Source organism: Tenrec ecaudatus, chromosome 4, assembly GCF_050624435.1.
Source record: "Tenrec ecaudatus isolate mTenEca1 chromosome 4, mTenEca1.hap1, whole genome shotgun sequence".
Classification (NCBI taxonomy): Eukaryota; Metazoa; Chordata; class Mammalia; order Afrosoricida; family Tenrecidae; genus Tenrec; species Tenrec ecaudatus.
In genome coordinates this window covers 23,246,749-23,359,915 of record NC_134533.1, presented here as the reverse complement: position 1 = coordinate 23,359,915, position 113,167 = coordinate 23,246,749, and the positions used below count along the sequence as shown (strand labels likewise).

At 44.5% G+C, this 113,167-nt stretch overlaps 1 protein-coding gene and 1 non-coding gene across 5 annotated transcripts; both read right to left on the bottom strand.

The window, feature by feature from the left end:
• Positions 1-5,491: 5,491 nt before the first annotated feature.
• CELF1 (CUGBP Elav-like family member 1) lies at positions 5,492-97,609 on the bottom strand. 4 transcript variants are annotated; one of them, XM_075545727.1, is made up of 14 exons: positions 97,445-97,609; positions 24,207-24,394; positions 22,425-22,507; positions 22,087-22,135; positions 21,286-21,420; positions 19,524-19,603; positions 19,036-19,197; positions 16,533-16,596; positions 15,031-15,159; positions 14,149-14,262; positions 13,428-13,613; positions 12,048-12,191; positions 11,459-11,624; positions 5,492-8,399 (listed from the first exon to the last, which is right to left on the bottom strand). In XM_075545727.1, exons 2-13 carry the CDS (start codon positions 24,382-24,384, stop codon positions 11,497-11,499), a joined length of 1,452 nt encoding a protein of 483 aa, XP_075401842.1. In that variant the 5' UTR covers positions 24,385-24,394; positions 97,445-97,609; the 3' UTR covers positions 5,492-8,399; positions 11,459-11,496. The 4 variants fall into 4 exon arrangements, with proteins under 4 accessions (XP_075401842.1, XP_075401840.1, XP_075401843.1 ...); XM_075545725.1 differs by having other exon boundaries at positions 16,533-16,608; positions 97,445-97,608; XM_075545728.1 differs by having other exon boundaries at positions 14,149-14,259; positions 97,445-97,608.
• LOC142447493 (U1 spliceosomal RNA) lies at positions 39,228-39,391 on the bottom strand. The gene has a single exon (XR_012784191.1). It is a non-coding gene; the product is annotated as a U1 spliceosomal RNA (small nuclear RNA).
• Positions 97,610-113,167: the final 15,558 nt, after the last annotated feature.

Sequence of the window (113,167 nt, the reverse complement as noted above, 5' to 3'; positions counted from 1 at the left end):
CTGAACCTGGTTAGCACACGCGAGTGGGTGCTTGCTGGGGGGCAGCGCTACACGGAGCCTTGGAAGCATCTCCCAGTTCTGCTGGGTGGGCGGGTCCATGTCCTTGGACAGGAGTCTGAGGCAGACACAGGCACACGGTTGGCTCAAGGTCTCAGCGCACGCGAGGGTAGGGCAGGTCTCAGAACCTGGCAAACGTACCGCAGAGCACACCGCCCCCTTACAAGGGCCGGTCTAGCTTGACGTGACATGTTTGGAATTTAACTCACTGGAAAAGGATGTTCTGAAAAGGTTGCTACGTTGCATGTGACCGCCAGCCAGTGGCACCCACAGCTGAAGGGACCCAGGTAGCTTCCTCCCTGAGGGGCTCTTGGGCAGGGGTGGGGGCGCGCGCCACAGACCAGCAGCTGGGAACAACTTCCTGTGGGATAGGGCCCAGCTCTGGCACTGCTAGTGAGACCCCTCCCTGTAGACTGGCTCAGAGGGGCCTGGGGGTCCCTCATTTGTCTCCTGGGCACCCACTGAGGGGCTACAGAGTTCAGGTACTGATGAACCAAGTGCAAAACTTAAGGCCTTTTCCTTGCTTCGTGAGTCGCCGGAGATTTCTAAGTCCTGTGCAAAATGCTTAATGTAGCTGTAGGTGGGGACACTCCAGGGCGTTCTGGGGCAAAAGCAAGTGGTATCTCCTAAAGCTATTTATTTTGTTCACTCCTTCAGTTGCCAAATGTTGTTTTGCAAAACCAGTTGTGGCCCTAAGGTCATGCTGCGCCCCCACGTGGCAAGAGTAGAGCGATGTTCTCGTACTTATTTTAAAAGACGGTTCGGTTGACTGCGCGGCCCACCACTGAATGCACTTCGAGGAGCAGGGACTGTTTTCAAGTCCCAGAGACGCCCACCAGTTGTTTATACTGAATAAACCACCATCAAAATAAACAATAAATAACTGGTGAGCTGGCTTGGTGACACTCTTGGTAACCTTGGAGTTCTAATCACACGGTCGGTCGGCAGTTCAAACCCACTAGCAGCTCAAAGGAGAAAGATGATCGTCAAGGTTTAATTTGGGGAGGCTGGGAGGAAGGGGGAACTGATCCCAGTGACCAATGCATAACCCCCCACCCAGCCCACAGCCCGAGGGGGACAAACAACAGAAACGTGGGTGAAGGGAGACAATGGTCAGTGTAAGATATGAAAATAATAATGTATAATTCATCAAGGGGTCACAAGGATGGGGAAAACTGAGGGGGGAAAAAGAGGAGCTGATACCAAGGGCTCAAAGAGGTTTAGAAAATAATGATGGCAATATGTGTACACTTATGCTTGATAAATTGATACATGGGTTGTTCTAAGAACTGTAAGAGCTCCCAATAAAATGATCTTAAAAATTAATTTTGGGAATTCTATCAATGCTTGTTTTATGAGTTTATTTTACACCTGGCACTGAGGGGCCCCTCAAGGGTCTCAGCTCTACAGGAAGCTGGGGCCAGGCTGGCCTGGGTTGAAAGGAATTATCTACTCGGCTTTGTCTCTCTCCCGATCCCCCCAGGTGCTGGGTGACCTGCAGCAGCAGGACCATTATCAGGGTTTCTTAAAAGCAAAGCGCCCGGTCAGCATGTCCCTAATAATGAGAGGTGTGAGGTCTGTAAGCAGTAGGTCTAGAGTACCGGCAGCTTTGTACTTCAGAGGTGGCTGCTGAAAAAGTGCGTTGTTTCCCAAAGTGGGCAACACCGCCCCCTGGGGGCACAGGAACCAGCAAGGGGCTGCAAAAGCAGACACCCACCTTTTATCTTTGAAGCATTTAGCAAGATGTTCCTTGGAGACAGATGAGAGAGACCTCTCGGCTCATGTACTTTGGACATGTTATCAGGAGAGACCAGGCCCTGGAGAAGGGCCGCGTGCTTGGTAAAGCGGAGGAGCAGTGCAGAGGAAGACCCGTGATCAGGTGGCGTGACAACACGGCTGCAGCCCTGAGTTCGCACATGACAGCTGTGAGGACGATGCAGGCCCGGGCACACAGGGTCGCTCTGGGTCAGAATGGACCCAACTGTACTCCGCGGCCGCCCTGCACAGGGGTGTCACAGCATCCCCAGCTCACTCGGCTGGCACTCCTGGGTGGCCTGATGGCAGTTTGGAGGCAAGAAAGTCCCCACCTGGGGCTCCCCAGAACTGCCAGGCCCTGGTTTGTCTGTTTTTTGTCTCAAATAGGGGTGGTATGCCAAATGAGCTTTGGAACCGATGAACGCAACGTGTAATTCACTGAAGTAGCAACAGGGGCTCATGAAGGACAAAGTGGGTGGCGGTGGTCTAGAAGATGGGGATTCAGCTGAGGCGGACACTGGAGACAGCGGTGGGCAGGCCAGGGTGGAGAGGACATGTGCACAGAAGGGCCCCCGGAGGGAAACTCCGATTAGAAGTTCACCCACGAGTCCAGACTTCCTGGCCTGGTTGCGAGAGGGCAATATCACCACAGGAGACGCTTCAAACCCGAATGAAACCATCCTGATCCCTTCTAGCCAAGTAACAGCATGGCAGACCAAAAAAAAAAAAAAGAAGTTAATTACCCATGAGCACCCTGGCCTCCTGCCATCCCATCAAGAGGGTTTCTGAGGCTGTGCATATTCACAAGAGCAGACAGCCTCATCTTTTAGAGGAGGGGCCGGTGGGCTCAAACCACCAACCCTGTCATCAGGAGACATCGCCACTCGAGCCATGCCCCCAGGAGGCAGTGCTTCGTAAAAACCCAGTTTTGGGGTCTGGAAAGGACGAGGAAGCAAAGATGAGAAGACAAGGTGGTGAGGAAACAAGCACCCTGGGAACCGTGCAAATTAATGAAGTATGGACATATCTGTGTAAAAATCGTGAAGCCAACAATTTTCAGTAAATTGTTTACTGAAAGTCTTGGAGCGCAGGGTGGATGAGAGAAGACACAGGTCGCATCACATGACTTTGTCCGGAACAGGCAAACCTAGAGATGTAGGTTAGTGGCCCGGGAGGGGCTGAGGAGAATGCTCTAAAAATAGGTCCATGGGGCAGCGGCTCCGAAGCTTTGAAAGGATGGACTGTGAGGTGTCGGGCCTCGGGAGGGCTCTCCAGGGCTGCCATCTTTCCACAGCCCCTCGCCCGGCTTTTCTTACGCTTAATTAGTCATTGAGCACAAACTGCCACTCAAAGGGACCATCTCTCTCAGTGCATGTTTAAATAAAACCCACGGAGCTCCAGGAAGGGGGATGTGGGCAGGGTCGGTCGGACCTTTTGCCGGGTGTGGGGGCAGCATGGTCCCATCCTGAGACGGACTTCCCTAGGGCTGGCGCTCACCAGTAAAGGAAACGCCATGTAACAAAGAAATTAATTGGCAGATGGTAGGGGCTGGAGAGGAGCACCGAGAGGGAAGGAGATGCTAGAAAAAGGCAGAAGGTGCCAGAGAAAAGGTCATTTATGCTTCCCCCTGGAGGGCAAACCTTCTCCGGCATGAGCTTGACATTCCCGGAGGGGAAGAGACAAGCTGGTCTCTCATCACCTTCCTTCTCCGTGGTGTCTTCATCAGGGGCTGAGCTGATCAGGGGGCACACAGCAGGTGATCAGCGAGATGGGAACCCGGTGCGGCTGCAAACCCTGGAGCTGGCAGAGGTGGCTGCCAGAGGGGTTTTTCCAAGGACCCCAAGACCATTGAACGAGGCGCTGCCTCACGCCCACAGCTGCAAGTCTTCTTGAAGGATGCACTCTTGGCATCCTTTTTGCTTTAAAGTAAAAGCAGCAGCAGCCTTAACTGTGACGAGATGCGCTAGGTGTACTTAGTACTCTAAGACCACCTGCCACTTAGCTCGGAACAAAGGCAAACGCCTGTGATAGACAAGGGCCGCCACCTGGACCCACTGTAAGGAGACACTCGCTACAGCTTCAAGATTGGTGCCCTCTCATCTCATGATCCATTACACTGATCTCCCAGGGTCAAATACGGATCTTTGAGATGGGCGTTTTACACGTGAATGGGGAGGCCAGGGAAGCACGCATGTTTTTAACCATACTATTGGAACATCCCACTGACGCCACTCCTCTTACTGGTTAGAGTGAGGTAAAGCTCAAAATGATGCCGGCTTAGGTGGCCCCGGCAACCAGAAAGGGTCTCAGGTGAGGAAAGGTGAGTTTATTTAGAAGCTGAGTTCAAATCAACCTTGTGGGTCTGAGGGGAAAAGCTGCCAGGACTCAGCAGCCAGAGGAGGGAGGCAGTAAAATCTCCCAGGGTCCCCCTGGCTCTGTGCTGGTTAGAAGAGGTTTAGGGGTCATGCTGACCTGGCTGAATTCTCAGCACGCACCAATTTCTTTCTAGTTGTGACCTTACGTAGGCAACCTCATTCTCTCAGCCTCAGCTTGTCATAAAATTGGGGGGGGTGTCCCAGACTCTGCCCCCCACCCCCCCAGGGTGGCTAGGAAGCCTGGAATCCATGATGTGCAACCAGCCTTTCCCCGGCACCGAGATGGTTAATGCGCAGAGCTGGGATAAACCTGGTCTTGTTCATTCAAAGCTCCCATCTCCAAAATGTTGTTTTCGTGAGTAAAATAGCACTTGAATGTAGGCTTTGGTGGGCAGATTCTCTGATGTCCCACAGCTGTCACCACTTTCGGGGGAGCTGTTCAGTGGAGGATAGTCCACACGGCTCCACAGCCTGGGAGGATGCTTAGTTGAGTCGGTTCTAGAAGCTTCTTCAACTGTTGATGTCTCAGAGAAGATGGGGAGGTGGACAAGAGTGAGGAGCTGGAGAGGACATTCCCCAATACTCACCCCTCCAGGATCCTGGCTTTGTGGACCGCAGTGGGCATTCACTGGAAATGCTACCCTAGATATTAGAACCGAGGAGCTAAGGGGGATTTGAGGCCTGGTCCACCTCTGCCCACCAGGTTCCAGGGCAGTTGCCTACCTCTGTCGTGGAGGGGCTGGGGGAGTCGACGGGAGGAGGGGGATAGCAGGAAACATGTGTGTGCTTTTCGTTAGCCAGTGCCCGAGACTCCTGGCTAGCTGAACCTGAAGCTCTCAAGAGACCTGAGGCAGCCCTGGGTAAAGGCTTCTCTTGGAGAGTGATCCGGACAGAGACCCCGTCGTGAGGTCAGAGGGAAGGAAATGGGGGCTAGCCTGCCTCCAGCAGGAACTTTAGGATCAAAATGGCTGCTGTGGTCTCAGGATTTGCAGCACCAGGGAAGGTGCTGGCTGCCAGGTCTGAAGGTGCCTAGCCAGACATGGGAGGCGCAGGGAGAGAGGCTCCCGAGGAAGCCCAGGCGCTCACAGGCAGGGCCTCTCGGGGGAACAAGGGAGGTGGGGAGGTACGCAGCTGTCCAGGGGACACATCATCTTTCAAGAGCGTTCGGTGGATCGCGAGCACAGCACTGGGCACCTCACAGAGAAGCCTCACCCTGGGGTGGTCCACCCCCTCTCCCTGTCTGCAGCCCCACCCTCCCCAAGGACCCACCCACTCCCCCGCAAATGACAACTCCGCAGGCATCGTCAGTTCTTCTCAAACAGTTTAATAGCAAATAAACAAAGAAAGGTCCACACTTGGCAGATACAAAATGACTTTTTTGTCCGTGTGTCTGTGCAATTAAAACAGATTTAGGTTCCCCATTGGGACGGAAGGAAAACACACAGAAAGGAAGGCGATTCCTTGGAAACACATACTCCCTTGCTCCAAACTCGTAACATTTTAATCCACTACACAAACTCTGTGATCAAGTCGGAAGAGCAACAAGGGCTCTTCTTTTTTTTTAAACCATTAAAAGTAAAATCCATAATTTTCTACAGAGTACAACACAAGTTCACACAAAAAAGACATTTTCTTTTGCAAATCAAAACAGGGGCGGAAGGAAAAGCTCAAAGGAGGGGAAGCATCTGTACGGCTGCGTCACGACTCTGAGTGGATGGACTCCCGTTGCTGCTGCTGCAGAACAGACTGCGTTTGGTCATAGTGGCAATTTATTTTTCTCTTCACATTGTGAAATCACTTTACATTGTTTTCTAGTAGAAAAGGCAAAAAACTGTACAAAACCCCTAGTGTTAAATACAACGTTTGTACCAATAAAAAACTCACACAGGTTTGTCTTCAAAATGTAAAGTTTTTTTTTTCTTTTTAAATTATTCACAAAAAGCAGCTGGAAATCAGAAAGGCAGCTGCCGCTCCAGGGTCTCAAATCCATTAAAACCACCACAGAACAATTAAAACAATCAGAGAGAAAGGAAACGGAACAGTGTCCAACGTTTGGCATTTGGTTTTATCCACAGGTTTTCCCAGAGCTCCTCTTGGAATTGAAAGCAAAAGATATTGGCAAACACGAATTTTCGCAATACACACGCAGGGGCCTCGGGGCCTTCTGCCAACAGAGGCGGCTCTGTGCAGTCAGACTGTGGCTGCGCAGCAGTCTTGCTCGGGCTGGGCTGCTGGCCTCTCTCTCTCCATCCCACCCCCATCTCCAGACACTGAGCAGCCTACTATATCCAGGACCCCCACGGGGGCCCCTTGCCCCCCAAGTAAGAGGGGGCTCCGGCATCAGCCTAGCACCCTGCTGGGTCCCAGGGCAGAAGTTCTGCTGGGCTCTGCCCTCGCCAACCCTAGCACAGAGGATGCTCAACAGTGTTCTACCTTCTCCCCCCTCGGGCCCTGGCCCACCTCATGGCCCTCCCTGGACAATCAGGGCACCCGACTAACAACTCTCCCAGCCGCAGCCGCAGTCTGGGTGGGACCTACCATGAACCCTATCTTCCCTCTCAACCGCTCATCCCACAGGCCCGCCGGGGCCTCTCGCCTCGCCTCCTCTGGCCTCGCCTGCCTGCCCTTCACATTCTTACTCACATCCCCCAGCCCTTGAGGCCAGGTGGTGCCACTAGACAGGAGGGCAAGCTCCCCGCAGGGAACCAAGGGACTGGCTTGCCTGGCACCCATGGACAGCAGCTATTTGGCTCTTCACTCAATTTAGAGACCAAATCCCTGCCCTCCCCCACCCCACCAGCTAAGCCCAGCAGAGCTGTGGTGAAGAGCCAATGTGGGGCGGTTGGTGCCCAGGGCTGTAAACAGTGTGAAGACTGTAGTATTGTGCTTGTCACTGAGGAAACAGCGCCAGCAGGTATGTCGCCACTCAGTGCTCGGATGGCCTTGTATGAGTGGTTAGGAGCATCCTCCTTCCTCCGGCCGAGAGGCGCTCAGACCCCTAATGTGCTAATAAGCCTCTTGCCCACCCGTAGCCACCTTTGGGGCTCCTCTCTGTGCCCCTTGCAGCCCTCTCTCTCCTGGAGGCCCACTGAGGCCGCGCGGGGTGACAGTCTAAGTGCACAGGCAAACGCTCTATGGGCAACGGAGGAGAAAGTTGCCACTTCAAAATAAAACAATACACTCTTGGAAAGAAAAAAAAAATCAACCCTACAACAATTTAAAACAGCTTCTTTGAAACCCTTTTAGATGGGCCAGTTTTTGCACAAACTATAGAAAACAGAGAGGTGACGGTGATAGATACGAAGGTGTGAAGGGGCAGCAGGACACATGCAGAACTTGGGTTTTTCTGGGCTTAATCTTAGTAGGAAAGGAGGGGGAAACAAAAACTCAACACAAAAACAAAACAAAACGAACCAATAGTTAAAAAAAAAAAGGAAGCAGCATCACATTTTGCTGTGGAGACTGTGGGGACAAGCATGGAGGGGGCAGGCAGGGCCGGGGGGAGGGGCTGAGTGGGGCCGGGAGGCGCCGCCCACAGGGAAGAGCCACAAAATAAACGGGGTGGCCGGGCCCCAAACTGCAGCCTGCGGTCACAACGGGCCAGGAGCTCAGCTGTTTTCTGTAGCCCCAAAGTCGAAATGACAAAAATAAAATCAACACACGCGGTCTCCTCCAGCCCCACAAACTGGATCTCAGCGAAATGTGCTCGGAGCCTCAGGTTTCACTTCAGTGACATCTTTTATTTCATCGCTCGCTTCACAGTTGTCGTAGAACTACGCCCGCGGAGCAAGGACGCCTAGAAGCGACCGGCCTCGTGCTCACGGAGGAACGGGCACCACGCACTGCGTGCTAGCAGGGCCACTCTGAAGACAGTTACAAAGAATTGGAATCACAAAATCAAGTGGTTATCTTATGAAGTTCTAGAAAAATAGATTTTTTATATTCAAATGCAAGTTTAAATATCTCCCCTTCAGCAGTCGTTCTAGCAAAACCAATTTGGGAGCACAAAGGAACAACAACAACAAAAAACCAAGGAAAGAAAAAACAGAAAGAAACAAACATAATAAAAAATACACATCAGCATCAAAGGTCAACACAAGGTCAAAGGTGAGAGTTCAAGCATCAGAGAAGCTGAAGAGACAGGGATTTGGACGATGTACTTGACGCCACATCGACATGCTTTAGGCACAACGATGAACAAACGGCAGGAATCTAGAAAAAAAACAAACCAGAAAGAGGGAGACCCACTGAGTTACACAGAGCAATACATCCAAACAGAGAGAGAGAGCAGGACACTCACGGTGTACAGCCCTGAAATGAGGGGGGTGGGGTGGGGTGGGTGGTCGCGGCACTGGTGATGACAGGGGCTTTTGCACATGCTAACAATGGACACAGGGAAAGTCATAAAGGACATGGAGGAGGACACCAAGACACATCCAACTGCCAGAGACAGACCGGAACCTACGGCTTGGATTCCTACGCCCCGCCCCCCACGAAGCACCCAAACACAGGAGAGGAGGCAGTGGGAGCCCAGCCCCCCTCTCCCTGCCTCCTTGTCAGGACCCAGGCTGGCAGCAGAGACTAGCTTGCTGGCTGGGGTGGGAGAACCCGGGAGAGGGAAGAGGGCCAGAATCGCTCAACACCATGGGGATGGCTCTCTGATCTCAACTATCCAAGCTCCTGGCCTCCACGCAGACCCTGGCCCCTCGTGGGGGAACCCAGGAGGTGGTGGCCTGGCTGCATCCAGGACAAATGCTTTTCATGATACAACCCGAAGGAGGAAACAACTCCGGCAGCACACACACTACAGAAGAGGATGGCAGAGACTGGACTGTGGGTTTCCCCTCTGAGCTGAGCCTGGCTCTGGTCCGGGAAGAGAACTGTGCTCGTGGGCAGCGCTGCCGCTGTGGCCCTCAGCGGACAGGGGTGCCTGCTCACCCGCTGGCCACTCTAGCCGTCCAGGGCCCTGATGGGGCACAGGCTCCTTTTAGGAACGAGACCCTCCCGCCCCCCAGCAGGTATGAAACCTCAGGTCCGATATCAGAAGCAGGTTGATTGCACCTTTGCCTTTTTACCAGGGGGAGAGGGGTTCATGAGAGCTCAGGGGTGAGACAGGGAAGAGGAGAGAGTGGAGCTGGCATCCGGCTAGACCTTGGCTGAGGAGGGAGAACAGAAGGTTCGCAGTCGCAGCAGGGCAGCGCCCCCCAGAGCACAGCTCTCTCCACCCACCAGTTCACAGCATTTGTGCTCGCCCCTGGTGGAGGAAGCTGGGCTGCCATCGGGGCCACAGAAAGTCAGTAGTTTCAATCATACACAGCACCCTGTGTGTACAACAATCACATTCTGGATTCTATAAAATCCTGGCCTTTTCCAGAGATATAATTTAGGTAATAAATATTCTCCACCCCGGAGCTGTATAAAACTTCTATAAAAATAGAAACGACATTCTTGGTTCCAGCTGGTTGGGGTTCAGAACAGCGCCTCCCCAACCTAGCATTTTTTTTCTTTTTTTGTTTTGTTTTTTATTTTTTTGCATTTATTAAAAAAATCCCGTCATGCCCCTGGAAGCCTTTGGAACAGTTTTATCCTTGGAAACACAGGACATATTTCTCCCAGTGTGCAGAATTCAAGTTTACATGGTTCAGCTTCAAAAGTATATTATTTCATGTGTCTTCGAGGACAAGAGACCCACGTTATCACTGTAAGAAAGAAGGGAGCAGCGGTCCCAGCTCCAATGGGGGAAAACCCACCAGCAACAGCTCCCTGCACAGGGGCACGCTGGCTGGTCCCTGTCTGTTACCATAGAGAGCAGGACAAGGACGGGCCCCATCGGATGCAGCAGTGGACCAGCCCTTTAACTCGTCCCTCTGCTGCTAGAATTAGGACTGGTCTTGTGTAATACTCTGGGATCCAGTCCTGGGCTACCTCTGCCCAGGCAAATGCTCCCGGTGGGTCCTCCCTGGCTCTCCAGCCTCAGAGGCTGTGTGGGTCACATGCTAGAACGGGGGCGCCCATGGAAACAGCAAGGAGAGCCCACTGTAAGCACAAGGACAGAGCTGGACAAGGTAATACTGAGGTAAAAGAACACTAAATCCATACAAAGGCTGTAAACATCCTACTGCTTTCCTCTGTCCCCACGAACAGAAAGTCGGGCTCCCGCGGCTAAGAGAGGGGGCTTGCCAGGCCTCTCTGGGGACATGAAATCTGGGCCAGCTCTACCTGGGAGGCCAGTACCGGATTCCCAAGTCCTCTTTAATGCTAAGTGCTGGAAGGGGCTTTCTGATTCAGGTACACAACGAGCGGGCTTTCTCCTCCGGCCTTATCAGCTAGATCACGCAAGCCCTTCTGGGATCTGCCCTAATGAAAAATGTTGGGTGGAAGTGTCGCTCAGTATGTGGTGCACTGCACGGCAAGAAACCCAGCAGGGCCTTCCCTAAGGGCCTTCCCTACAGGGACCGCTTAGAAAGGGGCAGGCTCCACAGTTCGGCATTGAAACCGACAGACCCAGGGTCTCTTTGACAGGCTGCTTCTCTCAAGCAGCCACGGGCCAGGCAGCGACTCACCTTTCTCAATGGCTGACTGGGGAAGCAGGTAAGAGGTGAGGGCTGGCTGAATTTTGCATATGTCAGGAGAATTTACAGGGGCTTTATTCCCAGAGAATTGCTAGCCTCTTCGTGGGAGAGAGAGGCAGAGAGATCCAGGATACGAATCTGAATATTAGGCAGCAAAGACTCTCGATTTCCAAAGTAGGCAGCTGGCTGTGGAGAGGCTCTGCTCCAGCAAACTCTCCAGGTCCTCCCAGCCCCCGGTGTCAGCTCTCATTTCACCCACCTTCCCCCCTGGAAGGTTTGGAGAGGTGGGGGCCAGGAGTTTGCTCCACTTAGACCTTTCTTTTTCTTTTGGGGGTAGTTGTTTGGGGCAAGTTCTGATCTTCTTCCTTTTACAGGTCTCCCCATCCCCCCCCCCCCCCGGGTGGTTTGGTGTTGGTCCTTCTCAACACACACACTGGTTACAAACACAGCAAACTTTAAATCAAGGAGGAAAACAAAACAAAAAACAAAAACCTCAGGATATGGCACCTAAACTCCAAAGTGAAACACTGGAAATCAAAGCACACACTCGTCCTCTGTACGAAGCGAAACTCCCAAGAAGGCCGTAGCCGAGTCTTCGGGGCAAGCGGTGCCTGCGCGAGTGGCGGGGGTCAGGGTCCAGGCCTGTCAACACACAGCCTCGGGGCTTCCAATCATTAAGGGTGCTCCTTCCCCACTTACCAGAAGACCCTCTCACTGCAGTCTCAGGGGGGGCACGCTCAGTAGGGCTTGCTGTCATTCTTCGAACGTTTCAGCTGCACTTTCAGTCGCTTCATGCCAATCTGAAAGCCGTTCATGGACTGGATGGCAGCTTGAGCCGAAACAGGATTGTCGTAACTCACAAAACCTGCGTGTCCAAGAGGAGCTCGAGGTCAGAGCCCAATGACTCAGGTCCTCCAACACTAGACATGCTTCTGTGTGTCATCTTAAACCCCAACTAATGTTACTGCCGCAGACCCACATCGCGACCCCCCTGCCCCTCCCAACCATTTTGCAGGTTATTTCTCTAGTCCACCCACCGAGAAAGCATCGAGAGAGCTAGAAGAAGAAAAAGAAATGGGAGGGAGGAGAGGAGGAAAGAGTGGGAGAGGGGAGAAGGAGGGAGGGAGGGAAGAAGGGAGGGAGGGAGGGGGAGAGAGAGCGTGCACGCATGCAAGCGTGCACGCGCAGGATCTGCCCATGGTGGAGGCAAACAATGACCTGCAGCTAACCCCAGCTCTTCCTCATTGCCACACTCTCACACCCACCCCAACAGGAGAAGCCAGCATACCAAAACACTTGCTCAGGTTCGTCTGCTTGTCTATAAAAACCTTGGCCGAGACGACATTCCCAAAGGGCATAAACATCTGCAGCAGGTCCTGATCCCCAAACTCCTGGGGCAGGTGGTAGATGAACAGGTTGGCTCCCTCTGGACCTTCAAGACACCCATGGATTGGCAAGCTATCAGTATCGAGCAAGCTCCCCGTCCTGGGCACCATTCTCCCCATGTTTGCTGCCCACCAGGCTCATACAGGTAACTCATCAGATTCTCCATAGCAGGGGACTGGAGGGCAACCTTGAAAACTGACTCCCTCCCTACGCTGGGCCACCAGAGAATGTTCGACTTCGACTCACGCTGGGACAGGAAGGGAGGAGACTGGTGTGGGGAGCAATAAGATCAGGGACTAGGGACTCACAGAGGGGCACAGAAGTGCCCCTTTTAAAATCTAGCACAGAAACAGGGGCAGCAGAGAGGTCAGCAGTTACCAGAGGTGGGGAGCTGGGGCAGGAGAGGTGGTGCAGGCTCGTCAAGTTCACAGAGCTCTACAGACCATGGCCAGAAGAACCGCAGGGAAACAGCCACCCACCTTCCTCCAGCCTGGCACTGGCTGCCCTGCGGGGTCATCTTCATGCCTACGCCTCCCCTCCCTTCATCACACTGCTTCTCTAGAGGCTAATGGCTGTGCCCTCCCTCGGAACCCCCGCAGCAAAGGCAGTGTCCCTCGTGCTGTTGCGCACCGCTCAAACACCTACAGCCAGTTCACTTGCTGCCCGTCTGCTTCACGGTTTCTACGGAAAGGTCGACACCATGATGGCAGAGCCACCAGCACATCCCACAGGGCACAGGAATGTGCAATTCAAAGCCAGTCAGGAGGAACTAGACCACAATTCCTTACTGCTGTGGCAAGAGAAAAAATTTCTCTTTCCTACAAGAAGTGCTTAAACCTGACCAGCTCTGAGTCCCGAACCCCACTCAAAACTGAGCACAAAGGCCTCCTTCCACCTGCGGGGCTTTCTCTTCACCACACTCTGCCTGTAAAGCCTCTCCTGAGAATCACACCGTTATGTCCAAACACACTTTCCACGGGCCCGCCTCACCCCACCCCGCGTCAACGGGGCAAGGCACCCATCAGACTGTGAGGAGGAACCCACCACAGTGTACAGCTACAAGGGGCTGAAAGGGTGCTGTCTTTAAGAACCCAGCGTCTAAAGCTTGTCACAGGGAGCCATACATTTAAAACACAGCTGGCACCTGTTTGTCCATCTAGAAAGTGCTGCCCTCCTGGCAGACAGCCCGAGAACATCTGCCGTCCCAAATGCTCTGACAGCGTCCAGACCCCCGAGAGGGCCGTCCCTTCCCCCACAGGCTCCCGGCTCCTGGAGCCCTCACCTTCCTTCTGGCTGCCAGCAGCACCGATGCTCTGCTGTGTCAGCAGGTTCTGGTTGTACAGGGTGGGGAGTGCAGCGGCAGCGTACTGCTGGATGCCCGAGTAGGCCTGGGTCAGGGCCTCCATTGTGCTCCCAGTGCCGTTAGAGAGGCCACTGCTGCCCAGGCCGCCATTTAAAGCCGCCATTCCTGAGTCGGGAGAGATCAGGGTTACCACGGGGAAAGACTCAATGGGAGGCAACAACAGGCAGAGCCGACAGAGGGTAATCCCAGGGCTCTTCCTCCCGGTCAGCCGCGGTGCTCCCAAGAAGCTGGGGAAGGCAGCGGCCAGGTCTCCCTGTGCCTCCCCCGTTGCTGTGGCTTTCCACCACTCTCACATGGAGGTGAAACTGGGGCAGAAGGGACACGTGTGACCTCTAACAAGAGGTGGGCAAACCCTGCCATCACAACAGCAGCTGACATGTGCTGAGTGCGGGCGGGCTACATGCTCGCTCAGAGTCCCGATAACCCCTGGAAGCATTGTGAAAACTCCCACTTCACAGAGGAGAAAATAACCGTGAAATGATGTTGCCAGTTACAGTGAGTGAAAGGGTGGAGGTGGGATTTAACTCCGGTCTTTAGGAATCCAATGATTTTTTTCCCTGATTTCATTGGAACCCGCCCCCTCACCATGTGCTGCTTTGCATAAGGGATGGCCTGATGACACCCAGGGGCTGCCCCTTACCTGCCAGAGAGCTGACGTTGAGGCCGGCGGTTGCTCCAGCTAGCGTCTGCAGGGCCCCGAGGGAGGCTATGGGGTTGACAGAGTTGCTGCTACTGGAGCTTGGGGAGGACCCTGCTATGAGAAAGCCAGCAGTTACACTCAAGCCATCACTGGCCTCTTCTGTCCACAGCAAGCAGCCCAGCAGAGCGCTAATCTAGTGCCCCGTGCCCTGTGCAAGGAGCTTCCGGATTATTAATTCTGCTGCCATGGCTGGACATGAACAAATGTATCTATGACAGAACGAATCAAGCATTGTGAACTTTCTCTTAGGTCTAGAAGATGTTACTTGAGTGACTATAATATCAAGAAAATTACTGAGAAAAAAAGAAAAGAAACCAAACCTGACCTATGGTTCCCAGGGGTGGAGGAGGAGAGTGTCTGATCAGGGGGCACTGGGTTCATTGCAATGGTGGTGGAACAACTTGGAGAGGGACCACAATCAATAAAGGTTGCACAACACGAAGAGTATAATCAATGGGACTGAACGACACATGTAAAAGTTGAACTGCGCATGTTTTGTTGTGTGTACTTTCTCCCAAAATGGAGGGGAAAGACATGAATAAAAATATAACAGTGAGTGTATGGGGGGAAAGAAAATGTTCTAAAATTGATTGTGATAAAGTTGTGGTACAACGCTTCTTGATATGGTTGAACTATTGAATTATTGATATGTGGCTGAAATGCTAATAAAACAAAACAAAACGAAAAGAAAAGAAGTCATTTGAAAATCTGTGAAGTGGGCATACCAGCCTTGGAACAGGGTGTAAACTTGTGTAACACTGCCTTCAGACGGAGGATATGCCCAAGGCACACAGCCACATCCTGGCCCCGTGACAGGCTTACCTGAACTGGCGAGCACGCTGAGGGGACTGCTGGATGTAGTGAGAGCATTGGTACCACTCGGCGTGTTCTGAGCTGCACTGGCTGCAGCAGCTAGTGCTGCCAAATTCTGTAACTGCATTGCATTCAGCCCTGTAACATCCAAAGTAAGAGATCAGCCAGCAGGTAAGGTGCCTGACAGCCACTGCAGCACTGAGAGCACGCTTTGCAGAAGGCTGGTCCCAGACAAAGAGGGCTTCTTCTCCCCAACGGCTTTTCAAGAACCTCGACACATGCCTCCTCCAACGAGATTTCGATAGCATTCGATGCATGAAGACACAACAGTTTTCTTAGATGCCACCCCAAGCAAGCATTAAGAAAGGATGGGCATTCAGGAAACGGGGGGGGGGGGGGGGGGAGAGAAGGTGGTGGTGGTATGGGGTGTGTGTGTGTCTTATTCTGGACTCAAGAGCCGAGAGAATGATGTCATTAAAACCTGTAGTGCAGAAGGAGCTGTGTCTGAGACCCCACTTGCACTATGGGGGTGTGTGTGAGGTGCTCGTTGCTGGGGATGCATGAGGTACTCAGAGCTTTAGACAATGTGAAAACAGCCAGAAACAAAGAATGAAGAGAAGTGAAAATGTGACTAGCAGGCAAACAGAAGGAAAAGAGGCGGCCTTCCCTCAGAACACCTTGCAGACCCTCCACTGGGTGAGGGAAGACAGAAAGCGGTGGGAGTTTAAAAAACCCAAACACTACAATGCAGATTAGATCCAGCACCTGTCCAAAACCTTCACAATATATTACCGTTCCGGGGAGAGTGTCCGTTCAATCCCAGTGCTCAAACGCAGGCTGCAGTTGGGCTCAAAGGCCCCTTTCACATGGTGCGTGCACAGCCTTACTCTCTACGTCACTCTCGGAGCAGCTTTATTCCCCAACCCCCAACAATTTTCTGACGCCCTGGCTTGTTTGTGGTGTTTTGCTAGAAACTTGGGTGTTTTCCATGCGTATTCACCACCACCACCACCCACCACAAAAGAAACTCACCCAGGGCAGCCCACGTGAGAAATGGCAACCAACTACCTGGCTCTAGCAGCTGATTCAAGGTAAACCGTCTGCAAAGAAACTACCGCTGGCTGTTGCTAGAAAATCCATTTTGTACCAATGAAGAGTTCCTGAAATTTTCCCCATGCTAGTCTCTAGGTGGTAACCAGTCTTTCCCACCTTCTTCCCAATGAAGACTAAGGGTGAAGGGCAGGGGAACACCCTGGCAAGATCTAGCACTCAGCAACAACAGTGCCACCTTACAGAGACAAGGCACCCGAGTCCTGGGACGCTGATCTTATGCTCTATGCGATGAGAGCAAGATTTTCTTTTTTTTTTCCCCCTCTGCATGAAGGGTACAAAACTCTGGCCTGGCTCCTTTTAAGGCACAAAGTGGATGGGTGTTGCAAAACTCTCAGATGGCTGTGAGCTGGGTCGGTTGGCTGGCGGCTGCGGCTCCTCCACAGCAACAGAACACTTACCTCCCATTGGGTGGAGGCTGCTCAGGGTGTTGAGGTTCCCAGAGGAGGCAGTCTGCTGAAGGAGCTGCAAATAAAGCTAGACATTACACCAAAAAACAGAACAAGAGTGAGAGTGAGGGCTGGTTCTGCATCTGGGACGACTCTACAGTACAGCAAAGCGAGAGTGCAGAGGCCCCAGAGAGAAGAGTCGAAGCCAAGAACCCAAGCAAGCACAGCAGAAACTCGAGGCATCTGACAGCACAGGACAGGACAACACAGAAGCCCTGGCACAGAAGATACTATGTTACTGAGTACCGAGGCAAGCGCACGTCTTTTGGGCAGCAGAATGCAACACCGCAGAGGATGAAGTGGAGTGGGGAAAACAAGTCCCACTCAAGCAGTTGTGGGGCCAGCTGTGACGAGTATGTGCATGTGGAGGACTGCCACGTCCCAGGCTTGTTACAGCCACACAGCCTGCTCACTATGTAGGCGTTCCCACCACAACACTCATCATGCACACACAAAGCCACTGCATATCACACCTTCTAGGGCAATTTGTACAAGTTACCTCTGACTGGCCACTCGAACCCATGATTACAGCACTGTTTCCCAGATAGGAAGCCCTATCTTATGTCTGCCCTGAAAACTGGTGTGCCCTGCAGATGATCAACCACAATCATCACTATAAATTCTCATCAACGGTTGTGGTGGTGCGATAGCACACAACAAGAGGACCTGTCGATGACCTTACTTTGTAACCACTACCTCCACTGAACCAACTAACGAGCTAAGACTGTGTTCCATTCAAAACCAGCGATGGGAGTGGATACCCTGGGTCCTTTCTTCAACCTGTCGCTCAATCCTACAAAGGTCTCACAGGGTTCTGTGCCATCATGAGTACCTCAAGGCCAGAGCTGGTGGATGGGTTTCAAGATGAAGTTTGCTAACCTTCAGAAATGGAGTGAGAGGTGCATCTGCACATAATATTGACCAGCTTTTCAAAGGGATCTACAGTTCCACAAAAACCAGAAGTCCAGAGCAGAGATCCGAATCTGTGACCAGAGCTAAAAGTCCAGTGTCACTGTGGCTTGTGCTGGCCACTACGCCATAATCTTGTTGGAGATGACCCCTAGCGCCAAGAGCCATTCTTCCTTGTCAATCCTGACCCAAAGACATCACCATTCCTAGTTACCATCCCACATAATTGGTGCTGACTGGATTGGAAAGTTTTCCAGGAACTGCTTGGTTGTCTTTTTTACCCTTCGTTCATGTAACTTAAGCATAGTAATATAAATAAAGTGATAAAGATAGTTGGGAAAAACAAAAACCCCAGACGAGAGCAGAACCACAGCTCTAGTCAGTGGAGTGCAGGTTCTAGAAAATAATCTAATACCAACACACTATCCAAAGCACCTTTCCTTCCTTTTGGGCTTCTTGAATACCTTGGGCATACTGTACCAGACACTTTTTCATTCCTCCTAACTAGGAACAGTTCTCAGGGCATATCTAACTGAAACAAGAAACCAAGCTCTGAACATATCATTGTGCCCGTATGGAAAGTGGCAACAATGACAACAGGGAGAATTTGCTCTTCGGAGGCTCCATATTATCCAAGATGATTAACCCTCTTTTCAACTTCGAGCAATATTCCAGCAATCAGAAGCTATTTCACTGGTGAACTCTATCGACCACCAACACCTCCTGAGGAGAGAAGCTAAACAAGGGTGTCTTCTGACAATGTAAAACACAGGATCAAATGAGCCAAAGCAGACCATCTCTGCCATGTACAATCAACGTAAAAGGATGAGCACTGAGTGGTTTTACTAGTTACTCCACTGTGTGCTTTTTTTGAACTGCCCATGCAGTTTCCTTTACTGGGAGTTTCACAGGTGTCCAGATCTTTTCTTTCTGGCTCAGAAGACCCCACTGCAAAGATCAGTTCTTTGAGGGTAGAGCAGGAAAGGCATTGTGTTGCAGACCTAGGAAATCCAAGTAGCAAACAGGAGCCTGATGTTCTTTTCTGGATGATATGACTCACATTCACCCCAAGAAAGGCTACATGAAAGAAAATCTTTTTAGGAATAATGAAATCAGACATATACCTATAATTACCATTTAATAATGTCCATGTTAATCTCAATCTCTCAGTCGGCTGAAAGAACTATATTTCTCATTAGGGAAGAATTTTTATATGGCGCCCAACATCTAGCAGATATGAAGAGCTATCTAATAGAGAAGATTCCCTCAGGAATTTTTTCACTTGTGGGCAGAGACATGAAATGTTTCTAAGTCATTAAATTAGGAAATCAGAGTTTCACCTTAATTGTGGTTAAAATCTCTAGATACAATTAAGAGGTGTGTGATGAGACAGCGACTAAGCGAACTTACAGAAAGGTGTGTGAACTGAATTTTAAGTCAAATGCGAGAAGTTGCAAGTGCCCCTGTGCCTGTTAGCTTGGGACGGCAGAGGGAGAAACAGCTGGGAGCTTGCACAGACTGCAGGAAGCCAACCACAAAGACTCACTGCTAAATACTGCGGTCCAAGAGTATTGAGACCAGCCAGGTTTCCCCACACAGACGCTGCGCTGATTTGCTGCATCTGCTGCTGGAGCTGCTGCGCCATTCTCTTCTGTTCTTTGTCCTTCTGTGTGTCTGCAAATTTTACCACCATGGGCGATGAGCAGCCCTATGGAACACCAAAATCAAAAGTCAATTCCCTCCACCGGGCAAAGAAAAAACCCTGCCCTCCCTAGTGACATGTGGGCTATATCCTATTTCATTCAGGGTCCAATGATTCTCCTCCCAGCAAGACACAAATGGCAAAGGGGCACATAGTTCCAATACATTCATGTGCATGGATTTATCATCTATTTAAGCATCAGGTTTCAACTTTGGGACAGATGGGCCTGGGTAACTTTTAGGGTACTATGAGGAGGCACATGCTACTGAACTGGATAGCTAGCTGGCCTCACATTCAGGCCAAGGGCTTCCTCTTTCCCATCTGCTCCCTACCTCCATGGTCTGTGCTTGGTGCATTGCCTTGATAGCCGTCTGTGCCATGGCTCTTGTTGTAAAAGTCACAAATGCACAACCTGGTAAGAGAAGAATCAGTAACTCATCCTTTTGCTTATTTATCTGACAGATATGTACTGAGCACTTACTGGGTGCCAAAGATCAAGTTAGTGACATACACGTGGTCCCTGACTTCAGAGGTTGATGAGTTAGTAGATGAAGTAGTTACGTTATAGTAGCGTGACCAGCGTTACAATAAAAACCAAGTGTTCAAAGAAGAAACCATGTTCCTCAATTTCTCTTGAAAAATAAAATGGGAGAAGAAAGTGATTCCATTTTGCCATTACGAATCGCTCTAAACACAAAAAGAGAGCATTTTAATGTGACACTGAAGTGCAGGGTTCAGGTTCCTTAGTAGGGCTGGCGGCATACGGTTTACATGGTGAGCTGCTAAACCACAAGGTCAGTAGTTTGAACCTACCACTCCACAAGGAGGAAGATGAGGTTTCCTATTCCCATAATGAGCCAATCGTCTCAGAAACTCAGAGGCAGGTCTACTCCCTCCTATAGGATTGCTATGAATCGCATCAGCTTGATGGCAGTGCGTGAGTGAGCCAACCGTGCTAGGAGACCACTAAGAGTGATCAAGAGCCAAGAGGACTCATGGCAGGACCGTACCTGGGTAACCAAAACCAAGTGACAAGCCAACTCTCTCCTTATTCCTATTGGCCAGCGACCACTGGTTCCCAAGGACCCAAGTCAAAAGAAGCTCTTCATCAAAGTACGAAGAGTGGGAATCCCAGAAGATTTCGTTGTGCTCATGCTAAATGTGTGCACATGACCACGAAGCAGATGGAGCAAGGGTTTAAAATGATGACGAGTGTTTATCGGGGGTGTGAGTGCTTTCATTCCACTTGCGTAATAGGTAAGCGTGGAGGTGACCCGAGAAGCTCACCACATGAAGAATGCAGCACCAGGACTCATTAACTCCCTGCTGAAACTGAAGAAAACTCACAGCAATTCCTGCTGATCAAAACTACAATCTTCAGTATGGCATATGAAGAAAACAAAAATCCTCACAAGTGGACCAGTAAACAACATCATGATAGAGAAAACATTTCAGTTATCAGTACTTTACTTTCCGTGGATCAACAATCAACTGCCGTGGAAGCAGCATCAAGAAATTATTGGGCGATGCATTGCACTGGGCAAATCAGCTGCAAAAGACCCCGTAAAAAAGCATTAACAAAGCAAAGATGCCACCGTGAGGGCTAAGGTGTGCCTGTGCCTGACCTAAGCCACAGCATGTTATATGCACGCAAAAGCTGGATGGTAAATAAGGTAGACTAAAGAACTGAAACATTGGAATGCTGGTCCAGGCCACCCACACTGACAGTGCCAAGGACTGACAAAGCATCTGTCTTGGCGAAACAACAGCCAGATGCTCCTTTTATGCAAAGATGGGGAGACACGGACATGCGCGGTACACTCGAGGGTCAGCAAATAAGAGGATGGCCTCAAATGAGGGGGCCTGACAGAGTAGCTCCAACACTGGCCTCAAACGTAGCTCTTGTGAGGGTGACGCAGGGCTGGGCAGTGATCTGTTGTACATAGGAGGCTATGAGGAGACCTCAAAAAACTCATGGAAAAACGCATTGGTCTTTTCATTCCACTTTTTCACAAACTTTTTGACTCATATGAGTGGGAACCGCGACAGCACAACACAACATCATCATCTTTAAATGGCTAAAAATGTACCCACCTCGACTTAGGCCATCAGGTCCCCGCAATATCCGACACTCTTCAATCTGTCCAAATGAAGAGAACATGACTCGGATGTCATTTTCAGTGCATTTCTTGGAAATCATACCAATGAACAGCTTCCTGTCTTCCACTGCTGAGAGAGCAAACACAAAGGGTGACACATCACTACTGAAGAGGAACACAGAGGTGGCATCAGGCCATGGGTTGCCGTCCTGGCACTCTATCTTGATACTTCATTGGCTCTAAGACATACTTATTTTCTTATTAACACATATGAAATCATTCTTCTAGTCGTCAGTGTAACTGGGAATATTTAGGTGACTTAAGGTAGCTTTGTGACCTTATGCCAGTTACTTCATCTTTCTAGACTTATTTCTTCATCTGATCAATGGGTTAATCAATATGGCTAATGCCTACTTAGAACTTAGCAATGTTTGCTCTTGTTAGTAATGCCCTTCTACAGGAGGTTGTTAAGAGGAGCAGAACACAGCCCACCGTGAGTGCAACTGACTGTCTTCTTCTTCTTCTGACTATTCAAGCTCTCCTCCCTAACTTGCTCATCTTTCCTTCCCACCGTAGGAAATGGTATTTCTCAGGGGCATTCCCGTTCATTTGAAAATACCTATCATACTGTTTTCCCTATTAACTATTTTCATTTAGTTTCTATTCTTATTTGAGAAGAAAAAGACAAGACAATTGAGATGACAGACTACTTAAGAGCACAGTACAGAGCAGATGCCCTGACCACAGCCCAGTGAAGCAGTGCCTTGTAACGAGAGGGCTCAGTGGGCCTGCTTACCATTGTTCTTCTCACTGTCGGCAGGTTTCATCTGTATGGGGTGGTGCATCTAAGGAAAGAATATGAATAACTGTACATGTTGAAGACAGAAAAATTACTGAGGAATCATCAAAATAAGACAATCTTGTCTTCCTCCCCACCCCAAATATCAGACAAGACAGAAGGCCAGTCAAGAAGTCACAATGGCCAAGATTCAAACACTTCTTCTTTGAAATGCCTCCTACTCATCAACTCCTATGGCTGTGACCTCTTTTCCCCAGATGATTTTCAGTGCATGCCTGACAAGTATACCCCAGTGTCAAAACCATCATGGCCCAATTGGCCAGGAGTGTCCTTACCCCTGGGAGGACCTTCATGTTGTGAAGAGCATTCTGAGCTTCTAATGCAGCTTTACGGGTGTAAAATGTAACAAAACAGCACCCTGCAATAAATAACATTTCAAAAAATCAGAGCATTTCTTTGAAAGCACACTACCCCTCCTCCACTGACATTTGGAATTGAAAGAGATGGCTGGACATTAACATTAGCCCTCATCGAGCAAGGGAAAAAAGCTCTGGTTAGTCTTTACCTGTGTTTGCCGAGGATAGATGGCCAATTGATGACTTGCCTCAAACATAATGATTATTTATTACATTATACAATAGCTTAAGAGCAGGCAGTTCTTGGCATCTGTTTTGGATGCTTGGGTCTTAGATTTTTTTTAAAGCATTTTATTAGGGGCTCATACAACTCTTATCACAATCCATACATACATCAACTGTGTAAAGAACGTTTGTACAATCATTGCTCTCATCATTCTCAAAACATTTGTTCTCCACTTAAGCCCCTGGCATCAGCTCATATTTTCCCTTCCCTCCCCGCTCCCCGCCATGAACCCTTGATAATTTATAATTTTGTCATATGTTGCACTGTCTGATGTCTCCCTTCACCCACTTTTCTATTATCTGTCCCCCAGGGAGGAGGTTATCTGTAGATCCTTGTAATCTGTTCCCCCTTCCCACCCTACCCGCAGGGTCTTAGAATTCTTTTTTTTTGGGGGGGGGGGGTCTTAGAATTCTAATCAAGCTTCTAACACAGTGGTTCTCAACCTTCCTAATGCCGTGACCCTTTAATGCAGTTCCTCATGTTGTGGTGACCCCCAGCCGTAAGATTATTTTCGTTGCTACTTCTTAACTATCATTTTGCTACTGTTATGAATTGGGAGACCCCTGTGAAAGGGTGGTTCGACCCCCCAAAGGGGTCGTAATCCACAGGTTGAGAACCGCTGTACAGCACATGACACCGACTGAGGTCTATGATTTTGTGCTTTGTAGCTTAATTGAGAATTGAGCTTCAAGGTGGTGATGTTCCCCATATTCTCAGGAACGATCAACTGCATTTTTTAAAATTGCACTGCAGTTCAGATGTTAAATTGTGACATAATCACTTCAGAAGTAACAATAATTTGTCCTTTTGGCTAACAATGCTACAAAGTAAAAAACATTCTTCTAATGCTACTTTCCTATTAAGCTAGTTTCAGACATGATGACCACGTTTGCTCAGATTTGCACTGTAGAAGACCTTTCACATAAAATTACTCTGGAAATGGTCATCTGGAAAAGTAAGAATCGATCTCTGTGCATACAGGGGCAAAGTCAATGACTTATCCACCATCCAGCCTGTAAAACTACTCTCTTCTGTTAATTTTGTAACCTGCCAACACAGGATGCCCACCCAAACTCCATCTGGGTTCACCAGGAAATCCAGCAAGGACTCTAACTCCACTGAGAGAACCGCTGGGGTGTACAGACGAGCGTTTTTCTTTTCAGGGTAACCTAGCTGAAACACTAAGGACAGCTTACGTGGTTGGTTTTCTTCAATATTGTTGTCATTCCATTCCCAAGAGCAAATGAGACACACACATACGCTTGCTTGTCTCTTGAGTTTAGAGTTCCGAACAAAGGGTGGCCCTTGACTCAATTTATAAAGTATCCTCATGATGTCACCCTAACTTTGATCTTTAGGCAACTAAATGTACTTGGGCTACCCGATATAGCTGTGAGAAAGGGTCCTTTTCCTTGGGTGGCCGTCAGGAGGCAGCGCGCACGGGGCAGCTTCCTCGGCCTGCTCCTATCCCTCACCTTTGCTCTGCGGAGGGTTCTGGCTCCTATCCCGGAGGACGTTGATCTCATAGACAGCACCGTACTGCTCGAAGAGCTCCCGCAGGTCTTTCTCAGACCAGGTCCTTGGGACCTGGCCCACAAACATCTTGATAGCATCGAGATCTGGTTGATCTGGGTGGTCCAGGGTGCCGTTCATTTTCTTTGAGCTGCACAAGACAAAGCAAAGTTTCTATTATAGTCATGCTGCTCTCCAAAGGAATATTTCTTTTCTTTAAAGATCTCAACTACTTCCTGGGAAAAAAACAAAAAACCTTTTTAAGGTTAAAAAATTTATACTCAAAAATGGAAAGGAAAGCATGCAAGGAGGCAAGAACCTTTCTTTCTATACCTTCCCAAATTCTATCTATTCAAGGACAAACCAGGATTCCCGGCTACCCACCAGTTGTGTGCTTAGGGCAGAAAAAGGTAGACAATGGCCTAAGGCGTGCTATTGGCCTTCCTCTAGGAATACCTTTACCGAGAAAATCATTGTACTACACGGGCCTGTTACTAGTTCTTTCACTACTTCTCTCCAGGCTGCCAGAGTTCTCCGATGTCAAAAAGACACCATTTCCAGTAGAGCCTAAGCCACAGTGGAGTCATCATAGGACACTCATTTCTGTCTAGTATGAGAATTCTCCAAGAAATGTAAGAAGCAAAGCTCCTAAAGCAAGACTGAGTTATAATAATAATTTATATGCATAATTAGCAAAACAGAAGCACGCTTTTAATTACATTTTTAAAAATCTAGCAGATCACTGATTGGAGAAAAGACTCAAATCTCTTCCATGCACACAATGACAAATGTTAGATCAGAAACACCCGATTCAGAAGAAGTTCTAAGCTAATAATTTAGAAGGCCTGGTGGTGCTACGGGTTAGGTGTTGGGATGTTATTCACAAAGCCGGTAGTTCAAACCCATCATCCACTGCTCAAGTGAGAGACGAGTGTCTCCTTCTGAAAAGATTCACAGTCTCTAGAACCCTAAGTAGGGAGGCAATGAATTGGCATCACTAGGCTGACAGCGGGCTTAAGCTCAGGACGCTGGCCCGCGAACAAACATGCCATCTCCTGAGGAATCCTAATGCCCTAGAGTTGGGCTCCAAGACGAAGCTTTTCTTCTTAAACTGTCATGTGTGATTATGAGGAATATAGACAATGTTGCCATCACTCTAGCTTTTTTGTTTTTCAGTTAGCCAAAGTACAGATGACTCTAACAGGGAAGATTCTTTATTAAACGCAAATCCCATAATGTCCACATATGCCGCCAATCTTTATCACACCAAACTTTTAATATTCCCATTTTGATGCCTTCATGCTACTACTTAATAAGGGGGTTCAGACACTGTAAACGTTTCTATTCAGAATCGATTTCAAAGTCCTTCTGTCAAACTTAAGCTTGACAGTCATCTAAACCAATGCTTCCCCAAGTGGAATGATTGGGGTAGACGGGGGCCTGGAAAAGTAGACCCCTGTACTTTCCCCTGGATTGTGGGCCATAACACAAAGCCTTTTCATTGCCAGAGCCCCTGCGTGGAGTAACTTTTTTTCTAAAAGAGGGTAGGTGGGTGAAATAAGTTTGGGAGCCTGTGATTTAAACCATAAACTACCGAAGTTCAATAACCCTTACAGCTTAGCTTTCCATTTAGTGTTTGCTCCTTAATCCTGACCACAGCACCCTATGCTGATTTGTGCCATGCTCGGAAGTACTGTTGTCCGGTGTCACACAGGCCCTTTTACCCAGGGAATCTCATGGGAGGGAGCAGAGCAGTCCCATCAAGAAAGATCCTTAGCGGCGCCATGGTTCCGAGTTGGGCTGCAAACTGCAAGGTCAGCAGACTGCACGACCAGTCAAGCTGCCCCATGGGAGAAGGAACGGCTTTCTACTCCTGTGAAGGGTGAGTCTCAGAACGCAGGGCAGTTCTACCCTGTCCCACAGGGTCACCCAATCGACTCAATAGCAGTAAGAAGTTCTACAGGAACAAAAGCCGGTTAAGGTTTTGGTGGCTGGGTGGATCAGTCTTTTAGTTAAACAACAAGCATTTAACTAATCCTTGTGCCATTTCATATCTGTGCCTGGTGAAACTTCTGAAATAATTTTCAGTTCCATTATTAATATTTTGGAAAAAACGATTTAAAACATAAAATGGTTGCATATTATGCAGACAACAAGAACACAAATTTTGGAGGAAAAGCAAGAAGAGGTACAAATAATATTTTTTATAAAATAAACAAAAATCTTAATCAAAATATTATTGGTCTTGATTGTGCAGCGAACATAATACATAACACCATTCAAACAGCTGCTTATTTGTTGCCCGTAGATGTGGCAAATATTGTCATTAAAATATATTCTTATTTCTATATATACACTGTGAGAGCTGAAATGCTTAAAAGAATTTTGTGAAACTGCGGAAGTCGAATATCAGAAAATACTTGGATACAGTAAAATGCGCTGGTTAGCTCTTTTGCCAGCTGTCGAAAGAATTTTGAAAATATACGATCCTTTGAAAACCTACTTTCTATCACAGGATAAATGTCCTAGAATTTTAGAAGAGTTTTTTGAAAAAGAATCTTAAAAAATTTGGCTAGAGTTTGTACACAATCAAGCAGCTCTCTTTCAAAATGCTATGAAACTTATTGAAGGTGACAAAATTTTGGTCATCGAAGTAGCAAAGGAAGTTAATAATTTAAAAGTTCAGTGTCAAGATCGGTTAGAAAATAATTTTCTTCCACTAAAAATCCGTAATAGTATAGGCCAGCTAGAAGAACAAGGTGCAATAAATTGTGCAGATATCATGAATCACGTTAAAAAGATCTATAGTAACTGCGTAGATTATTTAGAAGAGTGGACGGTACATTACAATGATATTGAACATTTTCATTGGGTTACATTAAAATAAGAACTTAATTGGAATGAGGTGCAAAAAATCATTCAATCATATTACTCAAAATTTCCCAAATAGTAATATTTCCGAAAATGTTTCAGAAAATGATCTTTTTAATGAGGTGTCATTATTAAAAAATATATTGATGAGGAAAAGGTTAAATCTTAGACATCAGCAAAAATCACAATGGAGAACAAATGGTTAGAAATATTTCATCATTTTGAAACAAACCATGCTCCATACAATAATGCACTAAAAATTGTGGGATACGCCCTGCCCTTACCAGGAACTAATGCTGCAACTGAACGCGTTTTTCCTACGGTAAATGAAGTGTGGGCATCAGAAAAATCACAATTAAGTGTTGAGACTTTGAAAGCCATTTTATGTGTGAAACAAATTCTTGTGAAAATTTTCATGACCTTTTAAACGACAGCAATCTACTAAAAAAAATTTCACTCCAATGAGAAATATGCCAAAGAATAAATACTATACATCGTTTTAATGTATTATATTTATAAATTACACTTATGTTGAAATTTTAAAAAAATATATTACAATATTATTTTTGTGTTCTATGAAAATTTTTGTTGCTCCATATAGACCAAAATTTTCATCAAGAACTACCCCCACCCTCACCCCCCGTCAATGGTGTCGCGCTTTACCAATGTTGAAATCTGGTCACCTTAGCCATACCTGCTATAGTGACTGGGTCAAAGTAAGCACTGAAAGGCAGCGGGGAGGATGTCTTGTTCACATGCTTAAACCCACTCTCCTTCAAGCAACATTCCAACTGAAGTTCCTGTACCACCCCTCCTATGTATCTGATTTACCCTCTAGTTTTTAAGTGTTTGGGGAATGCATTGTTTCATTAAATCTACTAATTTAAAACTATCTGTGGCAGGTCGTTGCAAAGTCTGTTAGAGCTTCTTTTGGAAGACTAATTCTAATGTGCCAACAGAAACCACAATTCCAGTACAGAAAAGCCCCAAGACTAGTGAGACAATGAGTGTGACTCCCTAGAACCTGCCCCCGGCAACGTTAATTACCAGTTTTAATAAAATATTGCTAATCTTTAGTCCTATTTCTATTCTTGGAAGGGTTAACATATGGTGCTCAAAATATGTTCTGATACTATGGAAGCTGACAGCTACTTCATAAAGGAGGCAAGGGTTCATTAACTTGTCCGACAGTGGAGCTAACCAACTGTCCCTAAACTGTGCCTTCCATCTATGTTTGTGGGCCATTTCTCAACTTTCGACATCATTCTCCAGTGCAAAGGCATAATACAGTCAATATCTGTGTATTATCCAGAAAGTCAGTACAAACTCCAGATTCTAAACAGAATATTCTCTTTCCCTCTTCTGAGGGAGCTTCAGAAAGATCATGGGTTTTTTATATCCCCCAAACATACTCCCCATACCCACCCACCCCCCCAAAAAAATCCTACTCTATGTACACTTACTCCATTAACGCCCCTCCCCTCTGGTCACCAATTTACAGCCAGAAGACTCCTTTTGTCCTTGCTAAGTGTCATTGGTTCAGCTCTGACTCACAGTGACCCCACGCACAACAGAAGGGAGCCAAGCCTGGCCACCACCAGCCTCACACTTGCTACGTTTGAGCCCCCTGTAGCAGCTACTCCATCAAGCCATCTCTTTTAAGGGCCTGCCTCTTGTTTGCTGCCTCTCTGCTTCACCACGCGTACCGTCTGTTCTCCAGGGATTGGTCGTTCCTGACAATATGTCCAAAGTATGTGCAATGGAGTCTCGTCATTTTCACTTCTAAGGAACATTCCAATGTACTTCTTTCATGACAGATTTGTTATTCTGGTGGCCTATGTTATTTTCAGCATTCTGTGTGAATGCCATGATTCAAATGTATCAATTATTGGTATCTTCCTTATTCAATGCCCACCTTTCAAATGCACATGACTAAAAACATCATGGCTTGGGTCAGGTGCACCTTAACCCTCAGAGTGACATCCTTGCTTGCTCTTCCATATTTTAAAAAGGTCTTTCTTTATACGAGAGGGCAAAAAGTTGCCCTTTCAAACCAAACTCAGTGTCATCGAGTTGGTTCCAAAGCAGGGACTCTATAGGACAAAGTAGAACTGTCCCTGTGGGTTTCTGAGGCTATGCATCTTTTTTTTTAGGGGGGGGGGCGTTTTATTGACATCTAATCTGTATATCATAAAGTTCAATCAATGGTTTTAATACTTTTTCTTATTTAATACATTTTTTTTTGTTTAATACATTTTTAACCTCCCTGGCAGTAATCCTGAGTGTGGCTCAGGGTAAATGTTAACTGTATATTAAAGTTTAACATACCTGAAATGTCTACTAGAGAGAATAAAATGAGTAATTTCTTAAGAATTACAGGCCTACAATATAAAACAACTAATTTTATGCAAAATAATGTACCACTTTGGGTACAAACTTTGATGGCCAGGGAGGTTAAGAGGAGCTGTTTGCAATCATCACCACAATCAATTTCTGAACATTTTTTTCATCCCTGTATCATTAAGCCCCATTTCTTCCGAATCTCTCCTGCCGTAACCCTAAGGAGCTATTAGTCTGGTTCTTGTCTCTATAGATTTACTATCCTGGATTTCATGTAAAGAAAACCATACCCCAGCCCCCAAAAACACTCACCACCAACAATAAAGTCTCAATCCAAAAGAAAGTAGAAAATAATAAACACCAGAAGTTAAAAATGAGTCCAATAGGAAAACAAATTATAAGACGTTAAATTTTAAGCTAGCCATCTCTGCAGTTTAAAAAATATAAAAGCAGTGAAAGAGGAAGACTGGGGCAAGATGGACCCACCCAAACATGAAAACAAACATGAAGATGGTGGTGGGCTGGGTGGTCTTTTATTCTATTGTACGCAGGGTCGCTATGAGTCAGAACCAACTCAGCCCCCGACAACCCCTATCTGCAGTAATGTACTCCCCAGTGCACGGAGAACACGGCTATTCACATCCCTGGTCTGAGAGACTCCAACGAGGGTTTAGTTTAATCCGTGTGGGGATGAGGCTACACATCTTCATGGGAGAAGTCCTCATCTATCTCTAGAGCAGTGCTTCTCAACCTGTGCGTCGTGACCTCTTTGGGGGGTAGAATGACCGTTTCACATAACAGTAGCAAAATGACAGTGATGAAGTAGCAACGAAAGTAATTTGACGGTTGGGGGTCACCACAACATGAGTAACTGTATTAAAGGGCCATGGCATTCAAACTGCTGCCCTACAACAGTGCTAAATCGTGTGGTCCGAAGGTCAGGGTATATCTTTAAACATAGACTTTATAAGCTTTAACACAGCAAGCGGACCATGTGATTTTATCTTTTTAACCTGCAATCAAAAGGATATACGAAACACTAGTGTGTGCGTTTTAATTTTATTTTTCCAATAGTTATTATATTTTATAAGAGAATCAGCGAGTACAGGGGAGAAAGAAGGCTTTCGGGCAGGTTCCAGGTGGGGTGGACATCACACAATAAGTCACACCCATACAGGTTCCGCCCACGCTTTAGGGGACACCTGCTTACTAGAAGCTAGACACTGTGTGAGCTGAGGCATAAGCAAACATGGGGCCTTTCCTTGAAGATACAGTTTGAAAGTGAGGAGGCCCTATCAGAGATAGATAGACAGAGAGAGAGAGAGAGAAGGAACCCTGTGTTCACCTAGATACACATAGAAAAAGTCGAAACCTTTCTCATCAATTGTTCCTGTGGCTGAAGAGCAATATCCCCCACTCCTGTGCATATGGTCTGAGAGGTTAAACGTAGGCACAGCATTTAAACAGCACAGGAGAAAGAAGAGGCTTGCTGCTCTCATAAAGATGGAAACTCTCGGAAACCCAAAGGAACAATTCTTCCCGTTTATGAGTCACAGTAGGATCCACTCGATGGCAGCGGTAAAAACTTCCAAACCTGTGAAGAAGATTCTCAATGTGATGTGTCAAGGATTCCAGGTCATAGCACTCATTTGATACATCCCTAAATAAGAGCACACGCTCCAATGCGTGCCTTACCACCCGACTAGCTGGGAGCTCTTCACTGTCAGTGACTGCAAATTAAATTTATTTATTAAGCCCACTTGGAAACCAGTGAACTTAGCCACCTCTCTGAGAAGTGCTACCTAGTGGGTCCTTGTCATTCCTTTGAGATATAGTGGAAATTTGTGGAAGTGCTGTTGTCCCTGGCTTGGGAGTATTGTGGATAAGGACAACTGGGGCCTGCAGCATAGAAGGAAAGGAAGGAGGATGTGAGAAGGTAGGGAGAATTTCAGGGGAAAGGCACTGCAAAGAGCAAATCCCTACAAAGTATGAGACGGGGCTTGGACACAGTTGATTCTGAACTGCAGGTTTGGATGGTAGTGTTCTCTTAGTTCTTGACCCCAGAATAGTGCCCCCACCCCAAACACCCGTCCTGTGCACTGCCATGCAAGCAAGAGAAGTGGATGTTCCTTTACAGCTGCACTGAGCAATATAGGAGCCACAAGGCACATTACAGCTATTTAATTTTTAAACTTCAAATCCTTGATCATACACCATGACTCATGTGATGGTCTTGACTGAATTATACACGTGGAAAACACTGAACTGACAAATGAGGTGTTCTCTACAAAGAGACCTGGGTGCAGCTGTGAGTTAGGTTAGCAGTTCAACCCCATCAACAGCCCCTTACAGCTAGCTAGAGATGAGGCTATCTGTCCCCGTAATTTAGTGCCTAAGAAACCCTACATAGAGTGAAGTAAAAATCGACTCAATAGCATCAGTTTGTGCACGCACGTGTTGAGTGTGTGCAGTTCTCTAAAAACAAAAAAAATGTCACATGCCAAAAAAAAAAAAACCTAGTTCTTTACTCAATGTGGCTAGTGGCAACTACACCCACACTGAACAGCAGAAACAGAGATTTTTCTCATCACAAAAAGTTGCATTAAATGGCAATGCTCTGCAGAAAACAGCTCCTAGAGGCAGTTGAAGTCAGAAATAGGAAAGTTGTAACTACAGATAAGTGAGTGAAGACAAGCTGAAAAGGGCTGAGGGAGAAGATAGCAGGGGCCTTGAAAGAATTCCATCAAGAGAAGGAAGCTAGTCATAGCAGACCATACTGACTGCATTTAGATGAAACGTTCAAGAATGCACATGCAAGGCAGAAAGTAGAGTGGTGGTCACCTAGGGCTAGGGATAAGAAGCCTGGTGGCACAATGGTTAAGCATCTGGGTGTTAACAAAAAAGTCAGCAGTTTGAACACACCCAGTGGCTCCCTGGAGAAAAGACCCAGCAATCAGCTCTCATAAAGATCATTGCTGCTAGGTTCCATCGAGTTGGTGCCAACTCTATGTACAACGGAATAAAGCACCGTGGCCTAGACGTGTGCCGTCTTTACAATTCCTGTTATGTCTGAACTGACTGTTGTAGTCACTATGTCAAGCCATCTTCTTGCAGGTCTTCCTCTATTGCCCTCTACTTTAATAAGCACAATGTCCTTTTCCAGGTACTGGTCCCTCTTGTTAACATGCCCAACGTATGGAATCTCATCAATCTCCCTACTAAGGAGAATTCTTCCAACACAGGACTGCTTCTTCTTGTGGTAGCTCCTAATCTTGTACAGTCTTCCCGATTCATTGTTCAACTTCCACATGCAAATGAGACCATTGAAAGTACCATGGCTTGGGGTCTGGTGCACTTTAGTCCTCAGGGTGACAACTGTAGTAAAGCTTCAGAGATCTTGTGCGGCAGATTTGCTCAGTAAAATAAGTCTTTTGATTTCTTGACTCCTGCTTCTAGGAGTGGCAGAAAGATGAGGCTGTTTGCTCCCAAAGATGCATAGCCTCAGAAACCCAAAGGGTCAGTTTTACTCTCCTACAGGGTCATTACGAGTCAGAACCGACTCGACGGCAATGAGATAAGATGCTTCCATGCGCCCTGATAGAACCAAGGTAAAATGAAATCCTTAACCAATTGAATATGTTCTGTTTAATATAATGCGGCTACTGAGGTGTAATCCACGCTGAAGGCAGTATTTTTGATCTTCAGGATGCACACCTGAAAGGGACATCTTCTTCACTTTTATCAAGTAAGGTCGTGTCCCTTGCACATCACAGGTTGTCGTCCTCCAATCCCAATGCCACGGTTCTTCATATAGTCTAGTTTCTCAGATTATTTGCTCAGCACACAGACTGAGTAAATAAATATGCTTAAAGAATATAACCTGGACACTTATCTTTCATGACTAAACCACAAAAACCCACACAGGTTCTGTACAGCACAGTTAAGTGCTCTGAAAAGCCTGTTCTTAACAATGTCACCTGTGATTTGTTATGATCTTCACAGTCAAGTGTTCGATGTCATGTTCTACATCTCCTGTGCCCAGTTTGAATTCCTGTTGCTGTACGGCTGCAACTGTGTGTGAACTGCACTTGCCTGGGTGTCACCGTGTCCCTAACTTCTACATGCTGCTAGACTGCCTGTCTTTGGAATGGGCAAAGTACAGTGCTCTTTCAGTCAGTTGGCCAAATTTCTCAACACAGATAAGTGAGTACTTCCAGTCTTAGAGCCTATGTTTCACCTTCAAGTGTACTTAGAACATCCTCCTTCAAAATCACCAATTCTTGGTCATATATGCTACCTCCCGAAATGGCTGAACAAAGACCAATTCTCTTTGGTACAGTGACTTTATATTCCATCTTCTTTCGAAGGTACTTGTATCATGCAGTATTTTGCGCATAGACTTCTCCAATATATTACAACTTGAGGCTTGAACTTGCTCTTAATGTAGAGCAGCTTTTTTGAAAAATGAAAGAAATGATGAAGTAAAAGAGGAGTAAAGATTTCAAAGGGTAGTTTGAGAACACCTGGAGTTAGAAAACCAAAAGAAAACACACTCGACATTTCTCAAGCTGAAAGAACCAAAGGAAAAAGCATTCTAGTCTTGAGTTGCCATATTGAAGGCTTTTGAATGGACTGACCAAGTGGAAAGAGGGCTAAAGCTTGGCGGCATGAAAGCCAACAGAAAGGGAAATAAAACAATATTTAAAAACAAAAATACTCACTGCCATTAAGTTGATTCAGACTTAGAGTAGAACTGCCCATATGGGTTTCCAAGTCTCTAACTTGTTTTGGGTGTTAAAAGCCTCATATTTATCCTGCGGGGTGCCTGGCAGTTTTGAACTGTTGATGTTGCAGTTAGCAGCTCAAAGCATAACCCACTATGCCACCAAGCCTCCTAATGAAACAATTGTACGAACTTAAAAAGGAGGTGAAAGAAGAGTGAGATAACACTTGAAAGTAGAAAGGGGCTCCCTTTAATTTAAATTAAAAATCATTTTTAAAGAAAAAACAAAAAAATTTAAAAAAGAAGAAAAAACAGAGGGAAGCGTTAGAAAAAAGATGAGGAAAAGGAAAAATATTCGCAAATAAAAAGGTGGGTTGGAAAGGTCCTGTGAAGGGCTTTCCCTGTTATAATGATGGACTTGATTCTAATATTTCAAAACCAGAGAACAAGCAGATTTATCTTTTAAAAGGCAACTGGCAGTAATCTGAAATCGAGTGGAGAAATATGGTGACTAAGAGGCTATAACAAGCCAGCTTCTAAGCATTCAGAGAAGCAGTTCTCAATCTGTGGGTTCCAACCCCTTGGGGGTTAGGGGGTGTCGAATGATCCTTTCACAGTGGTCACCTGATTTGTAACAGTAGCAAAATTAGTTATGAAGTAGTAATGTAAACAATTTTATAGGGAAAAAAAGAAAATAATTTTATGGTTGGGGGGTCACAACATGAGGAACTATGTTAAAGGGTCATGGCATTAAGAAGGCTGAGAACCACTGATTTAGAGACTAATCTCAGGCAATACTAAGGAATTTTTAAAAATGGATTCACTGGATAAGGAGAGGCAGGAAGAAGAAGTTACTGATACATCCGGGTTCTAGTGAGGTCAATCTGAGGGATCAGTGGACCAAAGGCTCAGGAGACAAATGGGGGATAATCACAAAGATTTGATCATTTGAGAAGCACATCTGAGCCCTCCATCCTTAAGTAGAGCTTTTTTTTTTTTTAAAAGAGGCTTGAAACACAAACCCTGGAGAACCACCAATATCCTAAGATGTAAGCAAAGCAAGAGCATCCAGTGGAAGCTAAAAACTCATCAGAGTGGAATCAAGAACACTGTTTATAAACACAGATTAAGACTTAAACCCGTGTTAACAAACCCAGGGACAAGGGAACAACAAGAGATCCAAATTGGTGGTGAGGTGGGAGTGGCAGGCCTGGTAGGCAATGATCAAGGGTAAGGTAACGAAGAGGTATAGCTGTAACCCAGGTGGGGACGGAGCATGATAGTGGGGCAGGAGGAAAGTCAGGAGAAATAGAGGAAAGAGCTAGGAGGCAAAGGGCATTTATAGAGGTCTAGACAAAGACATGTACATGCAAATATATATATGAGGATGGGAAAACAGATCTATGTGCTTATATTTATAGGTTTAGTATTAAGGTGGCGGAAGGAACTTGGGCCTCTACTCAAGCATTCCCTCAATGCATGACTACTTTCTTCTATTAAATTGGCATTCTGTGATGCCCACCCCCCTGCCCCCGACACAATTGCTGAAGCCAAAGCGGGTGAACAAGCAAATGTGGTGAAGAAAGCTGATGGTGCCCAGCTATCAAAAGAGATAGTGTCTGGGGTCTTAAAGGCTTGAAGATAAACAAGCGGCCATCTAGCACAGAAGCAACAAAGCCCACAAGGAAGAAGCACACCAGCCTGTGCGATCACGAGGTGTCGAAGGGATCAGGTATAAGGCATCATCAGAAAAAAAAATCTTACCATAGTGAATGAAGGGGGAAGTGCAGAGTGGAGACCCAAAGCCCATTTGTCGGCCACTGGAGATCCCCTTGCAGAGGGGTCTAGGGGAGGAGATGAGTCAGTCAGGGTACGATGTAGCACCGATGAATACAGCTTTCCTCCAGCAGTTCCTAAATGCTTCCTCCCCTCTAACTACCATGATCTGAATTCTACCTTGCAAGTCTGGATAGAGCAGATGATGTACACTGGTGCAGATAGGAGCTGGAGGCACAGGGAATCCAGGGCGATGATACCTTCAGGACCAGGGGTGTGAGGGGCAATAATGGGAGGGTAGAGGGTGAGTGGGTTGGAAAGAGGGAACCAATTACAAAGATCTACATGTGACCTCCTCCCTGGGGGACGGACAACAGAAAGGGGGGTGAAGGGAGACCCCGGACAGGGCAAGATATGACAAAATAATAATTTATAAATTATCAAGGGTTCATGAGGGAGGGGGGAGCTGGGAGGGAGGGGAAAAAAGAGGACCTGATGCAAAGGGCTTAAGTGGAGAGCAAATGCTTTGAAAATGATGAGGGCAAAGCATGTACAGATGTGCATTACACAACTGATCTATGTATGGACTGTGATGCGTTGTATAAAAAAAAAAAGACCTGGAACCCAAGTCTCTTTCCAGAACTTTCCAGAGCTCTTCTGCCACCTCTTCACTGTTGTAGAGAGCATGTGAAATAAGACATTGCTAGATCACATTTACAGGCAAGTGATTTACGTCAGAGAGAAAACTGATGTCAAACCTCTTGCTAAAGTAGTCTAAGTCAGGAAGAGCTGAGAATCCTAGAAAAAAGGTGGCAAAACACATCAGTCACAAGAACTTTCTTCTGCCCAGCTCCTTACTATGGTGTTTCACCATAAAGTGCCCATAGGAAGAACACCAAACACTTGCAATGTGGGAAAAAATAAACAGGATATCAATAAACTTGCTAAGACTGGGGTTGATAGCAACTGTCTTTGCCCATGGTCACAAAGTTGTAAAAGAAGCCGAGCCATCCCCATCGGGGTTCCCAGGCTGTGAATCTTTATGGAAGAAGACTGCTGCATTTTCTCCTTTAAGCATAGGCTTAGACACTGTACCATGAGAGCTCTTCCAACTGTCTTTAGGCAAGTCAACTGTAGTCTCTCTCAAGTTGTAACTTGTAACTCGGTAAAACAGGAGCAATAGCCCATGCCTAGTTAGCTTCATAAAACTTGTATGAAGATGGGTAACTAACATAGATGCAAATGCACTCAGAAAAGTTAAATAACAGGGTACTAGTCCATATTCGCTCTACTCAGAATGACTTGATGGATACAAGCAATGGAAAATCTAAAAAGAAAACAGAAAACAACTCCATTTCTAATAGTATTCAAATAATAAACTTCTTGGGAATAAATTTAACTATAGAGATGAATGATTTGTATATTGAAAATGATAAAATGCTGTTGCTAAACAAAACCCATTATCATTTGAGTTGATTTTGATTCCCAGCAAATCTTTGTCAGAGCAGAATGCCTCATCTTTCTCCCAAGGAGCAGGCTGGTGGGCTTAAACAGCTGACCATGACTCCTTGAAAAAATTAAAGAAGACCAAACTGAATGACATTCCATGTTCGTGAGTTGGAACATTAATTCTGTTAAAATGCCAATACTATCCAAAAGGATCTACAGATTCAATACTACGTTTTTACAGAAATAGGAAAGTTGGTCTTCAGATTCACATGGAATTGCAAGGGGCTATAAAGAGCCAAAACAATCTTGAAAAGGAAACAAAAGCAGTACTTAAAACAGTATGTTGCTGGTATAAAGATAGATAGATCAGTGAATGAAAGCCGAAGAAAACAGATAAATGTTACTAAGAAACTAACTCTACATACAAAAGAATGAGCCTGGACCAAAACTTCCTATCATTCATGAAAACTAACAAAATGGGTCAATGATTGAAATATATGAGATAAAGGCATAAAATTTTTAGAAGAAAATATGAGTAAAATTTCAGGACCCAGTTTTTGACAATAGGTTCTTATATGTGACACCAAAAGCATAAACCAGAAAGAAAAAGAGCTAAATGGATTTCATCATAATCTAAAACTTCTGTGCATCAAAGGACATTATCAAGAAAGAAAAGGTAACCTACAGAATGAGATATATATATATATACGTATCATTTTAGATAGATAGTCATTTTATTGGGAGCTCCTACAACTCTTATCACAATCCATACATACATCAAGAAATTTGTATATTTGTTGCCATCATTCTCAAAACATTTTCTTTCTACTTGAGCCCTTGGTATCAGCTACTCATTTATCCCCTCCCTCCATCACCCTTGATAATTTATTATTTTTTCATGTCTTACACTGACCCAGGTCTCCCTTCACCCACTTGGGAGAAAATATTTTTAAAGGGTCTATTTAGTATCCATTTTATATATACATATGAGATACAACTCAATAACAAAAAGACAAACTCAACCAAAAAATGGACAAAGGATTTAAACAGATATTTCTCCCAAGAAGATAAAAAAAGGCCAATAAAGCACATAAAAAGATGTTATCCGTGATCATACAGAAAAACCATTGTAAGATACCACTTCAGACTCTTTGGACTGGTTACCATCAGAAAATAACAAGCATTGGCAAGGATGTAATAACATTGGAGCCTTAATTCATTGCTGGCAGGAATGTAAAATGGCATGGTCACTGTGAAAAACATTTGGCAGTTTTGCAGTATGTTATCAATAGAATCACAAGACCTAACCATTCCAGCTTCAGGTAGAGATCCAAAAGAACTGAAACCAGGGAAACATGCACAGTATTTGTACATGAACGTTCTCATTTGCATTCTTCCCAAGATCCAAAAAGCAGAAACTACATGTGTCCAACAATAATAGATGAATGAACAAAATGTAGCATACACATACAATGGGATATGTCAGTCATAAAAAAAGAGAAAATTCTGACACTTGCTAACATACAGATAAAACCACTATGCCAAGTGAAGTCAGCCCATCAAAAAGGTGTCTTCACCCACCGTATCTCTATCGATGCCCAAGAAATTCAGCACATTTTGCAAGTACTCAACACTAACATAGAAGGGTGGAGGAAAACAGCCTTTTTCATCACACCATTAAGGGTGTGAGGCAAAGACATGTGCCTCTGGTGCTGAGGAAAGCATACATGGAGCTCACCAAAAGAGCTCCCAGAAGATGCATGATCAACATCACCAGAATCCACAGCAGCACAAGATTCTAAGTGGTTCTTTTTTTTTTTTTTTCCGGGGGAGAGCGCGAACGCAGTCCCCCAATATCACCAATTATGCAGTCGAGTTTCCCGCATTTGGGGAAATCGCAGGGGTCAGCACACCCCAAGTGCAATGGGTGAGCCTCGCCCTGGGAAAACCACCTTCATGATCATGGTGTCTCCCCTGCCAGGTAAGTATCTCTAAATGGCTCTTAAGCAGTGAGAAAGATGTGAAGGAGGACAACAAGCTCCATGAAGATTTGGAGTGCCTCAAGAAGGTTCGGGTCCACACCCACTGAGGGCAGTGACACTTCTAGGGCCTTAATGTTCGAGACCAGCACACCAAGACCATGACTGAACGGCAGGTGTCTGACATGCAATTATAACCATCAACCTTGACTATTAATCAAGTTCACACCACTCTAAGTATATAGATACGCTTCCATCAACTACGTAGAGTAGGGAAATGCACTGAGACAAAACTAAGTGGTGGTTACAGAGGCTGTTAAGAGGGAATGGAATTATTGCTTATTCAAAAAAGGAAAGGGGTCAGATGCCACAAGGGACACTTGTTACACTACAAATTCTTGTAGTAAAAGAGTTTCTGGATGTGAATCTGAATTTTTCATATGTTAAGTGCCTTTCATGAAGTGGCCCATGGGCCACATGGAACCCTGAATTAATGCACCCTCTAAAAGATGAGGAAACAGGATGAGGACAAGTTGTGTCTGAGTAGGGCTTTGGGGTGCAGTATAGAACCGATGAAACATACAACTTTCCTCTAGTTCTTTAATGCTTCCTCTCGCCATCCCCCCGCCCCCCTGCTCTATCATGATCCCAATTCTACCTTACAAATCTGGCTACATGAGGATGTACACTGGTACAGATAAGAACTGGAAACACAGGGAATCCAGGACAGATAAACTCCTCAGCTCCAATAATGAGAATAGAGATACCAGGAGGGGAAGGGGAAGGTGGGAGAGAACGGGGAACTGATCACAATGATCTACCTATAACCCCTCCCTGAGGGACGGACAACAGAAAAGTGGGTGAAGGGAGACATCTGACTCAAGTAGAAAGAAAATGTTTGATGGCAACACATGTACAATGTACAACTCTTCTCACAATCCATACACATGGGTGTGAGAAGAGTTGTATGAGCCCCAATAAAATGATTTTAAAAAGAGAGAGACAGGGTAGGACTTCGGGCAATAGCAAAGCAGAGTAAGATTGAGCCACAAAATGCTCTATCTAGGTAGGAATCATGTACCTGACATCCTTCAGGATGCCTTTATTATGTATTAAGTCTTTACGGTGATATTAAAATGTAATTTTACATTGTCTACTATTAAAATAAAAATTCAGAGGTAAAGGCCCGTCACACAAAGGCTCATTTGAATTACTTTTCATTCCAGAGACTATAGAGAAGGCATGGGATCCATTTCAAAAGAACAGGCCAGCTAACTTTGAGTGCAGCAGTGACCCCCCCACCCCCCGCCCCAAAAAAACACTATCCCACAAAGAGCTGCTCAGTATCTGCTGTTATCAACACCTGTCTCCCTTAATCCCAAAGCAGGCTGATTTGCACATGGAGGCCTGAGCTCAAAGGCTTGTACTAACACCTGTTATTGAGGGGTTTGTCTACCGTTTCATATTCTTGGCTTTGAATAACACTAGACTTGTTTGTTTGAGGTGCCAAGATACTTGGAAGCATGGTCAAAGCAAGTGAGACTGGAAGCACAGATGTGTCCTTCCAAAATTTATTTGGGCGAGCTGCCCACCAAGATTGATCCTGTTTCATTTGGGGGTGGGGGTGTCTGATGTTCCTGAATCATGTGCTGAGTTGCATTTTCAATTAGATTGGGAAAAACATCAAGGGCCAGCGTCAGTCTTTGCATGTCTTTATAGAATGCTGTTCACAATGCTAAATACATACTGGCTACCAGTCCCCTCTGTGGGGTGAGATCTTGTCAGCTAACTTAGAAAACAAACCCCATCTTCCTTGAACATTCAACCCAAAGCACAAAAGCGTATGTTGGGAATCTATTAGACGGAAAGGCACTACAGCTTGAAGAGACTGGAACCAGTACTCTTGGGCTAATGTGGTCGCTGCTTACACACCAAGTGCACTCTGTTGTATAAAGAATTTAGCTACAGCCTTGAGGAAACCAGCAGAAATGTGGCAGGACCAGGCTACAATAGAAAACAACAATGGCTTAGAATCCAGGATTTCACTTCCTTACCAAATTTTTTCTTCCCTTTTTTAAGGAAAGAAACCAGTTCATCATATAATGAAGAAAACAGGCCAATCAGACAACAGAAATACTTACATGGGACTGGCATTCAAAGAGCAATGATCCACCATCATTTCTGGAAGGAAATCCAACTTAAACGAAGCCATCACAGCACCCTCGCCTGCCAAAGCCAAAGATAGTCACTTGGTGCACTTGTCTGATCCACAAATACACACAGTTTTAATGTCCAGGGCCCCACAAAACACGAAGTGCAGAAACAGGAGCTCAGGGACACACTCGGGAAGTGCCCCCGAAAACAAGCAGGCCTGAGGAAGGAGAGGGAATACTGGATTCAAAAGGGATGTGACCATGTGAAGCAGGCACAGCCCAGCACACAATGAAAGTGCTGATGCACCAGGCTTGTTTTGTGTGATTTTCCCTGGCGAAGCAGTACTAAGTGCACTGTCAGATAAATAGTGTCAGATCCATGAAGATAGCAGTGGCTAACGGAGCAGAAGAAACACAAACTTATTTCACATCCTCCAAACTCCTCCCTGCCATCAGTGTTTGAAGTCCCCCACAGCCTGAAATGACCTGAAGCAAAAAAAAAAAATGTAAAGACCTGTTCCCTCCTGTGGTCTGACAACTTGGGTTGTCAGCCTCGGTTTCCAGCGTAGCTTTCATCTGCCAAAGGCAGCCATGGTCCAAACTAATTTCACAAGTAGTGAGTGTTTCCACCTTCAGAAGGCCAGAGGCAAACTGGCTGAGGAAGTGGTCTTTGGGAGCACTGGTGCCTGCTAGCTAATGGCTCCCCACTGGGGTGAAGGGCTTTAAAATGTTTGGAGCAGGGACATTATAAGGTGACCTAGACAAACTTGTTTATCAACTCTGAATCTTCTTCAGCATAAAACACAGAATGATAGAGTGGTAGGAAATCTCTTTCCAAATCCTCCGACCTCTGGCTTCTTTTTAAAAAGCAAAAACACACTAGAAAAAAACCAAAAGCCTATTACCAAGTAAAGTCCAACTCATAGCAGCCCAGCAGGGGAGAGTGCAGCTTGCCTCTTAGACTTCCTAGAGGGCATCTTTGAGCGCAAATGGCTTCCTCTTTCTCCCAGGGAGCAACTGGTAGATTGGAACCAGTGGATCATGTGGTTGGCGGAACAACCCCTACCAATGCCAATGATGAAGACTGGGGCCTACCAGGGACAGACTCTCAAATACCTCAGAGAAGGACAGAGGATGTATGTAGGTTGAGCCTCACCCTTTCTCTCCCTCTTTAAACTGGCGGAAAGACCAAGAAGGACTGCACATGAGCAATGCTATTGCGGGTGAGCCGTGGAGATCGATATACTTAGCAGGTGAGGCAGATAAGTGGTGCTCCCATTCTCGATTTAGCTCCGAATCCCTCCAAACAACAAATGGTGGCATTTCAATATTTAGACAGGGACTCTAAAATTGTATCCCTGAAGACTCCCAAATGCCACAGGCTCGCTTTCCATTTTTATCATGAGGATTGCCATACGTCAAAGATTTCACCCAAGCTTGATTCATACACAGCACAGCGACCTTGAAAGAGAAGTTCTATTCAGTTAAATGCACTATTTCCCAAACACATGGTTTACTTTTATTTACTTAAATCAAAGGTAGAGGAGCACCACTATGTGTGCTTTAATCTGTAACAACAGCGACCACCTGTCTGCATTTGACCCCTTCAGGGAGAAACCAAGTCCACGGCCTGCTACTCAGACTCAACCTTACAGACAACAGACAATGGCAGATGTGCTCCACAGCATGCAAGGGAGAAGTGGCCCTTGCACTGTATGACACAGAGAGCAAAACCAGGTTGCATGCAGGTGAAGGAGCCCCTGTAACCGACTGTCAGCAGACAGAAAATGTAACCTTAGCTAGGACTGGTTGGGTTACTGGTTCCGTTTGTCCTAGTTTCACCTCAGTATACTGGAACTGGTCACATGACTTTCCCTATAGAAAGACAGTGTACAAAGTTCAAGGATTTCTTTTATTTTTTATTTTTGTTATTTCAAGGGGTTCTTTTCAATGGCAACAAATCTCAAGGAATTTCACTGCTTATGGTCGTGCTTTTATTATTTACTAATTAAGAAAATACAGGACAGACATCTAGATAACTCTTCTATTTTCACCAGAATCACATGGCTGTGAAAGATGCCCTAACATGTGAAGATGTTACTGGGCTGCTAGGACTTGCCCTCCTTACAGTAAATTTTCACGAAGACCAACTTGGAAAACATGGATTTGGACAAATATTTCAACCGCTCTGCATGTAGGATGAGAGGAGCCACTGAAAGCAGGAGCCTGGTGGATGCAAACAGGGAGTTCAATGACAAGTGAACTAAACTACTTCTGCCTCAGGAGTCTGAATGTGGTTTAAATATGGAAATAAAATGGTAGGAGAGATTAAGCCTCCTGAATTATTATTTTTTAAGTGTCATTAAAAAGGTCATCGGAAAAAAAGTCATCGGTTTAATACTAAAAGTGCAAAAATTGAGGGAAAACTAGACAGTTCAGTGAACTGGGTTATCCACCCCCACCTTCCTTCCCACCCTGGCCTCAGCTGTTGACAAATTAATATAAGGAATGCAGAAAAAATGTACACAGTACCACTGAAAAATCACCAACTAGAGCAACTTAAAATCATTAGAGACATGAGTGTCCCTAATAACACCCAGCACCTTGAAAAACTATGCCAACCCTAATTAAGAAGTATTTGTGGCTTCTAACTCTGTGAGGGCTTTTGTTCTTTTGCACAAATATGACAATTAAGTGCAATTAAACAACTACTTTGTGGGTTTCCCAGTAAGAATCTGGACAAAATTTCTTAACTTGAAGATGACTAAAACATTGTATAAAAAAATAAAATTGGGGTCTAAAAATTTTTTTAAAATAAATAAAATTGTATTTCAAATCTAAAAATAGTGTAAGGAAATTTTAAAAATTACTTTAATAATTGTGTCAAGTTGCTCTGTTCATAAAATAACCATGTATGGTCTGCTCAAAGGCTATGACAAAGCCTAAGAAAAGAAACTCGCCACGCTTTCTGAAAGGTAAGAGTCTTCTTTCTGGCCTCTACCACTGATCGCAGGAGCACTGGAGGAGAGTGGGCTACCTTAAGGCAGGTGGTTCAAACTCACTAGCCACTCCGCAGGAGAAACATGGGGTTTTCTGTTTCTGTTAAGATTTACACCCTTGGAAACCTAAGGGGGGTCAGGTCTACTCTATTTTTGGCAAGATCCAATACTCTGTAAAGGGCGGCTCTGAGGCGGAACTGCAGTCTTGCTGTTGTTACCACTGATCACTGAGACTTCCTCCCCTAATCAGTGCCAAAGATAAAAGAACCAGTTGAAGAATGCCCGGATGTGATTAGTGCTCTCAGCAAGAGTAAAGGCTCAGAGTTAGAGCTCTCTGGGACAGCTGTTAGAAATCAGCAGCAGCCAGTTCCAGTGGGAGACATTAGACTGCCTTGGGAACCAGCTAACAAGAAAGGGAGGAAAGCAAGCAAGAACATATTTTCTGTTTCCCAGGAATGTATACTTTGCAAATGAAATTCCAGAATATAGCGAAGAAGCCACCACCTTTCTGAAGAAAATGGTTTCCAATGGTTCACAACAAAATTCCCCAGGGAGGTTAAAAAGAAACGGAAGAAACACACCCAGCCAATATTTAGCCTCTCCATACCTGGAGCTCCCTCTCTCTGGGTTATGAGGGAGTAAATAAAAAAAAAACAAAACACCAAAAAAAACCCAGACACACCCCAAGTTACGTATTTAAATTTTAACAAAACAACCTTGTTACCTTCAAAGTACTCTCCATTACACTTAATACAATTATCAAATCTGTTTGGATGGCTAACAGCAACTCCCTCACTTTTTATTCACCTCTTCTACATCATCAAATTGCTGTCCTTTCATGTCCCTCTTCACTCACAGAAACAAAATGTTAGTTTCACAGAGCAAGGTCAGGTGAGTCAGGTAAATGGGGCATGCTGTTTTTCCTTTGTTTGTTTTTGCCAAAAACTAGCGCACTGAGATGGCTGCGTGATCAGGTGCGTTGTCATGTCGTGGTGGCAAAACTAGTCCTGTCTGCCACAAATCAGACCTTTTTTAATCACATGCTGTTATGCAATCTTTTTAGAAGCTCTAAATAGAAACCTTGATTAACAGTCTGGAGTGGTGGAACGAAGTCCAAATGCACTACCAGCAGACATTTTCTTCCGTTCGGGAAGTTGACAGACATCTAGAATGACGTTTGTCATCAATCCACATTTCACCTTCTTTGAAATGAGGAAACTACTAGTACACTTGAGTTTTCCCATAGTGCTGCTGTCTTTGTAAGCTGTATTCAAAATCATAAGTTTGTGAGCCACACACCCCCAAGCAGGAATCACAGCCACAAAAAAACGAGGTTCGAGCAAAGGTGCGTTTATAAAAAATTCACTGTGAACAAAGGTGAACCTTCCCAGATGACGCCACTAGGTGCACGAAGGCAGAGCAGTTGTTCTGATGCTCACCACGCAGGGAAAACGTCTACTGTGAAAGCTCCGCCCAGTGGGGCTTGCTTCCACTTTGAGGGGTATCCCTTCATGTGTCTTCACTCTAAAAAACCAGGGAAGACGCCTCAATGGCCCACTTTTCACAGTTCCACATAGGAAATTTGTTCCCAAGAAAAACACAAGAACTCTTCCTTCTCCCATTTCAAAGTACACTGTGTCTTAAAAAGATACATTGCTTTACGATCTCAATGCTAATTTTGTAGTAGTAGCAACTTGTAAGTGCTTTCAGACAGAACTAAAAGCCTCTAGAAGAGACTTGCCCCATATATCACAACAGACAGCAAAATAATGGCTAAATCTCAAAAGGTTGAATCTTTTCAGTAGTCAGGCCACCAAAACAATGATTTTTAGAATATATTTTTTGATAAGGGAGATTACGAAAAAAGCTAATGCTAAAGGCGGGCACTTCCCTTAGCAGTTAAGGATCATGCTATTCAATGATATGAATGTGAAACAGTCATGCTACTCCCCCAGCAACCTTTCTGAGTAGGTGAGGTGATGGAACATGAACCTCTTCAAAGGCCACGAAGTTCCTGCCTCGGTAAATGCATCTCCGTGGCCACAGGGTGGTGGTGAACCACAGAAACCAGAAAAAAAATCAGAAGATGGGGAAGTTAATTGAAGGTAAAAGCAAATAGAGGAACCACAAAACCAATTTGCTTTATTTTTAACATTATCGAACCAACTTGCAAGTGAAGATTGATTCTCTAAAGCTGCCTAGATTCCTTCAAACTTCCACTTACAACTTCTGCCGGCTATACTCAGTCTGACCCTGGCCACAGACAGAGAACAGCTGAACGTCACTAAGGACAATGTCTACAATGGAAAGTGTGAGAATTCTGAAAGACAGCCAGAACTGGGATTAATTTAAAGATATTACGCTCTGTCTTCTTCCTTAAAGCTGAGAAGTTTCTTGGTTGGCATAAAATGAGTGGTCATACATGCAATTTGATTTTCACTCAATTCTATATACACATGTTCTTCACGTTTAACATTCATCTTCACCCAACATTTTGCATTTATGACAATAGTAAACAAACAAATTACTATACCACTTTGTGTGTCGTTAATATACATCTGGCACTAATGTCCACCAAGGTGTGAGTTGAGAGTGATTCTGGCAGTAGTGATTATGTTTTTGAGTTTACTACACTAAGCCACGCTTCTCAGTTATGTAATGTTGTAATCTTAAAGTTAGGAACTAATACAGCCATCCTCCCATTCTGTGGCCTGATGTGCATTTTCCTATAAGTCATTTTCCCACAACAAACTAGTTTTTGGAAACTGAACATATCAAGTGAGGAGTGGGTTGTTTTCAGTTCTGCTAATGAAGAGTTAAGTCTAAAATAGGCAATTAAGGCAAAGCATATGCTAAACACAGTAACTTTTTTTAAAATCACCTAACTCACAGCTATTAAGTCATCAAGTGAATTCTGACTCATCGTGACCCTATAGGACAGAGCAGAACTATCCCTATGGGTTTCTAAAGCTATAAATCTTTATGGTAATAGAAAGTCCTTTCTCCCAATGAGCCGAGCAGCTGGTGGTTCTGAACTTCAGGTCTTATGGTTAAGCAAACCAATACATAACTCATTCCTCTACCAGGGAGTCTATCAAAATAATTTACGCCTGCCTGTATCTTCCAAGAGGAGTTGGAATGCTAACTGCACGGTCAGCAGTGTGAAACCACCAGCCACTCTGAAGGATAAAGATGGGGCTTTCTACTCCTTAAGAGTTGTAGTATTAGAAATTCATAGGGATAATTCTACTCTGTCCAAGAGGGTCACCCTGAATCAGCTACAACTGGATGGTCATGAGAGTCGAGACATCATCCAAACAAAGCAGGTTTAAACACGTCTCTGCAATCAGTAAAGGGCTGCAGACAAGTTCTCTTACTAATACTCATCTTAGCTTGGTTACAGTCTGTGTGAGTCTTGGTTGACTAGAGAAACAAATCCACAGACACTCATATGTGTATAAGTTTTATATCACAGGCCAGTGGGTGAAAAGTCTTGTGGAAGCATCTCAGTGCTGGCATGGGTTTCCATATAGCTGCTTCAGATCCAGGGCCATGGTTGCCATCAGTGTGACTCCATGTGGCTTAAACAGGAACGTGAAGCAGGCAGTGTGTGTGTCCCACCTCCAGGGAGGAAGAGATGAGTTCCCAAAATTCTCAGAAGGCCATGTCCACACAGAGGCCTCATTAGCTATGACCTGATTGACAAACTAGACTCCACCCCTTCATTCAAGTTGACAGATTATGTAGCTGCCACAGACCACCCCTTCAGTTGACAGTATTGATACCCCCTGACAGTTTTAAACAACTCTTTAGCCATATATAATTTTTAAACAATAACAAAATCATATTTGTGCCTAACAGGATAAAAATAAAAAGCATAGAATATGTGCCAAAGCCTCATTTAAACATATTACTCTACAAGTGAACAACACAACAATATTCTATGCCTAACCACTGTAGTTACCGTATATACTCAAGTATAAGCTGACCCAAATAACAGCCGAGGCACCTGTTACCACAAAGACTGCATTAAAAATGTGTTGAAAACTGCTTATACACACCCTACTCCTATGAATATATTCCCCCACCTATTAAAGTTTTTAAGCCTACAATTTCATACCTCTATTCTCCCCATTTTGGGTATCCAATTTCTACACTGCCCACTTACATCAATCAATTCAATGCCCCACGGAGACTAATCATGTTCTTTATATGAGAAGAATCTTCATTCCAGTTGGAACCTGGTGAGTCTGTATCCATACGTAAAGTCAAACAGGCCATCAGGACAGGCCATCCATAAAGTCAGCAGCATATATGTACCAGTTCACAGGCTCAAAAACCGTTTCTTCTTCATCTGGTCAGGTTCTAGTCAACTCAAATGTGGGCCACCTCACTTAGTCTCACCACGATGCCCATTGGTCATATTGCCTTTAGACCATGGACAACATCACAAATTCTCATGAACTTAAGACCAGTCAACCCACTCTTGTCTTCTCTAGTCCCTGTGAACCAAGTCCACGGGTGTCAGTGGCCAGACTCAACCTGTGTCTTTATTGCTGCATTTTTCTCACTTCCACTCAACAAGTGCATCCAGGTGGTCACTTAGCAAGCATTTCAGCCTGCCCACAGTGTCTTTTTAACAGTTCTGTCCAAGAACAGAGTTCCTTCCATGGCTCCAAATTTGTTCCAGCTTTTGGCACAAAGCACTAGTTCAAAACTGAAGAAAGAAAAACAAAGGATCCCTCTTTTTTTTTTCTTCAATCTGTCAATGGCCCCCTAGGCAAGTCTCTTCACCTTCCAATGTCCTGAGCACTCAAGACACTGAGTGGGGCTTATCTTTTCAGAGCCTTCTTTGGAGACGTAACCTAACCCATTTAAGGATTCAAAGTAATGGCTGAAAGCAAGTGGGCTTATTACAAGCTCTCTATTTTCATACCCCCCCAAAAATCATTTCTATCATAACTATAAGCAGAAGAAATTTACTCAATAACAGTAAGCAGAAGAAATCAGTATAAACATAGATTTACTCAATAACAAGAAGCAGAAGAAATCAGTATAAACATAGTAGAATCAGAAACTCAACTCTTTTTTTGTGAGAGAGTGAGAGAGTGAGTGAATATGAGAGAGAATGAGTGAGTGAGTGAGTCTCAACTCAATTCTTAAAACAGTCAAATTCAATCCTCATCTATTTTCTCTTAATCCTTATCTAAACTATTCCACTGATACAAAATATGGCCTTAGGCATCAAGCCAGGGGCTTCTGTCAGCCATTTTTACTAAGGAGCACGGTCTCTGAGAAATTAGCTCAAAATATCATTAACAACATCCATTTTCATCATTTAAACAGGAATAACCAAAGACAAGAACCAAGGAAAAGAATCAAAACTAACTTCCCTTGTTGTTTCCAGAAAACAACCCAGTAAACTGCATGGCCATATCTGACCTCTGGCAAACTAAAGAAGAAAAGCTACCATAAGACAGAGGTCACACAGCATCCACTCTCCATCTAATGATTTCTCTAGTACCTCACTCTCGGTACCATAATGTGTCAGTCAACCCAGATTAATAATCCGTCCAAAAAAGAAGGTTTAATCAAAAACAGTGGCTTCCAAGGTGGGTCACAAAAACTCAAGGAAGAGAGGTCAGCTCAGAAGGTTATTGTGTCTGTTGTTTGGGATTCCAAAGGGATAATCTTGAGAGATTTTTTCCAACGGGCATAGGATGGTCATGGGGTTTTCTCACATACACTGAGACCAGAAGAACTGGCTGGAGTCCTGATACCATAACTGAACAAAGATTCTATAAAGGAATTCTGATCAAAAGGGGGGAAATAGCTAATAATGTTTTAAATATTCATAGAATCCAGACTTCTTGGTGCCGTGATGATTAAACTCGTAAAACTATTGCCGTGGGATAATCTTGAAACCATAAACTAAAGAGATCCCCTGAAGTCTTCAAACCAAACATTCATTCAGTCCAACTATCAACTAATAAAACGTTTGCTTGAGCATTCCTCTGGGAATTGTATGGTATTCAATTGACAACAGCAACTTGAAAGATTTGATAGAAATCTTACAGGGCAAGAACACAGAAAAAGTGGGTGAAAATGATTGCACAACTCAATGACATCACATCAATTCTAATCAGTGACCCTATGGAGCAGGGTAGAACTGTTCCTTTGAGATGCTCAGACTTTACGTAAGTGGATAGCTTCTCTTTCTCCCGGATTGTGCAACTAAAAAGAATGTAATTACTGTCACTAATGGGTGTAAGTCAAAGTTGCTGGGCTGGTATATGCTTTGCTGTGTATGTTCTCAGAAAAAACAAATAAATTCCTTTTTTAAAGCTTGAAGAAAAGAATCCATGTAAATGGGAAACTAGTCAGCCTGCCATTAAATTACCCGGGTTTTTCAAAGGAAAATTAAAATGGATTAAAAAAAACACGACTGTATTCCCTCAGACAGGCCAATATAAGGAGAGTAAATACACAGAGTATTTTCTCAAGGGTTTGTCTTTCCTTAAGCTAGAATTAGAAAGCCAAAATGAATATGCAATACTAAAGGATTCTACGGGCAAAGTTTTGAATGATGTGGGACGCATCCAAAGATGGGAGAAATAGAGTTACTGGTCAACCATTTCAAGAGGTAGGACATGATCAAGAACTAATGATAGTGAAGAAAGCTCAAGCTGCACTGACAGTATTAGCAAAAAGCAAGACTTGACGGAATATCAATTGAAATGCTCCAACAAGATGAAGCACTGGAAGTACTCAGATCAGGTCAATGCCAAGACATTTGGAGGACAACTATCTGGCTGGAAGAGAACCATCTGTGCTCATTTCAAAGATGCCAACAGAATGCAGAAATTACTGAACAATATAATTAACATCACCGCAAGTAAAAAGTAGCAAAAGAAGACATTTCAAAATGGTTGCAGAAAAGCACATCAACAGCGAGCTCCAGAAACAGACTGGACTCAGAAAATGATGCAAAATGGAAGACAGAATGGTGTCGCTGCCAATGTCAGCTAGATCTTGAAAGTTGTTGATTTGCACTTTATTGACTGTGCGAACGTATTCAACTGTATGGATCATAAAAACCATGGGCAACATTGCAAATAACAGGAATTCCAGAACAATTCACTGCAATCATGAGTGTAGGTACATGGACCAAGAGACATCCATCTGAACGGAACAATGGAATACTGTATGGTTTAAAGACGTAGTCAAGGTGCTATCTTTTCACCAATTTAAGTCAATCTTTATGCTGAGCAACTAATTCCAAAAGATAAACTAAATCCTGCATCAGGAAGGAGAGGAAGGCTCATTAACAACTTGCAATATAGAGAAGACACAACTTTGCTTGATGAAAGCAAGACTTAAAGTGGTTGCTGATGAAAATAAAAGACTGCAACTTTACAGAAAACAAAAATCTTCACAACTGGACCAACAGAAACAATGGAGAAAAGGTTATCAAATATTCCATTTTACTTGGATCCACAATCAAGGATCATGGAAACAGCATTCAAGACATCAAAGGACATGTGGTATTGTGCAGACCTCTGGGAAGTATGAAAGAGCAAGGACATCACTTTTAAGGCTGAGGTCCACTTCCGCCAAGTCATGATATTTTCGATCATCTCATAGGCATATGGAAATTGGACAATGAATAAAGACAACTACATGAAAAGTGATGCGTTTGAATAACGATGTTGGTGATGAATACTGCAAGTACCATGGATTGCCAGGCAAAAAACATATATCGTGAAGGAAGTACAACCAGAATGCTCCTTGGAAGGATAAGATTTCATCTCCTGTATTGTACACACGTTATTAGGAGACCAGGCCCTGGAAAAAGACATCCTATTTGGTCAAATAAAGGGGCAACAAAAAGGAGGCAGACTCTTATGGAGATGGACTGACACAGTGAGCTCATGATAACAACTGTGAGGGTAACACAGCGCTGGGAAGTGGTTTATTCTGTGGTACACAGGGGCGCTATGACTTAGAGTGGACTTGAAAGCACCTAACAGCTTGTGATAAGCGTTGTATGTGCCCTAATAAAATGATTTTTTTTTTAAGTAAAAAGAAAGCCCCTAACAGCAACAATAATCTGTTGCCTAGTCTGGGTGAAAAAAATAAATGCTTTGGGGAGAGGAAAACAGAATGAAAAATAGAAACAAAAATATATATATGGGCTTGGGTTTCCTATATCTTCCATTTCTGTAGAAAAACAAAAATATAGACACTCTTGTGCCTTTCTCTATCATCAAACAAGGAATGGAAGGTATAAAGCCTATTCCAGATCTCTTGGAAATAGATTAAAAACAATTTTTTTTTACTGTTAAATCTTAAGTGCCAAGACACTATGAGGGGGATGAAGAGTGACAAAGTGATAGAGGAGAAAGGATGAGCTTTAGTTAGCTCCGAGGAAAATAAACAGTATTATCTCTTGTGATAGATCAAAATGTTCCAAATGTGCACTCATACGGCTTTTTAAATGGTACAGGGACTCTCAAAAGCATGCTACCTATTCCCACAATCTCCCTGAGGGATGACATATCTGGAGAGAATTACATTTGGGGCATGCTTCCAGACCCAGCATCCCCTCTTGGGGCTGATTCCCAACTCCAAATATCCTACAAGCCTTCCTTACTTACAGTAAAGCAAGCAATGAGCCATTTTCCCTCTGAGTTTTCTGATGGCCTATACAGAATTTTTAGTTGAGTAAATGACACAGCACTGTTTTTTCCAGGAAGATGGTCTTTGACTCACTTGCCACCAGTAGCTCTTTACAGGGCACAACTGAATCACCAACTCTGGAGACAATGGAGTAGCAGTGACGTCCAATAACCTACATAAGTCCTGAACACATGACCTTGGCCTCATTAACAGGACTCTGAGTGCTTAAAACTAGTGTTAGTAATGCCCTTATTAATATCTGAAAAAATTTTGATTCAAGGCAGGGAGCGGATAAAGAATTTAACTACAATTCAGATTAGAGGTTTCCAAAGAGGTTTTAAAGCAGTGATATGGTCCCCTCACACATAACCGTGAGGCTATTCAGGTTGGAGAGTGAGAGAAAGCAAGACAGGGTCCTTAGGTTTGTCCTTTCCAGCCCTCGAGTCTCCTAGAAAATAGGGAAGCTGGCCTAAATAAATTTTTTTAAATTGCTAACTCACCAAATCTTTATTTGAAGCTATTTTTTAAACAACTGCTTTTTCTGCCAGGCTCTGTTAGCTGCCATCAAGACGATCCTAACTGGTGGCAACCCTGCAGTTCATACAGTTTTCACTGGATGATTTCATTGACGCAAATTGCCAGGCTTTCTTCCTAGACTTAAAGGCTCCTTTGAAACCTGTTCCACATCATAGCAACACACAAGCCTTCATAAACAGATGGCTGGCTGAATCACATGCTAAATAGGTAAGGGAGGTTGTAAGGCATGCACTTGTGCACATGCATATGTATGGTAAAGGATCTTTCTACATAAATACGAGGGAACTTCAAAAAGAACAAATGCAATTAAAAGATAATAGAATTTTTCTATGAACTTTTTAAGTTCCCTTGTTTTTGTAAGTGGGGTGTGTGTGTAGAGAGAGAGAGAGAGAGAGAGAGAGAGAGAGAGAGCGAGAGAGAGAGAGAGAGACTTCCGAACAGTTTTTAAAGCAGCAATATGCTCCCCCCAAACATACACGTGAGGTTATTCAGGCTGAAGAGTACGAGAAAGAAAGACAGGGTCTTGCTTTATATATTTGAGCATCAAAATATTTGTGGAAAAATATAATTAAAAGATAATGGAAAAAAATAAATGCAAAAAAAAAAGATAATGGAATCTTTCCATTAACTTTTTGAAACCCCTCATAAAAGACAGCACGAAAATGGGTACAATTATAGACACTACTTATGCACCAGGACTAAAGTATTGCAATTGTAGACTATGGTCCAAAATCTTGGGGGTCAGTTCATAAAGATAACGACAACTAGTCCAATGAGTAGCGCTCTGGTCTTAATAACTTGTGAGAGGCCAGCTAAGAAGCAATTACTGGTCATTTCTGACCTGGAGCAAAAGAGAACAAAGAAAACCAGAGACTCCAAGAAGCAACTGGTCAAGAAGGCAAACAGCCCTTCAAACCACAACCTCCTCTAACCTGAGATCAGAAGAACTAGATGGTGTCGGTTATCACCACTGTCCGTGTTGGCCAGGATAAAAAACCATAGTTAGAATGCGTGCACATGTAGAACGGGGGGGAGGGGGGGGGTCAGACTTACAATCTGAGAGAGACTAGAGGAAACCCTAAGACTACTGTCCCGAGACAACCTTCTCACTTGGAACGCCTTCTATCCAAAGAATACATGGCTATAGGGGCCTGCAAATGAAACCAAAACACCCATGAAGAATGCGCTGTAAAAGACCCAAAGGGAAACATTTGCCGAGCACAAAGATCAGGAGGCCTGGGAAACTGCATGACGAGAATGGGGAACCAGGGAGTAAATAAAGGGGGACATGCTATCACATTACACATTGCAGAGCTGCAACTCATGCCCTGCAAACAATCTGTGCATGAATTATTGATTGGAAAATTAATTCACTGGGTAAATTTTCAACTAAAGCATAATAAAACATTTAAAAGGTTTATAAATCTATGTCTTCTTGAAATTGGGGCAACTGGTTAGACATTTGCAAAATGGCAATAATTCTAATACTGATCAATTACTGTTATGTCATGTGCTTTACTTAAATCTTCAGGCCTAACCTACGTCCATTTTACAGGTGAAGAATAGTGCACAGAAATGAAGACACTACCTCAGTCCCATGGAACCAGGAAATGAAGGAGCTGGGAAATATATAAAGCAAAGCTGTCTTGTTCTGGGCTAACAGCTTGCCTGAGGGCAAATGTACAGGAACCCCAGAAATAGCTGTCTAAATGCTGAGGGCCATAAGGTTGAATCCAGCCATTTTCCTGAAAGTAGACCTGATAAGGAGGTAAACAAACACCCAAAGTCTCTAACACAGTGGTTAATGCTTTGACCCTTTAATACAGTTCATGTGGTGGTGACCCCCAACCATAAAATTATTTTCGTTGCTACTTCATAACTGTCTTTTAGCTACTGTTATGAATCATCATGTAAATATCTGATATGCAGGATGTATTTTCACTGTTACAAATTGAACATAATTAAAGCATTGTGATCAGTCACAAAAACAATATAAAATTCTATGTTGTCAAATATTTCTAATGACAAATAAGTGAAATTTTGTCTAGAAGCATGGTGTACCATGTGTAACAGTCTTCGCACCGGATACTCGTATGTGGGCATATCTGCATGTGGGCGGAGCAGTGTCTTGATTCCTAAGACCATGGGAAATATGTGTTTTCTGATGGTCTTAGGTGACCACTGTGAAAGGGTCATTCAACCCCCAAAGGAGTTGCGACCACAGGTTTGAGAACTGCTGCTCTAACAAGATATCATGAAGGTTGGTGCCACTACTTGGTAAGTGTGTGACTTAACATCTTTTTGAAAAATTTATTTAATCATTTTATTAGGGGTTCGTACAACTCTTATCACAATCCATACATACATCCATTGTGTCAAGCACCTGTTTCTTCCTCTGTAGAAGTGGGCAGCTCAAATCCCTCCCCCCCCCCAACTCCATCCTGGTCTGTAAGTCTAAGTTCACCAAAAAATGCCATGGACGGAGGGATGACTGAGATACAATCGAGCCATGACACAAACGTCTAACTAGAAGTAGATGGAAACGAAGTGCAGAAACTGTACTTTCACTAATGCTTGCTGCCTTCTGGACAGCTTGCAATGTTCTTTGATTCTTTCTCTTTCTGTCTATGAATATGGCTGGTTCAGTAAGATGGGGCTTTCTGCTTTGGAAAACTCAAGCTTTCCCAGCACCATCCCTAGAACACCACGTAACCAAAAAGGAGGTCCAACTGCAAAGCTTCTCTGGCTAACCCACTTCATTGTGATGTGAGTTTGCCTGAAACAGCCAGCCCACCTTCCTTGGGAACCCGTAGCAGGTGAAGAGCAGCTACCACAAGATCGAATCCAGGATCCTGGGCACACACACACCATACTAAAAGAAGCTACGGCAACTACTGAACGCTATTTTGCTCATCTGTACAATGAGGGTGAAATCTACTAAGTGGATTGAACAGGAATGCACAGGGTATCCTCATCTTCCTAGTTCCACCATCTCCTGAGCCTCTCCTTACAATGCGTTACAGGCTCTATATGCTGAACGGTCCAGTTCCTACACATCAGGTCTGTTATAACTTGTCATCAGTCTTATTCAGCAGGGTTGAAAAATTCTCTGAGTTGAGGGGAAACCATTTCATTTTTCCTTGTGATACTTGCTGTATGATACAGCTAGTCTATTTTCATGATTTAGATTGAAGCTTAGGGTTTCAGCCTCTTTACTGCCTAATGAGTCATCATGCATGCCCCTAACAGACACTTATAAACAGAGCTCAATCTCCTCTCCTCTGTCCACCCTGGCCAGTATGCACCTCCCTTCTATAATGACAAATTTTAAAACCTCGTCTGTCAGGATTCTTAACCTTGAGCTCTCAGCTCCCTTGTGAAGTCCTTGAGTGGGCTTTGGGTAGCAAAGGGTGAGTATAAATCCTTGGATAGTTAATGCTAATAAGGATTGTGAAGATGCTATGTGTGACCTTCTGAGGACAAAACACTTTCATCCAGTTTACATTACAACGATTTCCCCCCTCTTTTATTTATTATCGTTTTATTGGTGGTTCATACAACTCTTATCACAATCCATACATACATCAATTGTGCAAAGACATTTGTACATTCATTGCCCTCATAATTCTCAAAACATTTGCTCTCCTTGGCAGAAGAGCTCATTTCCCCCTTCCCTCCCTACTCCCCCCTCCCTCATGAATCCTTGATAATTTATAAATTATTTTGTCATATCTTATACTGTCTGACATCTCCCTTCACCCACTTTTCTATTGTCCATCCCCAGGGAGGAGGTTATATGTAGATCCTTGTAATTGGTTCCCCCTTTCCACCCCACCTTCTCTTCACCCTCCCGTTATCACCACTCTCACCACTGGTCCTGAAGGGATCATCTGTCCTGGATTCCCCGTGTTTCAAGCTCCTATCTGTATCAGTGTACATGCTCTGGTCTAGCCGAATTTGTAAGGTAGAATTGGGATCATGATTTGCAGAGGGGGAGGGAGGGCATTTAGGAACTAGAGGAAAATTGTCTGTTTCGTCGTTGCTATACTGCAGCCTGACTGGCTCATCTCCTCTCCATGACCATAAGGGGATGTCCAGTTGCCTACAGATGGGCTTTGGGTCCCCACTCTGCACTTCCCCCCTCATTCAATATGGTAAGATTTTTTGTTCTGATGATACCTGATACCTGATCCCTTCAACATCTCCTGATCACACAGGCTGGTGTGCTTCTTCCATGTGGGCTTTGTTGCTTCTGAGCTAGATGGATGCTATTTACCTTTAAGACCCCAGACGCTATCTTTTGATAGCCAGGCAACATCAGCTTTCTTCACTACATTTGTTTATGTACCTGTTTGTCTTCTACGATTGATCGTATGGGGAGGAAGGCACACAATGGAGTGCTATTTTTTCTTTAATGTCTGATACCTGATCCCTTAGACACCTCATGATCACACAGGCCCAAGACAGATGCTTTGTCAGTCCTTGGCACTTTCAATGTTGGTGGCCAGGACCAGCATTCCAATGTATCAGTTCTTTAGTCTACCTTATCTACCATCCAGCTTTTGCGTGCATATAACATGCTGTGGCTTAGGTCAGGCACAGGCACACCTTAGCCCTCACGGTGGCATCTTTGCTTTGTTAATGCTTTTTTATTTTTACTTTTTATTTTAAATTTTTAGTGAAGGTTTACAGCACAGGTCATCTGTTTCACATTCAACAATTTCTACAGGTTTTTTTTTGTCTCATTCATCACAATCCCCTCAATGTAGCATCACGTATCCCACTTTCTCCCTGTTTGCCTGTTCCCCTTTCTCCTCTTTTCTAAAGAAGAACTCAGCCATTCTGAACTCTGTCCTCGGGTAAAATGCTGCTCTCCCCATCTGAAACCTTGAGTAGTCTAAGGCACTTGTGTACTTGCCTCTCTGCAGTTCCTTTTTAAGACCTGGCTTTGGTCTGGCTGAGCACTGAGCAATGGGAGTGAGTTCAGTTGCAGACCTGAAGAGCAACTAAGAGCTATATAGTCTAGTTCCACCATTCTGTCTGACTAATATGCCTGGTATTTTTCATGATTAATTTCTGTTTACAATTCTCTGCCATCTATCCAGGGCCTTCTATTCCTTTCAGAACAGTTGGGGGGTGGCACCCAAGTACCATTTAGTTCTTTTGGTCATGGAGACTGATGTCATGTAACCCACCTGTCCTCCAAACGAATGGATTCCATGTGTCTTTGCTTTTCATCATTCTGCTTTCCTCTGGACAGGGAGAGACCAAGAGCTGCAACTTATCCTGTGCATGATCTCTTTTAAGACCCCCATTGCTACTCACTAAACAAAGTAAATGTACAATCCTGTCTCGGTGGATTGTGCTCTACCAATTTTCTTTGGCGTCCCCCAAAACTATGGTTCTTGGCCCTGGACCCTGTAAAAATGGTCCCCTCTAGAGTTCCTCTGCTGCACTCTAACGAGTCAATGCCGACTCACAGTGACCCTTGTAGGGGACAGGGTGGAGCTGCCTCTGTGAATTTCCGAGACTGTAACTTCTTATGGGAGTAGAAAGCCCCATCTTTCTCCTAAGGAGCGGCTGGTGGTTTTGAATTGACAACCTTGTGGATCAAATCCCAGTGGGTAACCATATGCCACCTGGGCTCCAAGTGTGAGGCAGGCAAGGAATGCAAAATATCATGGTAGCTTTTCCTACTTCCTACCAAAGTACCTACTCTCTCTCGAAGTAATCACCCACTCCCCATTAGGCTCCCCCTCCCTCTCTTGACCACCCCTCATCCCCACAGTTCCCTACTGGGGGAGAGGGAGGGAGAATGTTAGCCTCATTCTTTAATTCCTACCTGCTGCACTGCCAGCATTGAACAACAAACTGGTGTTGTCGCAGGAGCCACTTACACGGGGTAGCTAAGCTGCTGTGTCGTTTTCTCTGAGCAGTCGCAATCTCTATGTTCTCTCTTTAGTATGAACCCAATAGTCACGCCACTTCAATGTTAACTATTTGCCTGGTGGCTTCTACTTTCCAAGATCCGTAAAACAATGCATTGAAAGACAAAGGTAGCAGTCTCCCCACTGTGGAAGAACTGGGAGCTCTGAAGCCATAGAGGGGAGACAGCTACAGAGAACATGACACTAGGCAGCGCACCAATCCCAACACCAGGGGCTCAGCCACTGGACTGTCTGCTAATGCTCAAAGCTCAAATTTGCCACATTCCAAGACCACCAGTTTCTCCTTGATTTCACTGCTCTGCCATAAGGCCAGATCTCTCTCATCTAATGAATCATCATGCTCCTCTCTCAAACTGCAGTTTGATTTCAGCCCACTTGTGCAGCTCATCAAGGCTGCACCATATGCTAGTTCCATGTAGGCAGAATGTGACTCATTTTTTCCCCCTAAAACAGAGTTACTTTTTAAATTCCCTTATAATCTTGATGTCTCTGAAGAGTCATTTTTGTAATACATAACCTTCTGGAAATGACTGTATAATTATTTTTCTGAGTTCTCAGAGGAGATTCTTCAGCATTTTCACTCTTACTTTTCAGAGGATGAAGCTAAAAGTGAAGGAAACTGATTATGGGACCTGCGATTCACAGCAGCAACTGAGGCTTGGATTCAGGATTTGTGTCACAGGGCTCTATTTGGTAAAGTACATCACAATTTGTATAAAAAATATTTTTTTCCTGGAACACTTAAAATAGTATTTTGCTCTAATGGTCTTAGATGATGACTTCTGCTGACTGGAGAGTCTCATATCGTTTATCAGAGAAAAGGACTGAATGTAGTTTCCAGTTTATACCTATTATAAATGGGTGACACAAATATTTGGGTAAAATAGAAATTTGACTATCAGCACCAAACCCACTGTCCTGTTGGCAACCTGCCTCTTCTGCAACAACAATGGCGCCTAGATTTGCTGTGAGAGCAGCAAAGAGCTGGGCAGTCTGTTTGTCAAACAGACGGCTGCTTTGCATCAAAAGTCCTTAAAAGACACAGGCTTGATCACTGGGCTTATCACAGGACGTTTCGTAAATCTTTCCGGTGTTTCAAGTCATCTTTCATTCTGGTTGCTGTGTAGAGTAGTAGTACGACCACCACTGCTCTATTAGAGCTCTCTCCACTAACAAGATTCTTAAGGAATTAACAGCAAAGTATTAAAAAGGTTCTTTAGAATCTTACCAATAGTGAAAATGGCACATGCCATTTGAATCCAGCATTTTCCGCTCTAGAAATAAATATATCCTACAAGAATATCTGTGTCCCACCAACTATGTGGTGGGGCTTTCACAAAACCAGCTTACAAGAGCAAATGCTGAAAATCTATATGCTCCTTCCACAGTGTACCACCGTCCTACAATAGTGTTCGACTAAGGACTGCTCAGCAGGAAATACGTCAGTAAAAGGCCTATGCATGCTTACATGAGAGGGTTTCAAAAATATCATGGAAAAGTGGAATTTAAGGGTAATGGAATTTCCCCACAAACTTTTTGAATCCTCTTAGTAGGGGAGCAGAACTCTGGAAGGATAAAGGGAAGGTGCTCATGATGGCTGCAGAAGGAGGACCCTGGGGGATCCAGAGGTAGGAGAGGAAACTGCTTTTTACTTACAGTCTTTGGTACTGGGTGGAGTTGTTTCCACATGGATTTCCTTGATAAAAGATGCCATCAGCACAAAACCAGAAAATCTCTAACTCATGCTCTCTTTCAAAACATTGCCAAGGTGAACTAGCAAAGCACACCACGTGAGTTGGGTAATTAAAACCTTCCGAATTCTCCCAGCAACTCAACTGATGTTCCCACAACTCGAAGTGAAACTATGGCTGACCTGTTTGCAAAGTTTAGAGCTATTTTCAATCACTCAGCTGTATGTCTATGTGTACATTCTCTACAATCAACCTTTCCTGCCAGGCAGAGTACAACAATCGCTAGATACCAGTAAGGAAAGCAAAAGTAATGGAGATAATACATCAAAATAAGTTCTATAAATAAAGCTTTTGGCCTAGTATCTCAAAATGGTAGCAAAAGCGTCCAGCTTAAATAGAATAATCCTATAGTCTTGTAATGTCTTACTCGAAGGCCCTAGAGAACAGAAGAGGCCAGAGATCTGGAATCTTGTTTCTTACACAGTATCTTGTCACCTTCTCCCTAATCTCAAAGAGAGGGTTAGATCAAATTGCAGACTGTATCACTGGGGATCAGCATCTCCCCCACTCCCTCTTCCCTTATCTTAACCCCACACACCTTCCAATGCATCCATATCCTTTCACTGAGATCACTACCCCTCTTAGGCAGACGTGCTCAATGCACTCAACACATAACCCTTCCACGGCACCTCTCTCCTTAACCGCTCTCATCTCCAAAACCCTTGGATCAAGCAGCCAAGGGCCCTGACTGCACCATCTGCCTCAGCCTAACCCCACACACATGGGCACTCAAGCAGGATGCTTCCATATGGTCTTAGCTCAGGAGGTTTGTCCTATTCGGTTGAAAAACAGGTAACTTTATTCCATCTCTTCCACTTGCAATTTCCTAATCCCACAAAATGAGTAATGACTAATGTTCTTCCTTCTGTGATGATTCTTCATATGCCACAAAGTACAAAAATTAAACTTTTGTTTTAGCCAATCGGAGTGTGTGTTCAACATAACTTGATTCACTCACCAAAATTCACACTTCTAGGACAAGTTCTACATTTTGTTTAAAGTGGCATCAATAAAAAACAAATAAAGTGGCTTCAATCATATTTCCATCACTCTGAAATTGTGTTCCTAAAAATTGCTTCACATTTAAATACCCGTATATATGATCTCTGTCACCTCCCTCAAATCACTCCTAAAAAAAATCCCAGTTTCACAAAATTAAACTTTTCAGTGCTTTGATTTCATTTTTACAAAAACAAGCTCTTTATAAAATAAGAGCTCTCTCAATCAAAAAGCACATGGAGAACATCCACTCTCCACATGGGGAGAAGAAGAGGAGCTCTCTTGTCAGAGCTTCTCTGTACAGGGTTTCCAAGAATGGAAATCTTTATGGGAGCAAAGAATCTCATCTTTTTCCTGCAGAGTGACAGGTGGGTTTGAAACACCAACTTCGCAGGTAAGAGTTCAATACTTACTACACAACAACTCCACGAGGGCTCCTTAGCCAGCAATAGTTTTGTCTATTTATTTAATTATTTATTTTTAAGGAGGGAAGGTAAACTACTGGCTAGAGTAGACTTATTGACTCAGGAGAAGGCAATATGCAGTAAGAGGGAGGCCAGCAGACAAAACAGTGGAGGAAAGGGAAGACCCTGATGGGGTGGGAGAGTTAAGGACAACAGAGGCAAACACAGTCATATACATAAACCTGCAACAATGGTGGTCTACAAGCAGCTGCATGGATAAGCATGCAGGCTAAACAGATGTAAGGGAGAAAGTGGGCGTATACCCACAAATGTGTGTGTGTGTGTGTGTCTGACAGAGATCTTATACATTGTTATTTACCTTTGCTGTAACTATATCCATGAAGATAATAGTGCATATATGGAGACAGTTCTGAAAACTTCTTAGACACAGCCAATACCTTGAGGGACTCAGACCAGAACCATAGTCGCAGGGGACACTAAGGCCAATTGACACATCATACAGTCCACAATGGCAATGTTGTCCATCCTACTTTGGTGAGGAGTAATAGGTGTCTTAAAAGCTTTTGATCAGCCAAAGGTGTAACTAGTGGTCTCTTCCTATTCAGAAGAAAGAATAAAGAAAACTAGACATGGGAACAGTTTAATGAACTAGTGTACCACACAGACGTTGGTCTCATTCTATAACCTTGAGATCAGAAGCAGCAGACACGAGGTGCCCAGCTAGCACTATCAGCCACTCTGAAAAAGATCCAGTAGGGGGTCCTGGGTAGATTGAAGAAAAATGTGTAACAAAACTCAACAGCCTTTAAAAAGAGAAAAAACACAGCGTTCTCTCATTAGAGAACAGTGGAACCCCGAGACTATGGCCCTTCGCCACCCTTCACATCTAGAAAAGAACTCGCCCCCATCCTTCAATTTTCAGCCAAACAATAGATAGATATACAAGGAGAACAATGAGTACAGTAGGGCGCCCCTTAGAATAACCAACCATTGCAGATTAAAAGGGCAGCATTTACCCAAGGAAAAAGCTCAGAAGGCTTAGGAAAGGAGGATAGCTGGAAATAGGAAACACAAGGAGGAAGTGAGTTAATGATGTTACAATGTAGGAAGTGCCATCAATGGCATGGAAAAATGTGTATAAACAGTTGGATGGAAAATTGATCTGTTCTGTAAACTGTCATCGAATTCACAATAAACCGTTTTGTTTGCATTTTTTTAAGGTCTAGAAATGAAGAACCTAGGATAGATCATATTCAAGGGAATATGATACCATAAATTTGGAGACTAAAAACAACTCCGGAGTTGAAGCTTTCTTTCCTAGTCTAAATCAATTTTTTGTGCTATTTGATCACACTGTCCAAAATAAAATAGTATTTTTGTCATTTTTCCATTGAAATTACTCAATCTACCATATATTACTATTTATACGTATACAGATTACAGAGTTTATGGATTAGGCAAAGTTTGTCTTGTGTGTCAATTCCAAAAGATGAGTGGAACAGAGAACAAGAAATTAAAAAGCAAAAATTAATTCTGCCTTCAACATCGGCTGGTTAAAAACCAAACCAAACCCATTCATTACCACTGATTGGATTCTGACTCATGTGCATGGAGCTGCTCCATAGGGTTTCCAAGACGGTGGCCTTTGGAAGTCAATCTCCAGGCCTTTCCTCTGAGGTGCCTCTGAGAAGGTTTGAACTGCCAACCTTTGGGTGGTCATCAAATGGTTCCCTGTGCCATCCCAGGTCTCCTACTAGCCAAGTTAAACCAGTTATGTTGAGGATCCTCCCCAGACTTGATTGGCTTGCTGTCTTTAATTTATTAATCAATTCATAAATTGGTACAGCTAGTAACCTGCAAAATTAATGTCAGGGTATTTTAATAAGGAAATTCTAAATGGATTGGATAGATTCATACTTCAAGATTCCAAGTAATAATCTAAGCTTGCTAATAAATTTAATAAACAAATATTTAATGCAAGTCTAGCGCTATACATCTGGAGTCACGCCACTGTTTTCTAATTCCAGCTTTATCAAGCGGCTATCCAATTAGTATATTGTTTTAACATCCTTATATCCTGATTTCCCCATCAGGAAAATGACTGGAATAATAGTACACTGCATGCAGTGTGTTAGGATTAGGGCTTCATAGATGTAAGGAATTAAGAGTCACGCCTGGCTCACAGAAAGTGCTCATTCAATGTCTGCTTGGATTTCCATTATCCCAGGCATTGATCTTGGTGCCTGTGGTGAGAGGATGACTCTCAAAATGTTACTTCCTCTGATAAAATGATTATAATATCTCTTCAAAACAGGGTGCCTGAGGAACTGGAAGTGGCAAGGGGAGGCAACAGGTCTGAAGGCAGTGATTGCTGCAACTGGGTCTGTTAGTGGTCAGTATAATTGTAATCTTCTTTATTGAATAATAAACTGTTTGGCTTTAAGAACATTTATTTATTTATAAACATTTGTTTATTTCTGTCAGAAAGGATTTGTGCAGGTTTCAAAATGCTTATGGCAGAAAAAATTTATTTATAAACGAGGGGGAGAATTAACAATGGGAAAGCTGTGAGATCAGAGCGCCACCACTCATTTTCATTTCCAGTGACAGTCCCTGAAGAGGCCACACAGTGGCTCGCAGTGAAAATGGAAAAGGCAAAGTGAGGTGGATACAAAGAGTTGCCAAGAAAGGAAAAGGCAAACTGGACTTAATGCGATGCTCAACAGACTTTTAAAAAGCCATCATGAATGCAGGACCCAGGACCGGGAGCAAAGCCTTAACGACACACTCCATCCAAAGTCCACCATGGCCAGACAAGCCACAGAGCAGATTCCCTAGCAGAGAGCCAGAGCCTATCTGACACTGGCCCCTGGGAACTCCATCCAAACCAGTCTCCGGGCTGAAGAAACTGCCTCTGGGAAAGTGCTTCACCAGAGAAGTCCCCATGAGCCACTGTCACAGACGTGTGTGCTGTCTCATCCCCACTCAGCTGGTAAGTCTATTCCCAACTCTGCAGGCTTATGACTCATGGGAGAATGGGGGAGAAGCGAAAGGAAACCAGAACCAAGAAACGAACTTCAAATATGACTTCAGTTGATGAGTGATGAATCCATTTCTTTAACCAATGTATGCAAAGCTTTTTTTGGTAATGCTTTTAAAATACTTTAATAAGTCCAATACCCTTTGGAAATAGCCTGTCATGCTCCTATTCTTCCTGAAATAGGCAGGATACCATGACAGTAAAGGCTTCTGGAGGGCGGCCCTTCACCAAGCACTCTGAAGCCAAGCCAGGAGCAGCAGGGTACCTCCAGTTCCACTGCCAGCATTCAGCTAAGTCCACAGGTTTAACCCCTACAGCACCCTAGTCTCAAAAGACTGATACCTCCCCCCCACCACCACCTATGCTAACTTTTGTCAGGCAGGAAGCTGCCTTCCATTTCTAAAAGCTGCCTGTTGTCATCTATTGAAAGTGAAGAAAAACTCCCAGGACCACTTCAGTGAGAGATTTCTAAGCAAACTCATAGTCACTTCTGAAAATACATTCACCAGTTTGGCATCCTTTCCCTAGAACAGATTTTGTTACATAATATGCATCTTGCCTCCTCTCCCCACCACCCTAACAGCCGAGTTTCTGAAACATCTCCTACCACGTATAGGTGATCAAACCCTTTGATCTGAGAGTCCCAGTTCTTCACAGAAATGTACACAGAGGAAAACATGGCAGAACAGCGCTGGCACCCTGGCTGAGTCCCACGCAGGCCTAAGCCAGGCTGGGGGCACGGGGCAGCCACCCCGCCTAGCTAGTGGGCTGCTCCTGCTGCTGCTGCTGTACAAATATAGAACACTGAAAAGTGGAACAGCAGCTTCGGCAGAACAGATTCTGCTCAGTGCTCTAAGAAGGAGGGGCCCGGTGCTGAACAGCTTTACCCATACATGGCTGCTGAAAGGGGGCCATTAGCGAGGGCCCAATTCTCTCACACACATGCATGCTGTTCACAGGCTCCAACCACAAACAGAAACAGACAGGCTGGGACTTGAAGTAAGGCTTGAGGGATTCTGTTTCAGTCAAGGAACTTCCCAATGATTTCAGTCATTTATACCCAAGATGCCCTTGACCCTGGAAAATGGAGTCAACACGAAACACAGCTAAGATCAACAGGAACTAAGGCACTTAATTTGTCATTGAAATCCTGGGATTTAATGGACAGAAAAGGTTATCTCTGTGGGAATAAACTCAACCTTCATGGAAGGTCTCTTTCTAACTCCCTGGGTGTTCTGAGGTCTTCTTCCCCCACCCCTGGTTGGTGCAAACGAAAATAAATTCTGATGCAATTAAAAAATACATTTTTGGAAGGGTTGGGGTAATGAGGAGCTAATAATAATGGGTACAAAACTGAACAAAATGTTCTAAAATTGATTGTGCTGATGACTGCACATTTCTTTTTAATACACTTTAGCTTTTTTTAAAATACATTTGAGCTGCACAGTATGTGAATTATATGCTGATGAAGTAAGATAAATGGCTGGGGGTGAATGAGGATGAAATTTCCCAAGATGCCGGTACATGTCATCAGAAGCCAAATATTTATGTTCCAAAATGATTTTGCTTAAAATAATTCATTCAGCTGTAAAGTACATGAAAAACTTGTTTTCTGACCAAATGAGTCCTCTCCAAATGTTAAGAACTCTCTCCAAAGACCAGAAGGTTGCAATGGACTAGTTCACATAATTCTGTTGTTCAGCTGTTATACGACATCCATATTTCCTTAGAATCATAGGGATTGTAGGACAGATATAGACAATACTGTCACTGACATCCAATGTTTATCATCTAGATCAGGGGTCCTCCAACTTTTTTAACAGGGGGCCAGTTCACTGTCCCTCAGACCCGGGCCGGACTATAGTTTAAAAGAAACAAAACTATGAACAAATTCCTATGCACACTGCACATATCTTATTTTGAAGTAAAAAAACAAACGGGACAAAAACACCAGGCGGGCCGGATAAATGTCCTTGGCGGGCCGCAGTTTGAGGACACCTGATCTAGACCTTGACATGATTAACACATGAAGTAAGTAAAAGCTGACAGTCTATGACCAGTGCTAAAGTACAGGGCTGTCAGTGTTTTTGTTAGATGTCATCAGTCACTTCCAGTTCAGAGAGTTCATTCCACTCAGTAGCAGTCCTCACACAACAGATAGACACACTGTCCGGGCCTGTACTGCACTCATGAACTTTTTAATTTATAAATGTCTTTAACTTTTATTCCTCTTTCCACCCTCACATTTGCTGCTGTTTCAGCCCACTGTGTCAATCTATTTCAAGAGTCTTCTTTTTTCTTTGTCCCTTTACCTTACCAGAATCAAGTTCTCTAGGGATTAGTCCTTCTTGATAACAAGCTCAAAATATGTGAGACAAAATCTCCCTATCCTCTTTTCTAAGGAGCCTTCTGGCTGTACTTCTTCCAAAACAGACTTGTTTGTTCTTCTGGCAGTCTGTTGTATATTCAAATATTCTTCGCCAACACTATAATTTAAATGCATCAATTCTTCAGTCTTCCTTATTCTTTCTACAGGTACAAACTATAAACACTATGCACAGAGAGAAAGAGGTCAAACAGATTGAGATCTTCTTCCCTGGGTACAAGCAATGGTCATGCTTACTTAAAACACACACACACACACACACACACACACACACACACACACACACACACACACACACACACTGCCAGAGTTGATGCCAACCTGCTAGGGCAGGGCAGAACTGCCCCTGTGCGTCTCCAAAACTATTAACTCTTTACTAAAGCAGAAAGCCTCGTCTTTCTCTCACTCTAAGGGTACTGGCAATATCTTAGATGAGAGACCATCAAAATAGATTTGACCTACGTGATTTCTAAGGCTCTTCCCCTTCTGAAACTTTTTGGGCCTGTAATTTACAGTTAACATGATTGAGAGTACTGTAAGATTGATATGACACTGCTTGTGGAAGCAAAAATATTCAGATCATAACTCACCATTTTAACATCTCTCAAATTTTCAGAAAACTTCTTCCACCTCAGACATCTTTGCTTAACCTTGAGAAAAATTTAAATTACCATAAAAAATAAATATTATTGAGAAATAAAATTGTGAAACTAGAAATATTCATGCTGTTGATTAACTATGGGGGGGGGAGATAACCTTCTTGGGGAGGGGGATATTTTAGATAGATATATCTTATTGAAAACATCAATAACTTAACAAAAAGACAATCCCATTAAAAAATGGGCAAGGGACATGAACAGATAACCAAACTGCCAACAAATACATGGGAAGATGCTTGAGCTCAATAGCTACTAGAGATGCAAACCAAAACCTAAAATGAGATGCATTTCACCCCTACTAAACTGGCACTGCACCGATCAAAATCAAGACATGGCCAAGGACAAATGCTGTTAAGAGATGTAAATAATTAGAACCCTTATCCAATGCTAGTTTAAACAGTAAAATTGTAAAAACCGTTTACTTTCAAAAAAAAATTTTTTTTTAGTTCAAGGATCGTTTGTTGGCCCTTAGGAGCGTTTTCCAGTCCAGTCTGTTGGGGCACCACACCCTGGCCCCAAAGTCCACTTTCCGCATTCCCTGGGGACCTTGCCACTCCATTCCTTTGCTGTTCCGCTGCACTCCCCCAGTGCTTTGCCTCGGTGTGGTGGGATCAGGTCAGGTGCAATTCCCACACTGTGTCTCCGGTGCTGTCCCCTGTATTGCCCTTAGTCACTGAGGGGCATCATGTCTCATAGTGTTGTTCTCTCTGTGGACTGGCTGCTCTACTCAGGAACATCATCCTCACGGCCTGGTGGGCCAGGATGTGTTCCACTCTCTCCTCCTGCCCCTTCATCTGCTCCCGTGTGCTCTGATCAGATATGTCCATCTCCCGGAGCTGCAGAGTCAATGTCGTCCTTTGAAACAAATTCTTCTCGGGGGAGGGGACTTTCAAAAAATGTTCATAGAAATAGAACTGCCTTATGATCCAGCAATTCCCTCTTCTAGGAATAAATCTTAAAGATCACATACTAAAGACATAATCAGGCATAAGCACACCTGGTGTTCAGTGAAGCACTTCTCACCACAGCCAGAAGAGGATACACTGCAAGACCCTGATCACAGCAGATGGCTAAGGCATCAGTCATGCAGGGAGCTAAGGAGAAGAGCACAGTACCTGCGGAAGCATCTGGTGGGGGGTGTACAGTCCCACTGACAGGGCAGAGATGTTGGACTGCTGGGTAACTGCCCAGTGACATTAAAAACCAAAACACCTTTTAAATTCCACACTAACTGCTTACTTTAGTACATCTTATCAGTAGACTGACCACTTGAAACTTAAGAGATTTTTCTCTCTGCCTACTGCAGAGGTAAGTTGTAAAAGGAAAAGGATGGGAACGGAAGACAGATGTGATCTCTACTCGAGATCCCACCACTCGGATGGCATACTGGGTGCCAGGCAGTGTTGTCTGTGCCCAGGGACGGAGGCCTGAAAAAGGAGCACAGCAGGAGTCTAGCAGCACGAGCACAGGCATGCAAGTTTGGTTCAACTTGTTATTAAAAACCTCTTCCGGCTATAGGGACTTTTTTTTTTTTTAAGAATCTTAATAGCTCTATTGTAACTTTTCATACCTTTGACTTTCCAAAACTAACCAGTATGTTCCTTCATGGTTAAGACCAGTTTCAATAACCTGTTAGATACTTTGCTAAAATTACTTACATGGAAGCAACTAAAAAAAAAATAAGCACAGAAGATAGCCCCTCTCTTTCCCTCTCTGCCTGTGCTGTGCGCAGACCTGGCTGTTGAGATCATGGGCGTCCAGGAGGATGGCCCACCTCTTCTGATGGCCGAATCAAGAGAAAGAGTTCTCAGAATCCTCATGAGAAGGTCACGCCCACAAGGAGGAATCACTAGGCTGCGACCTGATTGACAGGGATTTTGGAGAGGTCTTGATGCCTAGAACTGCCAAGCCATTTGGTAACCAGGAAGAAACATGTAAGGATAAAAACCACACACACTAAGAATGGGCATAACACAAGATAGCAATGCTGAGCTGCTGCCCCAAACCTGGACCAACATTCCCCTAATCTTTCTATTCAATTTGATTTCTAAGGATTATGTCCTTTCATCACACGTATGCACTCTGTATGCTGAGCAAATACTCTGAGAAACTGGACTTTGAAATAAAGTGAAGTTTCAGGATTGGAGGAAAATTCATTAACAACCTTCAATATGCACAAAAGTGAAGACGACTTGATGTGCGGACTGATAAGGATCAAAGAGCTTCTCACGGTACCGTCCACCCTGGATTCCCTGTGCCTCCAGCTCCTATCTGCATCAGTGTACAACCTCTGCTCTACCCAGGCTTGCAAGACTCATCTGTGAGGGGATCTCCAGTGGCCAACAAATGGGCTTTGGGTCTCCACTCTGCACTTCCCCCTTCATTCACTGTGGTAAGATTTTTTTGTTTTATGATGATGCCTTATACCTGATCCCTTTGGCCCGAGTGTTTTAAAATCCCTCACATGCAAACAAAAGCTGGCCAAGGAGTCAGGAAGATCTGAGGAGGTCGACTGATGTGTTTGAATTACGGTGGTAGTGGCAGTATTGAATGTATTGTGGACGACCGGAAGAACAAACAACTGTTTTAGAAGAAGTCTGGCGGCAATGCTTCTTAGAAGAGAGCGCAGTGAAGCTTTGTCTTCTGCACCTTGGACATAGTATCACGATGGACATCATGCTTGGTAAAGTCAAGGGTGAGTGAAAAAGAGGAAACTCTATCAAGGGCTCAATAGAAAGTAAATGTCTAGAAAAGAATGATGGCAACATATGTACACATATGCTTGATTCAATTGAGGTATGCATTGTTACATGAGTTGTAAGAGCCCCCAATAAAATGATCTTTTAATAATAATCAAAAATAATAAGCACGACCCTACCCCACCTAATCCATAAAATAATTCACTTAAAAAGATTTGTAGTTAAGCACAATGCAAATAACCTTAGTTCCATATACCCAGAATGTATAAATCAAGGGTGAATATCAGGAGTCCTAATGGCATATTGGTTATGTGTTGGTCGGCTAACCACAAGGTCAGCAGGTCAAGACTTTCTACTTCCATAATAGTGTTAGTCTCAGAAACCCCAGGGACAGTTGTACCCTGTCCTCCGGGGTCACTGTAAGTAAAAATGAACTTGATGACAGTTTTTAAAATTGTTTTTATTTAGTGTATTTAAGATATAACCTCAAAATCAAAATGTTTATAAATACACATACATGGCCTTTGGCAAGTCATGTCTTCTTGGGGTTTGTGTCTTCTGGGATGAAAAGCAGGGTTGGACCAGATCACGAGTCCATGAACCAGAATCCAAAAACCTACCCAATCCATGGATAGTATATAAACTCCATAAATGTCTTTCTGAATGGGGTCTGTGGTTCAAAACAGGTGTAAGAAGCCAAGACTATACACAAGATATAGTTACTTCCATCTCTAACTTACTACCATCTTTTTATACTTCCTGGTCCAAAAAGGAAAATCTTCATAACTAACTCCAGTCAATGCCAAGTAATTACTCAAAGTAATCTGAACCTGAATTATTATTACATGACAGATTAACTTCACAATGATTTAAAAAAACAACAGAAACATTTTGGGGGCAAATTCTAGCCACTGGATTGTCATCTAAGCTCACATCAGGGGACTTCATATGCAAGTAGAATCCCTTTGGTGTGCAGAGGGATATTCCACCAGGAATTTCCCCTCTCACCAGCTGTATGTTGTTAAAAAAAAGGAACTCTCCCAGTTTCATACTCCAAATCCTACCCCCGCAGCCAAAGAAAGTAACAAGAGATGGGGGTGGGGGTGGAATGAAGGCTGGAATGAAGGAGGATACTGTCAATAGGCAAGCAAACAGAGCAACATCCGCTCCAGCTGATGCCTCCGTTTGTAAAGGCATTTTAGAGCAAAGGAAAAAAATGGCCTCATCTAAATCATAATAAAAGGGAGAAAAATGCTTCTGTTACTAAAACAGTTAAACCTACAATTTTTTTAGGTTCTCATGGCAACCTGCACATACCATATAGAAAAGCACATACTTGGAGGCTTAACTAGTAAACTCAAATCTGACATATGTGCTATGTGGGCGACAATATTATTCTGGGAACCTTAACTTTAAAATCCTCCAACTTTTATTTCGCAGCCCCAAAGATGTTTTGAGAGTCATCTCTGCAGAGGGTGCAGCTCAAAGAAGAAGCACAAAGAACAGAAAAAGAAGTAAAAAAATGAAGATAAGAAAATTCAGGCTATGAGGGTGCTTCTGAACATGGCTCCCTGCTGTGAATTAACCTGCAGGGGCTTAAAAGCCAAGCCAAGACTGCTTGCAAAGAGATGAGAGAGGGCTCAAGAGAACATGGGGAAACCCCGTGATCTTTCATGCTGGTTTCCCACAAACTTTCTGAAGCCTCTCCTATACCCAGGGAACATTTTAGAGGATCCTGAAATGCAGTTCCAGTCAAAAAAGGACATGGTCATAGACCTGACCGTTTGGTAAATGTGGCACTAGACTGACTCTAAGACGGTAAAAACATTGAAAATCTTTACTTTCTCTTTCTGGAGCTCAGGGAATATGGATATTTGGCATTAATATACAACAGCAGAACCGGAAAATGCTTATGAGATTGGGAGGATATGGCACTTCAAAGAGAGAAAAAGAAAGACTATACCAAGAAGTCAGATGGTGGCAGTTTTTTGGGCACCAAATTAAGATGAAGCATCCAGTTACCGATTAAATGGCCCATATGAAAGATAACTCTATCTAGCTACCCACAAAAACTCCATTATGATTCGTGGATTCCTTTTTGCAATATTGGAAGTTGCTATGAATGCTACCTGAGGAGCCCTGGTGAGATTGTCAGGGAAGCATTAGACTATTACCTACAAGATCAACAGTTCAAACCCACCAGCCAACCCCAAGGACAAAAAATGAGAGTATCTGCTTCCATAAAGATTTACAGCTTTGAAACCCCCATTTAAGGGTGGGGGTGGGGGGGAAATGAGCTGATACCAAGGGTTCAAGTAGAAAATGTTTTGAAAATGATGACAAACACATGTACAAAATGTGCGTCACACAATAGATGGGTGTATGGATTATCAGAGCTCTGGATGTATGGATTATTATAAGAGCTCTAAGAGTCCCCAATAAAATGATTGAAAAAAGAAAACACATAAAAGAAAGAAAATCTTGCTTGATCACTCTGAGTCAGAATCAGCTCGATAGGAGTGGGTTTTGAGTTTCTGATAGCTACATATCTTAAAACCATGCTTCAATGTCCTTCCCATTAGGATTAAATTACTCCCACTTTTCAATTTACCAGTGAAACAAATAAAAAGCACACAAACAGGTACACTGTTTAGGGAAAGTACACCTTATCAGGGCAGTTAAACAAATGTGTCTATTTTCTACTTTCTCAAAGATAAAAAACTTCTAGAATAAGCTATAACTTTTAACATTATTGATTAATAGCGAAAAGTCATAGTATCATATGAAAATAGTTACAAAAGCAAAACTACTTCCCATACTGGTCAGCTAAAGATCAGGGTGCCCCCAAGACCTCAGCTGCTCTCAGGTCTGGAATTGAACTCACTTATGTTAGAATAATCAATCACTATTTTATGTATCCAATGACAAAATTCAGAGAGCTAGGAAAGGAGAAATGGAAACTAGAAACACACAAAGGAAATAGGAGAAGTGACGGTGCAGCTTTGAGGGAATTGCAATGAAGAATTGCCGAGTCTGAAAGTGATCAAATCTGTAAGCCATCATCCAATTCACAAACCAAAGTTTAAATAAATAAATATATGGGTGAGTGAATAAATAAATAAATAAATTTAGGTAGGCAGGGATTCCTGCCATGAGGCTGGACCTCACCAAGCAAGACAGGTACAGGAAGAGAGCACAGTCTGTGGACGGGCAGGTGTCCTACCACTTACATGCTGAAGGCCCCGAGTAAATTACTGAATTCACTGATGTTCCTAAAAACTTTTTGGTCCATAACATGGTGGCAATGCAGCCAATTTCACTTTCCTCTGTGGGTCAATGTGAAATCCACAGCTAGCTCCTTGAGTTAACAACACAAAGTGGCCCTCTGTTATCAAGGACAACTTTGAACTGCCATGTGAAAATTCACTGGTCAAATGAAGAATCAGAACAAGCAAATTCTCTCTGGGTAAATGAGGGAAATGGCACTTGAGGATAGAACTAGGATTAGAGACTTTTCAGAACCATGTGGCAGCCTGCTAACAACTCAAATAATTTTTTGATAACTTGAATTATGTTGGTTGTCCACTAAGAAATGCTGGTGGTCATGAAGTCCCAGAACATTATAAACTCAGTCAGGTTTTTACTATACCACTTTGCTATAATGATGTCAAGACAGCAAAATCTGCCAACAGCCTCACCGCCACTTAAATTTTTTGGAAAAACAAAGGAAACAAACACTGGAACCAAATCTCCAATTTTAGGTATGGCAAATTATCTGAGGAGAAAAAAAGCTGCAGTTAAGCAGCTGAAAATACTCCTGTGCATCTTGTTAAAATATCTGAAGTTGTGATAGGCTAAGCTTAAGAAGGTATTTTTAAAACCTTCACATTTAGAATATTAAATGATTCAAGTAGCTCTAAAAGAGGAGCATGAACAAAAAGCCAGGTCCAGGAGGGGCATTGAATGACTAGGTCATTTTTAAAAATGGACCTAAAAAACCTTTTTCTCACAATTAATAATTAAAAGAATGCTGGTTTTGAACCAAAAACTCATTGGGGCGGGGAAGGGGGGGGGAGGACATATATCTACTTTAAAACAATGACAAAAGCACTCAAATATTTCTGGGTTTTTAAAATCATTTTATTGGGGGTTCATAACACCTATCACAATCCATATATACATTGTGTCAAGCACATTTGTACAATGGTTGCCATCACCATTTTCAAAACACTTTCTTCCTACTTGAGCCCTTGGTATCAGCTCATTTTTTCCTTCCCTCCCCCACCTTCTCTCCCTTGTGAACCCTTGATAATTTATAATGATTATTTTTTCATGTCTTACACTGACCGATGGATGTCTCCCTTCACCCACTTTTCTATTGTCTGTCCCCTGGAAGGGGGTTACTTATATGTGGATCATTGTGATCAGTTCCCCCCTTTCTCCTCCCATCTTCCGCTTACCCTCCTAGTATCCGCTACTCTTATTATTGTTCCTGAGGGGTTTATCTCTCCTGGATTCCCTATGAAAAACTTCACAACTTTGACTTTTTATTGCTTGTTTATTTAAATCATTTTCTTGGAGCTCGTACAACGCTTACCACAATCCATGCATACATCTATTGCGTCAAGCACATTCGTACATTTGTTGCCATCATCATTCTCAAAATATGTGCTTTCTACTTGAGCCCTTGGTATCAGCTCCTCATTTTCCCCTCCCTCCCCCACCTTCTCTCACTCATGAACCCTGGATATTTTATAAATTATTATTTTGTCATCTTACACTGTCCGACATCTCCCTTCACCCACTTTTCTGTTGTCCGTCACCCAGAAAGGAGGTTATATGTAGATCCTTGTAATCGATTCCGAGGCCTCTCTTTTGATGTTTTTTAGTGAAACTTGGTGGTATGTAGTTAAAGCCCTTGGCTGCTAACCCAAAAGTCAATGGTTCAAACCCACCCAGCCACTCCACAAGCTAAAGATGTAAGTCTACTTCTCTGAGGAGTGTGGCCTTGGAAACCCTCTGGGGAAATTAGTTCTACTCTGCCCGAGAGGGTCACTATGTGCTGAAATCCACTCCCTGATGGCAGTAGAGTGGGTTTGATTTGATATTCTTGCACTAAGAACCATTTCATCTTTAATAAGCACATTATAAAGTACCTACTTATATTATAAAGGTCAACTTACTAGTTATCATCTCTTGCCTCCTCCTGTTAAAAGACTATCATTGTTAAGAGGCCATCAAGTCAGTTTCAACTAATGGTGATCCTCTCTGTATAACGGAACAAAACACTATCAGGTTGTAACCATCTTGTCGATCCATCTCATCAAGGATCTTCCTCTTTTTCACAGACCCTCTAATTTACTTAACATGGTTAGCTAGCCTTCTCCCAGAACTGGTGACTTCTGATAACATGTCCAAAGTACTGCTTTAAGGCCAGGTCTCACCATCTTAGCTTCTAAGAAACATCCTAGCCATACGTCTTCCAAGGTAAATCTGTTGGACAATACACAGCATCATCAATATTCTTCGCCAACACCATTATTCAAATAAATCAATTCTTCTGTGGTCTTGGTTATTATAGTCCAGCTTTTTCATGGATGTGAGGGTCAAAATATCGTGGCTTGGGTCAGATGAATCTTAAGTCCTGAAAGTGACATCGTTACTATTCCCTTCGAGGGGGTCTTCTGCAGCTAATCTGCCTGTATCATTTGATATCCTGGCTGCTGTTTTCAAGGGGACTGATTGTGGACCCAAGCAAATTTCCAACCTCAACAACTTCATTATTCTGTTGCTTATTTACTAGTCTGATTAGGAGGATTTTTGTATTCTTTACGTGAAGGTGTAATCCATGCTGAAGGCTGTTACGTAGTATCTCTTACCTTCATCAGTAAGTGCTTCAAGTCTTCTTCACTTATAAAAGACTCGCTTGATCCAATTACGGCATTTTCTTTTCAAAGTTTTAAGGCTCCAGCATTAATTATTTGCTTTACGATTGACAAACATGACTTCGTACCAACAGACAGGTTAATGAAAACCATTAAGGAATTATTCTGACGTATAGCTGCTATCTTATAAGAGGAGAACAAAAGGTGCAGTTTTAAAAGCAGTAAGTCATGTAACACTATCTTCTCTTTGAACTCGACGGGCAACCTTCACCTTCTAGGAGGGGGCAGCAGAGGCCACCTACCCAGGATGCTGTGGAAGAGACTGGCACAAGATAGTTTCCCTGTGCCACTTCCAAGGCCTTTGTTTAACCTCAAATGATCACTTTGTTATGAAAAAAGAACTATTGCAAAGAACAAAAAATCATGTCATTGTGTGCTCACCTCCCTGATAGGATCACTGAAGACAAATGGGTGCATAAGCAAATGTGGCGAAGAAAGCCGATGGTGCCCAGCTATCAAAAGACATAGCATCTGGGGTCTTAAAGGCTTGAAGGTAAACAAGCAGCCATAGAGTTCAGGAGCAACAAAGCCCGCATGGAAGAAGCACACCAGCCTGTGCGATCATGAGGTGTTGAAGGGATCAGGTATCAGGCATCATCAGAACAAAAAAATCAAATCATATTGAAAGAGGGTGGGAGTGCGGAGTGGAGACCCAAAGCCCATTTTCAGGCCACACTGGACATCCCCTTACAGAAGGGTCTCGGGGAGGAGACAAGCCAGTAATGCCCCCCCGCCACGCCCCTCTATCAAATATGGCTAGAACAGAGGATGTACACTGACTGGTACAAATAGGAACTGGAAACAGGGAATCCAGGACGGATGATCCCTTCAGGACCAGTGGTGTGAGTTGTGATACTGGGAGGGTGGAGGGAGGGTGGGTTGGAAAGGAGAAACAGATTACAAGGATCTGCATGTGACCTCCTCCCTGGGGGACAGACAACAGAAGAGTGGGTGAGGGGATACGTCGGACAGGGCAAGATATGACAAAATAATAATTTAAAAATTATCAAGGGTTCATGAGGGAGGTGGGAGGGAGGGAAAAAAATGAGGAGTCAGGGGCTTCAGTGGAGAGCAGATGTTTTGAGAATGATGAGGGCAATGAATGTACAAATGTGCTTTACACAATTGATGTATGTATGGATTGTGATGAGTTGTATGAGGCCCTAATAAAATGATTTAAAAAAAATAGAAATATTGCAAGCCCAACATGTGGGCAGAGACAGCAAGTGTGCTGAAAAAATCAGGAGGCCTGGGCTAGAATCTTACTTCTGCCTCTAAGTGACCGCCAGGATAAGCAGGGCGTTTCACCTCCTGTATTTCTAAATGAAAGGATCAGACAAGAAAAATTTCCAAAGATTCTAACCTTCTGAACTTACTTCCTCTTCTGCCTGCTCCAACCTCAGCCACCCACCCACCACCTTCCCACTGGTGCACCTTACCAGAACTGGGTAGCTTTTTAAAGTATCTAATTAACGAAACACAGGAATTAAAGCCTTTAAGTTTCTTTTCTATTCCTGACTTGTTACAAATGTGCAACGGTCTTTGATCAAGGAATAGTTAATGCCACACAATTCTTGATCCTGGCTTTTCTTTGACCCCTACTGACAATTACAGAACACCAAGTTGTAAGTGGACATTGTTACCATGGGGACCCACTAGGATTCCTGGGGGTGGATCCAGCAGGATAATTTATTGCGGGGGGGGGGGGGGCTACCTTTTTTAATGCTTAGATCTGTCAATCCAGAGAGCTTGATTTTATTTTGCTTCAGCAAACTAACTTTCAGAAATAGTATGTACCACGTAGCACACAATGCTGGATAAATACTAAAAATAGCTTTGGTGACTCCCTCAAAAAAGGGCTAACTATCTGCAAGTCTTAACCTCACTCCTCCTTCCTAAAAACAATTAAATATATACACACTCAATGAAGTGGCAGTGATCTGGGCATGTGCTTATAGTTCTCCAGTCAACCATATTGTATAAACTTTATATCTTTCCTATCAAGAGCTCCAAGTTCTTCAAAGCAAGTTTCTACTCAAGAAAGTTCTGCTTCCCTACATGATTATGGGAGAAATTTATCAGACACATCCAATTTTAATTAAAAAAATTGAGTTATGTGTTAAATCTCAAGTTTACCCCCAAAAGTCCTGTGTGGGGGCAAAGATAGTGTACTTTGGGGAGATGAGCTGCCATCCCAAGCTAAATGTGTGCTGTCCCTTCATTCCCTAGAGGCCTGGTCTGTTAGACAATACCTTATATCACTTACAAGTCTGATCTCAGGGTCTGATTTGTTCAGAAGAGAAATGGAACAGTGTGAATTCAAAAGGAAATGTGTTTTCTAAGCTCTGCACTTCCTGGGACAGAGTGGAGTGTTTCTTAGGCCATAGCAAAGCTAGACCAGATAAATGAACATTAATGCCTAAAAATAGCACTTGATTTCGTATGAATCATCTAGAGCTTCAGCTATTCTAGGTTGGATTCACAATGACTTGAAGGCTAGAAAATATCTGAGCAAAGCTCAAGTAGTGTCTCTGAGGAGAATAGACAAAATGTATAGAGACCAAAGTTTATAGTGCTTGGGAGAGGGGTATGTGTCTGTATTGAGTTTTCATTTACGAAAATGGAAAAATCACATTATGGTTGCAGTTGATTCATTTATCTACTGTTAGTTATACACCTGCAACAATTAAGTGGTAGACACACACACACACACAACCACACAGTGAGATGCTGCAGTGGCTGTTTATGCACAAACACCTCAGGGGATTGAATTCCTTGGTTTGAAGGGTTAGGGCCCTCGTTTCATGGGACACTGAAGTGAATTAGCCCATACCATGTCTAGTGGTTCAGATCTACCTCATAGTTCCCTGAGCAGTGCCTGGGGGTCTTAAAAGCTTGTTTGGAGCCATCCAAATGGTCTCCATTTACCTGGAGCAACAGAGGAAGGAGGGGAAGTAACTGAGAGAGGAAACAAAATGCTAGGCTAATTGCCTCTAACAACAACCGTCCCCTGTGCTAGTGGTGATCAAGCCATCATTACGGAACATTTGCTCAGAGAGTATACCAAAGAATCCTAATCAAGAGGGGATAAATGCAGAATTGATTTTTACATTCTCATGGACTCCAGGACTTTTTGGAGCCATAGGACTACAAAAAACCCCTAAAACTATTGACCAAAGATAATTTTTAAACCTTAAACCAAAATTAACTCCTGCAGTCTTCTCAAAACCACAGTACTTCTGCTGAACTAGGAAAGAAGGTTGCCTTGAGCACTGCACTCTTTTAAGATCTATCTATATGGGATCTAACTGACTAGGTAAACTCAAAAGTTATGAGAGAGGAAACTTTGGGGCAGTGAGTTTGTTAATGGGGGAGGAATAACTGGGAAAGGGAGCTAAGAGTGGCTTCACAGCTCCACGAATGGAACCAATACAATGGAATTGGTGTGTATATTCTCAACAACAGAAATAAATTATTACACGAATGACATACCTGGAAGACCTCATGTAGGGGTAGAGGTTATATAACTAGCAACATATTTTTAAGTGTCCCTGAGCTTACAATAACCTCAAACTATTAATTACTGAGATACTAAATATGAATGTCTCTAAGATAAAATGTGTTGAAAATCAAGCTCATACCCATTTTGGAAAAGTAAAACAAATCTCAAGTCCTTACACCAAAAAGAGGGGCAGTGGGGATGTCTCAAAGGGTGCAGAATATGCCTTTAGATAAAGAAAGCAACAACCATCAAGACGTCCTATAAAATACTGTCTGGTTTTGATACATTTACTCACCTAAGTTTTGCCCTAACAGGTCCATCAAGGGTCGTATTTAAATGGTTTCCCAGTTCCGAATCTACAACCCAAATTGGCTCAGTAAAGAGGTTTGCAAGGTTGTTGTTTTGGTTTTTTTTTTGCAAGGTTTTTTTTAATTACACTTGTAAATGTATCCAGAGGCTATTAAACAGAAATAGCATACAGTAAATATGTAATAAACACCTGGTCTTCCCATAATTAGTTCCCATAAACCTGCAAGGGGTGGTGCAAAAGACAGGCCCTGAGGACAGCGTAGTCTGGGGGAGGCTGGGGAAAACGGGGTACTAATAATCATGAGCACAGGAATGAAGAAAATGTTCTACAACTGACTGTGGGGTTTACTGCACAACCCTTCTTGCTGTGACTGAAGAACTGAATGGTAAGCTATGTGAATTTCATGCCAATAGAACTGTTGGTGGAAAAACACACAACCGTCGGGAGACAAAAGAGAAAGTGAGGCATGTCACAGGCCTGGAGAGGCGAGGTGGCAGACGCCTGGGTGCTCAGTTCATCTTTGCTACTAGTTTACCATTTCCTAGATTTTATTTTTTTGAGTGCATGCCTTGGCTCAGAAAAACAAGTACAAAATGCCAGGATATTGGATTTTCCTTTTCTTCTTCTCTGTAGCCGTTGAAAACAGAGCCAGAATTAAGGTTGTCTAGGAATCTTCCAACTTTGCCTGGCAACACACAAAATGAAATTTAAAGATCACAGGGACTTTTACACAGAAAATTCCTGGAAACTTTAACATAATCAGATAATTTTCCAATCAAATTATCTGAACAAACATTCCAGGCTTTAAATTTATAAAGTCCAAGTTCTTAGTCCTGAATTGTCTCAAAACACTGACTTATGGTGCCGTCTGACCTAGTAAGGAGTATTCAATAAATATTTTCACACAAGTAGCCACTTCCTGCAAGGCCCCTATACACAGCCTCCCCCTAATCACTGCACACCACAGAACACGGTTTTGCAATATAGTTGCAGTTTGGCCTCCAAATGTCAAATAGCACCTTCTTGCTTTTTCTACCCCAGAAATCTATTCATTCCCAATTGTGTAAACAAATCCACATTTCGAAGCTTGTATTTGTCTCTTTTTAATTCCTGTGTTCATGAATATTGCAGAGAAATTTTACATTTCCCTAGAAAAATCTTTCAACTTAACAAAATCCAAATGATCACGGGAAGGAAAAAAATTAAATTAGCAGCACTAAACTCTCTTTCTCAGCACTCCACTCTCTCCCTCATTAACATTTTTCAAAGAGAAACCACCACTGGGGTGCTCCTCTTACAGACCATTCATGAGGTTACTCACTGAGAGGGACCAGACAGACTCCAGCAACTGGGCGCACAGCCACTAACCAGCCCCTTTGCTTAAAGGCTCAACTCCCTATCAACCCATTCAAGACCATCTTCTTGTTTTTGTTTTAAGGGGAGGGAAACTGTTTCTTAAACAAAAATGAAAGTCTGAATCCTTATAAACTACTCATTACAATCCTAAGAAATTCTTTAAAAATAATGGCTGTTTATACTTCTTGTCTGAAATGGCAGTCTTATTTTGGTTATCAGCAGGGGTATATGCATAGAAAAATTAATAATAAACACATTGCCATTTAAAACTTGTAAGAAACTTTCTCATCCTGACCTCGCAAAACACCAGCGAGAAGCACTCTACACTCCCAAAGCGAGCACCCTGGAAACTGTCGGACCCTACAGCCAGCCAAGATCCCAAGCAGTCTCCGCGCCCTGGGTTAAGGGGACTAAAGGGTTCCAGAGGCAATCTCCCAATGAGCCAGGATCCTCAGCATGACTAGTCTAACAATCAAGCTAAATTAAGAAGTGTTTCAAACTCGCTTCAGCAAAAAGAAATAGAATGATATCATGAGTTGCTTAATGTCCATGGTACAGATCATAAAATAGGATGTTACATGATTTAGGTGTTTTGTCAACACTATTATCTACAGGCAGCCCCTGGGTTGCCCAAGAGTTCTATTCCTCAATCAGTCTTTAAGTGAAGCTTATATATGAGCTGGAACAATTAAGGGTAGTTCATATTTGATTTCCATCAGTCACGTATTTATCTTAGTATGAGGAGGCATGAAAAACTGTAGGAAAATGAAGTTAAAGGATAATGCAATTTTTCCACAAACTTTTTGATGCCCATATAGCTTAGTACTTTTCTATATTTATTAAAACATTAAAAAACTCTTTTGGTCTCCCGTTTTCAGTTTCTCCGCCATCCTGAATGTGGTGTTGCTTCATGTCGCCTCATAAGACTTTCAGGATCAAGAGATTCCTAGCCAAGAAACAGAAGCAGAATCGGCCCAGTCCCCAATGGATTCGAATGAAACCCAGCAGGTAAGATCAGGTACAACTCCAAAGGAAGCCATCCAGGCTGGGTCTGTGATGAGCCCAAGGGAGGGCACGCACGGCCGCATTGCCAGGCCCACATCATGTTGAGTTGCATCAAGACTTTTGCCCCATCTGATCAACTGAACTTGTTTTGGGAAATAATTTGGTTTCTTCCTTGGATTTTAAGCTTCTGCATCAACTTTAACAATAAGTAATGTAAGGCTATTGGTTTGAAAGAAAAAAAAACCTTCTAGAAACACTTAAAACCTCCTGAATGCTATTAACTACAAAATAATATTGTTTAGGACCTGTGGTGACATAGTAACACACTGGGCTGCTGACCACATGGCCAGCAGTTTGAAACCACCAGCTACTCTGCAGAACAAAGCTGAGGCTTTTACTCCTGTCAAGAGTTAAGGCCCCTTCCTGTACCTGTGAAGACTTGCAGCTTTGGAGACTGAGAGACAGTTCTACCCTGTCTTGTAAGGTCGCGATGGGTCAGCACTGACTCGATGAAAGTGGAAGTGATGCCCCAGGGGAGTGATTGATAATGTTCACCAACATAAAATGACAATGATGCTTCTAAGGTGAACCAGAGACATATAACCCATAGATGCATGAATGGATTTGAGCCTTGCACCAATGTATATGCATAGAAGAATTAGTCATAAACAAATCACCATTTAAAACTTGTGAGATACTTTATAATCAAAGAATGATTAGTTCTGATGGCATGGCCCTGCTTGGTGCTTGACCTAATGAAGAGATCACTGAAGATATGGGTGCTATAGGAAAGTAGAGTTAAGAAACCAGATGGTGCCTGGCTATCAGAAAGAATAGTGTCTGGAGTCTTAAAGGCTAGTCTTCAAAACAAGCAGCCTTATCTCGAAGTATGACATCAATGTAAGCCCACACAGAAGAAGTACATCAGTCTGTGTGGTCCAGGGACTGAAAATAATAGAATCCAAATCTACAGGATGGAATGGTATCAGAGCTCACAGTTGTGAACGCCTGGTTCACAGAAGGCCATGGATGGCAATGGAAGCCTAAAATCGGTTTGCTGGGTCCACACATGGATTAAGTCTCCATTGTATCTCCTCAATCACAGCTGATGAATGAGACCAGCCCTGCTATGGGACAGAAAGCATTGGAAAGTAATTTATGGCAGACGTAGGTAGGTCAAAATGTAATTTGATCTCCCTTTTGATCCATTTTAAAGCTTTTCAGTTTTGTTTTTTTTAATAGTGAAGGAAAAATACACACAGATTAAGCCCCTGGTGAAGGCCCTCTGACCAAAGACCAGGGAAGGGAATAGCTTTGCTATCATGCAGAGCGCACTGGGAAGCGGATGGTTGCAGAAGCAGTTAGGTTAAAATTTAGCACCCTATTATTTGATCTCCCTTATGATCCAGTTAAACTTGTTCTAGTTTTTAATATTTTCTGCTTTATTTCCAATTGAGGTTTTCATCTGTTTTACTTTGTTACTGCTGTTAGTTTTTGTTTTGTTTTAATGTATATGAAATCCTGTGTATGAAATCCAGGATAGGTAAATCTATAGCGACAGTAACTGGATTAATGGTTCCTTGGATATTAACAGGGGAGGCTGGAGAGCTAATAATGATGAGCAAAAGAATGAAGAAAATGTTCGACTGGTTGTCCTGTTGATTATACAACTCTTCTTGATATAACTGAACTATTCAATCAATATGATATGCTAATTATATACCAATAAAACTCTTGGGGCCCCAGGGGAGCCTTGGAAACCCTTAGGAGCAGTTCTACCCTGTCCTACAGGGTTATGAGTCAGAATCAATTCAATGGCAGTGAGTTTTTGAGTTATAGTTCAGGTGAGTGTTGCAAAATTGGCCTATTATTATAAACGTCAGGTTTTTAATATAACAGGTTTTTGGGGTTTTTTTGTTTTTAAATATAACAGGTTTTATGGGGCTTGGGATTACATTTCAAATGTCACCCAAACAGGCTTTATGTACCCCAGTACTGTTACTGACAGGACACTGAGGCATCTTAAGAAACCCTAAAGTAAGAATTAGTTGAGCCGCACCCAGAGAGCCTTTGGGCACAGGCTCCTGGTCTGCCACGTGGATGCTGTTCCTCCCCAGGGCTGCCTCTGCACACTGCCAAAATTCCATCCACATCTGAGCTCAAGATCAGCATCTCAGCTCATGTGTCTTGAGTTCTCTACACTGAGGTGGCCTGTTTGCTCCCTAAAAATTAAATCTTAGTTCCTTCCTATTGCCAATTCCTACAAAAAAATGATTTGCTCAGCTTGGGTCAGAAGTCCACCATCTAGATCAAAGAGAGGAGGAAGGGTAGGGGGAGGGTTGAGAGGTACTTTTACGTTGTTGAAGATCTGAACCTTTGTATTAGTCCAGGTTGACTAGATAAACAAATCCAGGGAGATACTCATATGTGTGTGAGAGCTTTATATCCAAGAGTAATGGTACAGAGAAAACAGCCTAGCCCAGATCAAGTTCTTAAGTCTAATATCAAACCATATGTCCAATATCAGTCTATAAATTCTTCAGAATCACACAGCCATACAATGCTGCTGAATGCAGAAGATCACGAGCCAGTAGGTGGAAAGTTTTGTGGAACCAGTGGCAGTATCTCAGCACTGGTGTGGGTCTCCACATATTTCCTCCAGCTCCAGGAGTCTGGCTCCATGTGTCTTTTCAGAAGAAAGACGTAGCAGTGTGTGTATCTGGCCTCCAGTGAGTTATTTATCTCTACAGTGCCTCCAAATGAGATCATCAAGTTATGACCTGATTGATAGGCTAGACTCTACTTCCCAAGTTGACAGGGGATTATGTAACTACCACAGACCACCCCTTGCCAACTTAACACTTTTACACAACTCTTTAGTCACACATGATTTTCAACTAAACAATAAAATCCTATCTGTACCTAATAGGATAAATTTAAAAAGCATACAACTCAATATGTCATCCTCATTTAAACATAATATTCTAAAAATGAGGAGCTAATGCCAGGGGCTTAGGTGGAGAGCAAATGTTTTGAGAATAAGGGCAATGAATGTACAAATGTGCTTTATACAATTGATGTATGTATGGATTGTGATAAGAGTTGTATGAGCCCCTAATAAAATGATTTTTTTTAAAGAAAGAAAAAGAACATAAATCAGAATTAAATTCAAATTTTGTACACTGAAAAAAATATGTCTTATTTTATACATGAATAAATAAGTTTTATTTTTAAAAACATAATATTCTGTAAGTGAACAAAACAATATTCTATGCTTAACAATCGCAGTTAAGTGAACACCTACATCATGAGCCTCTGAACATATTCCCCCAGCTATGAAAGTTTATAAGCCTTCCACTTCATGCCTTTATCCTCCCCATTTTGGGTATCCAATTTCTATATTGCCCACTTATATCAACCTAGTGTCCTGAGGAAACAACCCTAATCTTTGATGTGAAAAATCTTCATTCCAGTTGAAACCTTGTGAGTCTGCATCCATAGCAAAGTTAAATCAAGACAGGCCATCCATAAAGTCAGCAACAATATGCGCCAGTTCACAGGCTCAGAAATCTCTTCATCTGGTCAGGTCTGGTCAACTCAATGTGAGCAGCCTCACTTAGCCTCACCAGGGTGCCCACTAGCTGCTTTGCCTTTAGACCATGGCCCATCACAAATTCTCAACAACCCTAGCCCCCTTGTGTTAGGTTAAGAACTTCAGACAGTCAATCGCTCTCATGTGGATCCAGGTGGTCACTGAGCAAGCATTCAGGCTGCCCACAGGCTCTCTTTAACAACCGTAAACCCCACCCTAATTCACAAAAAAATTATTCAAAAAACAAAGTGACTAGGTCACTGTGTACGTACTTTGAATAACGGCTGTGTGCCCAGCCCCCCCCCCATCAGCCACTCATCAATAAGGCAGCCTCGGTTCTCAAGAAGCTTCAAGACCTCCTTTGAAAAGGATGTTTTAAAATAGAACATTGTCACATCCTACAAACCAGCACCAAAATAGGGATTGCTTCATGAAAAAGCCTCCGCCAGACAAAAAGTCGGAACTGAACCCTGAGCAGGGAGAAGTTGAAGAACATCAAAACCCCAAATGTGACACCTGCTCGCTCCTCTTGCTCCAGCCAGGTGAGAAATAGGGACCTAAGGAATTGCCTTATATCACACACACAGCTCCCATAAAATACCCTCCTTGAAAACATGTCATAAGAAAGAAAAGCTGTCTAAGGCTAACCACAAAGCAGCTCCACTTCAGCCAGCTGATAAATGTCAAACAGCTCCACATTTTCAAGTCCTTCCATCCCCCTTGCCCTCCTCTCGCCCCACCTCCTCAGACTCTGGCTAGGCCTGCTTTCTGAAGCAAGCAGGCAAGCAGCCAGCCAGCCAATAGGGCCGGCACAGGTGGTCCTCTCTGGTAATATCCCACCAGACCCAGCATGGTCACTTAGCAGCAGCACGGGGTGGGGGTGGGGGGGGTGTACAAACAGAACCATCCAGGAGAGAAAGAAATCTCGCTAAACTAGGAGCTGTGCCCTGGGGGGAGGGGATCCAGGGAGTGAGAAGGAGAATGTTTCCCACACAAAAGCTACCCGCACAAAGAGCCTGGGCCAAGCATATACAGTAAATTATGTGTATAAAACAGAAAGGAAAAAAAAACCCAGAAAGGAGCGAAAACTTAACAGATGTCCACATCATCTTGGGTTAAGAAAGGCAGTCTACTCACAGTTACCCACGTTATCACCAAATATCACACATTCCCAAAGTCTCTGTAAATGCTGGCTGGCCAACCTCACAGGAAACAAAAAGGTAGAACAATGAGCGAGTGGTGACAGTTTCTAATTTAGCCATTCTCCGTGGTTGAAGAGCAGCAATGTTATGTAAATGGAACTACTGACCTTTCAAAAGTAAAAGAATAACACTAGAAAATTAAACAGCAGTGGAACCAAAAACCTTCATTTTTATAGTTGCTGACTTGAAAAGCATTTCCCAACACAAAAGCACATGGTCAGTGGAGCCCACTGAGGGAAACATGGAAGCACTCGACTCCGTTTTGTCAAAGGTAAGCATGGGGTGGAAGAAGGCCAAAAAGAGACCGTGATTTTTCCTAGAGTCCAAAGAAGCAAGCAAAACCAACCAAGTGAGGTGACCGCAGGCAGGGGGGTCTCCCAAAAGTTCATGAGGGAAAAAAATAGGGATTTGAAAAATACTGGAATTTTCCCATAGACTTTTTTAAAGATCTCCTCGCTTTTGCGGTCAATTTTTCAAAAGGGAGAGGGAGAAAAGACAAAAAATCTGTATTACCACCCAAAACTGTTGAGAAAATGTCCTAGGAATGGAGGACAAGGTTTAGCTGACTAGGTATCCTACGGAAACTTCACAGCACCCTCAGGGCTGGGTCTGTTAAGAACTGAGGGCTGCCCTAACTGGGCTTCCTCATTCCCTGAAAGGGGGTGAATTTTACGCTTACTGTAGATTGAAGAATTAGAAAAATAACCATAAAAAAGGTATCACCCATCATCCCACTGCCCAGAAATCTAGCTTAGTTATGTTACCTTTTGAATCTATAAGGTTCCGTGTTTGAGAAAATTCTGAGATTCCGTGTTTGAGAAAATTTTTAAGTTCCTTAGCAGAAAGATTATGGGAACCCATTATGAAGTTTCTGATGGATGTAAAACATTTCTGGTTTGGAAATGAAGGAATTTTAAAAAACAAGTGTTTCTGACTTCCAATGGGGATAACTCACCAAACTCACTGCCGTGGGACTGACTCTGACTCACAGCCTGCCCCTGTGGGTTTCTGAGACGCTCACTTTTTTAAAAACGTTTTATTAGGGGCTCACACAACTCTTATCACAGTCCATACATATACATACATCAATTGTATAAAGCACATCTGTATATTTTTTGCCCTAATCATTTCTTTTTTTCCCCTCTTTTCTTTTTTTTACATTTTATTAGGGACTCATACAACTCTTATCACAATCCATACATATACATACATCAATTGTATAAAGCACATCCATACATTCCCTGCCCCAATAATTCTCAAAGCATTTGCTCTCCACTTAAGCCCTTTGCATCAGGTCCTCTTTCCCTCCCCCCGCCTCGCTGCTCCCCCCTCCCTCATGTGGGGCTCACACAACTCTTATCACAATCCATACATACATCAATTGTGTAAAGCACATTTGTACATTCACTGCCCTCATCATTTTCAAAGCATTTGCTCTCCACTTAAGCCCTTTGCATCAGGTCCTCTTTTTTCCCCTCCCTCCCCGCTCTTCCCTCCCTCATGAGCCCTTGATAATTTATAAATTATTATTTTGTTATATCTTGCCCTGTCTGACGTCTCTCTTCATCCCCTTTTCTGTTGTCCGTCCCCCAGAGAGGAGGTCACATGTAGATCCTTGTAATTGGCAAAGCTTCATGATACAATATAGTTTACAAAACAAATAGCGAAAACTGATTAAATCTTCCATCTAAGGTACAACTCTAAATATTAGAACCCTGTTGTTACCTGCCATTGAGTCAATTCCCACACTTAGAGACCCATGTACAACACATTGCCCAGACCTGGCTAAAACTAGTAACCTAATTAAATTACGATGAAGCTTAGGTGTCCCTACTATAAATCCAATATTTCAATTATCTAAGAACATAAAAGACTCCTATTAAAAAAAAAAAAGACTCCTATCAACAGACTTCATCTTCAAGTATGAAACGAAGGGAGTGAATTCAGTGGAAATGAACTTGAATGACCACAGAAAACAAGGAGCTAGAAGGTTCTACGTAGGAAGGATGCCATTAATCACAAGACATTTCAGAGGCATGAACTGGATTTTAATCCTATCCCTTAAGCCACAAAAGCCATAGGAAAATGGGGGGGACGGACAAAAACACCCAAAAAGGAAACTGAAAAGAGCACAGTAGTTATTATGTACACATGGCTCGACCATGTGTTTCAATTCGTTAGGCTGCATCCCTACCCCAGGGAAGGAGGCTTGATGGCACCATGGTTAAGCATTCAGCTGTGAATGGAAATGCTAGCCATTCAAACCCACCGGGCACTTCCAAGGGAGAACTGCTTACAGTCTTGGAAATCCTATGGGGCAGTTCTACTCAGAATCCCTGTGAGTCTCACCAGCAATAAGCTTACTACCCTATGAAATAAGTTATTTGTTGTTAGCGACCACTGAGTTGGCCCACCTCATGGCAACCCCCCCAAACACTGTGCCTGCACCATAGCCATGCTGGCTTCCATCTGGCAGTGAGAGCCACAGGTTGTCACTGCCTGATTTTCAGCAAGAGCCTGCCCATCCTCTCTTCCTAGCCCATCTTAGTCTGGATGCTCTGCTGAAACCTGTGCAGCATCCTGGCTAACATACAAACCTCCATGACGAAACAGGTGATGTTTGCACATGAGGAGTATTGGCAAGAGATGGTTTCTGTGTCTCATGCCTGAAAGGGGGGAATTCTACCACTGAACCCCAAGACAAGGGGTAACCCTGTTATTACAGAGAAAATACATGTCATCACCTACACCATGTGGGGCACTGGTGGCTGTCTGCTTTAGTTTCTTCCATCCGCCTCACCTCACATTACCTGCCAGGGTTGGGATCTCCATTTTAAAGATAAGCAAACAGGCTCAGAAATGTTAAGGTCACATAAATCCCTCCCAGACTCCAATTATAAATCCCATTTATCATTTATAAACTCCATCGTTCTCATATACGTACATTCTCATATGCATGTGAAAGCTAGATACTAAATAGCGAACACCCATGCATCTGAATTATGGGGTGGGCAAAGAATAGTGAAAGCACCATGGTCTGCCAAAATAATAAAAAAGCCTGTCTCAGAAGTAGTACAGCCAAAATGCTCCTAAGAAGCAAGGAGGGTGAGACTGTTATCAGGAGAGATCAGTCCTGGAAGATGACATCAGGCTCAATAAAGTAGAGGGGCAGCGAAAGAGACAACTGTGGACAAGATGGATTCACACAGTGGCTGCAACAATGGGAACAAACATCACCATTGTGAGGGTGGCCCGGGACTAGGCAGTGATTTGTTCTATTGGACACAGGATTGAGCCAGAACCTACTCAACAGCACCAAACAACAAACATCATTCTTTGAAAGCACAAGTTCCCACTGTAACAGGCCTCTTAAGATCAAAGAGTTGACTCTTAAATCAACTCAACTCTCAATTCTAATTAATTCTCCAAGATTTTATCCAAATTTTCACGCTTCTCTTTTGCTTTGGGGCATTTCGGTATGCCATCAGACCTCCAACAATCAACTTTGAGGTTTGTTAAAGGTTCTACTCAGAAAGGCACAGGCAATTCTGGTTCAAACTATATTTTTGAAACACTTGAACTTCAATGTTCAATAACAGTTCTAATTCAAATTATTATTAAAAACAATGAAGAATCAAAGAAAAGAGTTTTGAAGAGAAGGATGGTGTATGTTGTTTGGACATGGTGTATAGGTCCACCAAGGCACTAAACTACACCCCAAGTGTCATTCAGTGCTCTGTCCAACTCCTAGTTCGCGAGACAGTGCCTAGAGCAGGGGTCCTCAAACTTTTTCAACAGGGGGTCAGAGTTCACTGTCCCTCAGACCTGTTGGAGGGCCAGACTATAGTTAAAAAACAAACTATGAACAAATTCCTATGCAAACTGCTCATGTCTTATTTTGAAGTAAAAAAACAAACGGGGTAAAAGCACCCGGAAGGCCGGATAAATGTCCTTGGTGGACAGCATGTGGCCCACGGGCCGTAGTTTGAGGACACCTGGCCTACAGCCTTAAAAAACCCAAGCACCCACCCAATGCACAACACCTGCTCTCTATTCACCTGCAGTAATAGAGGAGGCAGAGTCAGAAAGAAGAGGATAGGGAGAGCAACTGCTCCCTTTGTCAAGAAGCCAGAACTGGATGGTATCCAGCTACCATTACTGAACATGTTAGCGCTGATCAGAGATTCCATAGAAGAATCCGGATTTAAAAGGGGGGAAATGTAGAACAGAATTGTAAATCCCCAACAAACGATCCTTGAACTAACTACAAGCTTTTCTTTCTTGCTGTGTTATGTTTTGTTGCCATTAGTTTGTTGTTGTTGTTTTGTTGTATATTTATTGTTGCTTGGTTTTGCTCTGTCTTGTTTTTGTGCATGTTATTATCTCCACAGGTCTGTCTAAGTAAGACAGACTGGATGAACAATCTGGAGGAGAAAACAATGGGACCGACAGTTCCGGAGGGACAGGGGAAAGGGGGAGGTGGGGGGAAAGGAAGTGGTGTTAACAAACCCAGGGACAAAGGAACAACAAGTGATCCAAATTGGTGGTGAGGAGGGTTTGGGAGACCTGGTAGGTCATGATCAAGGGTAATGTAATCAAGAGGAATTTCTGAAACCCTGGTGGGGACGGAGCATGATAGTGGGACAGGAGGAAAGTCAAGGGAAATAAAGGAAAGAGCTGGGAGGCAAAGGGCATTTACAGAGGTCTAGATAAAGACATGTATATATGCAAATATATCTATATATGACGATGGGGAAATAGATCTATGTGCATATATTTAGAGGTTTAGTATTTAGGTAGCAGAAGGACATTGGGCCTCCACTCAAGTACTCCCTCAATGCAAGAATACTTTGTTCTACTAAACTGGTATTCTATGATGCTCACCTTCCCGACACAACCGCTGAAGACAAAGCGGGTGCATAAGCAAATGTGGTGAAGAAAGCTGATGGTGGCCGCCTATCAAAAGATATAGCGTCTGGGGTCTTAAAGGCTTGAAGGTAAACAAGCGGTCAACTAGCTCAGAAGCAACAAAGTCCACATGGAAGAAGCGCACCAGCCTGTGTGATCATGTGATTCCGAAGGGATCAGCTATCAGGTATCATCAGAACAAAAAATCTTACCATAGTGAATGAGGGGGGAAGTGCAGAGTGGAGACCCAAAGCCCATCTGTAGGCAATTGGACATCCCCTTGCAGATGGGTCTCAGGGAGGAGACGAGCCAGACAGGGTACAGCCAGAAAGGGTACGATATAGCAATGATGAAAAATCCAACTTTCCTCTAGTTCCTGAATGCTTCCTCCCCCTCCCACTATCATGATCCCAATTCTACCTTGCAAGTCTGGCTAGACCAGAGGATGGACACTGGTACAGATAAGAACCAGAAACAAAGGGAATCCAGGGCGGATGATACATTCAGGACCAGTGGTGTAAGTGGTCATACTGGGAATGTAGAGGGAGGGGGTGTTGGAAACGGGGACCCAATAACAAGGATCTACATGTGACCTCCTCCCTGGGGGACGGACAACAGAGAAGTGGATCAAGCGAGACGTCGGACAGGGCAAGATATGACAAAATAATAATTTATAAATTATCAAGGGTTCATGAGGGAGGGGGCGCCCGGAGGGAGGGGGAAAAATGAGGAGCTGATGCCAGGGGCTTAAGTGGAGAGCAAATGTTTTGAGAATGATGAGGACAAGGAATGTACACATGTGCTTTACACAACTGATGTATGTATGGATAGTGATAAGAGTTGTATGAGCCCCAATACAATGATTTTTTAAAATAAAAATAAACTAAAATCAATTACTCATAAAATTTTTTTAAAAGAATTGCAAATCCTCATGGACTTTCTGGAGTCATGAAGGATAGAAAAACCCGAAAGCTATAGTCCTGAGATCATCTTTAAACCAAAAATATCCCAGAAGCCATCTTAAAACCTAGGAGTTTCATTTACTAGCGTTTAAAAAAAAAGAAAGAAAGAAAAGGGTGCCTTAAGCAGAATGTTGAAGAATTAACTATACAGAATGAAAATAGTTGCACAACTTGGTCAATACAATCCACGTCATTAAATTGTACATGTAGACTGTTACATTTCTACATGTACAATTACAGTTTGGGTGTTGGCTTTGATATGTATACTCCCAACAAAAACATTGCTAATTATTCTTTTTTCAAAATCTATGTACTGTAAATTTTTATAGCACTTTTTGAAGCTTTCCGCTTTCTTTGGGGCAATAGGACTGACTGAACTAAACTCTGCTCATGTCTGTGTCCCAAGGATTATAATAACCTCCCTCTATTGCTAGAAAGGAAGAAGAAAGTTCAGGCCAGGCTTAGGAGCCAAGGAAAGAAAAGCAGTCAATTCAGACCAAAATCAATTGTGAATCTCCCCAAAGACATGCAAAAGCTTATCTTAAAAAGAAAGCCTTTCAAACAAGAGACTACCCAGTGAAAAGCTTCTGTTCAGACTACCACTGACGGAGGGGCCTACCAGACAACTGAAACAAAACCTCACTGCCATGTAGTGGGTTCGGACTCACTGAGACCTTGCCTGAGGTTTCCAGACTGAATCTTCACTGCAGCAGACCCACCGAGCCTGCAACTGGTGGAATGGACCCACAGACACGCGGGTGCCATCCAATGCAGGGTTGGTGGGTCTCTACCCTTTGGCTTCCCTGCCCCCACTCCCGCTTTCCACCCCAGCCTGCGTTTAAGAGGGGCCTCTGCTGGAATAAGCACTATCTGCCTCACATGTGCCGCCAAGGCAGTTAACACCACGCACCACTGAAAAGGTGACTGCGACAAACTGTGCACACCGCGTATTATTAAACCTTAAAATAAGCCACAAAACGTAAGACAAGCATTTGGGTAAAATAAGAAGCATTTCTATCACCTATAAAAAAGGATAGGCAAGAGTAACTTTTCAGAGCAGTGGGACTCTGGGTAAATCTGTTCCTTCTTGACGTAGCTGTCTTTTCTTATAAACAATCTGTAGCGTCTGTAAAAGCAAATCAAGAGGAACTCTTTAGAAAAATAAGCCCATCTTTCTGGCTCACAATTTCGCTGTCTGCCTATTATACACCAGGCACTTTAACATCTCACTGCACTGAAGGTGTGGTGTGAAGTCGGCGTGCAGGTAAGAGTAAACGGAAGTTCAGAAGCCTTGGGAGGCTTGCCCAACAATGACACTGCTGGTAAATGATGGAGTCCCTTACAATCCAGGCCTTGAGCCAAGGGCCCTTTCCAGTCCATCACATCTCGCACGGCAATTTTGCATTACTGCTCATGATACAGTGAAGAGACTATTTTAAGAGTACTTCTCTATGAAACCTGAGCAACGCAACGCCTGGGAGTCTCCATATCCTGGTCTGGAAAGTGAAAAGGGGTAAGCCCCTCTTGCTAATGAATTTCCCTGTCTCCATGCTCCCTTTGGAAAAGAAAACCCCTACTGAGAAATGATTGGGAGAGCAGTGGAGGGCAAGAGTCATTCATTCTTAATGGAAACAGGTGGTGGGAGAGCCTTGAAGAAAGAACCAGTCAAGAACCCTACATAATATCCTTCCTGGTTAAAGCAAGCACGAAAAGCTACCGCCTAGCTCTTGCCAACTCATGACCAAGAACCACTTGCCGGGCAAACAAAGCTAGGAAACTATAAAAATTGGCATGGGGTGGGGGAAGAAGAGGGAGGCGATGGCCCTGTTGCCATCATTTACTAGTATAACCCAAGTGATTTGTTTCCAAGTTCATGCAACTGGCGGATCCTACCCCGTCGTCATCCTCCTCAGTAAAGATTCAAGGAGAAACAACTTGGGCAGCAGTCTGCGATTCGGCACTTGTGGGAAAGGTGCAAGACAACCACGAACGCCTCTCCAAGCCACCGACGAACCAGCGGCTGGGCCGAGACCTTTAAAGGCAAAGCGAGTTCCCCTGAGGGAGCCATTGGCTCGGTGTAGCCGCTCACCCTGCAGGCATTACCAAGCACTCCGTGCTCGGCAACAACTGTTCGACTCCAAGGTGAGAACCGTACAGCCGCCCCCCTGCTAGGGAGCGGAGAGATCCCACGCGGCTCAAACTAAAAGCGGCTCCGATCGAAATCTCACCGCCTGGCCCCCCAACTACGGGCAGGCGCCTGAGCCAATGAGAAGCTCCCGCAAGCCTGGGCAACGGTCTCCGGGAATGAAGACAACATCCTGCCCCGAGGATTGACTAGGGCCGAGCTGGGGCAGCTCCAGTCCCGGTGCCGGGTTCGCCGCGAAGAAGGCTCTGGGACGCGCCCCCCGCGCTCCCGGCGGCGAGCCTCCCGCCCTGCCACTAGGCCGTGACGGGTGAGCACCTGATGTGGGGGGAGGGCGAGCCACGGCCCGGGCGGATCTGGGGCGCCAAACGGTGGGCTCTCGGGACGCCAGAGCCAGGCGCTGCGCCCCTGGGACGAGGACCTGGGCCACCCCTCGGGTGGGCACCTAGAACACGTGCGGCGACTGCAGCGGGGAAGGGGTGTACCAGGGAGGGAGTCGGGTCCGGCCCGGCGGCAAGAAGAACGGGCCAGGGCTGCCCCTGAGGACAGGGGATGGAGCCCTCGGGGCCCGCAGGGTGAGGGCAGGGGGCGCGGGGAGAAGGGGCCACGCCACGAGGGCGGGTCTCCCCGGCGCGGGAGCTCGCGCCGGGCCAGCGCGACGGGGACCTGGGCAGCTGAGGAGTCGGGCACACGGGAGGCGATCGCGCACCGGGCCCCCGGGGCGCAGGGAAGGAGCAGCGGCCGCGCCCGGGGGACCCTGTGACCCGCGGCCGCCCGGACCGGACCCGCCCCGCGGCGCCTCCCTCCTGCCCGCTTTCCCTCCCTCGCCCGCCGGCCGCCCCACCCGCGGCCGCCGCACTCACCAGCGGCTGCACCGGAGCCCGCCGCCGCTTCAGCTGCTGCCTGCGCCTCGCAGCCGCCGCCGCCGCCGCCTCGCTGCTGAGGCCGAGTCCCGAGGGAGCCGCCGCGTCCCGCCGCCGCCGCCGCCGCTGCCGCCAGAGCAGAACACCCCAAAATGGCGGCACTTCCGGCGCCTACCACCGGCGGGGAGGGCCGCGGGGGAGGGGGAGGCGGCGAGGGGAACGTACCACTGGGGCGCCTCCGGCCGCGCCGCGCCTAGCGGGACGCGCAGGGCGGGCCGGGCGCCACAGCGCCCCCTGGGGCCGGGGAGTGGAGCTGCAGCGCCGCGGCCGCCGGCGCCGCGGGAGGAGTCCGTCGTCAGCCCCGGGAGCTGCGGGGGTGCATCTCTTTGTCTCCGAGCTGGGCGGGAGACGAGGTGACAAGCCCCCCGCCTGGGAATCTGAAGTTCTGGGCTCTGCACCCACTGGAACTCCGGATGCCCCCTGGTGCGCAGAGCCCAATTATGCGCATCAGGACATTGCCAGTGAATGAGTGCATGGGTCTCGGCCAGCCTCCTTTACGCCCCAGCAGACAATTACGGGACCTTTCGTTCCTTAAAGGGATGCGAGACGGGAGGGGGGGTTGCAAGCTTTCAGAGTGAAGAGGACACCTCCTCGCAAGACGATCACAGCCTTGCAAAAAAACCTGCAGCGCTGGGACACCGATTCCCCCCCTCCCCCCAGCCCCAACCTACTTTTAGGATCGCTGGTGGCGCGGGGGAGAGTTAAACGCTCGACAGACAACCGAAAAGTCAGCAGGTGGACCCCCAGCTGAAAGAATGATGTGACAGGGACTCCCATCCATATTTATACCTCCTTGGCAGCCCTAGGGGACTGTCCCACTCTCTCCTGCAGGGTCACTGTGAGGCAGAGCCCACCCTACCACTGGGGGCTAGGTGGTGGTTGTTTTCTGCTAGGTGGTTTTCTGTTTTAATTAGCCCAGGTCAGGTTGTTGGCAGACCTCTTTCCGGGTGATTCAGAAATGTCTGGGCCTCGGCAGAATGCAAGCAGTGTATTTAAGAAAGAAAGAAAAAGTCCAACTGCAGGTTCTAGACCAGTGGTTCTCAACCTTCCTAATGCTGAGACCCTTTAATACAGTTTCTCATGTGGTGGTGACCCCCCAGGATCGGAAATCGGTGTTTTGCGATGGTCTTAGGTGACCCCTGTGAAAGGGTCCTTCAACCCCCAAAGGGGTCGCCACCCACAGGTTGAGGACCGCTATTGTAGACCTTGTGAGCTAGTATCAAGAACAATCAAAGGAAACTTCGTTCTGGGAATATTTGGCACCGTCAACTAGCAAATCACTCGTGGGTTGGCAAATTATTTCTCTGTAACATCATTTGGCTTCCCAGAGCAAATAATTTTCATACCCACAAATACTGCTGATACCCAGCGGACCACAGAAAGGACTAGTGGGTTCACAAACCGAACATGCAAGGCTTTCCCCGTGGCTTGGAAGCACCACTCCAACTACGGACACCTAACCACTGTTTGGGGCTTATATATACCGTCAACACAAGGAGCCCCTGACATTGTACATTTTCACTTTCCCTTGATTATTTTATATCCATTTATAATGATGGGATGCGCTAAAATGGATTGAACAATGATTGTACCACTCTTCTTGATATGATTGAATTATTGAATTGTATGACATGTGGATGAAGAGCTAATAAAACTGTTACAACCAAAAAAATTTTAAAAGATGGGATGTGATATTGTTTTCCTGAAGAGTTTTAGGGGTCATCTATCGAAAACATTGTATATTTATAGCCCCAAATGAGTCCAACCGGACCACACCTAACATCAACTCAACTCCACTTACTGACAGGGAGCTGATCCCAACTCTGAGGGGCTCATTGAGAGAAAGCTTCCCTTCCATGAGGGAGCGCCCCTTCTATTCCTGGTCGCCAGCGGGCCAGCCGTGAAAGTGTGCTTGTCGCTATGATCCAGGGCAGATTCCAAAGTAAAACAGACCAGGAAGAAAGGCCTGAACATTGACTTCAGAAACACCAGCAATGAACTCTACGGCTCACAAGGGTCTAATCTGCAATTAGTCATGAGGATGGGACAGGTCTAGGTAGCATTTCATCCAATTGAGCATGGGGTCCTCATGAGCCAGCTCCATGGAGCACAGTTAAGACAATAAAAGGATTTACAGACTGTTATCACCTGTGTAATGACCATGAGTTTGCTCTCCTGTACTTGGAGCTCCGCTGTCACAGGTAGTAGAGACCTTTTCTCGTGCTCCGAAGGATCATCTAGATTCCCACGTGTCCCAGTCCCTCAGCTCCTGCCAATCTGGGCTCACCCACCACCTTCTCAGGCCATCCCTGTCTGCCCTATTTAAAAGCACGCTCCTCCCCCCACTCCCTCTTCCCTGCCTTGTTTTGAATCCAAAGCAGCAGTCACTATCTGGTGTGTGGCGCCCTGCTGGCGCAGTCGGTCCTTAAGTGCTTGGCTGCTCAGGGAGAGGTCTGAGGTTAGAGCTGGCGGCTGCTCCCTGGGGAAAAGACGTGGCGGTCGGCTTCCATGAGTTGATAGCCCTGAAAGCCCCATCTGGGGGGCTCCCTTCTACTCTGCCCTCTGGGGTTTATGATTGGGAATCGCCTTGATGGCAATGAGTAGGTTTACTACAGTAAATTTGGCACTTACATGTTTGATTTATTTTATTCTGTTTGCAGACGCCCCTCACTAGAAAGTGAGCGCTGTAGGGGTAGGGATTTTTGTCTGTTTCCTTTCACTGCTGTATCATCAGAGATTTGAATACCTCTGTTATGTTCATGAATAGGCCTCTAAGTGCTGGGTGTCAAGTTCGGGTATTGTTTAGCCTTCAACCGTTTCCTGGAAGAAAGTGGTTGCCAGGGTGAGGGAGAGAGTCATGAATGGGGGAGTTTTAGTGAAGCTATTGTGGCATAGCCCTTACACTTTGAGCTGTGAGCTCAAGATCAGTAGTTCAAAGTCACCAGCCTCCCAGAGGGAGAGAGATAAGACTCCCTGCTCCCGTGAAGAGTTACAGTCATAGAGATCCAGAGGGAGGCAATTCTACCCTGCCCTAGGGTCACTATGAGTCAGAATCAACTCAATGGCAGTGAGTTTAGTTGTTTGGGGTTATTTTACAACAATTATATTGGCATACAATTCATATTCCATATCATTCAATAGTTCAGTCACATCAAGAAGAGTCGTACAATCATCAGTACAATCAGTAATGCTTATATATGATTACTATATAGGGTTTATGCCAGGAATGGTTGCACATTAAAAGCAAACCATGGTTTCTGTTTGATTATTTTTAATGTTCAACCCCCTCCTGACATAAATCCTACGATTTTTTATTTTTAAATTTTTGCTAAAAGATCAATTTTATGGGGGGCTCTTACAGCACTTATAACAATCCATACATCAATGGTATCAAGCACATTTGTACAGATGTTGCCATCATTCTTTTCTAAACGTTTACTTTCTGTTGAGCCCTTGGTATCAGCTCTTTTTTCCCCTCTCTCCTCCCCCCACCCTCGTGACCCCTTGATAATTATAAATGATTATTTTCATATCTGACACCAACCGCTGTCTCCCTTGGTGAGTGTAGTTTGGAGATTATTTGATATTGTTGTGATGATGCATGTATCAGTAAATAATAATAGGACTGTACCAAAGAGGGAACCACACTGCATCAGTATTCATTCATCAGAAGTTTCGTGCTAATGCAAGACAGATGGTGATTCAGTAGGAGACTGCTCCACTTCCTTGCAAAGGACTCTGGATGATGCACTTTGTGTTGTCTTGAGCCAGAGCATTAGCCTGCAGATGGCTAGCAACAAACAGTGCAAATTATTAATAATAGGGAAACCGGGGTGGGGGTAGGAAAGAGAGGGTAGCCTTTCATTTCCCAAATGATCAGGGGCTAAGGTTGGAGGTGAGAATCTGCCCAGAGGCACCTGGGACAAAAGGCCTGGAGATTCTACTTCCAAAAGATCACAGCCATTGAGAACTCAAGGGAGTATAGCCCTTCTCTGAAATGCCTGGGGTCACTACGCCTTGGAATCTGCTAGAAGGCAGCTGGTTTAGTGTTGTTTTGTTGGTTGGGATCAGAAGGGGGTTTATGAGTACTCTATATTTTTCTTTGAACTTGAAACTTCTCTTGAAGAATTTTAAAAAAAGAAAGTAAGAAATCTATTAAAACAAGCAAATGGGCCCATGAGTTCTGGGACTGCCTGTCTTACTATTTTCTTGTATCTCCAGAGCTTATCAGTGTCTGGCTTTTGAGATACTTCTGGAAGAGCAGCCAGCAACCTCTCCCTATCCTTATCTGCCCCTTCCTTACCTTAGGGCTCCCATAGGCCTTACAAGAAGTCTACATACTACTTAGTATCATTCCCAGAACCAACTCCCATCAGCCCCAGACTGAGAGGGAGGACCCGGCTACAAAGAATGCAGACCTGTTCTTCAGATTTCAGAGGCTTTCAGGAAGACAAGGTCCTAAAGTTTAACATCTAAACAGCCCAAATATTTTTCTTAAAACCTTGAGGTGCGATTAAAATGAATGTGAAAAACACCCTGCTTCATTGCTTGCCTTCCAAATTGATGAAGCTTTGCTTTGAAAAACAGTCTAGGTCAGTAAGGACACGAGGAAACAAGATTACAACTCATAGTGAACCTTTGTATTACAAGCCAGAATTGGGTCATCGTTTTCTTAGCTGCTGTCTTCCCCCAAGGAGCCCTGGTGGTGTCCTGGTTACGTACTGGGCTGCGGGCAGTTTGAACCCCTGTCTCCCCAGGAGAGGCTGGTGGTTTCGAACTACTGACCCTGCAGATCTTCCATAAAGAGCGACAGTCTCGGAAACCCTCCGCGGCAGTTCTACCCTGTCCTGTAGATCGCCACGAGTCAGCATCCACTCTATTGCAATGAGTCAGTGTGGATTACACCTGATGTGAAAACACAGAAACCATTACAACTGGACTAATACGCATTCTACTTGGCTCAAAAGTCAGTGCCCATTGAAGCAGATGTCACGTAAAAGTAAAATGTTGTTGAAAAGAATGAGTTACTCATCTAGATTCTGAGGACTTCAAAGGCAAACAATGAGCCGAAAACCCAACAATTGTTCTGCGATTTGTCCTGTTGTGCATAGGGCTGCTATGGGTCAGAATGGCACCTAACAATACAACCACAGATGTAAATAATCCTGATTTAAAAACTGAAGCGATTGAGAAAGGGTTTCTATGGCCCTTCTAGCCATCATCTCTTGTGTTTCCTAAATGAACCGTCTTTGTGACTGTGCTGAGGATCCCATTTTGGAAGGACTTCTCTGCGTTGCGAATGGCAGAAATGAAGCGATGATACTAAGTCTCCGCTTTAGTACAAGATGTGATTTGAGTCAGACCATTTGTTTCCTTCGGGGTGTGGTCTGCTGAAAGGCCTAGCCACATCCCCTTCAAAGCCATGGCTCTGTCTCAGAGCCAGGTCCCTCAGAAGGGATCACAACTCCCTGTGAAGAAAACCAAAACACTCACAACTGAATCATGACAAATGGAGAAACACTTGAAGTTGGCAAGGACTTTGTCTAACTTGGATCCACAACCAGTGCTTTTAGAAGCAGCAAAGAGAGCAAATGACACATTGCTTTGGGTAAATTTGCTGCACAAGACCTCTTTTTTTATCATTTTATTGGGGGCTCTGACAGCTTTTATCATGCTCCATCCATCCATACATACATCTGTCAAGCACATTTGTACATAGGATGCCATCATCATTTTCACAACATTTTCTTTCTACTTGAGCCCTTGGTATCAGCTCATTTACCCCCCTCCCCTACCATCCCTCTCTTATAAACCCTTACTAATTTATAAATTATTGTTTTTTTCATATCGCACACCTACTGCTGTCTCCCTTCACACACTTTTCTGTTGTTTGTCCTCCTGGGTGGGGGGATATGTCTGTCGATTATTGTGGTCAGTTCCCTCTTTCTCCCCCCACCTTCCCCTTCCCCTCTTGGCACTGCTACTCTCATTATGGGTCCTGAGTGGTTTATCTTTTTGAGCTCTTATATATACCAGTGTACATGTTCTGGTCTACTGGGATTTGCAAGGTAGAATTGGGGTCCTAGTGGGGTACAAAAAGACTTTTCCCCAGCTTTGTCTCCCCCAAAGATATGCCAAACATTAGAGGCTGTTTCCCAGCACTTGGAGGGAGATCAGAGAGGTATTCTCCCTGAAGGCACTCAGCCCTCAGACTACTGTCTGGTCCACTGCAGGTGGGGCTCACTCCCTACTGATAGTGATTTCCATGGAGAGCCAGAGAAGTGGCCAAACCAGCTCAGTGATGTCCAAAGGTGGACTGCCCTTTGAATCTACGATCTGTCCATCTTGTCACATGTGTGCCCCCAATCCCTCCCTTTCCTATAGTGTGTGTACCCCTAGATAGTTCCCCCTCCCATTACTGTATTACTTACAGTCAACCCTTTCCTGTGACGTATGTCTTTACCTGTAATTAGGGGGCTTGCGTGCCCCCAAAAGACATATAAACCTTGTTTAGTAATAAATCGCTCGCTCTCTCTCCTCCTGTCCTCCTTCCCCCGCTTCTTCTCCTTTGCCATTCCCACCTTCCATATCCCCATACTGAGGTGAGCATGCTACTATGGAATGTGTCTGACTCCTTCATTTTATTCTCTCTTCTATCTATCTTATTCTCTATGACTTTACTGTAATCTTTACACATTATCACAATACAATTGCGCCTGCCAGGCCTGTGATGGTGTGTTAGGGGTTGGCTCCCCTGACAGGTCATGGCAGTGGGGGGAAGGGGTTTGGGCCAGGTCTGGATCATGCAGCCGCTTCCCCCAGCTCTCCCGAAAGATAGCCTGCTGGACAGTGCAGCCCCTTCCCCCCGCCCCGCCTCTCAAGGCCAGAGCTGGACTATGCAGTCCCTGTCTCCCACATTCCAATGAGCTTATCTCTCCTCTCCCGGCTGGGTCTGTACAGCCCCTTCCCTCAGTGTTCCAGGAAGCGGGTCTGCGAAGAACAAGATGATTTACTCACAGACCACATCCTGACTCAGACCCTGCAGCTGCAGCACCAGGAGGCCCTCTTTCCCCTTATGAGCACATATGTCTTTGGCTCAAGTCCTATATATGTCCCACCGCCTCACGGCCAGGCACGATTTCCCTGACCTAACTCGTTAGGTCTCAGAACCCATCCGGGAGCTCAAAATGCTTCTTTCCCTTTTTCTGCTCTCCCCTCCCTCCCGGGAGTTCTTTCCCTGCCTCAATAAAATCTTTCTCAACTTCACATTCCTGGCTGAATTCTACCTCTGCTCTGTACCTGTTTTCCACCTCTCAAGAGAGGAAGTATTAAAGAGCTACAGGAAAGTTGTATGTTTCATTGGTGCTATACTGCACCCTGACTGACCCATCTCTTCCTTGTGACCCTTCTGGGTGTGTGTGTGTGGGGGGGGGTGGAGTGTCCAATTGTCTACAGATGGGCTTTGGGTCTCCACTCTGCACTCCCCTCATTCACATTTGTGGGATATAAAAAGACTTCCCCCAGCTCTGTCTCCCCCCAGAGATATTTCAAACATTAGAGCTGTTTGCCAGCACATGGTGGGAGGTCAGATGCTTAGAGATACTCTCCCTGAAGGCATTCAGTCATCAGACTACTGTCTGGTCCACTGTAGGTGGGGCTCACTCCCTACTGATAAGGATAGTAATTGGCTCCATGGAGAGCCAGAGAAGTGGTGAAACCTGCTCAGTGACATCCAAAGGTAGACCACCTTCCTGAATCTAAGATCCGCCCATCTTGTCACATGTATACCCTTAACGCCTCATCTTCCTATAGCGTGTGTACCCCTAGGTTGTCCCCCTCCCACTACTGTATTACTTGTAGTACAACCCTTTCCTGGGATGTATGTCTTTACCTGTAACTAGGGGGCTTGCACCTCCCCATAAAATATATAAGCCTTGGTTCGCAACAAATCACTCTCTCCCAGCCTCTCTCTGTTATCATATAACCGCAGTCTTTCGTCAAACGTCTTCATTTGTTTTTAATGGTTTTCATTGCTGCTTCGTTTGAGTCAGGATCTAGGGACTCTCCCCTTATAGGTGATTGCCGCGTCTCTTGCATGTTCCGTGGAGGTGACTAGACTCGCTGCCTTTTCATAGGACAGAGAAGAACTGCTCCATGGGGTTCCCAAGGCTGTCTTCTGTATGTCCGCCCCGTGGGCCTCAGGGAGGTTGGGGGGTTTGAACCTTTGACCTTCCATTTAATAGTGGAGCCCTAGCCACTGTATCAGTCCGCCCCTCCCCTGTTCCCCATGCTTTTGTTGTAGAAACTGGGACAGTGCCGGCAGAATGGTGCACTTTCAACATTTGCCCTCTCCCTCCTCTGTGATGACATCTGCGTCTTGTTCCCGCTAGCCTTGGCATTGCCTCTAAATGGACGTTAGCGCTGGAAACCTGGTTACTTTCATGCTCAACGGTTTTGAGAGTGGCCCTCTTTTTTAAAGACGAGTTCTCCATTTTGTCAGAATTTCAAATTCCTAGGAAACGTGTAAGAATAGTAAGAAAATGTCCAGATAGATAAACTACTTGTGCTCAAGTTGACTCCAACGCATGATGAGCCAAGGGAATTTTTAGCCTCTTTTTCTTTTTTTTGAGTCAAAGGCCACTAACAACAAATGAAATGATTGATTGAAACAGCTGACTACTCTGGAGGCACAGGGAATCCAGGACGGATGATCCCTTCAGGACCAGGGATGTGAGGGGCAATAATGGGAGAGTAGAGGGTGAGTGGGTTGCAAAGAGGGAACTGATTACAAGGATCTACATGTGACCTCCTCCCTCAAGGATGGACAACAGAAAAGGGGGTGAAAGGAAACTTCAGACAGGGAAATATGACAAAATAATAATTTATAAATTATCAAGGGCTCATGAGGGAAGGGGGAGAGGGGAGGGAGGGGGAAAAAAAGAGGACCTGATGCAAAGGGCTTAAGTGGAGAGCAAATGCTTTGAAAATGATGAGGGCAAAGCATGTACAGATGTGCTTTACACAATTGATGTATGTATCGATTGTGATAAGAGTTGTATGAGCCCCTAATAAAATGTTTTTTTTTTTAAAAAAGAAACAGCTGACTACTCATATGAGAAACAACAAAGTTAGACCCCTGATCACATACAAACACAAAAAGACAATTCAGATAGATTCAAGATTTAAATGTTTTTTTTAAAAAATTAAGAATATTTGCAAAAATTTAGAGGGAAAGATAGACCCCAATTGTTTTAATCAAAAGGAAAAATCATGAATTAAAAGACAAAAAAAAAAGTTAAAATATAATCAGCAAAAATATTTGCTACCAATCAGGAAAATCATATTATGACAATAGTTAGAAGTCATTTTCATCAGACTGTGAAAATGGTAACATTTTGAAATTAGCCTTGAATTATCCTTTTACCCGCCCCTTCATGGCTCAACTGTCAGTCAAATCATAGACAGGCCCACGAGGTCATCAAGGAGCCCTGGTGGCTTAGGTGTGTCACTGCGACCCACAGGTCAGCAGTTTGAAACTACCAGCAGCTCCAGTGGAGAAAGAGGGGCTTTCTACTCGGACATGAACCTCAAAGGCCAAGTGGACCCTGCCCGAGAGGGTCTCTAGGCGTCAGGATGGACTCCACGGCAGGGAGTCTGGTGTTTTATTAGGTGAACAATAAACAAAGGGGCAATCACGACGTTAGAGCAACCAGCCCTACACGATCCAAGGGAAGCATGTCTCAGGGCCGAAACTCAGGGTGCTGGGAGGGGACAGAAAGGAGGAATAATGGGAAGGTGAGACAGGGAAGAAGTAGGAGACTGCCATTCTGTGGTGGGGCTGGCGATCGATGCCATGAATCAAAATGTCCGTGTACTGCTGAAGAGGAAGCCAATGTGCTCCGCCAAACTTCACCCCAGTCATCATAAAGTGCAAATAGATATAGATATATTATATATATATAGACATATTATCAAAGAAAGAGGATTATGGACAAATAGGGACACTCATTTTTTTCCTTAACAATTAATGAAAATCTGCTTGTGCAATTCAGATTCCTTGTAGTAAGACACAACTGATCTAATCTCTCTGTAGCGGGCCATGTGCTCATTCCTCTCCAGTGCACCCCATGGGGGTCCACCCCTCTCTGTCAGCATGTGTCCTCTTGTGCAGGGGGCCACTGTGCGTCTGGGTCTGACTTGGTCATTGCTATGAGGTGCCTATTGTTAGGCCAGGTTGACTAGAGAAACAAATGCTGTGATATTTATATATGTGTGAGAAAGAGCTTTATATCAAGAAGTTGTTATATATCAAGAAAACATCTCAGCCCAGTCCAACTCAAGTTCGTAAGTTCAATGCCAGTCCATAAGTCTCTCTTCAGACTCACGCAGCCACATGCAATGAGGCAGAATGCAGGAAGATCACAGACCGGTGGGTGCAAAGTCTTGTGGATCCAATGGCGGTGGAAGCATCTTAGGGCTGTGGCAGGTCTCAGAGTGGCTCACCAGCAGGAAGGTGAAGGCAGAGAGCGAAGGGGAGGTTTCCTGGGCACCACGTATGAGAAGGCCACGCCCACAGAAGGCACCATCAGGCTGTGACCTGACTGACAGGTTGAATACCAACCCTAAACTTAGAAATCTTCAAATTGACATAAAATTATGTACCTGCCACAGTGCCATTGAGTCGGTTCTGCCAGCCGTGACCGTGTGCACAACAGAAGGAAGCACTGCCCAAACCTACCCCATCCTCACTCACCATTGTTCCTAGACTTGAGCCCATTGTTTCAGCCACTGTCACGGAGAGCCATGTCATCGAGGGCCTTCATCTTTTTCACTGCTCCTCTACGTTACCGAGTGTGACATCCTTCCCCATGGACTGGTCTCTGCTGACAACATGCCAAAAGCGTGTAAGGCAAAATCTCACCATCCCTGTCGCTAAGAAGCACTCTGGCCTTACTTCTTCCAAGGCAGATCTGCTCGTCCCTTTAGCAGTCCATGACACTTAGAATATTCTTTGTTAGCACCACAATTCAGACGGTGGTAGCTGCCTGATAAATGATTGGACGAGGAGATTATTGTTCTAGGACCTTTTCCAGGGCTGCCATTCTTTCCCTCCATGAGCTGCAGATCCATGGTGGTGGATGTGTCAGTCTGGGTAAACTAGGGAAACAAATCCACAGAAACTCATGTGTATAAGAGAGAGTTTTATATAAAGGGTAAGTGTAGATTAAGAAAGCATCCCAACCCAGTGCTGCCCAAGCCCATAAGTCCAACATTAGCCCATATGTTTGACACCAATCTACAAAGTTCTCCTCAATCTCCCAAAACACACGCAATGATGCTAACTGCATGAGGAAAGCCAAATCAGTGAGCAGGTAAGCATCTCAGCGCTGGCAGGGGTCTCCACACGGCTGCTCCAGCACCCAGGGCTGCATCAGGGTAGGTCCATGTGGCCTCTCCTCAGGGATGTCTTGCAGGAAATAAGCCTTGCCAGCTGCAGCAGGGAACTGGTTAAGGCAGCTGCACTCTGGTCTGACCATCAGAGAGCAAGAAACCCAAGAACTAGAAAGGCAAGACTCACCCAGACATTTATCTCTCCACCCTTCAATTAATCCCACATGTGTTTATCGGCCAGGTTGACACAATAAACCTTAACTATCTCATGGATGCTGTTCAGAGGCAAACCAAATGCAGGGTCCAGACACAGAAGTCAAAAATATCCAAAAGTTGCAGCAGGTCTTGTTTCTACCAACTCTAGGGCAGGAAATAGATGTATGGGCTAGCCAGGTGATAGGACCTCCCCCCTTTTTTTAACTTTTGGATTGTGAGTTGGGGTAAAGTTTACTGAACAAATCGGTTTTCCACTCAGCAATTTCACATCCTTGATGGTTGATTGCAAGCCCCACAATGTAGCCTCACTGATTCCACTTTCTTCACTTTCTCCTTTACTAACCCTGTCCCCTTTTGAGCACAAATGCTGGATCTATAAGGGTTCGTGCCCCTTAGAGACCTGTGTGCTATGGGACTGAAGGGTGAGCTATGGAGGTGAGTTCATGTCCCTACATGAAGGGTCACTCAGGACTGTAGTCTGAGTTCCACCAGGCTTTTTTATTTTATCTTTTAACTGTATGCAGGTTTATTAGAGAAGCGATCGAGTTACAGACCAGCAAGGATAGCGGTTTTCTTCACATCTCTGCTTCTCGGGCTCTCGAGCGTGTGATGTTGCCCCCCGGCCTCAGCCTTTGTGAACCAAGAAGCCAGTTCGCCACTCTGCCTTACAGTTCCAGTGCTGTTCCTCCGCTCTCTCCCATGGTCTCGGTGCTGCCTCCAAGTTCTTCCAGTGACCCACAGGTCCAGTTATTGACCATTATCTTGATAGCTTCAGGTTGTGCAGGGTGGTGAGGTTTTCCCTTTAGAATGGTGCATCCAGCTGGTTGTTCCTGGGACCTTAAAGATGGTGGGAGTGGAGAGCTGATGGCAAAGGACTTGTCCGTCGTGGAGCGAGTTGGGATGCTGAAGTGTAGGTCCATTGATGGGTGGCATTGGGTGTCATTACTTCACAGATCTGGGAGGAGCCTCTTCATTCCTCTCTTGCAAGAAAGTTTTCAGGCAAGGGACAAAATTCAGAACCAGCCTCACTTGGTGGTCCACGTGGAGAGAACTCCACCAGCCTTTATGTGACCAGGAGGGCTTGCCTTTTTGAAGAGTGAAATGTATTCCACATTTTCCTTCGACTCTAACGAGGTCCTGTCTAATGTCATCCCTTTCAGAGCAGTTGGGAGTGGGAGCCAGAATCACTCTAAGCCGGAATCGCCTCGAAGACAACAGGTTTGGTTTGGGGTTTCACTTGTACACAAGCAGTTCACCAGGTCTCTCCTCAGTGGCCCCTGGCTAGATTCAAACCACTAACCTTGGCACTAAACCATCACCCCACCGAGCCTTCTTGTAATTAATAATGAAACCCACTGCCACCTCCGCTTCGCTCGCTGGCCGAGGAAGCTGCAGCCAGACTGAGCAAGCCGAGTGGCCTCAGCTACTAGTGGAGCAGAGCGGGTGTCCCCACTCAGGAGACCATCACATCGCACGGTCCTGCTGTCTCGCCATGGCCTCCTATGGGCAAAGACGTGAACGGTCAATGGGGGCTCGTACAACTGTTATCACAACCCGTACATCCATCCGTTGTGTGAAGGACATTTGTACGTTTGTTGCTCTCATTATTCTCAAAACATTTTCTTTCTACTTGATCCCTTATATCAGTTCTTCATTTCCCCCCTCCCTCCCAAACCTTTGATAATTTATAAATTATTATTTTATCATGTCTTATACTGTCTGACATCTCCCTTCACCCACTTTTCTGTTGTCCATCCCCCAGTGAGGGGTCATATGTAGATCCTTATGATCGGTTCCCCCTTTCTACCCGACTTTCCCCTTACCTTCTTGGTATCACTACTCTCATTATTGGTCCTGAGGGGTTTATTTGTCCTGGATTCCCTGTTTTCAGCTCTTATCTGTACCCAGGTACATGCTCAGGTCTAGCAGATTTGTAAGGTAGAATTGGGATCATAATAGTGGGGGGGGGCAGAGTGAAAGCATTAAAGAACTAGAGAAAAGTTGTATGTTTCATTGTTACTACACTGCACCCTGACTGGCTCGTCTCCTCCCCATAATACTCCTGTAAGGGGATGTCCAATTGCCTACAGATAGGCATCCCATGGACACTGAGTGACTATACAGGCTGGTGTGCTTCTTCCATGTGGGCTTTGTTGCTTTTCAGCTAGATGTCCACTTGTTTATCTTCAAGCCTTTAAGACCCCAGACGCTATATCTTTTGATAGCCGGGCACCATCAGCTTTCTTCACCCACTTAGTCTTCAGCGATTGTGTTGGGAGGGTGAGCATCATGGAATGCCATTTTAATAGATCAAAGTGTTCTTGTGTTGAGGGAGTACTTGAGTAGAGGCCCAATGTCCATCTGCTGCCTTAATACTAAACCTATATATATAAGCACATAGATATATTTCCCATCATATATATATATATATATATATACACACAAATGTACGTGCCTGCATTTAGACCTCTATAAATACCCTTTGCCTCCAAGTTCTTTCCTCTATTCCTCTTATCCCACTATCATGCTCAGCCTTCAATTGGGTTTCAGTAATTCCTCTTGGTTACATTGTCCTTGATCAAGCCCTACCAGGCCTCCTATACCCTCCTTGTTATCGATTTTGGATCACTTGTTCCCTTGTCCCTGGGGTAGTTAGCACCTACTTCCTTTCCCAAGCCTCCTCCTCTCCCATGTACCCCCAGAACTGTCCATTCCATTGTTTTTGCTCCAGATTGTTTATCCCACCTATCTTTTCTAGATAGACCTATTATTTATTAAGAGGGAGATGGACACAACAAGGATGGGGAGGGGAATAAACAGGGAGAGCTAATGGGAAGTTGAGATGTTGTTTTGGCTGCTGACTGCCAAAAATGATCTGATATGTAAACTCCCATCTAATTCACAATAAAAATATTTCTGTAAAAAATCTAAACAAACAAAAATCTAGCACAATAGATCACTTATTATCTGAATGGATTTTATGATTGGGTTTTTTTGTCTTCAAACAAAAAACCAATCTCACTGCCATTACTGAGCTTATTGCTACTCACAGCATCCCTATTGGACGGTCAGTCAACTGCCCTGTGGGTCCCCATGACTGTAACAGCCCAATGAATAACCCAGTATGCAACCAGGAATCCTTGTGGAATGCCTAGGATTGGCAAAAGGATAGGGACAGAAAGATCAGCGAATGCCGGGACCTGGAGTGGGGTGGGAGAGCAAACAGTGGGAGATTGCTAATAGGTATAAGTGATGAAAATGTTCTAAAGTTAGATAATGGTGATAGCTCCACAATTTTTTTTTATAGATTTGCTTGTAATCACTGAGTTGCAATTTCAAAGGATGAATTCTATGGGATATGAGCTCAATAAAGCTGTTACTACAAAACTAAAGCTGTTGTGATGGGGGAAGGACACAGGAACGCATTGTACTACCTTGGCAACTTTTCTGCCCCTCTAAACCATCCCACACTTGAGTTTACTAACAATGAGAACACACTTCACAAGCATGATGACGACACTGACTAACAATACGACAGACAGCAAATACTGACCAGATGTGGCAAATCAGAACCCTCCTCTGCTGCTGGCGGGAAGGTTAACTGAGCAAAGCGGAGCCCTGGAAGAAAGGTCTGGAAGCACTAGGAAGCAGTTCTACTCTGCTGGTAGTTAGTAGTAGTCACATTTAACAATATGGAACTCCACATTATTTTAACATGGAGAAAAGAAACCAACGACGAAAAAGAACTCCATCTTTCAGAGAACTAATGAGGTGTAAACAATCTGGGTTAACACCATCCCTTAGTTCTTTGTGTCTCGTGGGTTTTATATTTGAGCTTTTCCATAAAATGTCCTGACTCTGTTAACATATTTCATGATAGAACTTATGGAGTATTTACGAAGACACTGCTGGTGGGTCAGGTGGGGCCCGGGCGACTGGTCATTTATTGCTGTTCTCAACTCCAGTGGGCCATCCCGCACCCACACCCCTCCACCGAGGCCCCTCTACTTGCTTACAGCCCCCCCCCCCCAGCATCTCCTCCAAGTATTGCTCCCC

Excerpts from the sequence above, each read along its gene's own strand:
- CELF1 (XM_075545725.1), bottom strand. The coding sequence starts at position 24,384 with ATGAACGGCACCCTGGACCACCCAGATCAACCAGATCTCGATGCTATC. Across the intron at positions 19,604-21,285 it reads ACCTGATGGCCTAAGTCGAG|GTTGTGCATTTGTGACTTTT; the intron begins GTGGGTACATTT and ends TTCTCTTACCAG. Across the intron at positions 19,198-19,523 it reads ACCAAGCACAGACCATGGAG|GGCTGCTCATCGCCCATGGT; the intron begins GTAGGGAGCAGA and ends GGTGTTCCATAG.